Source organism: Coenobita brevimanus, chromosome 29 (genome assembly GCF_032717465.1).
Source record: "Coenobita brevimanus isolate Jiangsu-jjx chromosome 29, ASM3271746v2, whole genome shotgun sequence".
Taxonomy (NCBI): Eukaryota; Metazoa; Arthropoda; class Malacostraca; order Decapoda; family Coenobitidae; genus Coenobita; species Coenobita brevimanus.
In genome coordinates, this window is record NC_136982.1 from 218,096 (window position 1) to 362,274 (window position 144,179).

The 144,179-nt window shown below is 42.6% G+C and overlaps 3 protein-coding genes across 4 annotated transcripts in view; all 3 read right to left on the reverse strand.

Annotated features, from left to right (window-relative positions):
- The window catches only part of Arpc4 (Actin-related protein 2/3 complex, subunit 4), a 16,688-nt gene extending 7,752 nt beyond the window's left edge, over positions 1-8,936 (reverse strand). Inside the window, exons 1-2 of one of the 2 annotated variants that reach the window (XM_080268790.1) lie at positions 8,858-8,936; positions 5,535-5,653 (exon numbers count right to left, since the gene is read on the reverse strand). In XM_080268790.1, the coding sequence (XP_080124916.1) occupies positions 5,535-5,653; positions 8,858-8,860 (122 nt within the window). In that variant the 5' untranslated portion in view covers positions 8,861-8,936. Of the gene's footprint in view, positions 1-5,534; positions 5,654-8,731 lie in introns of both variants that reach the window. The other variant, XM_080268789.1, reaches the window with a different exon arrangement.
- Positions 8,937-22,048: 13,112 nt separating this feature from the next.
- LOC145394922 (uncharacterized) lies at positions 22,049-87,402 on the reverse strand. Its single transcript, XM_080268671.1, has 9 exons — positions 87,175-87,402; positions 49,515-49,722; positions 48,503-48,702; positions 43,794-43,941; positions 43,050-43,204; positions 37,193-37,367; positions 33,853-34,028; positions 26,232-26,387; positions 22,049-22,541 (listed from the first exon to the last, which is right to left on the reverse strand). Exons 1-9 carry the CDS (start codon positions 87,394-87,396, stop codon positions 22,221-22,223), a joined length of 1,761 nt encoding a protein of 586 aa, XP_080124797.1. The 5' UTR covers positions 87,397-87,402; the 3' UTR covers positions 22,049-22,220.
- Positions 87,403-95,063: 7,661 nt separating this feature from the next.
- LOC145395072 (glycine receptor subunit alpha-2-like) lies at positions 95,064-116,438 on the reverse strand. Its single transcript, XM_080268834.1, has 11 exons — positions 116,245-116,438; positions 113,795-113,928; positions 110,431-110,498; positions 107,669-107,807; positions 105,949-106,039; positions 104,225-104,307; positions 103,410-103,544; positions 102,389-102,587; positions 99,161-99,265; positions 97,277-97,310; positions 95,064-95,336 (listed from the first exon to the last, which is right to left on the reverse strand). Exons 1-11 carry the CDS (start codon positions 116,436-116,438, stop codon positions 95,064-95,066), a joined length of 1,455 nt encoding a protein of 484 aa, XP_080124960.1.
- Between the last annotated feature and the right edge of the window lie 27,741 nt (positions 116,439-144,179).

The window sequence follows — 144,179 nt, forward strand, 5'->3', positions numbered from 1 at the left end:
AAAGACTGAAAGCTGAGAAACTGAGGATCAAAGAATTGGCAGATGAATACAGGACCAAAATAGGGGAGGAGTTGGAATCAGTGAAATGAAATGCAATCGATCTAGACAGTTTGTGGAATGCATATAGGGATTGCTTAGTTAGGAATGCTAAAGCGGTGTTAGGTGTAGCATGAGTAATAACAAAGAAGAAAGATGCAGCATGGTGGGATGGGGAGGTTGAGAGAGCAGTGGAGGAAAAGAGGAAGAAGTGGCTAGAGTGGTTACAGGACAGGGGTTCAATTGAAATAAGGACTGAATATATTGAGAGCAAGAAGCATATAAGGAGACTAATGAAGAGATAAAGAAGGAGGTAAATGATGATCTAGGAAGAAAAATGAATGCAAACTACTCTAAAAATAGGAAGTTATTCTGGAGAGAGGTGTGGACATGTAGAAGTGATGGCAAAAAGAAATGTGAAAGATATAAGTGGCAGATTATTTACCCATGGGGATGAAGTAAGGACCAGACAAAAAAAATATTCTGAAAGTCTGATGAATGGGAATGAAGAGAACAAAGCAACTGTTAACATGACTGGTTTGGGGAGTGTGCAGAAAAGGAATGCAGTGCCAGGAAATGTGACATTCGCACAGGTGAAGAATGCTGTGAAGCAGCTGAAAAACAGGAATGCAGCTGGAGTTGATGATATGTATGCAGAGATGATTAAGTACAGTGGAAAGAGTGGAATAAAGTGCTTGCAGGAGATATGTAAGACAGCAAGGATGAGTGAACCTGTGCCAGCAGAGTGGAAAAAAGCTGCAACTGCACCCCTGTACAAAAATAAAGGTGAGAGTGGAATAAAGTGCTTGCAGGAGATATGTAAGACAGCAAGGATGAGTGAACCTGTGCCAGCAGAGTGGAAAAAAGCTGCAACTGCACCCCTGTACAAAAATAAAGGTGAGAGTGGAATAAAGTGCTTGCAGGAGATATGTAAGACAGCAAGGATGAGTGAACCTGTGCCAGCAGAGTGGAAAAAAGCTGCAACTGCACCCCTGTACAAAAATAAAGGTGAGTGAAGGGAGTGCAAGAATTATCTTAGCATAAGTTTACTGAGTGTTGTAGGGGAAGTATATGGAAGAATTATTATAGAGAAAGTAGGACAGATATCAGAAGTCCTTGTGAGTGATGAACAGGGTGACTTTAGGTGTGGCAGAGGACGTGTGGATCAAAGATTTGCAGTGAGACATTGTGAAGAAGGCTTGTGAGAAGGACTATAAGGTGTTTATGGCATTTATGGATCTGGAAAAAGCATACAACACAGTAGACAGAAAATTATTGTGGAAGGTTTTGCGCATATATGGTGTAGATGGTAAGCTGGTAGGTGTCGTCAAGAGTTTTTATGAGGGTAGTGAGGCACGTGTAAGGGTAAATGGGCATCTAGGTGAATGGTTCACGATCAATGTGGACATGCGACAAGGTTGTATGATGTCCCCATGGTTGTTCAATATACAGTATATATGGATGGGGTGATAAGAAGTAAAAACACGAATAATGGAGAGTGGGATGGCATTGGTAATGAATGGTGATGGATGGAATATCTCAAATTTGTTGTATGCTGATGATGCAGTACTACTTGCAAATACTGGACAGGAGCTTGGTAGACTAGTGCAGAGTTTTGCTGATGTCTGTGGGCATCGTGCCTTGAAAGTATATGTACAAAAGAGCAAATTGATGGTAATCGAGAGAGAAGGTGACTCCCAGTGTGATGTTACAGTAGATGGAGAGAGACTGGAATTGGTGAGAGAGTTCAAATACCTGAGTACAGTAATACAAAAGAGAGGAAAATGTGCAAAAGAAGTGGAAAGCAGAGTGAAACAAGGAAGGAAAGTAGCTGATGATGTGAAGACCTTGATAAGAAACAGAGGCTTGAGTTGCAGTTGCACGAGGCTTACATGAAGGCGTGTTAGTGCCAACTTTAACATATGGAAGTGAGACTATGGTGTGGCATGAAAATGAAAAGTCAAGAGTGGGAACTGCTGAGAAATGTATGTGGAGCACAAAGAGTGGATAGGATACGAAATAATGTGATTTGTGAAAGATGTAGAGTCAGGAAGTCTGTGGACACCAGAATCGAAAAGAATGTACTGAGATGGTATGGTAAAGTGAAGAGAATGGATAACAACAGAGTGGTGAAAAAGGTATATCTGAGCGAATCTGAAAGAGGGAAGAGGTGAGGGAGACCAAGAAGAAGACAGAGGGATATGGTGGATGAGTGTGAGAGGAAGAGAGGTATGGAAGTTGGTGAGGCTAGGGAACTGACAAGAGAGCCAGCTGGCAGGATGAATGTTGTAAGAAGAAATGCATGATCACGGATTTGGCACCCCTTTTTAATATGCCAGCGTCCAGACTGACTCAATCAGATACGTTTATGTGAAGCCGCAGAATGTGGTGTAAGTTTCTGATGTATCCGATGGAGACAGGATTCCAGGGGCTTGAATGACGAGTGAATGGATGCGTGGCCCATTGGAATGGGCAAACTTAGGCTGTCTGAATGCTGCTGCTCCTGACCCTGCCCTAGGGTGGGCAAGGAGGTCTGGATAATGATGATGATGATGATGATGTAACTTTTTTTTTTTTTTTTAATGTGTCCGACTCTGGGCATAGGCTTCACAGCCTGCTATCAAGGCCCAGCAGTCCTCCTACATACCATACACCTCTACATCGTTAACAAGGTGCTTGCATCACAAGCAATAAGCAATATTTTATTTCTTCTTTGTTTTTTTATAAAAACACCAATATGCTTGTATGCCTTGGCCTTGCTCACCTACTGGCAGTTCTCCATGCTGCTCAATCTCAAGCAGCCTCACTATTCAGTTCCTTATCTCTATGGCCTCATTCTATGACATAATCCCAAGTCTTTTTCAGTCTGCCTCTTGTAACTCTACCCTCAACATTCACATCCTTCACCCTCTACACCTAGTTGTCATCCTTCTTCCCTTCACACCCCCAAACCATCTCAATTTACCCCTTCTCATCGTAACACTAATATTTTCAAGTCCCATCCTTCTTCTTAACTCTTCATTCACAATCCTAACCCACCCTCCCCCAGACCTGCCACTCAGGGATGCTTTAGATATCCATCTAATCATTCTCATCTCTGTACATCTCAGCCTACAAATATCCTCCCCCTTTACTCCCTCACTACCATACAGCATCACAATCCAACACATGTGTCATACAAGGACCCTTTAGCATGGAGGGAAAGCTCTCTCAGTGTCTGGAGGGTAACAACTTCTTGAACTTCTTCCAGCAGCTCTTCACTCTTGCTTTCACACTAGCTCCAGCCCCACCTCCAGCACATGTCCCCCAAATAATAAAAGTCTACCACACATAGTCTCCAGCAAGATTAATCCTTCCTGCTTCTCTGCCCCTCGGTACTCTCCTTTACATATAGCACAGACAAAATCCACATGCTTTGCAGCCTACCTCTAACACCACTACATCTCTTATCCCCTTGCTTATCACAATCACTGCACAAGCTGGAGTTACTTCCCAACCTCTTGTGGGTGCCAAACTGTGCATGACCACACTCCCTCTACTTAGACAGCACCGCCACACACCCTAGATGTCATAACATGTTTTATCTGTGTATGCTCTCAAACTCTTGTTCCCCATTCCATCTCTCCACTTTGTAATTCTTTCTTCTGCTACCTCTCATTCTCTGCAATCAATACCAAGTCATCAGAATATACACCTCCCATAGGAGTTCAGTTCTAAAGGCATGTAAGAGACCTTCATGCATCACAATAAAAAATATGGGGTTTAAATCCAACCCCTGATGCACACCAACATTTGCCACTCACACTTCCTCTGGGTCCAAACACTCTTGTGCATTGCCATAACTAATCTCAAAAGCAAGTAGATTCTAAACTCTGGTGATGTTTTTAAGCTACTGCATACATTAAACAGCTGTGAAAGCCCTTTTATAAGTGTTACACAACTTCAAGGAAGTTCGTTTCACGTGGATTTCCACGAAATGTTACCCCCGCAAAATATGAGAGATTCCTGTATTGTACTTTAAATTTTCAACTTGATATTAATGGCCAAAAATACAATCATGCCAAAACAGTCATACCAGTATGTCATATGTATACAGTGTATAAAAATGAAGAAAAAAAATTGCTATTTCAGAAGGTTAAAATACAACAGCCAATCCCTATCACCCCCTCACTGTAGAAACAAGGCCTGTGGTCCAGTACAGTATACACAAGGGCAGAAGGCCAATCTATTCCTCTTGTTGGCATTTCACAGTTCAAAATCCTCTAGTCAGTTCTTGAGGATCAAACTCTGTGTATATAATCTGATTTTTGTCAGGGATCAAGAAAAAAAGAAAAATCTGGCTTTCTTTACTTGCTGCCAACTCGGAAACAACTAATACAGGCATACAGTCACAAGCAAAAGATTACTAACATTCCTCTACTGCCTTTGTGACCTACCTTCCATATTTCTCATTCCTCTCTGAATAGCACTGAGAGTACCGTATCCTTCCTTCTCATACCCTTTTGTTATACAGTATTTCATATTATCATCACATAATATGAATGAGTCTGGGTGTGTATGTAAGAAATGTAATCTAAAGGTGACTGTAGGGAAGAGTAAAGTTATGGTCTTTGAAAGAAATGAAGTCATTGAATGTATAGTGAGGCTGGATGATGAGAAAATGGAAAACGCAAGTGCATTTAAGTACTTGGGTAGTGTGATGAGTAAGGATGGAAGTTTAGAGGTTGAAGTGCTTGAAAGGGTGCAACAGAGAAGAACAGTTGCTGGTTCTTTTAACGCAGTGATAAGGAACAAGGAAGTGAGCATGGAAGTAAAAAAGCCACTGCATGACAGTATTGTGATACCAACTCTTAACATGTGGAAGTGAAGCTTGGACCTTGTTGGAAGGACACAAGTCAAGAGTGAGAGCAGTGGAAATGAGTTATTTGAGAGAAGCCTGTGGAGTTACATGGAGAGACAGACTGACAAATGAGGAAGTGAAGGAGCACAGTGGTGTGGATGTGGATGTGACAGAAAGCATTAGAAGAAATACACTGAGGTGGTTTGGCCATGTGGAGAGGATGAAGAGCAAGAGACTAACAAGGAGGGTGTATGCGAATGAGGTGGTTGGGGGGAGAGGGAGGGATGGAGTGGAGAGGTATATGAGAGAGGGAGGTGTGAGCTGGGAGCAAGGCAGTGAAGTGGCATTGGACAGGGCAACATGGAGGTGATTTGTTTGTGGCCATCCCTTACAGGATTGAGGCATCTGGCAATAAACAGATAGACAGATCACATAATATTAACCTTCCTTCTCATACTCATTTGCTGTCTCATATTATCACTGAATAATACTATTATCCTTCTTAATGATACCCTTTGTTGTTTCATATAATCATCACATACAGCAACATACTTCCATTGCCACAGCTGGTAAGAAAGTGTCTGCAAAGATTTGATTGTGACAGTACCATACATTACCATTATCTGACACAGATTGAATGAAACAAAGAAAAGCTCACCTCACTTCTACCTCTGGCTTGTTGTGTCTCTCCACTACTTGTGAGTTGAAGTTCTGCAGGCACATGGCTGCTGAGAGTGTGTGTCGCACTGCATTCAGGTACGGACGTAATGTTGCTGACTGGAACAAATTAAAATACAGTAAATTAAGAGATAATGCTACTCCATAATGGTGAAAGAACTCCTTCGCATAAGGATTATTTTTTTCTTTTTTTATCCTTGCTACCACTTAACTGGGGCCAAATTGGCTCACTGCCAACCCCTACAACTAAAACTCACTTCACTAAAGTGAGGTCAACTCCATCTTTACATATAAATCTAAATACAGTATCAGCAAGAAATGAGAATCCATCCATCCATCATCCAATCTTATGTCGCCTCCTGAGAAGCGTAGGAAGCCGGGGCTAGGCAAGTTGATCCTGACATTTAAGATGAAACTGACCAGCCTCACTCATCCCTGAGTGGTATAACGTACGCAATAAACCCCAACCACCCCTTGGATATAAACATACACAAGCTCAATCCAATTGAAGCACCTTAATACATTCATTATAATTTCCTTCCCTGACCTGATCATATTAAATTTAATCTATTTTACCAATCACTGGCTTAATAAAGTCTATTTATCAATCTACAGCCAGACACCATAATCCTGTATGGGGTGGCCATTTGACTCTGAGTTAGTTGTTTTACGGGGAGGGATACTAACCCTAGGCCAACCCACTTGTTGACATGTAGAAAACACTTATGTATTGGTTATGTGGTTACCAACCAGTGCTGTTAATGGTCTCCTGACTTACAGAAAATCATTTGGCTTGTCAATCAATGTAAAGCCACCTGAAAAGGGAAGAAGAATAAGAAAAAGTGACAGGAAAGTTGGAAGATATGGGAAGAGATGAGGGAAAACAGAAAAAGAATGATAAAGGTGACGGAAGAAGCAGACAGCACTACAACAAGTGAGTGGATGATGGTCGCAGTCTCTTACCACAGTCTTAATAATGACAAGATTAATTTCTTAAACACTAACAATTTTATTAATACAATATAAAAAAATTAAGGAACTTTAATAAGCTAAGTAATACCTTCCTGTAAATGATACAATATACTGCAGCACACACCTGGCTATAGACAGACAGACACAATACACAGACATAATACAACTGTGCCTCCTCATATGTGAACTCCACTTGCATGGTGTCTATAGGTTGTGTCAAAACTTAGCAAAAAAAACATTTATTGTGTAAAAAATCAGTGAGCTGGTTGGGGGAGGGGGGGGGGGAAAGAGTGATGGTTATGCCATTATCTGTAGTGTCATTTTTGCCTTGAAGACGACACATGCGGGTGAGGCTAACCAGCTGTTGATTCCCTACAACATCCCATGTAAAGAACTAACTGGGCACGATGATGAATGCAGTGAGTGTTACATACAGTTCAGTGGTACCCTGCCAGTAACTATGTATTTCCAGTGGTGCCGTGCCATGTTTGTGACCTATGTTATGGTTGTGCCTTATGTATCTATCCATTAACCCTGCTAGTGAATCCTGCTTTCACTGTACAGTGTATGCATCGCTAGTGGACCCAGCCAGTGACTTTTTCTGGTCTGTGTGGTGCCATGCTACTGATTTTTGGTATGGTTGTACCCTGTGTGTCTCCATTAGCCATCAGTGACTTGCTTTAGCTGTACAGTGTGTGCATCTCCAGCAGACCCCAGCCAATGACTTTATGTCGTCTGTGTAGTGCTGTGCTAGTGACTTGCAAGAAGAGAGTGGTACAGTACTGTGCTATACGCTGTCAGTGACTTGCGTTGCCGTGCCCATGTGTGTGCTTTGCCATGGTGTCTTCTTCCCTTTCACTGTCTAAAGTAAGCTGTAAACCTCTCGGTTTGGCAATGACATTTGGAAAGAAATAAAACACTGAAGATCGGAAGTAATATTTGCTGTGAATTGTCAGTGAACTTCTGCTCAATCTATGAAGTGATGTGGTTTATGCGCCACCCTTGTTCAACAGATGCTGGCTGCTACCCATGACGTACGATAACTGGCAGTATCATAGTTTACTCACTGATTCCAGAGATGCCTTTATTATATTCGGTCTTGCTACTCCACCAAATTTATTTTTTGAAGGAAAGCCCAATGGTCTATCTCTCTATAGTCATACACTAAACTCCTGTAAGGGGAAGCTGCTTCTCTTTGGGTTAACTGTTTTATGGCAAGCGGCACTAACTCTCTGCCAACCCACTTGCTGACACGTAGGGAACATGTATGGGTTGGTTATATGATTACTATCCAGTGCTGTTAATGATTTCCTGGTTTACAGGAAACCATTAGGCTTGGCACTCACTGTAAGACCATCTGAAAAGGAAAGAAGAGTAATAAAAAGTGGCAGGAAATACTATGTAGGAGAAATAGTAAGGGAGGACAGACTGAAAGAAAATGATAAGGGTGAAGGAAAATGTAGGCATCACTACATCTAATGATGGAACAGTGAACCCCCAGTGCAAAAAGTTTTACATGAGCCTAATAAAACTGTTTTGCAGACATAAAGAATAAAAAATTGGTACCTCATTGAATCAAAGGATATAATCTCTTAAAAATTATGCCACTATAAAGGAGCAAAGCCCACTTCCTGATGCTGATCTACAGTACCTCAACGTTTACACTCTTACAGCTCCAGAACCAATTTTAATCCTCCATTCTTTTCTTACGCCAAAACCAACTAAATCTAGCCTTCTGTATCATACCAATGCATTTAGATGCTGACTGATCATGCTGCTGGTTCATATTTCCACCATCTGCAACTCTGTCATGCAGAAATGCACTACAAATTCATTTTGTTAGTCCTAACCCTGCACACTCCAGCTTATGGATACAGGCACATCACCATCCACCTCTGTGGCTCCAAACTACAGCTACGGGTGGGGTGAATGATGGTCATTATCAATACAGCACTATGAAATAAATCATAAAAATTAATTTTCATCTATAGTTTCCAAAGATAAGTGGAATCCACAATTATCATGAGCCAAAACTCTAAAGACAACTGCTGCAACAGTACATGGTTATCAGCCTGAAAAGTGCATAGGAAAACGCCCTTTTCTAAACATTTACCTTTGAGAATATTCAGAAGACACACTACTCATGTTCATTATCTGTTGAGTGAAAACTAGAATTAAATATCAACAAACTCCATATAAACTTACGATTTCCAACTTCATGAGTCACACCAATCAAGCTATCAAATGTCAGTCTTACCAATGACTTTCTTAGACATCAGTTTCATACACTTATTCTTAAGCTTGTCATACACAAACAATGGTTTTTCTTACCATTATGAACTGCTCCCTTATTACCCAAATGCCCACAAATATTTAACAATGGTGCACCGACCAGCTTCCTGTCACTTATCTCGGATACACCCGGCTTGTCCGACTTTTGACTTCGGCTTCGTCAGACCGAATATGATCATTATCCAATATTCCCAATATATGCACCGTCGCACCTTTGCCAGCTGATTTACTCGTTTATTATAGTCTAAAATGTACGCAATGTACATCAAAACACAATATAAATTTGCTATAACCCACTATTTATGATCCGGCTGGGTCCGAACGCGGTGTTTACATTTAGTTTCTAATACTTTTATATATGCTTATGAACTATTATTACAACAGCATTTTAAAAATTGTATATTTTATATTTTTACGGCTGCTGTTCATTTTAAATAAGACACAAACATATAATTATGAAGAATGGTACCTCAATCGTAGGGCTCATGCTTATCTCTATATTTGAACAAATCCGCTAGGTATGCTGTGTATTGAAGTTTTTAAACTCACCATTTTGTTACATTCTAGTTGCATCAATCAAGATGTTAATATTTCAGTATGCTAGCTGAACTACAAGAACATGTGGGCATAATATGCAGAACAAAACAATAATGATGAAAATCTAGCAGTCAGAGGGTTAAAAACTTTTTCAAATACCATTTTCTCTGCAATATGGTATTGACGAACTGCCTTTTCATATGTCTGCTTGCGTTCGCATCACTGAACTCTATAGCAAGACATTGTTTTGTTGTATTAACATTCTGTACCTAGATGCTCTTGATAGTGCAGAGTTGAAAGTGTCAAGTGAAGCAGGCACAACCCACAAGCATGCAAAAAGGACTAGCCAGGGCTCTAGAATTTCAGTCCTATTGCAGGTCCCAGTACTTCCACTTTTCAGGTAGGTCGTAGTGCAGGACTGAAGGCAAGAAAGGCGCAGGTACGTGAAGCGGAAAAATTTGAAGGAAGTTGCTGGTGCTGTGAAAAGACAGGACATAAGAAAGAGGACTGCTACAAGTGGAGGAGGGAACGGGAGAAGAGCAGAGGAAGCTGCTGATACTTTTTTTTTTTTTTTTGGGGGGGGAAGGCTTATTGGTCATCACCCGCATGGAGGGGTATTAGGCCAGCCTCTTGCGTATGACTATTGCCATCCAACTCCCGCAGCGTACAAAACCGCCGATATAGGGGACCAATCGAGGAGGGAGCTTGTGGTAAAAGGCTCGCAGATCGGCTAGACCCACCTCCTTCCCCCTGACGATCAGCATCTCCTCACCCGGAGATACGTATCTCCTCAGCCCGGAGCAGATCGTAGAGGGTGGGATAGGTCATTGTTCCAAGCTGGTACGTCCAGGTGTGGGCGCTGAGGGCCAGAATGTGTCTGTAGGAGGCTACGTCTAGCCGATCCTTGAGGTCAATGATGGGAGGCCGAGATGGGGTGCCCTCCACAGCCAGAGGAGGGGAGGACCCACTGACCTCCTCCCTGGCCGAGGAGCCGGTGGACACATCCTTGGCCATGGAGGCTATGTCTGAAGAGTCCTGCCCCTCCTCTGTCATCTATGGTGGGTGGGTCGTGTATGTCTGCCGTGGTCTGGGCCATAGTCTCGTCTGGAGCTGGGTCAGTGACCGGGGTGGCAGTCATCCTGTTGAGAGGGACCTCCAGCCTAAGCCGTTTCCTTGGAGTGGTGCGAGGGGCAGCAGGTCGTGGCTGCCCAGCCCGACATTCCCATCGGCGAGGAACTGAGTGTACATCGCAGATGAAGCCCTCGGGGATAAAAAGGTGAGGCAGCCCATTCTCCTTGAAGATCTTAGGGAGGAGATCGCGCAAAGCCCCCTTATCGCCCCCACAAAAAATCTTCGCCATCGTGATACACATCTCCACGACGAGGTTTAGCTGTCCAATACTCACAGGATCCCCGGCCTGAAGTCCCTGGGCTGTGAGATGTCGCCATGCATCAGCAGAACTCTAGCTGCACGGCCACACCTGGCCCAAGGACATCCCGGTCCTCAGAACCCTTAGGGGTCCCAAACAGGCTAAACTCCACCAGCCCTCCATGACCAAGGGAGCGTTGGAGGTGCCGTGGGTTTGTCTTAATGATCGCCTGGCAGTGCACAAAAACATCAATGCCAGTATCCTGGCGTTTGATGAATCCGTACCCTGCCCTCACATTAAACCAAACCACAGTCCCCCAGATCTTCTAGGCTACAGGAGACTGTGGTGTGCTGGTTGCCTCCCTCAACGGGTCGCAGGCAGTGGCAGTAACAGGTCCGTCTTCCATGGCTCCTCTCTCCTTGCTGATACCGTGAGAAGCCAGGACATCGGAAAGTGGACTGCCACAAGTGGGAGAGAACAGAAGAGCAGAGGAGGTCGATGGTTCTGTGGGAAGCCAGGACACAAAAAGGATTGTTACAAATGGAAGAAGGAACAAGAATGGAACAGTGCAAGGAAACACGATTGCAACAAATGGGCATTGGACGTGGTGAGATGGAACACTTCACCTATGATTGTCCAAATGAGAAGGACGGCAAGAAGAAGGCTGCAGAAGACAAGAAGGATGAGGGTAAATGAGTAGAGGATGACAAGAGGCAACTACCAGCCAGCTTTTCCCAAGTAGTCCCATCATTGAGAAAATGCAAGAGAACTGTGACTGACAGTGTGCGAGAATACGGAAGAACAGACGGCAAGCAGTGTGCTAGGAATGGAAATCTTAGCAAGAAATGCCGCCATACTGTAGTGACAGGGCCAGTGTCAGGTGAAGAAGACCTGAGGAGGATGCATATTTACAACCAGTGCTAGAGTGGCTGCAGTGGAACACAGTGCGACCATCTTGGGAAGAGGTTTCCAGGTTCAACCCTGTGATCAAGTGCTACTGGAATCAGTGGGACCTTCTTCATTTGAACAACGGACTACTGGAATGTCAGTGGGAGACACCCGATGGTCTCGGCAATTATTGGCAACTGGTGGTTCCAAAGAAATGAGGTCTGGGATCTTGGATGCGTCTCATAACCAGATCACTAGTGGGCACCTGGGAGTGAAGAAAACTCTGAGCTGGTTGTGACAGAGGTTCTACTGGACTGGCATGTGTCAAAATGTTGAAGTGGTGTCAGGCCTTTGATGTATGTTGTGCCAGGAAGGGACCCAAGAAACGTGGTTGTGCCCCTCTATAGCTGAACCAAGTGGATGCACCAGTGGAAAGAGTTGCAGTGGACATCGCTGGATCTTTGCTACTCACTCAGTGAGGAAACCGGTATATGTGTGTTGCCATAGACTACTTCACAAAGTGAACAGAAGTCTATGCTGTCCCCGAACAAGAGACTATGACTGTTGCTTGTGTTTTGGTTGACCAGTTTTTCTGTCGTTTTGGGATGGCACAAGATTTACATTCAGACTAAGGTAGGAACTTCAAGCCTGCTGTGTTCTGTGAGTGCTGCAAGTTACTGGGAATCAAGAAGACAAAGACAACCCTATTAAGGCCACAGTCAGATGGGATGGTGGAGAAATTCAGCTGGACCCTGGGACAAGAACTGGCCAAGTACTGCACTGAGGGACAAACAGAATGGGACCAAAGTTGATGGCATATCAGTCTGCATCCCATGAGTCTACCAGCTACACACCTGCAAAACTGACGTTGGGCCACGAGTTACGCTTAACTGTTGACTTGTTAATGGGAAGACCACCTGGTGAAGAGCTGCCTACAGACACCTCCAGCTATGCAAAGCATCTTCAGGAAAGGCTGGCTGAGGTACATCATCAGGTGCGAGAAGCTCAAAAGTTTTCAGGTGAAGTGATGAAGTGCAAGTATGATGCCAAGGCAAGTGAGGTGAGCTTCAAGGATGGTGACTATGTTTGGTTATACAATCCTCAGCATCAGAAGGGACAGTCACCAAAGCTGCAGGGCCTGTGGGACGGGCCTTACACTGTTGGACAGTCAATCATACGTAGCGTACCAGATTCAGGGAGGCAGGAAATCTCGCTCAAAGGTGGTACACGTGAATCGTCCATGGCAGTACCATGGGCCAGGACAGTACAGCTGGGACATCTCCGAGGAATTGCTTTCTCGTAGCTGAGGATGTTGAGAAGGATAAGGATCTGAAGTGCAAGAGGATGGTGACAGTCTCCCAACAGAAGTGCATCAGGAAGAGGACCAAGACATTCCACGAGGAGTGGACTGTGTGGAGCAGCAAGGACATGATTGGAAGCGGCATAGAAGACCTGATAAGTTGAAGGATTGTTTTGTGTAACGTGTAATGGATGGAACGTGTTCAAGCAACCGAGTGAGCAAGTCAGGCAGTGCTGAATATTGTCTCATGTGGCTCATCATTTTCCTCTGATTTGCTGACCTGAAAATACTAAGAAGAACTTATTAGATTACACCAAAAATATTCCCTTACACTTCCTAAAACCAATATTCCTCTTGTATTAATTTTAGGTCTAGGGCCTGTGACCTAGCAGGTTAATAATGACTTTGCTTTTTGCTCACTCAAAAATTACTTTGACCGAATCTTATGGTGCACTCCGATTCGAATCAAATCAGAAATTCAGAGTTTTTTTCGTCGATCAGGGTATTGTATTAGTTTGACTTGGATTCAGTCAAAATTTCCAAAAAAAGCCAAACAGAAAGTACAGTATTATTTGTTTTGAAAAGGCAAAACCTGGTTGCTCTCAGCAATGGCCGGAAAATACTGTTGTGGTACTCATGCAACCTTAGACCATTACTTCTTGCGCAGCCGGCTGTTACGCTAATATACCTTATAAAAAATCATTTTCTCGACTTATGGAAAAACTATTGGGAATTATGGGTTGTCTGTGAAATGAAAATAATCGAGGATTTTTATGTGATTTCCAAATTGGTGTCTATCTTTCTTGTAACTTCAAAATTGGCTGAGATATCCAAAAAAGTTTGCTTCTGTACTACAGAGTTTTCCTCCCGATCGCTACTGTACTACAGAGTTTTCCTCCCAACCCCTGCCCCCGTTTCTTGCTGATGCAATAAATCTTTCACTCTGGTACATATGTCGGGTCCAAACTGTGACTAAATTTGTTCTCGCTCGCTTCACTTGCTTGAACAGTATTTAAATGTTTAGTCTGGAATAAGGATTATGTTTGTATACATTGTGTAGTTTTGTTGGGATGACAAAAGGATTAAGGAGGGGGTAGTGTTGAGAAGCGGGATTTGCTAGTTAGGTAGTGCTGGAGTGTTCCTGACAATTCTCAAATTTTTTGTGACATGTAAGAATTGCAAGTTAGTCTGCTGTTTGTGAGCGTCGTTATTTTGTATGTTGTTCATTAAACTTTGTACCCTGTTTTTTCTTTATAATGTTTTATGATTGTTCAATTACCTTGTATAGTTTTATCTCAGTTTGTATGCTAAATAATTTAGAATGTTTTGCAGTATGAGTAAACTCTGGCATGTTTTGGATGTCTCCGAGTTGGTAACTGTTGTAACCATCGCTCCCTTGAGAATGCATGAAACCTGTGTAGTAGTAGATCACTCTAGAATATAGGAAGCTTAAATAGGATGGGGAAGAGGCTAGAGCAAGTTCAGTCAGTTTCAGTTCAGTTTGCGTGCCAGTGCAGTTTGTATATCTCAGGTACTTGTGAAAACAGTGAAGTATAGTTGGCAAGCATTAAGTGTAATTGCAGTTGGTTAAAATTGTATAGCTCCAGTATTTGTGAAAACAGTGAAGTGAAGTTGGCAAGCATTACATGTAATTCTTTGGAAAATAAAGACAGTAAACTTAAGAAGCCATTGTTTATTTGCAACACTTGTGCTAATCTTGTGTGCTGTACACTGCAAAGCTGACCATAGGAAGAACAACTCACTGAGCAATGCCCTTCCTATTCAGAACTACTGCTGTTGGAGCCTGTGGCAGTGTGGGTCGGGGACTTAACAACATGATCTCCCCATACAATTTGTAGAGTCTGCCTCTGACCTGGGAGTATTGGTTGACCACTCACTTAAGTTTCACCAGAATATTTGCACAGTCACCATCAAAAAGTTGGTGGTGTTGCAGCCAACACCACTATACTTCTAACAGCAGATATCAGATCCACACATCCCCTAACACTTTTGACACCATCTTTATCCTGTATACTCACATTCTGGATAATGAGACCTCAGGATGAATGGGACACTGTATTATTATATATATTTTTAATGCAATATGAATTTGAGTAATTTCACTTACAAACCCTTCCATTACTGACATTCAGTACCAATATTGCTGTACTAACACACTAGAATAGTTATGCAGTACAAAAATACAAACTAGATTCATTGCCACCTTTAACACTAAATTTTTACAAATCTGTACACAATTAATTTCAAGGATAACAAATTCAGCAGGATGTACACTACCACACTGCAGTAGATACGGTAGATATTACTCTGCTTCATCTGAAACCTCTGTGAAAGAAGTTATTTTTTGTTCATACATTTGTATGTTTGTGATAGGTGGTGGCAACTATCATGCACTTACCTGATGTAGTACTGCCTTCTTCTTCCGCAGGTGACCATATTGAGTGTTAAATCTAGCAGTCTCCTCTAACTCAGGAAACCATTTACATTGCTGGATGATAACCATATAACCAAGCAATGGGGCGATTTTTTTTTTTTTTTTTTACTATGCGAGGATGAAGGAACCAAAGGCCACGAGCCTGCAAAATTGTTCCTTCCAAGAGAAAAACAAAATACAAGAGAGAGCCAAATTCAAGATCCGATCATTTCGAGATGCCTGGACACACTGCGTTGAAAGACTGGAGATCATAGGAAACAGGAAATACAGACAGAGGGAAACAGTTCCGGAGTTGACTTGTTGCATAAATGAAGGACTAGGAGTAATGGTTAACTCTTGCATTAGAGAGCAGGACAGAAAAGGGATTAGAGTTTGCTGCCAGACGGGTGCTACGCGCCCGTCGTAGAGGTGGAGGAATGCATGAAGACAGCTCAGAGGACCAGTGACCATTAAAGGAGCGATAGAAAAGAGATAAAGATGCAACAGTGCGGCGAAGAGAGAGAGGTTGAAGGGAGTCAGGAAGAGGAGAGTTAATGAGATGAAAAGCTTTTGACTCCACCCTATTGAGAAGAGCTGTATGTGGGGAGCCTCTCCACACATGAGAGTTGTACTCCACACAGGGGCGGATAAAACCCCTGTATAGCGTCAACAATTGTGCAGGGGTAAAGAAGGAATGGAGTCGGCTTAGCACACCTAATCTCTTGGAAGTAGATTTTACAAGAGATGTAACATGATCTTTCCAAGATAAGTCAGTAAATGAAACCCCAAGCATGTTCAAGGATGATGCAAGATTAAGCTGAATATTATTAAAAATTAGTGGGTACTCCTGCGGAAGATTTTGTCGGGTTGAAAGGTGCAAAAACCGAGTCTTTGATGCATTAAAAACAACCAGATTGTTTTTATCCCAGTCAGAGATACAAGCCAAGTCAGACATTAGGTATGCCATAGCCTCATCCCTTGTTTGTTGAAGTAACTGCCGAGATGGACGTTGCGGGAACCAAATGGAAAGGTGAAGGGTGGAGCCTAGTATGGTGCTCCTGTTAATTGGTAGAGACACCGTGTGGTGTCCATCTAGGAACCAGACTTCCACACATTTCCCTGTGCCTCACTGTGGCTAGGTGTTGTCCACTGCAAGAGAACATCACATCACTACAAGAGACAACCCTACAAGGGGCAATTGCTTGCCTACAGTTGATGGTTGTGTTCAGCCAGATAGACCAGGGTTGCTCTACTAGTACTACAGTACAGTTGTATGTTACCTCCAGTAAATATCTTGTTGCTTTCACTGATTTTTGATGAGCAGCATAATAAAATTAAGATGATTATTCAGTGTAGCTGCAATGGTTGTTAACCTTTACTAACTGAGGATGCCTTTCTTACATTAGTCTTGCATTCTCAAGATGATTTTATTCAGCTCTGGAGAAACATTTCAGATATGAGAGGTCTGATATAATGGATTTCATTAATCCATTCATTACCTCCAGCTCCTTCACAACTTCAAAAAAAAAAAAAAAAAAAAAAAAAATTTTTTAGAGGTATGAGTTAAGTAACTAACAGGAATGCATCTGAAGAAGGCAATACAGTCAAGGTAAATATGACCCTGCTGTACTTTAACAGATAACAATTCTATATGCACACTCAGGTGTTATGCCACCCTCAGAATTTTCAACAGTGCACTGTACCACAACTGTGTATATATATACAGCATCAGAATATTACACACATTTAGAATGCATGTTATCACTTGCTGAATAAACTATTATTAAAATATAGTACTATACTGCAGGATATTAGTAAGGTACTTCTGTCTACCTATCTATAGCTAGATGCCTTAATCCTGGAGGAGGTGGCCACAAAAAATATGCTGCCAGGTCACACTCTTCTGCCATCAGGCTACCCTCATCTCACACCACTCTCATTTGTACATATACCACTTCATTCAAATGCACACAGGTACTGTACTTGTATCCTACTAAATAAGACGTATTGAGGTAAGCAGAGAAGGTTTATCTGCTCAACTTACCAGTCAGTCAATGAACTTAACATCAACACAATATATACAGCATGACATTAATACACTATACTAGCTACATGTGTAAAGTACACATAAAGTACCAGTGGATAGATATGAACATACAGTATACAGTATAATGTATACAGTACATGTAAAGTATCTGTGGGGAGATACAAAATAAAGGCAACCCTCACATAATGACTGGGAAATGTTTTAAAAATATCAGTAAGCTAGCAGCTATAAACTTCATAATACTGCACGTCAGAAAAAGACTACCAAAGAAGTAATTTTTCCCACTATTCAACCAAAACTACAGTTAAAACTAAGGCATAACAAAGTAATAATTTAACCTTCAAATGCATTACTGCATTAACAAAGAATATACTGTAGGCAGCTTCTTTTGGATTGGGACTACAGTTGTACTGTCAATATTATCAAACTTACACTAGTAAAATGAGAATAAACACAATGATACATATGCAAAAATATGTTCTACAGAATACAAGGAAAATACAAAACCATATAGGTTGTAGGGGACTCACACATCCCATCACTGTCAAAGTGTTGGTTTAAAAAAAAAAAAAAAAAAAAAAAAAAAAAAAAAAATGCAAAACTGACTCGGAAACATTACAAATTCACAACTCTTTGGGCACTAAATAAAAAATAAAAATAATGAAAATTGGAGAAAAGTGCAAACTACATTAAATTACAGTACTACATTAAACTGGTTCTATCAATCTCTAGTGAGGGATACCTGTAGAGTACAGTGCAATAATTAACTGAACTGAGGAATAACTTATTCGGCTCTCCAAACTGTAGGGTTATTACCGGTACTTTGCCATGCTTGTAAAAGACGGCTGAATAATGAATGATTATAACTGTTATATGAAATATAAATATACTGCATTTGCTTATATAATCATCTGCAAAGGGTCCTTTAAACCTACACTGTATGGCATCCAATACACTAATTACTTCAGGGTGTTAAAAAAGTCTTGAAGCAGTATGAGCTGCATGGGAGTATGAGGTAAGACTGAGGTATTGCAGTGTGTGTGTGTGTGTGCGCGTGTGCATGCGTGCGTGTGTGCGTGTGTGTGTAAAGGCATAAGTGTGGTAAGGTGAGGTATGGCAGTGTGAAGTGTAGTAGGGTGCGCTGTCAAGCGTGGTACAGACGTGTGGTCCAGTGAGGTATGGCAGTGTGAAGTGTGATAAGGAGATGTGGTAGTGTCCTGTACTGCTCAAGGACTCTGCTAATGTCCTGTAAAACAACAAAACAGCATATATTATTCCTCTTTATCCCAGCACTGTATTTCACAATTCAGCACAATTTACTAAAATAGTTTCCGCTGGTGACATGCAGATTTAGTTCTCATTGAGTCAACAAAACATATGAAAGACATTTATGTAGCATTCCTCAATTATCTGTCTCCTGTAACACTGAACTGGTCATTAACCTAGCACAATTATTATATAAATAAATGCACACATGTTCCTTAACCTAAATTTGCATTTAGTTGCATTGCATCCTTTACAATATGTACGACTTAAATTCTATTCTGTACAGGAATTATCAATATATTATAGTATCATAGCTTCTCAGTGCTCAAAACATTTAGTCCTCCTGGCTAGCCAAATTACTTTGAATGGACAAAGTTGAGACCATTTGTGCATGAAGCAGAGCTGTATGTTTGAGGGCACAATTATGCACATATTTGCATTACCATACAGTACATACTTGCATGAAGACTATGATCAGCACTGAGGCGTCTGGACAATTATAAGAGGAGGATGTACAAAAACATGAATTAGGCATATAACCTATTACTCCTAACTGGCTTTTACAAATGAGTATTTTTTTTTTTTCCCCAATCCATATAATATGATTTTTCTGATGTGGAGATAAAGAATTAAGTTCTTCCCCTCAAAAGGCTGAAACTTCTGAACTGGGACTATTGAAAGCTCAAATGCAAAACTGGTCAGGAATGGAGTTTCCTAACTTGTGCTTCTCTACATCCTCCTTCTAAACTCTGATTGACAATGCCTTGAAATACTGGAAACAACAGACTGTTGGGAACTACCAGTCATTTACATTTCAAAGAACATTAACATCAGGAAGGGGGAAAAGAAAATCTTACAGTGTGTGGAATACTGTAACTTCAATATCAGACACAAAAAGTGTCAGTCATATAATCATTTAGTATGCAGTACTTCACTATATCAGAGCAACTGGGGAGGAAGACTCAGTAAGACTAATTCCTTTAATCAAGTGATGTGTTTTACTGATTAGTTGTGCTTCCTCCACATGATTTTATGTAAGGAAAACTGATAGTAAAGAAGGGGTTAATAAAGGCTACATCCAACTCTTCAATATGAAAAGTCTGTGAAAAGTTTCTCCAAAGCTGCATGTATAATGCTGGAGAGGGATGCCTTCCCATGTTGGCACCAATATAACAAGGTGCAGAGAAGCCTGGTTATACAAGCATTTCTCAACTCCCCATCCCCCAAAAGGAGGATAGGGGACTACTGTACAGAAAAAGAATAACTTCAGACTCCAATCCACCAGGATTATGTCTAGATGAACCTGGGGTCACAACAATAACAACAGCAACGATGCAATCAGAAAGCACACTGCATTTTTCTCTTGAAATCCATTAACCAACTAAGCTGGGGAAATAATTTTTGTCTTCCTTTTGCCATCTCTTGACAGTTCCATTCATCTCAGGAGAGAGCCTTTGAAGTGGAGAGGTAAGATATAGCTTTAATCCGTACCTGCCGGTGAACAGTTACATCTTATGCAAAATTGTGGATCGGCGATGCAAAGTGCTGGATATAACAGCATGTGTTTTTGCACCACGGTTTGAAGTGACTGCCACTTGATCTCGTCACCAAAGGTTAAGGAGAGACTCCTCCCACTCGAGGCAAGCATACCTCAGTCATCTCTGTGAATCTGTCAGGTGTAGGACGATGTTTTCTTAAACCTCTCGTCCGATTCTATTTCTGCCTCACATAGGCTAGACACCTTGCCTCATCCACCCCTGCCAAGCCTATTTCCAAGGATACTAGGAAAGGGCTCAGTGGTGGTGCCATAGGGTATGCTCTGGATGCAACTGTGTCTAGTTTATCTAGTAATGGGGAAGTTATCGAGCTGACAGCAGAGCCAAGTCGGGACCGCACCCACATGCACAAACACATCCTGCCTCTTGGGCCAAAAGTTAATCATCTACTTGTCCTTACTCACTGACGTGACCACCTACGAACTGGGGATGCTTTTATATGCAAGAAGAGTTGGTGAGCAATATGATTTTTGTTTCCCTAACAGCTATACTTTCTGAGATATGTAGGTTTGAAAACAAGCAATTTTGGGAAAATTGCCCATACTGAGAGGACAATGGCAGCATAACTAGCCTGGTGTCTAGGGGTTAATAAACCATTTCAGTATGACAGCCCTCAATAAAATCACATGGCAGGAAAAAAACAGAAAAAAAGGCATCACATGGTTTCCAAGACTTTAACAATGCAAGCTGGTCCAAGATGAAAGAGGGGCTAGGAACCACAGATCTAGATAACAGACCCTAGAATATGCAATGAAGTAATAATTCATAAGCATTAACATTAGGATTTAGTCAGTCTCGTAAGCAGCTGATAGCAAAATACTGTATACCATAGTCATTCAGACATTATATTCATTAGCTGTAACAACTGGAGTCTGTACTGAAACAATAATTTTTACAATAAAGTATCATCTACAACATCATAATAATTCTTTGTGATTAAAAGCAACATCAACATTACCCTGAGGATGTTTTCCTCAGCTTAAAATCATTTGCCATTGGCCAGAATTATATATACTGTACTACACATCTTTTGATTGAAGGGGAGCTAAATAAAAATATTTCTAACTAATACAGCCCTAAGAACATCTTTCTGAAGCTAAATAAAATGGCTTATTATTAGTTCAAATATAATACAAACAATATCTTTAGGCTCAAGGTTGTGTCATTTCTTGCTGTGGTCCCAGGTTCATCTGGACATCAACATCACAATATTCCAGTGATAAATGAACATAACTGGCTCAAGTATAAATCACAGATTTTATTTCTGACATTAATTAAAGAATAATTTTGTCAGTTATGGTAAAGAACAGCTATATATATTATGCATATACTGTAGATTATGTCCTCACTGTGGAGATGAGCACCTTTAAGCAGTGGCATCAACATAACTGAGCAGCAATACAAAACTCCCTTAACTCCTTCCCAATCCCCTGAAAGGATGAGGGGGACTGTAGAATAGAAACAGCCTGCAATTCAACAGATCCTTATTCAGATGAGCCTGGGGCGCAGTAACAATAACAATATCCCCTTGTTCTGAGTTACATGTTTTGACATCTTTTTTGCTATTATGTTCTTAGTAGGATACACAAATTACTAATTCAAGGTCATCTGCCAGCTATCAAGCTGATTTGCAAGATTCACCTCCTCTAAAGTACAGTACTATACCAGTTGTATGGAAAGAGTTGTGCTATTTTGGAATGCATCCCTAACATAAAAAGACAACTGCTGTATAGTAATATAAGGTCAACATACTGTATGACTATCAGTTCATAGCCTAATTCAATTGAAACACGAACATAAAAAATCAATTCATACAAAAATACCGCAGTTAAAGTACAAACTGCAAATCAGAATGAATCAGTTGTGGGTTGTATCTTGATGGGTGTGATAAATGTGTTAATGCTGTATGTAGATGAAAAGAAACAGTAATGAAAAATGTTATGTCTCAGAAAAGAACAGTGAACTGAAACAGATAAAATAGTTATATTTTACTGTACAGTATATCTCACACCATTCTTACAGCATCCCTGTCACTACCTTGTAGCTGAGCAAGGGCTGCTGCCTTTAATTCACGACGCAGAATCTTGCCTGTGGCTGACTTGGGAATGTCATTGGTAAAGAATACCCCACCAGCCAGCTTCTTATGGGGAGCAACCTGTCGCTCTACAAATTCTGCAATGTCTTGGTCTGTGACAGATGAGCCTGGCTCCGGGACCACATAAGCACGAGGCACCTCACCAGTACGCACGTCAGGAAGGCCAACCACTGCTACATCAGCCACATTTGGGTGCTGCCTTATCAGGTCCTCAAGTTCTGCTGGTGCCACCTGTACAAATACAAAATGATGATTTAACCCCCTGATTATAGTAACAATTTTTATTTATTTATTTATTTTTTTTTTTTACTATTGCTATCACCAAATGATGTTATGTACTTTAGGGAAGCCTTTCTGAATGGAAAGGTTAGGTAAACTGTAGCCTTCATTAACTTGCCTATAAGGATAATTTCCTTGACCGAATAAAAATGTCTGGTAGCACCAGGAATAAACTAAAATGATATCGTCATAATGATGGGATTAAGGACACTGTTCATGGAACCTATTACACTATATGGTTTAGCCAATTCAACTTACACAGGCCTCTCATTAGCTAAATAAATTCATTTGATAGCAGTCAGAATACAATGAAAAAGATGACCTGTGTTGATGGGGATAACTTCTCTAATACCAAATATCTTCAAGCCCAAAACTTTAATTACCCAAGTTCAAAATTTCTAGTGACATTCCAAGTTTAATATTTCCAGTGATAATCCTCCATGCCAAATTCAAACTTTCAAACATAAAAACCTCCATCCTATGTTGTGGCCAGTGAAAGGTGAATAACTTACCAGTAGTGGTCATTTCACCTATGAGGAGCTGCCCAAAAGTTCCCGAAATTTGATTTAAGAGGGAAAAGAACGTGTCACGTCCTAATCACCAATGTCCCTTTCATCCTTGGGCACACAGACAATGATCCTGGCGCTTCTCACACGATCGGAACACATTCTGGAAGTCCTCAAGCATCAGCTTGTCCAGGACCTGTGATTCCTTGTGGATCTCCTCAATGGTGTCAAATATTAGTCTTTTCAGGCGGATTTTCATTTTCAGCAAAAGGAAAAAATCGCAAGGGGTCAAATCTAGCGAATACAGGGGGACCGGGGAAAACCGGCATGTCTCTTGACGCCAAAAACTGCTGAACAACATGGGCTGTGTGTGCAGGTACATTGTCATGGTGAAGTACCCATTTGTTTGTGCACCACCTGTCTGAATGTTTTGCCTCATGTCCTCCCAGAGCTGTCTCAAAACATCACACTAGAACTGTGCATTGACAGTCTGTCCTTGTGGAACGAAATCCTTATGAATGTCCTCCATGTCAAAGAAAGTAATGAGCATTGACTTCATACTGCTCTTGACCTGATGTGTCTTCTTTGGTTGGGGCGAAGCTGGGCTCTTCCACAGCGATGATTGCTGTTTGGTTTTCGGGAGGTACCCATAAACCCAGCTTTCATCAACGGTAATGACACTTGAAAGGGAGTTTGTGTCATTTCTGGCCATTTTTCTGAGCTCTGTGTTGACCTTCATGCAATGTTGCTTTGCTCATCAGTCAGGAGGCTCGGGACAAACTTGATGGTGATTCGTCTCATGTCAAGGTTGCCAAACAAAATACACTGGCAAGCTCCAAACAATACACTAACAATGTCACAAACATCGTTGACTGTCCTCCTGCGATCTTTAAGGATGGTTGCATGAACTTTAGCCTCGTTGTCAGAAGCTGAACTGGTAGATGGACGAGCAGAATGTGCATTGTCATCTGTTGGCGTTTGTCCGTTTTTAAAACGCTTAAACCAGTTGTAGGTTTATGTAACCCCCAAAGCATTGTCATCAAATGCTTATTTTAACATTTCATGAATTTCTGTTGTCTTATGCCCGAGTTTCACATAAAACTTGAAGCACACACGTTGCTCTCTCACATCCTCCATTTTTGAGATCACAGAATTTGCTAACCCAAACACACCAATTAAAAAAAAACGCACATGCAGCGACTGTATCCACTCTGCACAATGCCACTTGACACACTGACATACAAAGGGTGCGTGCACTGCAATCTAGCATCCACACACTGTATGACACGCGGTTTTTGCCCTACTTTCAAATTTCGGGAACTTTAGGGTAGCACCTTGCATACTCCAGCTTTACTATCTGCATGAAAAGTACAGTAATGCACCAAAAAGAATGGTGAGAATGATCTAACTAATGATGGGTAGCTTGTTATCACCAAAATTGCCTCTGAGGCAAATTAATCTGACAGAGAAGTCACCTTATGTATACTGTTTACAGTGGTCTATTCTAAAGGGTGTCTTACTTTGAAAAGGCTAGCAGAATTACAATGAAAAATATATGATGCACCTCACATACTGGTACTATCTTCTTTTCACAAAGCTTAATTCTATAATTGGAAAGACAAGGCTTCTGATAATTTATAAAATTTCTAGGGGGAAGGAAGTAGCACCAGCCGATCAGGGTGGATACTCCCAAGGGGAATGGGAATGCTGGTGACAGGGAGAGCTGGAGCACCCATTTCACATGCTACCAGAATATCTTTGTCCCCCTTTGCTGACCACAAGGGTGTGGGAAGTACTTCCATCTTGTGCAGTATTTGTGATAAGTGGGTGCATCAGAGATGTAGTGGTATCTGAAGTAAACTGAGATAATACTGATTTCATGTGTGCGGTGTGTTGGGGACAGCATGTGGAGATTGTCATGCATGAAAGGATTGATCTTGCTGGTGAGTCTCTTGCATGTGTGGAAGAGTTTTGTTATTTGGGAGACATGTTATGTGCTGGAGGTGGGACTGGAGCTACCTCTGTGGCTAGAGTAAGGAGTGGTTGGAAGAAGTTCAGGGAGCTGTTGCCTCTCCTGACACTGAGAGGGCTCTCCCTCCATGCTATGGGATCTTTGTATGCAATATCTGTTAGGAGTGTAATGCTGTATGGTAGTGAGACCTGGGCAGTAAAGGAAGTGGATATTCGCAGGCTCAAACGCACAGATTAAATAATGATTAGGTGGAAATGCAGTGCGTCCCTGGGTGCGAGGCCTGGGGAGGGGACTAGGTTTACAACAGAAGCACTGACAGGTAGGATGGGGCTGGAGTGTATTGGTGTTGTGATGAGAGGTAGACTGAGATGGTTTGGGCATGTGAAGAGGATGGGGGAAGATAAATTGGTGCAGAAAGTGAGAAGTGTTAATGTTAGGGCTAGAGCTGTGAGAGGTAGACGAAAAAGACCTCATACGAGGTCACTGAGTGTGACCTAAGGGATAAGGGACTGAACAGGAAAGCTGCCAGAGATCAAGCAACATGGACAGCCACCAACAGGTGACAAGGCTGATGCATGCAAGCATGTTGGAGCCTTTAAAAATGAAACAAAATGAATTATACAGTAGTTAGCCCTTGTTTAAAGCAGTTTCACTTAAAGCTGTTTCAGTGCTGGGATTGCTGGTGAATTAACACCCACTGTATTTTCATTTAAATTTACCAACAATAATTTTTTTTTTTTTTTTTTTTTTTTAACATCTTTTCATTCTTGAATCAGAAGCAAGTCTTATTTGAGGCTGTTTCACTTAGAGCAAGCTTTCACCAATATCCTTGACTTCATGTGAGGAATGACTGTGCAATCAAGGGCTGCAGACTTGTAACTTTAGAAGGCTTACCTACATTCAAAATGTTCCTGTACTGTATATAGTAAATTAGTGTATTTTATGCTGTTTATATCCTCACTCCATCCATAGATGGGAAAATAGTCTGGATGATGGATAGATATATGATATGTTACAGATATGCAGTCTGCGTTAAATGAAAAATAATATACAATGTAAACTACAGCATAACCATAATAAATCACTAAGGAAGAGGTGCCAGAAAGCCTCCTTAGCTGAAGAGCATATGGCCTCATGACTGAACATATAGCCACCATGTCTCACCTGGAGCCCTTTGACTTTGATGAGTTCCTTGAGGCGATCCACAATAAAGATGTTACCATCATGATCCATGCGGGCGACATCACCAGTGTGCAGCCACCCTGCTTCATCAATGGTCTGTCGAGTTGCCTCATCGTTTAGAAAATATCCCTTCATTACCTAGGATGGGATGGAAAAAGCAAATTTAGTCAGTCAGTTTACCAGTTACCACTTCAAAAATATTTTCCATATCTGATAAATCCCATTAACTCTTCAATCTGAGGACATATTTTATATATCAATCTTGCTGTTAGAACAGGAAACATTTCATTGAGCTGAATTTGTTGGATATACTGGGAACCTTTATTAGCCTCTGGAATACTAGGGTGCTTTCTTAAGCTAAATGGAATTACCTGGAGACAAGTTTCGTTTCATCATTTCATTTTTAAAGGCTCCAACATGCTTGCATGTGTTGGCCTTGGTCACCTAATGGCGGCTTTCCACGCTGCACGATCCATTGCAGCCTCCCTGCTCAGACCCTTATCCCTGAGGTCACACTTAATGACCTTGTCCCATGTCTTTCTTGCTCTACCCCTCATAACCCCACCCCCAATATTAACACTTCTCACCTTCCTCACCCAATTATCATCCCCCATCCTCTCCACATGTCCAAACCATGTCAATCTACCTCGCCTCATCACAACACCAATACACTCCAGTCCCATCCTACCTCTCAACTCTTCCATCGTAAACCCAGCCCCCAAGGACCTTGCATGCAGGGACGCACTACACATCCACCTAATCACTGTCATTTCCGCACGTCTGAGCCGGCGAATATCCTCCTCCTTTACTGCCTAGATCTCACTACCATACAGCATTACACTCCTAACACATGCTGCATACAAAGACCCCTTAGCACGTAGAGATAGCCCTCTCAATGTCAAAAGAGGAAAGAGCTCCCTGAACTTCTTCCAACCACTTCTCACCCTAGCCACAGAGCTAGCTCCAGCCCCACCTCCAGCACACAACATGTCTCCCAAATAACAAAACTCTTCCACACACTCAAGAGATTCACCAGCAAGTTCAATCCTTTCATGCCTGACAATCTCCACCTGCCCTCCCCAATACGCTGTACACATAAAATCAGCATTATCTCGCGGTCTACCTCTGATACCACTACATCTCTTGTGCACGCATTTATCACAAACACCGCACAAGATAGAATTACTTCCTACGCCCTTGTGGCAAACTGTACATGGCCACTCTCCCTCGTCTTTGACAGTACCGCCACCAACCCTAGATATCATCACTTTTGTTTTATCTGCATTTACCCTTAAGCCCTTGTGCCCCATACCATCTCTCCACTTCCTAAACCTCTCCCCCGCCTCCCTTTCGTTCTCTGCAATCAACACCAAATCATCAGCACATAACATCTCCCACGGGAGTCCGTTTCTAAAGTCACATGAGAGGGTGTCAAGTACCATGATAAACAACATGGGTCTCAAAAGTATAAACTAAGGTATAAATTATGCCACTGGATTGAAGTAAAGTACAACCTCACTTTCACACCTTGCTATCACACTCCCTAAACTTACTGCCGGTACATTTATTTCTCTTTTATCAAATTGAATCCAGTATACTGTAAGTGAAAAACATATGGGGTGAATGGTGCTTAACTACATTTGTTTTAATCCTATATATGTATACACCTAAGTTTCATTAAAGTGCATACATACTTCTTTCTATAATATACTACAAAACTGTATGCAGCCTTCTTTTGCTCATGAGATTACACTGTTTTATAATGTGTCATCCTCACATGGCTAGGTCATCTGCCCAACCCTATCCAGCCCCAACCATTGACAGGCCACTGCCAGCATGTCTGTAACCCATGGCCATGATCACAGACTGAATCAGATGTTTCTTGAGTAGCCCACTGTATCAGCTGTAGGGCAACCAGTCTGAACCTTGCCTCAGATGGCCTCGTACAAAAGTGTATTTATGTTTACAGCTAGATGCTTTAATCCCAGATGAGGTGGCCATAATGAAATTGCCTACACATTATTCTGTCCTCCCCCATCATGCTGCCCTCTCTCAAACTTGCATCACCCTCTTTCATATACCACTTCTTCTCCATTCCATTCCTCCAACTCATCCTCGGTCTCCCTTTTGCCCTCCCGTGTCCACCTCCACTCACATCTTCTCTTCATAGGGAGTAGACTCTAGCAGCAGTCGAACATGGAGGCAATCCGGAGGTGGATGGCAAGCTAATGACAGGGACAGCTGGAGCTCCTGTTTCACCAGCCCTCAGGATCTGTTCCTGACCATCTCCCTTTGCTGAATATTTTCAGTGTTCTCATTAACAAGGAGTAGGCCAGCATAATCTCAATACCTCTACCTTCAACTGCCTACACCACACTACATGCACATTACACATCACACCTCCTATTTCCATCCCCTCAATCCAATGGTTGCTGTTGCAGTATTATCTGAAAATTCGGTGGTACCTCGGATTGCTACCACTGGCAGGGTAGGGCTGACGGCACAAGGCGATCCTGGTCACAATCGAGCGACTGTGCCGACAGCGGTTATTGCAAACACTAACGCTTGTCAGAGGAGAAGTGTGGGTTCAGCCTTACATTTTACTAACATCCATGGTCTTAGTATCAATCTGATTTCTGTTCACTTTTTCCTTCATTCTGTATCACCTCTAGCCCTATTTTTCACAGAAACCAAAATCTCTCCCTCTACAGACATATCACCATTTAATTTTCCTGGTTACCATTTTCTCACAAGTTTTCACACAACTGGTAAAACAAGCAACCAGTATACCAGATAATCCTGACCATAATACCTATCTTTTGGACCTATTCCTGACAAATAACCCAGATCAATACAGGACAACTTGGATCCTCTGACCACAATTTAATCAACGCCTCATTAGTCAGTTTCTCCAAACCTCCTCATTCTGAACCAGTCAACCTCCTCATTTTCCTAAAACTGGAACGATACTGAACCAGTCAGGGTGACTAGTTGGCACTTTGATAGGAAAGACCAGGATAGATTTAGAAATTATCTTGCTGATGTTCCATGGCAGCCTTACTCTACCCCATCCCACATTAATGACTTAATATAAGCTAGTATGGAATTGTTCATACTCAGCTGGACTCTCCAAAATGGTCTGACAGCATCTGCGCCAGAGCAATGGCTCAAAAGTCCTTAGTATATAACTTTTACTTAAAATGAAAAACATCTGAATCCCTCAAATTACAATTGCGAGAAACCATCCAAATGCAGTATTAAATCTCACTAAATTAATCTTTTTTCACGACCAAGCATCCAAATTATTAAATAATCCTAATGACAACAGAATATTCTGGTCAACTCCCAACTGTTTCAATAACAACTTTAACAAGTCATTACCCATTCCCCCACTAAAATCTTCAGATGGAAACATAATAAATGATGCAGTGGTGGTGGGTGAGGGTGCTCACCATCCACTCACTTGATGTAGTGCTACTTTGGGTGTCTGCCCTTTCCTCTCTTCCTTCCTCTTCTGCCTTTCTTTCCTTCTTTCTTTCCTCTTCTTTCTGCCTACAGGTGACTTTACACTCTCTCTTCTGTCTTTCTTTCCTTCATTCTTTCCTCTTCCTTCTGCCTATGGGTGACTTTTTATGCTAGGAAGAAGGAACCAAAGGCCAGGAGCATGCAAACTGTTCTTCCAAGAAAAAAAACAAAATACAAGAGACAGCCAAATTCAAGATCCGATCATTTCGAGATGCCTAGACACACTGCATTTGAATGACTGGAGATCACAGGAAGTAGGAAATACAGACAGAGGGAGACAGTTCCAGAGTTGATCTGTTGCATAAATGAAGAACTGGAAGTAACGGTTAATTCTTGCATTAGAGACCTTGACAGAAAAGGGATGAGAGTTTGTTGCTAGATGGGTGCTACACACCCGTCGTAAAGGTGGAGGGATGCAAGCAGACGGTTCAGAGGAGCAGTGACCACTGCAATAGCGACAGAAAAGAGATAAAGATGCAACAGTACGGTGAAGAGACAGAGGTTGAAGGTAGCCAGTAAAAGGAGGAGAGTTAATGAAACAAAAAGCTTTTGATTCCACCTTATTGAGAAGAGCTGTAAGTGGGGAGCCTCCCCAGGAGAATTTTACTCTACATAGGGGCAAATAAAACCCGTGTACTGTATAAAGTCCACAACTATGCAGCGGTAAAGAAGGAACGGCGTGACAAGCCTGTGCACCAGGAAACCATTTACTATGCTGGGTGGTAACCATATAACCAAATTATGGCACCTGGTAGTTTAGTGGGTAATTAACCCCTAAGCACCGGCTGACATGTATAGCCATTACAATTTTGGGCACTGAGCACTGCCAGATGAAGTGTATAGCCAAAAGTGTCTTCCCACCACCCTTTGAACTTTAACTTATCCTTACTCATCAACAGGACCACCTCGTGATGTAGGGATACTTTCATTTGAAAGAAGAGTTGATGAGTCTTATGTATTTTAAAATTTTTTTCTAGCTGTTATGGTTTGGCAGATATTAGGGTTTGAAGTAAGGGTATTTTTTCCCAGGTTATAATATCCCCCGTAGGGAGGAGCATGCGACATCGGAAAACCCGCAGCGTGTAGGGGTTAAGGCACTCCCATCAGACTGAGCCAGTGCAGGTTTATATCCACAGGGTGGTTGAGGTTCATTGCTCATGTTATGACACTCAGGGATGAGTGAAGCTGGCCACTCTCATCTTAAATGTCAAGACCAACTTGCCTTGCCCCGGGTTTCTACACTCCTCATGGGGCAACATAGGATTGGATACTGGATGGATGGATGGAAAAGCGAACATCTTTGCTAGTATGTTTGCCACAAGTCCTACCTAGAGGAGGTTAGTCAGGACGTCCCTGTACTAGAACTCAACTTCTGAAAATGCTCCACTTAAGATACAAACTAGATGTGTAAACTCCATCCTAGACAATTTACCAACCAACAAAGCACCAGGTCCACATGGAATTACCCCAATAATATTGAAAAACTGTTCCCCAGAACTTGCTCCTGTTCTAGTTAAATTATTCAGACTATGCATCTGTACATTTTCATTCCCTAATTCTTGGGAAGAAGCCAATATCCACCCAATACTGAAGAAATGTGGTTCCTCTGACCCCTCTGATTATGAACCAATAGCTATTACACCTTATCTTGACAAAGTATTTGAGACAGTAATTAATATGGACATTGTTAAACATCTTGAATCCAACAATTTAATTAGTGAAAGGCAGTATGGTTTTCACCACGAAAGATCCACTGTTGATATTCTGTACTCAAATCTCTTGACTCATAACATTAATCTTTCAACTGACCAACATGGAAAAACCCATTCAGTAACCCTTGATATCACCCCTGAAGGGGTGTGGCACCATTCCCTGCTATCCAAATTCCCTTGCTATGGCCAATCATCTTTTGTTCCACTGATTCCTCAGATCTCAGCAACAGGAAGGTAAACATAGATGATGTATATTCCAACTTCCACCTGATTAATGCCGGCATGCCACAAGGATCAGTTCTGGCTCCAACTCTATTCTTAATTCATATCAATGATCTCTTATCAATCACCCATAATCCCATTCATTCATATCAAGATGACTCAACACTTCACAGTTAATTCACACCTAAATACCCATTCACAAAGTTTAATATCTCTAACTGGCAGCTCAATAAAGCAGTCTCCACAGATCAAGACTTAGGCTATCTAATATCACTGAATGGGGACAAAGTACCTGTCTCATTTAATGCTAGGAAAACCAAATATATACAGTTTACTAACAGACAAATATTGCCATATTCCTACATTACCTTAAATGCAACTAATATTCCTGTCTCTAAAAGTACTGAAATTCTTGGTGTTTCACTTAACAATACCCTAAGCTGGACTTCTCATGTCAGATCACTTGCTACAGCCACTTCAAAGAAACTTGGGTTATTGTATAGAATCTGCAACTACTTCACTGATGAGCAGTTGGCTATAGTTTAGTCATGTGTGCTCTCAGCTCGAATACTGCTCATCCTTGTGATGTGGATATGGAGAGGTTGCACTAAAACTGGACAAAATGCAGAACAAACCTGTAAGAATTATTAATAACCATTAATAACCATTTAATTACAAGTGAAGTAGAAGCCGTGGCTCAGTGGGTTAGAGCGCTCCGCTCTGACCGTAGGGTCGGAGGATCGAATCCACCCAAGGGTCATTGGTAGACATCAGGAAGGGCATCCGGTCATAAAATGCTACACGCTCCAAACCAAAGTCCTCTATCCAGGGGCAACGCCTTAGCCCTTATCCAAAAAAAGGGGTACCTGGCGTAAAACTCACCTTATTTAATTACAAGTGAACTATCTCCCCTACAAGTAAGATGGAATGTTGCCTGCCTTGCATTATTTTACAGATACTATTAAGGCAAATGCTCAGATGAAGTTGTATCCATTGTGCCACCCCTTCCCCTGTGCTACACGTGCATCTGGTAGTGCTCGTAAGTGGACTGTCACACTGCAATACTGCAGAACTTATGCCCATCAAAATTCTTTTATTTCCCACAATACATCTCTTTGGAGCTTACTTCTCCAGAATAATTTCCTCCCAGACTTCAACCTACAGCAGTTCCAATCCAACTGTTACGGATTTTTATGACTGGAGGACACCTGTAATTTGGTGTATGAATTATTTTTTCTTAATTAAACTTGTTCCTTCCTCTATTTTGTTAAGAAAAAAAAAAAAAAAAAAAAATCTCCATTCTCTCCACAAGGCCAAAGCATATCAAGGTATTTATCCTAGTACTTACTGGGACATCCAAAATAACACCTCAGTGCTCCTCATTTGCCTCTTTGTTGCTCCATGAAACCCCCTAATTTTTTTTTTTTTTTCCCCATATAGTTCCTTTACACAAAATTCTCCTGTGAATTTTTTTCAGCATCTGAGCTTTTCTCTGTACTGGTATTACTTTATACACCAGAAAAAAGTTTACTGTATAATAGTGTCATCAACACCAGCCGTAGGCAGCTGCGTCTAGTTGCATGTTTACTGCTGCTTTCTAGTGTTCTTGTGTATCATTGCGTCAGGTTTAAATAACATTCCATATTGTATTATTGTCCTAATTTGGGCTTTTTATGCTGCACTGTACTTTAAAAGTAATATACTGAATGGCACAGTATATACCATATAGAGTGCCTGTATATATAAGCCACTTTTTGCTCAGTTGGTGGTTTAGGTTTTGTTATCAGCTAACGGCTCAAGAGGTCGGCAGGACAACTTTGACCGTTTGGTGAGCAGGTGGACAGCCCTGTTTGCTCAGCTAGTGGGTTAGGGTCTATTACCAACATGCAGCCAGAGAGGCCGGCCGGCTGCCCAACCACATACAGTACTATATACACTATACAGTGCATAAGTTATGGTGGTTGCTGAACAAATAGACCAGTTAATGTCCTATTTTTCAGAATGTGTCATGGACGCTAAGAGGCACATGGCTGTATATAGAATTTTTTTCCCTTAACTCTTCTTGACATAAAGCTGTCTTAGATATTTTCACTCTCATGTTGCTCTCATCAAAGTGTAACTCCATAGCAAAGTTCTTAATGTACCTGAGGTCCAAGGATGCATAGCTCTCCCTCCCCTTCGTCTGGCCCTAGAGCCTTGCCAGAGCAGATGTCAACAATCTTGGCAGAAGTATTGGGGACAGCCACACCTGTTGATCCTGGTATGAAGTTGTCCTTAGGAGTGAGGTGGGTCACTGGCGATGCCTCTGTCATGCCGTAACCTTAAACGGGGGTGATGAGAGTGGGAAGTTAGTTGGTTAGTTACATGTTGCACAGACATATGAAAGTATTTAATTAATAACAAATCTTTCCTTAATTCTCTGTTTCCGGGAATGTCTTTTACCAGTATGCATATTAAATGAGGGCCAGTGGCGGGTAACATACTAATACTAGATAAATAACACCAAATACAGTACTACACGCAGTGAAAGCTCTTCCTACAGAGGGAATATATCATTATAATCATCATGAACAATATCATCATCTCAACCATTATTGCAACCTGAAAATATAGTGAGGTATGATCCAGATATAGAAAAAAAGAAAACATGAAAGTAGAATTATTACCAGCATGCCCAGTGGAATGGGTCACACAATATTCACATATCATTCTAGCCCTTGGAATCCTAGCTCCATTTCACAATTACAGTATAACCATTACCATATTGTTTTTTATAGATATGTTTCACATACACTTGTCTCAGAAAGTCATTCCATCACTGAAGCTAAAAAGGGGATGCCAAATCCTTCACACCTACATTTCCGTATTGTACAATACCTATGGTACATTATTTAGCAATTTATACTGCTAGTACTTTACTTAGTTTCATCAACTTCATTAACCTGCTTTCTAATAAATTAATTCACCATATGCATTTACCTTCTTGGCCTACCACATCACCTACTTTCAAACTCACTCGCATACACTTTGTTCACCACTATCTAAAGTCAATACTCTGTTTACTTGGTTTTTGCTTACTGTATGCTGGGAGCTCAGTTAACATTATCTACTTTAAAACACCAAATACATTCCCTCCATATGACCATACGATCTAAACACTGTCACCTACCTTGTTATGAAAGAACTTCAATACTCCAGATCCTTCATGAATCAGTTTCTTATCCTGTCCACTTTTTGCATACTTCAAAGTCTCATTTCCTCTACTACTGTATTAGTCTTGACTTTACATTCAACCCATACTATTATCTCACATCCATGTGTTAAACCCCCCTCTGCCAGAGACTTCAGCACCCCAGTGCCGACCCATTTTTTATTTTTTGTTTATAGCCTAGATAGGTTAGGTTTGATGCAAAACTCACAAAAACATCCAAACTGGCACTGACAGAAGCCAAGAAGGTCGATTTTGAGCCCCCATCATGACTGCACCTATCAGGTGAAATACGCAAGTAAGCCCCGTAGACTTCATTCACTCCATAGGGGACCAGGTGGATTTCTTTGGTGTTTGGCCTTGGTATACTGAAGTAAATGCCCTGGTGATGCTCCCAATGTGTCCTAGGGGCATATGGGCACTGTTCTTTGGTACAGTGATATGTGAGGGCCACAAGTGACACGCAGACATGCAAGTGAGAGACACTTTTCTATTGTATGGCACACATTTTTTGCGTCTATTATCGCACTGAAGCACGCTAATATGCTAACACTGTCACCGAATTAAGACTATGTACACACACTGGCGTCTATTTTCAGACTAGGCACATATGTATGGCGTCTCTTTTGCACCCATGGTAATTTATGAGGTGCCTATTTCGCACAAAGCTCACTATTAAGGCATCTTTTTTCACTACATCACTGACTTATATACTACCGCTGTCTCTGAATTTTGACTATGTACACACACCAGCATCTGTTTTTGCACTACCCACATATGTATGGCATCTCTTTTGCACCCATGGTAATTTATGAATTGTCTACTTTGCACAGACCACACTATTTAGGCATCTTTTTTTGCTACATCAATGACTTATATACTAACACTGCCTTTGAATTATGATTATGTACACACATTGGCACCTATTTCCACATTAGCCACATAGGTATAGCGTCTCTTTTGCACACGTGGTAATTTGTGAGGCGTCTATTTTGCACAAACCACACTATTTAAATGACTTTTTTTTGCTACATCACTGACTTATATACCAACACTGTCTCCAAATTATGCACTTACGTGAAATTAGGAGTCCTTTTTCACACTTTTTACATACTTATTGTGTCTCTGTTGCACACACCTTGTTGTCTAAAAGTGGAGGACCCCTGATATGTCTCCTGCCTCTCTCAATATTTCTGGCTGGGTGACTCATTGTGGTCTCCCGTGACATGTGACACTCAACGCTGAATGCCTGGTAAATATTTCCAGCCTCTCATTACTTACATTTTTGCCAATTTTTTAAATACACAGTCACAGTTGACCTGATGCAGGGGCAGGGCGTGCATGTGGGATGCGCTCTGGGTGACCCATAGTGGTTTGCTGTGACGCACCACATTCAAAACTGAACACCTAGTAAATATTTCCCGCCTCTCTCAGTATATCGATTTTTGCTGATTTTTAAAATCCTAGGCCATTTAGGAATGGCTCTGGCACTGCCCACGGTTAAGGGCATGGACATTTATTAACGGCTCTAGTGGGGGGGGGGGTAATGTGGCCACAAAACATCTTCATGCAGTCCTCTTGCAGCCTCCATACTCAGTCTCAGTTAGTATTAAGGCCTTCATAGCACCAGCCCTATTCTTGTATCATCCTACCACTATTGCATAATTACCCCTCTTTTTTATTTATGCACTTGGCAACTTAAACTCCATCACCAACTAAAATCTCTCTCCATTCACCACAACATCACACCAAAAATCACCTTCTCTCTCAAAAACCACCACTTCACTGTCTATATTATTTTATTTTCAAGGTTTATGCTCACAGACATCCACAAACACATATACCAACCTTCAAAAATTAATCATATCCTGGCTATATTTTATCAAAGAAAAATAAATATGTTATTGTATTATATGAGTGGAAGCTAGCCTACCTTTTTCACCCAATTTCCTTACTTAAATATCAGCATGAAAAACTATACTGTATGAACACCATTCAAGAAACTGAAGGTGACAGAAAACTGATTGAAATATGACTTTACAGGCTGAAAATTTCAAGAATGCATTTGGAGAACTGAAGGCAACACTGCAGCATGACTTAATTTGCCATCAGTGTGGTATATTATGGGACAATATTACGAACTTTGTAAACCTACTTTGTATGAGTGATGCTTCATGAGGTGTACAGTACAATCTACTTCTCTAACAGAGAAAATTATAAATTTTTGTTGTCTGTGGTAAAACTCAACGAAATTAATCTTTCATCACACTACCAACCTTCTTGGAATGTCAAATGGTTCCCAAACTTCTCAAAGAATTGTGTAATGAGTGTTTCCCCCACTGGAGCAGCACCACAAGTCATGTTATGGGTGGGGGCAAGCAGCTCCGGCTTTACTGCAGCAGTGTGAGTCAGGAAAAAGATGATAGGAGGAACTGTGTGCAGGAAGGTAATCTGCAAAATATATGTACACTTAATCCATAAGACAAAGGGGGAGCTAGGAAGTCAGTTTTAATGTTCCTGACAATCTAATCAACATATCATTTTCTGTTGATGCAGTATCGGTACTAACCTGGCTAAAATCAACTAAATAAATATTAATGAAAAACAAGTGGACAGTATATGCTGATTCTGATTACTATATTTCACTGTCTGCTAATAAAAGAGTTTTAAGTTATGTTACAGCTTTTGAGGTAATGAAGGAAAACCAAATACCATACAATACAAACATAAATACAACACAGTAAAACCTCACTATAACGGATGACTTGGGACCCAAGCCATCCTAAAAAAAAAGCAAAATTCCGAAAAAAGTGACATCCGTACTTTCCCCTGCTAACCCGGACTTTATCCGACATATCAGACATTAGTCCGGATCACACCAATGGTTTTTAAACTGTTTCCACTACCACTGCTGTACTGTACTATATTATATGTTTATTACAGTAATCAAATGGTATAAAACAGCGATCCCTCAGTTATCCGGACTTTCATTATCCAAACGTGTTCAGTATTCAGATGCTGGGCCTTGGCTCTATTAAACCATTATCCAGATTTACTTGCTATTATCTGGACGTAAAAGTCCCCAAGAACTATGGCTGCCCAGCCAACATGTCCAAACATTCGGTATCATGGCTGCTGGACTCAAGCCGTGAGCAGGAAGTAGTCTGTAACCCAAAACCCAGTACTGAATGGTCAAAATCATGCGCTTGTCCTCTCACTCCCAACGAATCTCCAGCACCCGAGTAATACAACTGTAACTTGCAAACGGTGTCAAAACGTCCGTGCGCATTCCCCACCGAATGTCTAATATCGCGCAGCCATGGGGGCTAAATCTTTCCCAACCACCACGTCCATTGACACAGACTTCAAGCCACGAGTACATGTTTGGTGACAGAAGCCATCCGCCCCTCTATTGAAGGTCGAAAGTTCCCCGGTCACGATGTGTCGAGTTTCCTAATGGCCACTTGGCATCTAACAGACTGCAAGCCACGAGTAAATGTATGGCAAAAGTGTCCGTTCACCTGTTGACAGAAGGGGGAGAATCCTGGCCACAGCCTCGTCTCTCCCCCCCCCCGCCCTCCTCCATACCCTCCCAGCTCCCCCCTCACTCTATTTCTTCTTCTGTGGTGATAGCATTGACCCATGAGTTTTCAAATTTTTTTATGATTTATTTGACTACTATTGGTCGTATGGAAATTCCATGATAACCAAGAGAAAGCTCATGAAATTCTGCATCTCTTGGAAGAGGCTGGCAAAATTCTGAATTAGGATTGTGTGAAGTTATATGAAGGTAAGTTTACTCCTGAACACTTTATTCCTGCTTGAATTTCGTACTCTTACTTGTCAGTTTTGTGTGTTTTTATTAGCTTATCTTATAGTATAAACACCAGCAAAGATGACGATATACAATTTATACCAATATAACTAATTTACAATGGCATATTTGGCTGTGGAATTTTTTTCTTGAGCCCTGGGAGCATTCACTCGTCACAGACAACAGATTTTCAAATTGTCGCCAGTTTTTTTTGTGGACTTTTGTTGTTTATGCATTGTTTTCATGATGTTCAGCATTAATATGGATAATCATGTGTTTTGATGTCTAAAAATGGCAGACTGACCTGCAAACATAGCCAAAATTAGGAGGGGTACTGTACATTCAGTCATGTATCGGTCGGGTGTTTTTTGGTTTCCAATGTTTTTTTTCCATGGTTTTCTTGGTGTTTCGCATAACTTTGGATATTTCTATGTGTGTTTTGATGTCTAAATATGGTAGATTGGCCTGAAAACAGTGCCAAAATTAGGAGGGGTACTGTACATACAGTTGTGATTGTCAGGTGTTTTATGGTTTTTATTTATTTATTTTTTTCATGGTTTTCTTGGTGTTTCGCATAACTTTGGATATTCCTATGTGTGTTTTAGGTCTAAATATGGCAGACTGACCTGAAAACAGTACCAGAATTAGGAGGGGTACTGTACATACAGTGGTGTATAGGTAGGGTGTTTTTTTATTTTCAGTATTTTTTTTTTTAATGGTTTTCTTGGTGTTTAGCATTACTTTGGATATTCCTAAGTGTGTTTTAATATCTAAATATGCCTGAATGACCGGAAAACACTGCCATATTAAGCATGGGTACTGGACAAATAAGTTAGGTATAAGTTGGAGGTCAGTATAGGCATGGTCTGGGTATGGTTGGGCGTAGGGGAATAGTGTTCATTATCCAGATGTTGCCACTATCTGAACATGCCTTTGGCTCTATTATGTCCGGGTAAATGAGAGATTACTGTAATCACACGTTTGTCTGAACGCAATAGAGCCAAAGGCATGTCCAGGTAGAGGCAACATCCGGATAATGAGCACTATTTCCCCAACTATACCCAGAGCCTACCTATGCCCAACCTCCAACCTATACCTAACCTATTTGTATAGTACCTCTGCTTGCTTTGGCAGTGTTTTCCGGTCATTCAGAGATAATTAGACATCAAGACACACATACCAATATCCAAAGTAATGCTATACACCAAGAAAACAATGTATAAAAAACAATGAAAACTAAAAAACACCCTACCTACACACTACTGTATGTACAGTACCACCTCCAAATTTTGGCGCTGTTTTTGGGTCAATCTGCCATATTTGGACACATAACACACACAGGAATATCCAAAGTAATGCTAAACACCAAGAAAACCATGCAAACAAAAACACTGAAAACCAAAAACACCCTACCTACATACTACTATCCCTCCTAATTTTGGCACTGTTTTCCAGTCATTCTGCCATACTGAGTCACCTAAACACACATAGAATTATCCATATTAATGTTAAACATCAAGAAAACAATGCATAAACAACAAAAATCCACAAAAAACCTGAAGACAGTTTGAAAATAAGTTATCTGTGACAAATGGTTGCTCCTGGGGCTAAAAAAAAAAATTTCTACGGCCAAAAATACCACCGGAAATTGATTATATTAGTATAAATTATATTGGGAAGGGATCTGTATTTTGTTTTTGCTGATTTGGAAAAGGCCTTTGACAGAGTCCCTAGAGAAGTGGTGAAGTGGGCAATGAGAAAGCTTGGCTTGGAGGAGTGGCTGGTTAGGGTGGTTATGGCTATGTATGTGGGTGCTCGCACCCAGGTAAAAGTGAATGGAGATTTGAGTGATGAGTATTCCGTGAACGTTGGTGTGCATCAGGGGGTCAGTTTTGAGTCCCATGCTGTTTATCATGGTACCTGAAGCCCTCTCACATGACTTCAGAAACGGACTCCCATGGGAGATGTTGTATGCTGATGATTTGATGTTGATTGCAGAGAATGAAAGGGAGGCGGAGGAAAGGTTTAGGAAGTGGAGAGATGGTATGGGGCACAAGGGCTTAAGGGTAAATGCAGATAAAACAAAAGTGATGATATCTAGGGTTGGTGGCGGTACTGTCAAAGACAAGGGAGGGTGGCCATGTGCAGTTTGACACAAGGGCGTGGGAAGTAATTCCATCTTGTGCAGTGTTTGTGATAAATGGATGCACAAGAGATGTAGTGGTATCAGAGGTAGACTGACAGATAATGCTGATTTATGTGCACGGCATGTCGGGAAGAGCAGGTGGAGATTGTCAGGCGTGAAAGGATTGAACTTGCTAGTGAATTTCTTGAGTGTGTAGAAGAGTTTTGTTATTTGGGAGACATGTTGTGTGCTGGAGGTGGGGCTGGAGCTAGCTCTGTGGCTAGGGTGAGAAGTGGTTGGAAGAAGTTCAGGGAGCTTTTGCCTCTCCTGACACTGAAAGGACTCTCCCTACATGCTAAGGAGTCTTTGTATTCATCATGTGTTAGGAGTGTAATGCTGTATGGTAATGAGACCGGGGCAGTAAAGGAGGAGGATATTTGCAGTCTCAGACGTACAGAAATGACAATGATTAGGTGGATGTGTAGTGCGTCCCCACATGCAAGGTCTGGGGGGGCTGGGTTTATGATGGAAGAGTTGAGAGGTAGGATGGGAGTGGAGTGTATTGGTGTTGTGATGAGGAGAGGTAGATTGACATGGTTTGGGATGTGGAGAGGATGGGGGATGATAATTGGGTGAGGAAGGTGAGAAGTGTTAATATTGCAAAAGTGTTAATACCGCAAAATTTTGCTAGCACCTTCCAAGAGTTAAGCATATGTCTAGATGCAGAATTTCATGAGCTTTCTCTACTGCAAAATTTTGCTAGCACCTTCCAAGAGTTAAGCATATGTCTAGATGCAGAATTTGATGAGCTTTCTCATGGACTTTGCAGAATTTTGATATGACCAATAGTAGTTGAATAAATCGCAAAAAAATTTAAACTCACGAATCGCTGTTATCACCATGGAGGAGGGTAGAGACTGGGGGAGTGACAGGGAAGCCGGGAGGGTACGGAGGAGGGACGGGAGGAGGGGAGAAGCGAGGCTGTGGGCAGGATTTTCAACCTTCTGGCAAGAGGCAGATGGGCGCTTTTACCATACATTTACTTGTGGCTTGCAGTCTGTCAGACGCCCAGTGGCCACGTGGAAACACAACTCCCAGTAACTGGGCGACTTTGGATGTTCGGTAGACAGGGGGATGGCCGCTGTCACCAAACATGTACTCGTGGCTTGCGGTCTGTGTTACAATCTCAGTGGCAGTTAGGAAAGACTTAGCCCGGTGGCTGTGCGACTCTGAACAGTTGTTGGGAATGCGTACGGACATTTTGACACTGCTTGTCGGTTACAGCTGTATTATTCAAGTGCTGGAGGTTCGTTGGGAGTGATCAGACTAGCACGCAACTTTGACCATTCAGTACAGGGCCGGATGGATATTTTAGCTCTGGCTGTGGGTTACGGCCTACTTCTCACTCATGGCTCAAGTCCAGTGGCCATGTACCGAATGTTTGAACATGTATGTGAGTGAGTGAGTGAGATGGAAGAGAGGGAGAGGGAGGGGGAGACCAAGGATATGGTGGGGGATGAAATGGAGAGATATATGAGGGAGAGGGAGATTGAGGATGATGTGGAGAGGTACATGAGAAAGGGAGGGTATAAGTTGGGAGGAGGGCAACAAAACAGCAGGGGACAGGATGATATGCAGGTAATCAGTTAGTGGCCACCCCTTACGGGATTAGGGTATATGGTTATAGATAGACTGATGGATGTTCTTTTTATCTCCATGCAGTATGCTATGCCCTTAGGTAGCATGCCTGTAGTCTACCTGGGTCATAACGTTTTCTTAGTAGGCAACCTGGGGTTTATCATGGTGAGCTTTTCCCACTTTTATTCATTTAAACCTATCTAATGTCACAGTCTTATGTCTACTTTATTTCTGTGCAGTAGGCCATGATCTTAAGAAGCATATCTATAGATAAGCTACGGTCACAGACGGTTTCTAGTAGGCAAGTTGGGGTCATGATAGAAGGTTGATTATCATATTAGATTTTTATCATGGGATAAGGCTCTCCATATGCAGTCTCTGCTTGCATGGTGCCCTCAGGTAACACTTTAGCTGTATATCTGAAGGGTCTACTAAACTGTCCTTGAGATATTTCCTCAGTTAAGCAATACTGTCTATCATCAGAGAGTAGGGGTCAATCATCCAAAACTGAAAAACAAAAGACAAAAATGAAATATGTGCCATCAAGACTATTTACCTTATACTTCTGCAAAGTGCTAATGAACTGATCCTGGATGAGGCCTGGCAGTGTGACAGACTTTGCACCAGACACCAGTGAAAGGCCTAAGCATGGGACCATTCCATAAATGTGGTAGTAGGGTAGCAGGCCCAAAAATACTTCTTGGAATTCATCTGAAATATAACTTGATTATACCACTGAACACATCCATGAAAAGTTAAAGCAGGTACCTTTTCATGAGCAGTTGCTATTGTTGTAATCCATTACCTTATGAAGTGTAATGAAGTGCAATCAGAAGACTGTGATATGAAGGGGACATTTCTAGTTACACAATGTAAACGTACATAATGATTGTGAAATCTGCATACACACTATGTGGAGATATCCTTTTATGAGAATAAACAGGGGAACAATGCAAAACTTAACCCAAAAGTGTACTTGAACAGACGATGGCTTAGAAAGGCAGGGGAAAGTGGAAAGGAACTGTGACTGGCTTGGAGGCATTTATCAGCTACTCTACAGTAGGTGACTGATGGACAGATGTAGTCAGTCCTCTTTAGTCAGAGATGTGTTTTAAAATACTGTTTCACAACTTTTTCCATATAACCGCCACTGTATAATACATTGTGGGAAACTAGCAAATAGGCTTTACAGATTTCAAGGGAACTTTAATAAAAAATTTCTCATTAATTCAGTCAATGTAATAGCAACATCAAAAAATAACGATTGAAAATTAGGTATTGCTGTTCAGATTTTACTAACCTGTTGTGGGTTTTAGTGTATTGATGCCCGGGTGGGTGATCTGCTGAAGGTTAGCCACCAGATTATTATGTGTCAGCATCACTCCCTTTGGCAATCCTGTTGTGCCTGAGGAGTATGGCAGCACTACTATGTCCTCCATTGGATCAATCTGGGGATGTGGCAGATGACAATGCATCCATGTGGTCACCTTAATGGCAACTGGGATCACACCAGTACTGGCTATGGGTAATATATTTCTTACCTCTGTGCTTGTGAAGTAAGAGCAGGTGTTATGTTCTGACAATGTGTGTGTGTGTGTGTGTTTGTATGGTTTAAATTCCTTAAGTACCGGTACAAAATGAATTCAGTGGATTTACCTGCACTATCACATTATTACATTTACATACTGTAAAGCTGATTTTATGTGAATGGCGTGTCAGGGAGAGCAGGTGGAGATTGTCCGGCGGGAAAGGATTGAACTTGCTGGTGAGTCTCTTGAGTGTGTGGAAGAGTTTTGTTATTTGGGAGACGTGTGTGCTGGAGGTGGGGCTGGAGCTAGCTCTGTGGCTAGGGTGAGAAGTGGTTGGAAGAAGTTCAGGGAGCTCTGGCCTCTCCTGACGTTGAGAGAGCTCTGGCCTCTCCTGACGTTGAGAGGACTCTTCCTACGTGTTAAGGGGTCTCTGAATGCAGCATGTGTTAGAAGTGCAATGCTGTATGGTAGTGAGACCTGGGCAGTAAAGGTGGAGGATATTTGCAGGTTCAGATGTACAGAAATGACAATGATTAGGAGGATGTGCAGTGCGTCCCTGCATGCAAGGTCAGGGGGGGCTGGGTTTACGATGGGACTGGAGTATATTGGTGTTGTGATGAGGAGAGGCAGATTGAGATGGTTTGGGCATGTGGAGAGGATGGGGGATGATAATTGGGTCCAGAAGGTGAACGGTGTTAATACTGGGGGTGTGGTTATGAGGGGTAGACCAAGAAAGACGTGGGATGAGGTCATTAAACGTGACCTCAGGGTTAACCCTTTAAGTCTGAGTCGGATCTTAAGACGGGTTCTCTTGAATGATACCGGGTCGGGACTTATGAGTAAAAGGGCCTCAGGCAACGGGTGACATCGTTTGATACCCCACACCTTCATGTTCAGTTCAGTTCAGTTGAATGGCAGAAGTGTTGCCTTGGTATCAGCACTTCCTGATGCAGTCTTATTGTGGTCTTTTCGTGGTCTGGGTCTTTTTCTTATGGCATTGAGTCCTTTATTTTCTTTTCCCTTATTTTCCAGAATCTGGATAACATTGATTTATTTTCTTCTATGTTGATGTTATCGAATAATAGTGTTCCAATAATATTCCCTTCATCTTGCTGGTGCGGTCCCTGTAATGCAGGATATTTTTCTCTTTCCTCGTTGTAGGCAGGGCAGTGTAGGATGAAGTGGTCCAGATCCTCTGTGTTGTATCCACACATAATGCATTCTGTTGATTCATTTCGGAATCTTCTTCTGTCTCTCAGGTTCATGTTATTACTCCTACACTTAAAGAGAATGACTGATGCTCCCCTGTTGTCCTATACTTTCTCTTGTCCACTCTTCTCTCCATTTACTATACATTCTCAGGCTCACTTTTTCCTGCATCTCTTGCTTCCAAACTTTTGTATCCAATGCTTAAACTTTCTTCTTTATCTCATCATTTGTCACATTGCTTCCTCTTATATCCATCATACTTCTTCCCTCTATTAGTCCTTTCATCCATCCATTCTTTTTAACTTGCACTCAGAATGGTCTGGGCTCTGACGTCATATGTAAACAAACCTGCTGGTACAAATGTACCGGGTTTTGGGGTGGATTTTTTTTTTTTGCATTTTATGCTCAAATAATTATCTACAAATGACTCATAAATCATAACATAATTTTCTACAAACAAATATATGCCTAAAATGCTTTAAAAATATGCTATAATAGCAGTACATGTGGCCGATTTTTTTTTTTTCACGTCTGAACACACGTAAAGTTTAGGCAGCACGATTGTGATTATAACGGAGTTAGAGGGAAACTTTCATTTTTCACCCTCAACACAGGCTTCAGATGAGATGGCAGAACTGAACAGCAACTTGGTGAACTCTGAAGTGACTAGTAGATTCGGTGAAGAGAGGGAAGTGCATGACATCACCGATTTTGAAGGATTTTCAGCCAGTGATACACAAACTCAATCAACCTCCGGGGTATCAGTGAATAGTATTGGTGTGAAACGTAAGTTATCGCCAGGTTTGATGTACGATAGTGATGACCAGGAGAGTGGTAGTGACAGTGAGGGGATGGCAGTGACAGTGATCAGGCCGGGTGTGTTTAAGGAGATGGGTCCCGTGAGTGACGAGAGTGATGATTCAGACCTAAGTGATAATGAAGATGATGACCCCAGGGTGTGTGACCCTCCCCGTAGGCCCGGTGGTACTGGTAGTGCTGATGGATCTAGGTTTATGTGGGCAAATGGTGATAGATTCATACCAAATTGCTATATTTGATGCAACTCACTGTGGAGTGACAAGGGCTGCTGGTGTAGACAAAAACAGTTCTGAAATGGAGTATTTTCTCCCGATTTTTGATGGTGAAATTCTTGATTATTTGCTTTGAAAATAATTGTACACAGAAGCAAGAAATAAGTTTTTCTAATAAAAGAATGTTCTGTTCAAACTATAAGTGAAAACAACAGATGGAAAAAAGTTGTGTTTGTTTACGTTTTGTGGCTTCCTCATGGATTATCCATACTGCATTCATCGGCTGTACCTTCAGTAACGGGTAGGTAAAATAGATTTATTTTATTATTTTTATTAATATTTCATCATTATCCATCATCCCAAACATATAAATCATAAAAATATGACTTCTCAAATTTCCCAAAACTTTTGCCTCCCGCGACATAGGCCTATCTGCGGATTCCGAATTGCCTCACGGAGGGAGACGGAACAGGTAGGCTGCAATAGATCGTGCAGCATGGAGAGCCTCCATTAGGTGACCAAGGCCGACGCATGCAAGCATGTTGGAGCCTTCAAAAACGAAAACGTATGCGGTGGTACTCTATTCCTCACACCTTAAGTCCTGGCAAGTGTCATGTCTTACTGTACTGCGTCACTTTACTAACTTGATACTATCTGTCTGTTTATCTATATACCTAGACTGCTTCCCCTCAAAAAGGGGGGGTAACTGAGACAGGATGACACACTTCCAATTTACTCATGCGCACACACACATTTACTCGTACCTTAGCCCCAAGGGGAGAAGGGACAGATCCTTACTGCACCACACCACACGAGGGTCAAATGCACAGTACAATAAGCGACATCCATGGCAGGGCCTGACAGCAGAGCTGGTTTACCCCTGCCACATCATAATGGACCCATCTCCTTACACACACCCGACCTGATCAGCTGATTAGACCAAATGCAGAATATCCCCTCAGGGCCACATCACTATTTATTCATTCACAATTTCTTTCCAGTCATCCCTATCACATGCAGCCTTGCTCTAAAGACATCCCTCTTGCATCTAACGCTCCCTTCACACTGTCCAACCATTCTATCTTTTTCACCAATCACTCTTCATCCATTCTCTCCATATGCCCAAACTATCACAGCACCATCTGCACCAACTTGATACAGTACAGAACATTAATTGGGTTTAACCCTTAAAAGATGGGCATCGGAATGTTTTGACATACACTCAGGACAGGCATACTTGGGGGTACGATGTGGTAGGGGTTTTGTTGGAGTTGGTGGTGAGGGGTGGGAAAGATGGTGTGGGGGTTGTGGGGTGGTGCAGAGGGGGGTGGGCTGGGTGGTTAGGGGAGGTGGAGTGTGGGTGTGGGGTAATGGGTGGGGGGTGGCGAGGGGAGTTGGGTGGTGAGTAGAGGTGTGGGGGGTGGGTAAGAAATGTGGGTGGCAGTGGAGGTTGGAGAGGAGGGGTAGTTTTGGGGGTGGGGATGTGGGGTTGGTGGGTAAGGGGAGGTAGGACATTGGGGGTGGTGGGGGATTGTGGGGGAGTGGGGGGTGGTTGGGGAATGGTGGGGTAGTGGGGGGCATGGGGGTGGATGGTGGAGGGCGTGGGGGGTGGTTAATGGGGGATTGGGGTGGGGAGGGTGGGGGTGGTGGGAGTTAGGGCTGGTAGGGGGCAGTGGGGAGGGGTGGAAGGGCTGTGGAGGACTGGAGGGACTTGCGGAGGCTGTGGGAGTTTGGGGGTGGGGGGGGGGTTTGGGGCGGTGGGGAGGACGGGGGATCATGTGTGAGTGTGGTGGTAGGGGGATGAGGTGGCTGGGGTGAGTGTGGGGGGGGATGGGGGGACGTGACCACATATGCGGACATTCGTCTTTATGCCCCTAGTACCGTCGGACAGTATATGCGGACACCCGTCTTTTAGGGGTTAATGGGTAGGCTATACATATATGTAAGGGTAATTTGAAAGAATTCTGGATACATCAGAGTAGTCTCAAATTAACAGTATGACTACCTCATAGCCTCTTCAGACTGAGTAGGTCAACTTTATTTTCTTTTTACACTCTCCTGACGATTTTTTTCAGCCTGTCTTGCATAGGATAATTTTTAAACTACAGGGGTTAGAAAAGATTAACTCCTAGAATACCACAAGTCTTTCCTTGGCTGAACTGAATCATCTGGTTGCAACAATGATATTTTTAAAGATATTCCCTGCAATCAGGTTACGTAAGAAAATCTGTATTGCTTACCTGAACGTTGTGGGGGAAAGCTTTGCCATCATCTTTTAAAAGATCATGGATGGAGAGGATGCCTTCTTCCGCAGGGCCAACAACAATAATGTGACGAATTCCAGTGTATATTGTGCACGCCTGCTTTACCTTGGCCAGGGTGGTTGTATGAGTTACAACAACGGAAGCACCAGAATTTGCCAACTGATTGGCAATTTCCTCTGTAACAGAAAGAATGGTTCTTCAAAATGAAACTTTAAGTGAGATGTGCATCTGGCTCAAAACTGAAACATTTAAAAGCTCAAAAATACTATAATCTTACTTAATAACAACTTTACAATGAATCACATGCATTTTGACGTTAAGTATACCGGCATATGATCATTCATCAGGAATATAATTTAAATTGTAAATGATGAAAAACACTATAGTATCAGTATGCAGTGACGATACTCATTTACATGAACAACTGGAGACAATCTTTTGTATCAGCTGCTTAACAGAAACTAAAAGGACATTTTTCAATTAATTACCATTGCTACATGTCTTCTGATCTGCCAAGAACCTCCCAAGCAAATGAGCATGACCTGGTCCATCTACGTACCGGTATCTAACGCCAGCCGCCTTAATTCCGTAAGAGGTCTGTCCATGTACTGTACGTCTGTCCTTTGCCATTTGGTTGCCCTTCCCCCAACTAGCACCCTCCTCCCTCATAATCTCTCTCCATTTCATCCCTCCATCTCATCCTTGGTCTCCCTCTCCTCCTCCACCTCACTCACATACACTCTTCTAGCCATTCTTCATTTCTCACCCTCTCCACTCCATCCCTCCATCTCATCCATGGTCATCCCCTCCTCTCCCCCCTCCACCTCACTCACGTAATTATATTCTAGTCAGTCTCTCATTCTACTCTTCTAATCAGTCTCTCATTCTCCATCTTCACAACATGGCCAAACCATCGCAAAGTATTTTTCTTAACACTCTCAGTCAGTGACCTACTAATGAATATGAAGTGAATTGAAGAGATACATACCAGCTGTGTAACTACAGTTGACAGTGGTGTTAACAGCACCAATGGCCGCCACGCCATAGAAGGTGATGGCGAATTCTGGACAGTTGGGAGAAACAAGGCCCACAACGTCTCCCTTGGTGACATCCAGGCGGGTGAGGGCGCTGCCCAGTCTCATACTCAGATCACGAAACTCTCCATGGGTATAGCTCTGCCCTGTCACTCCGTCCACCTGGTTGAAGACATTTCATCTATTACAGTGTCATTATAATCAAGTATCCCGTAGCCTGTATGTACTGTGATAATACACTCGAAACTTTATCTATCAATAAACTTTAAAAAAATTTCATGTTAACAATCAGCATCACCCCAACAGTATTTCCTGTTACTATATGGGATGGGTGGATTCCAGATACAGGAACAGGAATGCATAACAGTAGAACAACCAACAGAGTGCCAAAAAGTACTAAGATGGCTCCCAGCTAAAGAGGCAATCCATTCCCCTAAAAAAAAATAATAGTAATAATAATAAATACTGACGGGGTCTGTCAATTCAGTGTTGCTGCACCACAAAGTAGCGTTTAGGTTTGTTAACATTTGGACTGACTCTATCGGATACGTTTATGTGAAGCTACAGAACGTGGTGAATGTTTTTGGCGTATCCGATTGAGCCAGGATTCCGGGGGCTTGAATGATGACTGAATGGAAGCGTGGCCCATTGGATTGGGCAAATCTGGGCCGTCTGGACATTGCTACTTCTCACCCTGCCCTAGAGTGGGAAAGAAGGTCCGGATGATGATGATGAAAATTTGGAACAAAATGCCTACCGGTATAGATTTGGAACAAACTGGCCAGGGATGTCGTTGAAGTACAGTGGTGACATTCAAACACTGCGTGGATAAGTATTTCGCTTCAAATCCCCAGCTAAACACCTTCAATAATGAATAATAATATAAGCTGTTTTTCTCTATTTCAGATCTTGACGAAACTATAGTAGGGAAATACAATGTAATTAGTGATACCTGTGGCTTATTGACACTTGCAGTGTTATAGATATAGTAGGACAATATGGTTTACCATTTTTCAGTCTTTCCCATGAAATTTCCATATCAGCTTTTATATGCTGCATGGTGGTCCTTCTTACTTTTTTCCTGCCGGGTTCGACTGGAAGGTTTGGTGGGTGGGAGGAGGGAAGCCTTCTTGCCTTACTATCCTTATCTTCTGCTTGCAGAATTAGATATCATAGTGATAGTCTTCTCTGTATTAAGCAGCCTCGAAAGGACCATTAGGTCTGTTGCTGTTTGTTTTCCTTTGTAGCCTACCTTCGTACTTCCTACACAGTTCTGTTGATATAACTGGAGCATTTGGATATGCAAATAAAAAAAAGATTGATAGAAAAGTCTCTCTCTCTCTCTCTCTCTCTCTCTCTCTCTCTCTCTCTCTCTCTCTCTCTCTCCAGACATAACATTACTGTGTGTGATGGTAACGAACAAATCACCTTCATGTCGTCCTGCCCTCTGCCATCAGGTGGTAGTCTCTCAACACCGCACCACTCTTACTCATAATATCTCTTCATTCCGTCCTTCCACCTCACCCTCGATCTCCCTCTGCGTCTCCCTTCAGCGTCACTCATACACTCTCTTGGTCAATATTTTAACTCTCCCTTCCTTTTACACAATCACACCATCTAAGGATACTCGCAAAGCTTCCCAACACAGCCTCATTAACGCCGCAATGCACCCAAGTTACGTCATTTGTCTGTGTCCCTCCTGACGCAACACCTGTAACAAGATAACACTCTTCCATTCCTCTCACTTTTGACTCGTGTCCTTCCAGCACAGTGTAAGCATCATTTCCATCGTTCGTATGAAGATTACAATACTGTCAGGCAACTTCTTTACTTCCATCCGCACCTTCCTACTCTTCGTCATAGTTTTCAATGTAACTTACAGACATTGGCCAAAGTTTGCCGACACTTCTGTACCACCTGTAGCAATGGATGGTTTTGCATGAACTACTCTGAAGTAAGAAAAGCACACAAAAAAGTGTATGAGAACGAAAAATATTCTGTTGTCTGGGGAGGAATGAGAAATATAAAAGACAGAACATAAAACTAGCCAAGAACTGCCAGCCAACTTTCGAGCCTGCAGCCCTCTCTTCCAGATGTACGGTATCCTTTCTAGCACTCCATCCACTAAAACTTCCATCTTTGCTCATCACAATACCCGCGTATCTGAAGGTACTCACGTTCTCCATTTTCCAGCCAATCAGCTCCCCTGTTCATTCAGTGACTTCCCTCCTCTAGAAAACTATAACTTCACTCTTTGCTACATTCACTTCAGTTTTTGAGAGAAAAGGACATATTATTCCATTTTGAGAGGAAAGGGCATAATATTCCATTTTGAGAGGAAAGGGCATAATATCATCCCATTTTGAGAGGAAAGGGCATAATATCATTCCATTTTGAGAGGAAAGGGCATAATATCATTCCATTTTAAGAGGAAAGGGCATAATATCATTCCATTTTGAGAGGAAAGGGCATAATAGCATTCCATTTTGAGAGGAAAGGGCATAATAGCATTCCATTTTGAGAGGAAAGGGCATAATATCATTCCATTTTGAGAGGAAAGGGCATAATAGCATTCCATTTTGAGAGGAAAGGGCATAATACCTTTCCATAGCTGGGTTTTACAAGAGGCATCTCCAGACGCTACAACCAACCATGCCACTGTTTTAATCACCTTAGTTCTTTCCCGTGTGTATGCACTGACTTCCACGTACAGAAGAGAATCAGAGGTATAATGGGAATGAAACTTAATACAAAGAAAAAAAGATAAAGCCAACCTCAGCTTCATTTTTTTAAAGACAATAAAAACATGTCAGATAAGTCAAACAAAAACTAGTAACGAGAGTGAAAGGTTGTGCTGATAAATGGTCAGCAAAAAACAAGGACTTATTTTGCCGTCAGTTGCATTTGTTTGTGCCCTGTGCCACTCACTTCAGAGAAGTCTATCTAATCTGCACCATAATAAATTGATTTTAAAGATTTCCTTACCAATTCTGTGAAAGATATTACTCTGGTATAATGTGCGGGAGGGAAATACAGAGCTCAAAAGGTGTAGAAAAAAAAGATAAAACATTTAGAAAAGACAATTGCAATTCATGTATTTTGAAGTGTCTTCTCTTTATATATCACCATTTGCTAAGAAAGAAAATTTCCATGGCACTTTCATCATTTACTAACTTCCGCCTCCCCTCTTCACGGCTTGGGATCATTTGCAACGGAAAATTCATGGAAGTTAGGTGTTAGCAAATGAGAAGACACTTCAGAATACTTGAACGCACATGTGGCTTCTGCTAAATATTCTCCAAACTTTCATCTGTTTCCCATTCACCCAATTTAACCATGTCACTTGGAATCTGTCACGAAGATCATATTTATTTGTAACATGGCTGCACATCAAGCATATAACTATATATATATTTTTTTTACGGTGCTCGACCCACTAACCCGCACGCACCCCCACAACAACAATGATATGTCTGCGGCAGTATTGAAAGCATCTAGCTTCGTGGCCATGTCGCTTTAGTCTGTTTTCTCGATGACATGCGAGGCTTTGTAGCCCTTCTTATCATGCACTTTACGTTGCTTATTACACTTTAATATCCTCATGCATGTTATTTAAATCTTATGCAAACGACATACTTTGTATCTGTAATATAAACGAGAATATTAAGGTGTAATAGGCTTAATAAATCGCTTTGGAAGTGTTAGGAAAGCTTCTAAACGTACGACAATGCGGGCTTAAACTGACATTCACAGCTCTTGCGGGGTGGCAACAAGAGCTTGCACAACACTCTTGTTGGCCAATTTAGCTTGTTTTTAAAGCATTTCTTTCACTTCCCTCATTCGTTTGGTGTGGCCTGCAATTGTTTGTTAATAAAGCATTTCTTTCACTTCCCTTGCTCATATATGTAAGTTGTGATTTTGAACAGAGTGGTTTTAGGACTTTTTTTAAAATTTACTTTTATTTATTTTTTAATTCCCAGTCGTTAACACGGCCTTCACTCCTAAGAGTCCTGTTCTCGTACAGTAACTCTTTTCTCATTTATTACGGTATATAGTACGCTAATATTCCCGTGTTTCTGCACACGACGCGCTAATATTCCCTTGTTTCTGCACTTGACATGCTACTATCCACGTGTCTGCACATAACATGCTAATACCCTAGTGTGTGTGCACATGACATGCAAATAGTCTCGTGTATCTGCACATGGCACGCTAATATTCTCGTGTTTTTGCATGTGGCACGCTAATAATCTCGTGTTTCTGCACAATGCACGCTAATATTCTCGTGTATCTGCACATGGTACGCTAATATTCTCTGGTCTGCACATGACATGCTAATATTCCCTTGTTTTATCATATGGCACGCAAATATTCTCTTGTATGCTCTCTTTAAAAGGTGTTTCGGTATTTAAACGAGTAAGTTACATGTACATTCAGTGATAAAAGTTGGCCCACTGTTTCACCACATCTACTACACCCCCAGGCCATGTCCATCACTTTCCCCCCTCACGCATTTTGCCAAAGAGAATCATCTATGGGCAAAGAATCGTATCAACCCTTTGTCAGCTTAGGAATATAAGCCAGCAAAGGAAAGTGACGAGTAGGACACCTGAAATATTAGGTGAATTTTTGCTCCAGCTTAACAAGAAATAATACTGGAATAAGATGCAAAATAAATCGCTAATGAAGAGGTGTTAGCGAACCACCTTAATGGAAAAGAATAAAATTTAAGGTCTTAATACAGAAACCACCAAATGCCAACTTTCACGAAGGTAGCACAATATAAAAGACTAACCCCTTCACTACGATAGGTCTCCTCAAAGTTGAATTTCATCGACTGGCGTTAAGAAGAAAAAAGAGACTTTATGGCGTTGGAATTTAAACGGAAAATTCTTCACCTCCATCATTGCGGTGACTTTTTACATTTTGATCTTGTTAACACTGGACGATTTTTGGTAAGCTTGAAAAAATCCCAAATAGTGAATGAGGTACTTTTATTCAGCTTAAAGAGATGTAAAATAGTGAATGGGTGAATGATGGCTTTATCTGACTACTCCGCTTGGAACACTGTCTCATAAACTTTAAAAAATCGTGTGGTTACTGAAAATGAAAATACGTCATCGAACTGAAGGGGTTAAAATATACTCACAGTGAAATCGCCCTCAGGTTCACTAAATCGTCTCGTGGAAGCAAGAATACGAGAAAAAACAGACATCATCGTCCTGAAGGGGTTTACAGCCCAACAACAGCTTCAGAGCCTTGGGCTTGCCATGAGAAACGAAAAAAAGAGACGAGTAAAAAAAAAAGACCTTGAGGGGGAGCCAGTGTGTGTGTGTGTGTGTGTGTGTGTGTGTGTGAGGGAATGGTGAGTGTGAGAGGGAGTGGGTTACTGTAAGAGGGAGCGGGGAAGCGTGAGAGGGAGTGGAGGAGTGGGAGAGAGTGGAAGAGTGGGGTGTAACAGTCAGTGTGGGGGTGTGAGAGGGAGGAAGAGTGGGATGCAACAGGAAGTGTGGTAGGTTAGGGTTAGTGCGGGAGGGAGTGGAGGTGTCGATGGCGGCTGGATTGAGATATAAGAAACCATCGACTTGAAGGAGTTTGCCTAAAGGTGATGGTTCCTGACTCTACCACTTGACTCTGCCACTACAAAGAGTCATTACTGAGCTGCATGATACAGGAAAAGCATCATCGTACTGAATGTGATAAGCAAACGTCAGACCTGCTCTTATGTGGTTATATAAAAAAAAATAGTAGTAGCCTCTGTCAGGCTGACTGTTGGATAGGTAAGTGTGAAGCTGCGAGCGGTTTTTTTTTTTTTTTCTATCAGGTGGAGCCAGGATTTTGGGGGACTTGAATGATGCGTAGGTGGGAGTGTGGCTCTGGGCAGACTTTTGTTAGTATGTCATTCTATCGATTTTGTTTGTTTTATGGCTCTCTGTACCCTACATCACCCCACCATGGGGTGGGAAAGGAGGTCTGGGTGCTGCTGCTGCTGCTGTTGTTGTTGTTGTTGTTGTTGTTGTTGTTGTTGTTGTTGTTGTTGCTGCTGCTGCTGCTGCTGCTGCTGCTGCTGCTGCTGCTGATGATGATGATGATGATGATGATGATGACGTTGAAGTATCTCTGTTGGAAGCATTGTGTCCAAGGCCTTTTGAGTGTGTGTTGTTGCATCACAGTCATAAACACTTGTCAGAGAACTTGCTCTGTACCAAGTAACAATACTGTGCAGCAGACTTTGGCAACTTGCATGGTGGTTGACTGATGGTACGATTGCCAGTTGTGGTTGTCAGGACGCTAATATCATGATATGTGACGTGGAAGGTCAAGGGGAGGGGGCAGAGCGTGGGGGAGAGGCAGAGGGAGGAAGTCAAGGGGAGGGAGGAGGGAGTAGTGGGTAGGGGAAAGGCAGAGGGAGAAATTAGAAGGAAGGTGATAATACGAAGAGATGAGAGTGAGAGGACTAAAACTGACGTAAGCGTCCATTTGAGGTGCACCGCAGGATGCATGTATAAGTCTAAGCGTTGGAATGGCCCTGTTTTTGTGTCAGTCTGTATATATCATCAGCATGAAGAGACAGGGTGCGATCATATGCAAATATTGAAATGACACTGTACCAGCGCCTGTTTCATATGTACACCAAGGCTTCGGTTTAGACTACAGAAATAAGATTGACGGGGGACATGAGACGAACACACTACCACCACGCCAACGAAGTTTCAGGGAAAAGAGGAGGTGAGGTAAGAAGGAGGGGGAGAGGTTAGGGGGAAGAGGCGAGGTTTGAGAGAGTGGGAGAAGAGAAGGGAAGGTTAGAATGAGGCGGAGCGGTTAGAAGAAGGGAGGAGAAGAGATTAAAGAGGAAGAGGAGAAGAGGTTAGAGAGAAAGAGGAGAAGAATAGGGGAGGTTAGAAAGAACAGAAAGAGTTAGAGGGACGAGGAGAAGCTGAGGAGAGTTCGAAAGGAGGGGGGAAATGTTAGAGAGGGAAGAAGCGGGAGAAAGGCTAGAAGAGAGTTTGTGTCTGGGGAGTGTTTCCTCCTCTGATTCATGTCCTTATGTCAGTCGAAATATTTCTGCTTATTCCCACCCCAAGTGGACATGGTAAAATGAGTCTGGATGATGATTGTGAGTTTAGATCATCTTTGACCAGGACACAATTTACGCCATTGACGATCGTGAAATAACTGTTACCCGATCTACATCAGACAGACTTTTTTCGTAGTAATTTCGGTAGTGACAAACGATGGCTATCTGCATAACCTGTCATCCGCAAGCAGTAGCATATCACTTTATTTACATCTACGAGGAAGACATACTAAGTATATCCAGGATTCTGGTACAGCAACGCTGGATTCAGTCGCAGTGTTGTTCCTGACACATTTCCATTAGGCAACCAGTCTGTGCCTGATGGGACAGCAAGTCATTCAGTCCTATATAACAAACTAATACACTGCACAACTTTCCTCTTGAGTAGCATCATTACACTGCAGCCTATCTGTTTTGCCGAAATGCACGTTACAAAAGAATGTTCTTCGATAATGTAAAGATTGGACTTTTTAGAACTTGCTGTGACTCAAAATCAGCTTGTGAAAATAATAAAAGACTTTCATATACGCAGAAAGGAAAACGCTTGAGGGAGAGACTACAGTACAGAGAAGAGGTAAAGGGAGGAGTATAAAGGGGGAAGAGGGGAAAAGGATAGATGTTCAAGGAGAAGACGGGGAGAAGCTACTTGAGAGACAGACGCAAGGATAGAATGAAGGGGAAGGGGATGCAGTTTCATCCTACAGCAGTGGGTACAGGAGTAAACAGGGAGGAAGGGGGAGAGGAGACAACGGAGGGGAAAGACAAGAGGGAAGAGAAAGGGGGAAAGGAGAGAGAGAGCAGGGGAAAACCATGGGAGGAGAAACGGGGTGAGGAGAGGAAAGACAAGAGGGAGGAGAAAGTGGGAGAGGAGAGAACGGGAAAACTACAGGGAGGAGAAAGGAGAAGTGCAAAGAGCAAAGGACCAACTATCTGTTAACTGTATCTTGTTTCACCATCTGTGCCTCGTGTGTGACCTACTCTCTTCCTAAGCCCTCTATGACTTCATCCCTTATAAGAGAAAGAGAGAGAGAGAGAGAGAGAGAGAGAGATGCAGTGAGTGCGGGGATGCCACCAGGGTCATCCACCCCAAGTGTTAGGACAGACAGGGCCAGTCCTGCCACCCAGACACACTAGACCTACTTGTGTGTGTGTGTGTGTGTGTGTGTGTGTGTGTGTGTGTGTGTGTTCCATTGCGTTTCTATTCTTCATCCTAAGTGTTTTACCCTCTGTTTATCATTGCCAGTAGCTCTCAGAGAAGTACATACCACTTGCCACAGCTCATGTGTAATACCAAGCCTCAGTGCGCGGATTCCAAGCTAAAACAATCTGCATAAAGTCAAACAATCGGTCGTATACTTCCCATTTAACCAATAGTTCTTTCCCCTAAACATGGCCCAGATTTTCGTCTTTTTTCAGTTTTTTTCACGGTGCTTGGTGGCAGAAAAAGACAATGCTACGGCTCTACCCCCTTTCCATAGTCTTCTTAGTGGCTGGCATCATAATTTGTTAATCTTCTGCGAGAACTCAAGTTTCATGATGGACAGGTAACAGTTTTAGGTCGTTTGATTTTAAAATTAACGAGACAATTTTATTTAGCTTGCTGGTAACCTTTCGAACTCGAGGGTTTAGGTATACCCGTTCCTAACCCTTTCCTTGTTAGACATAATTCCAATGCTGAATAAAATCGTATAGAGGTAGCAAGAGGAGGCTGATACGCCATCTGGTGTAAAAATTTAAATAGGTAAAAAGAAGGGCAGCCCCTATACTTTTGAGAAAATTTCTGTCGCAAGTAATATTTATTAAACTTGTTCGGCCTTTCTGTTTCGTTGCTACCTACACTATTGTAGGATTCAGACTGATCACATAACAGTTACAGGTGTTGTATAAATGACTAAAAAATCTGGGGCGTCCATACACACGCTCTCAAAGTTTCAGTTTTTTCAATACGATAGGGTATTCTTCATTTAAAGGTCGTGAAATGGCGGGGGATAGGGCATCGTGGAGGCGATTTGTTTGTGGTCACCCCGTACGGGATTAAGGTGTCTGGCAATATATAGACAGACATGTTTAAACCTAAGACCCAGGATGGAATTTAAACCCCTAACTAGCTTATTGGAGGTCATTTACGTAACGCCTATGGTTATAAGGTATAGTTAGCCTGCATCCCATATTACAGAACGCAGTCAGCAGCCACACAGGAAGGCCAGATACGCTCCATCACCATCACGTACTTCAGTAATCATCAACAGTCGGCGGGGTGCATTCCACTTCGCGATTATAGGTTTAAGGATACGATACTTACCGGTATCCTTGCACACACCGGACGATTTATACTATGCCTAAGAAACACCCCCTCGTAGTGAGTGGATCAAAAACTGACTCCACGGACCCCTTCACGACGAGAGGTTTCCCCAGATGCTGAATAAAATCGTGTGGAAGCAGCAAGATGTAATGGTACTTAAGAGATAATTAGGCTAACACGAGGCGAAACTCTCTACACCATATAAAATAGTTACCAAAAATCCCCTTTCCTTCAAATCCCTAAATCCGATGTCTTATTTCTTAACTTATTTTTGCTATAATCACATTATATTCAGCTTCAGTGCGTCCCATCGCAGAGTAAAATGAAACGCTGAGAACTCAGGTCCCCAGGTGTCGACGCAAAACGTCGCTCGGTATGCCTCCTCAAATCCCGAACACGACTTGCCATACAACCTCCATGATAGGGTTCACTGTGGCTTGAAATGAGGCTAAAGATAAACTAAGTCGACCTCATATGACCTTGACCTTTGACCCTTCACCTTGTTGACCTAATCAGTTCATCGTCCTTTCAGAATATATCAATGACAAAAGATTGCTCGAAATCAGTCAGGGGGTTTAAGAGATATCTCGCCCACAAAGATAAACTAAGCCGTCCCCAGATGACCTTGGCCTTTGACCCCTTGATCTGGCTGGCCTAATCAGTTCATCTTCATCTCATTCTGCATCAGTGACAAAAGTTGGTGGAAATCCGTCCATGGATTCCGGAGATATCGCGCCCGCAAGAATGTTACGGACGCGCGGACCCACGCACGCACACACGGACAGGCAGACAAACCAGTCACTTAATGCCTCCACCATAGGTGGGTAAAGGCATAAAAATCAAGGCTGTAGATGACTCTGCAGTTCGAAAAATCCAAGCTAAATAAAAAAAATCGTCATGAAATGTGGCAAGAAGAAGGAGAAAAAGAAGCTTCAAGAAGAAGGAGCTTCGAGAAAAAGAAGAAGTAGCTTCAAGAAGAAGTAGCTTCAAGAAGAAGAAGAAGTAGCTTCAAGAAGAAGAAGAAGAAGAAGATGAAGATGAAAAAAGAAATGCATTATCAGAGTGAAGGGGTTACCAGGTCAAATCCATCTTGACTATTTGGTAACCCTTGTCAATTTTCGAATGATGGAATGATAAGTGACCACTTTCTCTCGACGCTTGTGATGGCTGTATCATGCTGTCCTAGTTTTACTTATATCCTGTTTCTGATCCTACCCACCCCATTTCTTACACACACACACACACACACACACACACACACACACACACACACACACACACACACACACACACACACACACACACACACACACACACACACACACACACACACACACACACACACACACACACACCCTCGGTACAGCAGAAACAGGATGACATTACCATTTTGATGTTTTCTCTTTTCATGAGGTTCGTGGCACTACCCATCCCATTTGGCGATTACCGTATATAGAGAAACAGCAGGGTGATAATGATGATGATGATGATGATGATGATGATAATGATGATGCACATTCTCGACCAGCTGATCAAAGTAACTAAGTGGGCGAGGGAGTGCTTCGTAAAAATCCACCAAAGTAAAATGTTGCAACTGCACGGGTCAACCTATTCTGTGTTGTGTTGGGCTGGGTCCAGCAACAACCCAGTCACGTGCAAGACCCCTGACGCACACGTTTTTATTCACTGTTGTCTAAGTACTGGTGTGTGTGTGTGTGTGTGTGTGTGTGTGTGTGTGTGTGTGTGTGTGTGTGTGTGTGTGTGTGTGTGTGTGTGTGCTGCTATCTTCACAAGTGTGGGTAATATTACAGATCATACTCTCTCTCTCTCTCTCTCTCTCTCTCTCCAGTTCTGTATCTTCACCTCCCTCTCTCCCATACCTCCATCTCCCTCCCATCCCTCCATCACACTCTCCTCCCTCCCTCCTATCTCTCCATCTCCATTCCCTCGTCCTCCCTACCCCCCCCCTCCCTTCAATCTCTCCATCTCCCTCCCCCCCTCTCTCTCTCTCTCTCTCTCTCTCTCTCTCTCTCTCTCTCCTCCCTTCCCCTTCATCTCTCCATCATCTCATTTCCTCCTCTTCACGCCTTTTTCTCCTCCACTCCTATTTTGCCATCTCTCCATCTAGCTTCCCATTTCCTCTCTCTCTCTCTCTCTCTCTCTCTCTCTCTCTCTTTCACACACACACACACACACACACACACACACACACACACACACACACACACACACACACACACACACACACACACACACACACATCCTCATATTTCATTTTTCATTCATTCTTCCATCTTATCAATAAACCTACACATGAACAAGTCACAGAGAGAGAGAGAGAGAGAGAGAGAGAGGGGGGGGTTACATAACTGAACTTCAAGGTTAGGATGAAACTGATGTATGCTTGCTTACGAAACCCCCAGCCCTCATGTCTACTGACTGGCTAGTTATATTACATGCAAGGTTATGATTCTGTGTGTGTGTGTGTGTGTGTGTGTGTGTGTGTGTGTGTTAGGTCAGACACATCCTTCATTAGCCTTTTCGTTATTAAAAAGACGTTCCTAACCTGAATAGTGGTAATAAGAATAATAAAAAATAGGTAATCAAAATGAAGCGGTAAAAACACAGGTGGTCCATTCATTGCACCCTCTTTGCCGCTCACCTGACGAATTCACGTAACTAATTTCTACCTTGCATCATTTTATTCATTTTGTTATGCTAGGTGTTTTTAGGTCAACTTCTCGTCCTAGAAATTTCACATTTTTATTTTTAACTCGGATACTTTAAAACATGCAACGGGATAGTGGGAAAAAAATGATGCAGGACAGGCATTACTCAAGGTGACTGGGCCGCCCTCGCAACACACGAGACTCTGCAAGGGAAGTTTAATAATGAACTAATATACAGAGTGGGCCGAAAATAGCGCCTTATGTAATGTATTTCGAGGACGGCCCAGTCTGCTGATGTGGGCATGGATGTGGCAGCGGGAAAAAGAAGTGAATAAATGATGCAAGTAAGACGTTGATAACACTAAGCTGTCCCCACAACACACGAGGGAGCACCTGTGGGAGAAATGAATCGTCTATACCCAAAGTCGGATCTCTCTCTCTCACACACACACACACACACACACAATGCCCCTCAGACGGAGACACCAGATACCGTCCACTTGCTGTAGAAAAAAATGAAAATGAAACAAAGACGGGAAGAAAGAAAGAAAGAAAGAGAAAAGAGAGAAAGAAGGAAAAGAAAAGAATCCACAATATCCCCAAGACTGAGGAAAACCAGCCATTTGTGCCGAGTTGATCTATTTATATTCCAATGACCTTGACCTCTGACCCATGACCTTCAGTCACTGAAATGTTAAATTCCAACCTGATATCCATTCATCCATCCATCCATCTGTCCATTCATCCATCCATCCATCCATCCATTCATTTATCCATCCATCCACCTATCCATCAGATCCATTCATCCATCCATCCATCCATCCATCCATCCATATACACACTCGTACATCATACAAGCAGACAAACAGTCCGTAAAAATGAATATCTATCCATCCATACATATATACAGACAAATACATACATCAGACAGACAGACAGGCAGACTGGTAGGCAGACAGACAATAATGTGCTACCAAAACTTTACCTAATTCTTAAACGGGCGGCAGTAAATTATTAAATGCTAATATAATAACAATACTAATACTAATAATAATAATAACAATAATAATAATAATAGGCCTACTCTACTACTGTTACTATCACAACCACCACAACTACTGCGGCTGCTACTATTACTTCTACTATTACTACTACTACTTTTACTATTATTACTACTACTAATAATAATAAAGTTACTTCCCCATTCCATTCCCAACGCAGGTGGTGCATGAGTCACTCCTTCCCCCATCCTCTAACAAAAGCACACACACACACACACACACACACACACACACACACACACACACACACACACACACACACACACACACACACACACACACACACACACACACACACCTGACACCATTTCCCCGACATGGAGGCTATCTGACACTCCCCTCACCCCGAGAAAGAGAGAGAGAGAGAGAGAGAGAGAGAGAGAGAAAGCTGTTTATCTGTCTGTCCCATTTTTACTCAATTTTCCATTCCCTATGACACCCCAAGCCCCATTCCCACACGCACCCCCCACACCTGCGTCACACTTACACACCCATCACCTTCCCTGCCTCACACCTACACACCCATCACCTTCCCTGCCTCACACCTACACACCCATCACCTTCCCTGCCTCACACCTACACACACATCACCTTCCCTGCCTCACACCTACACACCCATCACCTTCCCTGCCTCACACCTACACACCTGTCATTCCCCCCCACTCAACACTCAGGTAAACAAGTTATTTATACTCATTCTGCGCCTCCAATGCCACCACCATCAAATTAACCATGAGGGAAAAAACAGTCAATAAAAAAAAAATACCTCAACTTCAACTCTCATCGTCACGTCTTTCCTGTTTCATTCCATCGTTTTTGGGTTACTCTACACAGAATGACAAGCCAAACTGTTTCTTTTAGCCCACGCAACCATTTACTTAGCTTGGGAGTGACCACACAGCCGGACAGACGCCTCGTGGCCTAGTGGGTTCAGGTGCTGCAATCAGATGTGGCTCTTGTTTACGTCAGAGGGGTAGTTTTATTGCTCACATAATGCCACTCAGGGAAGAGCGAGGCTGGTCACTCGAGTTAAACGTCTGGACTAAGTAACCTAGCCCAAGTTCCCTACTATCCTCATGGGGCAGAAAACGATTGGATGATTTGATATTTACGGCAGAAAATGTTCGTTGTGCGTCTGGAAAAGTACGTTCTTCTGAAAATGTATGTTCTTCTGAAAATGTACGTTCTTGCGACTGAAAATGTATATACGTTCTGCAGCTGAAAATGTACCGTATGTTCTGCGACTGTGCGTTCTCCGGCTGAAAGTGTACGTTCTGTGGGTGAAAATGTACGTTCTGCGAGAGGATCTTAATGTACACTAAAATCAAAATTACAGTGACAGGCTATCTGAATGTACGATAGGAAGCAGCTGAGACTGAGTCACAGCTGCTCACATGATATAACTCTCTTAGGGTTAGGTGTAAGATTCTTTAACACATTTTACGATCGATTCCCTGTCGTAAGATCGATTCCTGGTCGTAACTTAGATTTCATTTTGCAGGGAGAACATGGGCTCGTATTCTCGTTCGGTAAGGAGGCCCCCTAACACCTCTACCTTAGCGACTTAGTTTGGGGTATGGCTGGTTACTATCCTTTTGTATGTTATTTACGGTATGTATTTATGCAGTATGGTGATGCTGGATGGATTATGTAACACAGATGAAGAGAGTAAGGTGTAGTAATGAAAATAAATCGATTAAGAAAAGGTGTTAGGGAGCTTCCTCGACCAACTAGAATACCGGCCAAAGAAATATGGGAAGCTTTTGCCCTCGGCTCTTCTTGCCCGTCCTAAAAAAATAAAAAATAAAAAATAAAAAAACCAGGAAAGAACAAGCAACACTTCAGGAAATATCTAGTGGCGTCTTTTATATGTACAGGATGTTGGCCCCTGGTTGTAATCGGGACACTATTTTTCCCTTTGTTTTATTCGTGTTCCCTCTGTTGCCAGGAACCTTAAGACACTGAATCAAGCGACGCATTTAATATTATTTCTTGCCACCCACAGACGTCATTGGGAAAACTTACTAACAATAAAAATAAGGAGAACGTTACCAGCAACCCAGGCGTTAACCCACTAAATCAGGTGGCGTACTTTATTGCTTCACTGTTGCTACTCTGACACGATTTTATTACTATGTGTATTGTATTCTTGCTGCCTTCAGTCAGTTTTATCCAGCCTAGAAGAAATTTTCAAACTGAAGGGGGTCAGATACAACCTTCATTAAACCACTCACTACGAAACATCGTTCCAAAGTTTCATAAAATCGTCAGAATGGAACAATGACTAAAAGGAAAAAAAGAAAGAAAGAGACAGACAGAGGCAGAAAAAGAGACAGACAGACTGACAGAATAAGCGCCAGACGGACAGAAAAAAGCGCCAAAAAGAGAGACAGAAAAGGGACACTTATCATGGAGAGGTTCATAGAGTTTCAGAACCTCCACACGCTGTTAGCTGGCGACCTTGACTGTGAGTGCTGCAGTTAAGAGAAGTCAGTGTTAAGAATGACTGTGTGCGTAAAATCCCCTACTGATACTGTGACGAGCATGTGTGTAATCCCCTACTGATACTGTGACGAGTATGTGTGTAATCCCCTACTGATACTGTATCATATTATATCGCGTCAGTCAAGATAAGGCCACTTCAACCAGCGTCTTACCTAATTCATTTCTGGTCGTTCAAGTGCCTCTTCACTAACTTATCTATTTTTTTTTCTTTTTTTGTCTGGCTGGCCTTTCCTGATGATTCTGACTGATGAGACTGGGGAAACACAGAAGGTAATCACTGTCCCTTGTTTATGACGCACGGTGGTATCAGCGAGAAAGAGAACTGTAACCGGAATCAGACCCAAATTAAGTTAGGCCTATGTCTCAATGCCTGTACAAGACTTTATATTATTATTATTATTATTTCATGCTGATATCTTTAAACACGGAGCCATCGACGAAACTTAAAGCTCGTCTTGCACACGGTACGCATACGTGAAAAAAAAAAAAAAAAAAAAATCCTGGGAGCCTATCTGTGCAACAATTGGTGTGTCCACGATTCTTCAGCTAATGGGACTGTCCTTGGCCGAGAAAATTGCGTACCGCCACTTACATGATTTATGGAGGAATTACCCACACAAACCGTCCCTTGCAATCATGACAAAGCTAGACTCATCTTTGCTTCGGTTGTTCGAATATTTTATTGCCGTATTTGATATTATCTTTTTTAAAATCAGTCTTATACACATACTGATTCCAGAATTAGATCAGAAATATCAAGATGCAATGCTGGTAACGGGAGATATGTTTTTCTACGAGAATTTTTTGTAGATATTTACGATCCAAAAAGGTTGCTAGTGCGTTATAGACACGATGATGGCATTTCCAGAATATCGGTGGTCCAGGAAAACTATTATGGTCGTCTTTATTCACTGCAGCTTGGTTGTCTCCTAAGGTTGGCTCAGGTTAAAACATACATACATAAATACATACACACATACATACCCTACATACATACATTACAAACATCATCATCATCATCACCATCATCATCATCAGTTATTGCAAGTCCACTTCTGAACAAAGGCCTTTCCCAACCTTATTACCGGTATATACAACATATATACACACCCGACATATGGATGTTCACATTCATACAACACGAGTACACTTACTGTTGTGTGTGTGTGTGTGTGTGTGTGTGTGTGTGTGTGTACAAGTTGGTTTGGCCCAAGCTGTCATCATCACGTGTGGTTGGTGTTCTCAGTACTGTACACGTAATATGGTGTGGTAAGCTTTGTTCTGCCATGTCCCTTAATCATTTCCTCCTCCTACTGGCACTTGCTCAAACAGTGCCACAAAGTTAAGCAATGGCCGAAACTTACTATAAACTACATATTTATTTATCTAGTTATTTACTTTTTAGCCAGCGCCATTCACACTGATGCCCTAATGTTTGGAGTCATCAGGGAAGCTTAAAATCGTACCAGCATACTTGTTCCTTCTTATACCTTAGTTCAATGTTCAGTGTTCTGGTGGCAGGACGGGGAGAACAGCAGAGTACTCACTTTTTCATTCTTGCACTCGTCTTTTCCACTCTCTCACTTCTACGCCTTTTTATCCTGATTTTTTTTTTTTTTTAATTCCACTTTTCCTCTCTTATACTTTCTTGCTGTTACACTCTCACTATTAAACTTTCACTAACATCCAGTCCCACTCTCACTCTTTCTCCGTTAATCTGATTTTAGTAGTCGTAATGGTACACAAACAGCATGTCAGCCAGTACTCCTGACCATCCGTGTGTGTGTGTGTGTGCACTGCGTTGTCATTTACCTGTCACTATGTAGCAGGTAAATGACAGCACTTTACAGAACCGTCAGATTCCAGTTACCTACGAGGATAAGCACGTACAAGGACATGATACAGTACGGCAAAGCACTTTAGTGGCCTGTCAAATTCCAGTTACCGGTACCTGAGCAAGAACTTACAAACACCTGATATGGTATTTAGCTGAAGTAAAAATGCCGCACCGTTCTTTTATAATCAACTGCAACATCGCTTCTTCTGCCTGTCTTCCACCAGTGGATTCATAGAGGCGAGAATGTGACGTAGTGGACTGAAGTGCATAATATCTTTAATCTGTGGGTGACAATATGAACTTCTGTCCAATACGTCTCACTCAATCATCTGTAACAGAAGCCACAGAGACGTGGAGGCGGTGAATGGAATTCATGTACCGATAAATAAACTTTTACTCCATTAACCGGACGAGGTCATCGATAGTAAAATCCCACAGTTTAATCCAGACATACACCGATATGCCTCAAGTCTGTCGATAAACACTAGTGTCTGGTGCCCACTTCAAAGCAGTTACATGAGTCTAGGTCGTCCCCATCACTTCACACCATAGTGATAGGAACCAGCCTATTACGAAAAACCACAGACATCCTTGAGGCATAACAGCTGCCCATTAAGTGTACAGTATATTCAATACCTTTACGTCTTAACTTAGATGACTTGACATTTTGCGGATTGATGGACGTGCTTACATGTTTGAATCAGTATTTGACGTATGGAGCGATGCTCTCTCTCTCTCTCTCTCTCTCTCTCTCTCTCTCTCTCTCTCTATATATATATATATATATATATATATATATATATATATATATATATACTTTTTTGCGTTTTTCCTTCGTATTCAGTTATTTCCTACGGAGCTTATTATGTTAAATGTAAATATTTTACATTACCGTACCTGTTGCCACCAAGAACCTAATTTTATTGTATGTTCATAAGTTCCTAAGGACGAAACAGTTATTATTTTTATTATTGCTGTTGTTGTTGTTACATCTCCAAAATAGGCACCCTGGGCTAGGCTTGTTTCTTCCCTCTGAAGAAGATGAAAAGGGAGAGAAGGAAAAAAATAAGGCAAATCAGTAGGTGAAATATCAAGAGGAAGGTAAAGAGGGAAGGCCAAAATGGAAGGCAGAGGTGAAAAGAGGAAGGAGAAACCAAGAGGAAGGGAGTGACAGGGAGAAAAGGGTGAGAAAGAGGAAGAAGACACAGATAAAGACAAGAAGGACGAGGAAGAAGACAAAGGAAGAAAGAAGGAAGACGAAGAAAGAGGCGAGATATGAAAGCGGGAGGAGCCAAGAGGAAGGATGAGGTAATAAAAGGCCACAGAGGAAAGAGAGAGAGAGAGAGAGAGGAAGGGACAGGAAGGAAGACAAGAGGAAGAGACAAAAACAAGAGGGAGAGGTGAGAGAGGATGAGAAAGACAGCCAAGAGGAGGAAGAAAGGAGATGAAAGATGTTAAACAGTAAGAGGAATATGAAAGATGTAAGAGGAAGAAAAAAAAGATGTGTCAGAGAAAGAAGAAGAGGAAGAAGAGGAGGAGGGAAGAGGTGAAAACAAGAGGAGGTCAGATATGTGGGGTAGGAACGTTAAGAGGAACCCGGAACAGCTTAAAGGTGAACTGCTGCAAGGCGCGCATGTATGTGTGTGTGTGTGTGTGTGTGTGTGTGTTAGAGAGAGAGAGAGAGAGAGAGAGAAGGGAGGCTGGTGACTGAGTGGGCTACACAGGATGCATGACTGGGAGGGAGATAATGAGGGATATAATTGGGAGGGAGAGAGAAAATGTGGGAGGGAGGGAGGAAAGAGAATGTAGGGAGGGAGGGAGTGTGAGGAGAGTACGACTGGAGGGAGGAGAAAGGGAGGAGGAGAGGAGGGTGATGCCTGGAAAGAAAGGAAGGTAGGGAAGGACGGAAGGAAGGAGGGAGAGAGGGAGGGTGAAAAGAGGTTGACAGGGGTGAAAGAAAGAGTGAGAAAGGAGCACAGACAGGGAGAGTGGAGGAGGGAGAAAGGAGGGAAAATGAAGGAGAGAAAGAAGGGGAGGAAAAGAGGGAGGGTGGGTAGAACAGGGAGGGTATGAGTGATGACAGTAAATGCAAAGGGGAAAAGGGGGAAGGGAAGAGCGTGCAGGGATGAAGGACAAAATAATGAGGCTGTGAAAAGACTTGGAGGGAGGGAGGGAGCGAAGGAGAGAGAGGGGAAGGAGGGAGGGAGACGAGAGTGGGGAAGGAGGGAGGGAGGGAGACAGATTAAGGAAAAAGGGAGGGAGCAGAGAAATTAAAGGGAGGGGAAGAGGGAGAGGCAGATGATAGAGAAGAGAAAAAAGGGAGGAAGGGATGGAGGGAAGGGAGAGATGAGTAGTGAAATGAAAGAGATGGAGGGAAGGTCAAGTGAGTAGGGAGGGAGGTGGTGAGTGGGGAGAGGAAACAGGAAGGAGAGAGGGGCAATAAGAGAAGGGAGGGAGGGAAAGAGAGCAAGCAGAGGGAGTGCGTAGTTGTATCCCTTCTCTCTCTCTCTCATCCTACGAAGATAATAATAGCAACGAGAGAGAGAGAGAGAGAGAGAGAGAGAGAGAGAGAGAGAGATGATGGGCAGGGGGATGAAACAGCAGAGATAGCGTGAGAGGGACGAAAGAAGGTCACGTAGGCAACATAGCAAGAACCATATTTACAAACTTTCTCAACCTTGGCCCTCTAATGGTGGGAGCAAGTCTGCCACCCCATTCCACCACACACACCATACGATTTAACAGTGGGTGAGTCTTGGGAGCCAAAATTCACCATTAACACTCACGATCAGGACAATTTTGGTATTCAATTCTGCATATTATTTCAGGTAACGCTAGGCTGTTTTATTCGTCTGGGTGGGTCATAGGAGCCTGAGTTTTATTACACTAAAGGTCAATAGGAAATAAACGAGTGTGGCTTTATTATTTTACTAGTTTGACAAGATTTATTAGTGTCCTGTCGCTTTACTGTTGAGATTGTCATCCTTTTGCAGCATAGGGACCGTTGCTCAGTGGCAGAATATGGCAACACTGCAGCTCTGCACCCTTGCCATAGCACATCTTCATTTATAGCACCATAATCTAGTGTTACTCCTTTATCAGTGTACCAGTAGAATAAAATAATACTGCTCTATACGCTTCCCTTAGCATTTCTTCGTGACTGGCACCATATTCTCATCTCCAGTTACAGCTCAGCATTAAAGATGGAGGGACCGTAATTTCAGGTCAGGTTAAAGTGGATGGAATGGAGGATCTCTTCGTTAATATTACAGACCGTACTGAACCTTATTTTCCTTTCCTTTAAATGGAATGTATAATAACTGTCTTTGCACAGTAGAGTTTGCATAAATAAAATACAAGAAAATGTTAATGTACTTCATGCAGAACTGAACTGAGAAATAGAGTTGCAGAAGAAGAAAGAAGGTTTAAACCATCATGTAACACACGAAGGTAATTAAGTCGCTGTTATTATTATTATTATTATTATTATTATTATTATTATGAAGTTCCAATCTTCCTCCAAACCACGACACGTAACAGTCTGTTTTACAATCCAGGTCCTTATTTCAGTTCTGCCTTAAAGGGATGATGTCGATGAGAATATGGCTTTAAGAGAACGGGCCAAGAAGGGAAAGATGTGGGAAGAGGAGGGAGGGAAATTGAAGTGGGGTGGGGGTGTAGAGTGGAAGGTGTGGTGGTGTAGAGAGGCGGTGTAAAGGGGTGTAGGGGTGTGTAGCTGGGAAGGGGGTGTAGGGGTGGTGTTGCTGGGAAAGGGGGTGTAAGGCTGGTGTAGGAGAGGTGTAATGTGTTGGTGAGGGTGTGAAGGAGGGGTGTAAGGGGGGGGGGAAGGGGTAATGGGCTGGTGTAGCTGGGGGTAAGGGGGTGTGGGGGCAGTGTACTTGGGAAGGGTGTTGGGGTGGTGTAGCTGAGGATAAGAGGGTGTAGGACTGGTGTTGGGGGCGGTGTAGGACTGGTGTAGGGGGCGGTGTAGGTTTGGGAGGTGGTGTGTGGGTCGATAACACTTACACGCTGCCACGGAACGCGCCTACGCAGCTGACACACACAAAATACAGTATATCTTCCATTTTCACCCACACTACAGTTCCTTTTGTTCTTTTTTTTATATTATGACGCCTATCGACTGCACGGGCAATTAAGTCAAATTAACACCAAGGGTTTCATTGTCATACTCTCACTGAAGGGTTCGTGATACCCTTTTTTTTTTCGGCGAGTTAGTATCTACATTACAACTTCATATTCTATACCGTACATTTCTCCTTATATATCTCTAGTTGTTATACCTATAATTTACCTCAGTAACGTATAACAGGATAAAAAGTTGTAATACCCAAATAAATCGCTAGGGAAGAGATGCTACGGTCTCCTAGCCACCTAAATACAGGTGTCGGATTTAAAGAGACATGTTCAGCTTACTTTCCCTGCACACTGCTGAGTTGGTGATAATTTGATGGTACGCTCCAGAGGGGAAAAAAAGATGTGGGGAAAAAAGCGAGCGAGTTGTCCTATATATACGCCAGGACCCTTTTTGTTTTGTTTTTTCATTTTCTTTTTCTTTCGTTTGGTGTTACTGTTTGGTAGCGAAAAGATTTAACCTAATGCTCGTAAAGAAGTCTTCGTAGCACCTCTTCCTAGGCGATTTTATTTTTCATATTACGCTGAACACCGGCTCGTTTGTATATCGTCATACTTTGCATCAGTGACACGTGAGAGGATACTGAGGTGGAGAACAAATTACAGAGTGAAAGGAGCTAAGAAGTCTACAGTACTACTTAGAATGAAACTTAAAATCATCAACAAACACAACTTCGGCGCGAGATTATTTATCAATTCGGGTCCAGAATTTGGTGATGGTCCGATTATTCGCATCCGCAATCTCAAATATTCGCATTTATTTTCGATATTCGCATTCCCATTTGCAGTCACATTTCATGCGAACATTTTGTGAATATTAATCATGTAAAGTTTACTGAAAATCATAGAGTTTTAAAAGCATGAGTTGAATGAGTGCCCTAGGCTGGTGTTGCCAACCAAGCAGCTGTGTCAAGCTAGTTACGGCTGCTTGGTGATCATGCAGTGTTACCAGATTTCCAAAAGTCTGTATTTCTCCAGATTATTTGCCCAATGACAAATTTTAAAAAATTTTCATTAAAAAGTAGGTAATCTCCAATTTTTAGCTCATAACCAAGAAATGTACTCTAAATCTCAAGAATTTTTGAACGAGAGAGAGAGAGAACGACTGTCTGAAGTGATCTGATCTGAGTCCGTTCGAAGTCGTCCAGGACGCGTCTGATATCACGGGGAGATACATGACAAGAGTTAGGTCCTCGTCCCGCATCCTGGCGGCATAGAAAATTTACAGAAACTTGTTCACTCAATTTTCTACGGCTGAAACTCTTAGTGAAATTAATTCGTACAAAAAAAAAAAAAGAATAACTCACGTTTCTAAACAGAATATTCTTATTCACATTCGCGAGTACTGAAAATTCATAATCGCATTCACGTTGCAAAACATACACTTGGACCATCACCAGTCCAGATATACGTTAAGGGTTAGCCAATCACAATGCCAGTTTTAAGCCCCGCCCCTGATTCATATTCATAAATGATCATCTCCGCCTTTCACGATAAGGAAACCTCCATTTGTTAAAAGTTAAACAAATATCCACAAGTTAAACATCACTACTTATTTCCTTTTCTCCTTCACTTTCATATTCACTCTAATTTGAAGGTGGAGTATTTTGTAGCTGTATGAACGAAAACCAAAGTACGTACAGTCAATTTTAAACACTATCAAACTTAGGATTGTTCATAAATGCTTGCCGCTGTCCTTGTGCCAAGAGGGAGATAAATGAACATTCCAACCCCACTGATATAGATAGTAGGGAGCGTATTTATACAGTTGCGAAACCCCTTCACTCCCATGACCCATTCCCTTTACTCCTGTTAACTCCAGACCATTTTAGTCAATTTAAGGATTATTTAAGTTGGGGGTAAATTTTTTTTTTTTTTTTTTTTTTTTTTTAATTCTTGTTCATTCCTGGTAGTTTTATTACATCTGGAACAGACGTCCATTATTGATGTTATGCAAACAGAGCTTACATCTAACACCAAATATTCCAAAAGTCTCTCAGTTGAACATCACCTGAAGAGAGCGAAAATAAAATGTCATCACTGAAAAAAGTTTTAAGATTATTGAGTACAGTTCAAAGTCTCTCTAAAGCTGAATTTACATTTCTTGGGTTGGCAGAAAAAAAATGAAGTACGTGGGTTGACAGGGCTAATGTAAAGTTGGTTATATTTGTTTACAGTTTTATTCTGACACATACCCTGAACTTCACAGCCTAATCAAAATATTATTAGGGTGAAAATAATACGATCCCATAAACAAAAGTGACTCGCAATAACAATAAACTTGAACGAAGACCTGTTTAGGCCTACTGCACAAATTATTAGGATCTTTAATAGGCACGACTCCAAGGGATCTTTAATTCACGAAATTCCCTGACTCACTGCAAAGCCTTGACGGAATACAAGCAAATGTAAACTGTGAGGTAAGTTTAATTTATGTGTGGGAGGAACAAGGTCACGTAGGCTGGTGTATCTTGAGGCTTTCAGGGCTGGGTAGGGTCCACGCCAAGACTGTGCAGTGAAAACAAAGGCGCCAGCTAACAGAGCAGAGAGGATCTTCACCGAATACTTTACATTTTCTTTCGTGACTCTGAACTCTGTGTGTGTGTGTGTGTGTGTGTGTGTGTGTGTGTGTGTGTGAACTTCGTCCCACACAATCTTCACGTTTCCAACACTGCCACTTGAATGAACTCTTACAGGAAGTGTTGTCCAATGAACTCGCAGGAAGTATCGTTAGGCAACAGATAGGCAGCTAAAAGTTTGTCTAGTGGAGGCGCGCGAGAGTGAGTCAGCAACGGCCCATTGCCAGGGATCAACAGCTAACAAAAGCAAACACCAGCAAACAACACCCACCACCGCAACACACACGGGTCTGTATTGTCTACTGTCGTCTGCTTAGTTTTTCGAGCGCTTCTTCCCGTTTTCGCCTGTGTCACGTTATTCTATAGTCCTTTTACCTTAACCTGACCTAAATTTTCATCACTTTACGGCATATTGCAAGTAGATCATTGGCAGAAAAAGACAATACTACGACTCTACACTCTTTCTACAGCACATCGTGAGCACCATCGTATTCTAGCGTTAGTCCCCTTGTTACAACTCGGCAATATAGATGGAGGGAGGGCAATTTCAGGCAGGGTTAGGGTAAAACAGGTAAAGCGTTAATTTTATGGGCTTAAAATCACATCTGTATACACGAAGAAAGTTCCCACGAAAAGTTCAACATGGAATAACAGTAAGGTATAACAACAGTGTATAAAAGTATGGTATAACAGTATGATACGGATCTTGAATTTGGCTTTTGTTTTTGTTTTTCTTGAGGGGAACAATCTGCGGGCTCCTGGCCTTTGGTTCCTTCTTCCCTGCATAAAGAAAAAGTATGGTATAACAGTATGGTATAACGTGAAGCCGTGCGCATGTCGACGATCGGAAAAATATATACTCTACCTCCAGTAACAAGCCCATTTCACATAATTCCTAGTCATGTGTTTTTCATTTTATCCTAGCAAATATGAGTATTTTTACAGCCTATACGAACTCTATAGAAAGGGTTAATGAAGGCAATATATTATAACCCTTGCAGTTTGAAGGCTCTCCTAACTTAAAAAAAAAATCGATTTAAGAATAAACAGTAGACATCTTAGTAGAAAGAATAGATACGGTACGTCAACAATATAGCAGAACAAGTATGTGGATAAAGAAAGAATAAATGAATTACTGAGTGAAAGAATTAAAGAAAGGAAGGAAAGAAAGACAAAGGAGGGAAGGAAGGAAGAAAAGAATATATGAAAGAATTAAAGAAAGAAGCTCAAGGGTAACACGAAGCTAATCACGGTGACTTCGCACGTAAATCCCCTTATCACTGCACGTCATGAGGCATCGTGTGCTCAAGTGTTCCTGGCGAGAGTTGAATGATAAGGCTAGGAACGAGAGACTGGCAGCCCTTAATCCCTTCACACCCATGACGTACAGGCAACATCAACAGTTTAGTCGCCTTATCTACTTTTCTCTTTCACCAGGTCCGTCGTAACTCAGGTTTTGATTTGCAGGAAGGACGTGGAGGCTGTCGATTCTTCCTCTGTCTCCTGTTCAAACTTCATAAATAGATCTTACCTGTGAGGCGAAAATTACTGCAGCTTACAGTTATTATCTGCAGGAAGATCAGGAAAAGAAGTACAAAAGCTTCCCAAGTCTAGTTCATCCTGTAAAATTATATCTAAGTTACGACAGGGAATCGATTGTAAATATGTTTGAGAATAACGGCCAAGTGTGGTAATTCCGCAGCCAAGACACTGACGACACTGATTTGCGGCCAAATAATTCTATCAGCGTCGGTTGCTACGGATTCACCACACTGTCAAAGGCCATGGAGAGAATAACCAGGAAAGGCGACAGGATTTTGACACCGACTGTACATTCCACTCCTGGCTGAACCAAGTCACCTCCATGACTTCCCGGGTGTGAGAGAAACCTTGACCACTGAGCGTGCACATTCTCTCTCTCTCTCTCTCTCTCTCTCTCTCTCTCCCTCCTAACCCCGTTGCATCCCTCCCTTCCATCCCCCTCTCCTCCCTCCTTACCTCCCCTGCTTATCTCCGTACCCCTCACCTCGCTTTTGGATCGGCTACAAGCATACCCTATGTTCCCATTCCATTCCTAACTTAAGAGGGTCCAAGTCGGGCCGAAACTGTTCTCAGACACGATTTGCGTATGTGGCTACCTCAGAAATTGTTGTTAAGTCTTAATCTCCAGGCTTCATCGGTCCTCAGCACCAGTTATTCTCCATGCTACATGCTTGGACACTCCCCCTGTTATATTATCTTAAATATCAAATAACAGGGCGCACACGCACACACACACACACACACACACACACACACACACGACAAAAGCAAAATAGAAAAAATATGTGCAGATGGTTAGGCCTGTGAGATGAAGTCATGATTCCGGGAGCCTGAGTGGTGTGTGAATGAGTATCCGGCCAATTTCGAAGGTGTTTATGGTGTTCCCTCCTTCGAGTCTTGTTAGCTTGTTTCCTGGACCCTACCTCACCCCATCCTTTGGTAGAGGAAAGATGGTAGTGGTGGTGGATGATTGACTGATAATGATGATGATGATGAAAAACAGGTAACAGGGATGTTGTTGTTGGTGGTGGTGGTGGCTGTTACTGATGATTGATGATGATAACTGATTGACAGATAACTGATGATGACATGAGGTTGATGATGATGATGATGACAAACAGGTAAGGAGGATGTCACGGTCAGGGATATCAGGTGCAGGGCTGGACGTGATTTTTTGATATTCTGCATGAGTGACCGTTCTCTTGCTGATACAACATTACCTTGCACCTTTTTAATACGAACCTGTCCATTAATTCATTGCTGGGATCGAGGCTGAGCTGCTACGTTTTATCTTATATTTTTTTAGTGAGTTTTTCTATCTTGATTTTTCTTACGTTTGCTCTTTCGCTTCTCTCACCCTCCGTACTCTCACTCCCCTCTCCCTATTTCACTCTTACTCTTCCTTTCCACCTCACTCTCACTACTCCCCATTTGACTTACTATTTTCGTCACCATGATTTAATATTTCCTTTCAAGTTAGACTCTGGATGTCAATATGTATTAGGATATATCTAGTAGTGTGTAAGTGTGGAGTTGTAAGTGTGCTTCTGCCCTACGTGCTATTTTTTTGTAGTGTCAGCAGGCGTCACTCCTAAAAGATGCTTACTCTGGTCTGGCAGGGAAGCAGCCCGGCACCTCTCCAGCTCTATGATCCGTTCTGATGCAGGACCGATTGAGGCCAGATAGAGTTCAAGTTGTCTGAATAAATACTCGCTCATTTGCATCGGACTTTGAACCTACCTGAAGAATCTTGAAGGAAGGATATCACTCTCACTCCCCCTCCTCACCTAACTCTCTCCCTGTTTCATTCTCACTCCCCGCCCCATTTCCCTCTCGCTCCCCCCTCCCAATTTCACTCTCGCATGCTTCTCCCTATTTCACTCTCGCTACCCTCTCCCCATTTCATTCTCATTCCCACTCCCTATTTCACTATCAGTCCCACTCCGTTTCACTCTTTCCCCTCCCTATCTCCTTTCGTTTCCATTCCCTATTTTGCCTCTCACTCCCACTCCTCCCTGTCCTCCCCTCACTCCCTCTCTCTCCACCCTCCTGTCCCTCTCCTAATTTTAGTTTCACTTGCCCCTTCACCACACACACACACACACACACACACACACACACACACACACACACACACACACACACACACACACACACACACACACACACACACACACACACACACACACACTACGGTACACCCTACTTTCACTTCCACCAGCATTCCCTCTCTCTCTCTCTCTCTCTCTCTCTCTCTCTCTCTCTCTCTCTCTCTCTCTCTCAAACAACTTTATTTTCGTATTATTTACTCTAATACTGATTTCAGTTTGGTTTTTAAATGCATGGTAGCTGTTTAGGTGAAGTCATGAGGGTAAACAATCTATCATATACGTTTTAAGTTTTAGTAAATTTGTAAAGGGGGAAGAACGGTCATTATAAAGTCAAGGATGTTAAACCAATATGCAGAAAAAACAAGTTCAGAAATGGATTTGCTTTTCGTATTGTTTCACTCTTATATTCAGGCTACTTCGGTGTGACGTGTCTGGTTGCTGTGAGAGTGGAGACGAAAGCGTAAGCAAACAATCTTCCACGCAACTTAACCTCCAGAAAGTTTGTGAATACGGATGCATCCCCCCTCACATCTCTTCGCCTTGTCTGTGGTCGAGGGAGGAGGGAAAGTCCCGGATTCAGTACCGTATTTACATTCTTAACCCTCAGCTGCATATAAGACTGCTTGTTTGTACCTTTATCCTCACTCTTGCAGGTACGATACGATCTCTTTAACAATCACATTAGAATGAATAACTGAGAAAAATAGTGACAAATCCAAAAATAACTCCTGATAATATTAAACTGGTATGGGCACTCGTTTATCCTGCAGACTTGTTAAGAGCCTTGATGCATGAGGACCCAGGAAGATTTGGGTCATGATAAGAGTACGGTTCCTTGTTGCCATGGCGAGAGTACACGTCAGAGGCCAGTATGACGAAAGGAGGCTAGAAAGTATTGCAAAGTGAGGCGACGTTGAGGCTCGGTCGGGTTTGGTAATGGTCTCATGTTTTTAAGGAAGCTGTTGACATTTGCTCGAACCCAACTGATTGCCACTGAGGTTGTAAGGTGGATGTTCACAAACGCCAGTCCTCAGTAATCAGCCAAACCCACACTGTGCCACTGTTTACATAGCGCTATCATCACGCCGTCTGTCTTGTATCCGTCCTACCCCACTCCTAACCCCCGTGTGACTTTATCTTTACACCACCTGAGGCAAGCCAGGAGAACACATAGCTGCTCCTCCCCGCATACAGTATTTCAACCCCACAGCAGACACAGGAAACAGTATATATAGATGAACGTATCCTGCTTAGATCCTAACACACAGGAGAGAACACATGGTTGAATTTATGCTCCTCAAACCCTTAGCGCAGTGCATTTTTTTGTTTAGTGGATGAACCTCTCCTCAAATTTTGAACCCACGGCAGATATAACATGAACCTTTTCTCCTCATTTCTTCCATCCATATTAAATTGGAGAGAATCAGGCGACGGTGGGATACACAGGAGAAAACCATTTGGCTAAACTTTCACTTCTCAAATCTTTTATCCCACCACCATGACGTCTTTCAACTACGCTCCTGCTATATACAGACGATTTGCTTCAGGTTTTTTGGGTTAGATATGGCTTTTACTAAATCCTTCAAAACAAGAGGTAATTTCCCTGTTGAATAACATCGTTTGTAGGTACCAACGGAAACTGAGGATAACGTTACCTAAAAAGATCACACACACACACACACACACACACACACACACACACACACACACACACACACACACACACACACACACACACACACACTGGACTAAACACCTAGTTAGTCTTACCAAAATCCGTTCATAGCATAAGCAAAATAAATAAATAACGTTAAGTTTAGAGGAAGACGTGCTTGAAAGGGTACAACTGTGAAGAATTGTCGCTGGTTCTTTGAAAGCAGTGATAAGAAATGGAAGTGAAAAAGTCGCTGCATGACAGTACTCTCATACCAACTCTAAACAACTCTAAACGTATGGAAGCGATGCTGGGTGTTGTTGGAAGAAAACAAGTCAAGATTGAGCGCAGTGGAAATGATTTATCTGAGGGGAGCATGTGGAGTTACATGGAGAGAGTATTAATGAGGAAATGAAGGAGCGTTGTGGTGTGGATGTGGATGTGATGGAAAGCGTTGGGAGAAATACACTGAGGTGGTTTGGCCATGTGGAGAGGATGGATAGCCAGAGACTAAAGTGGAGAGTGCATACTAGTGTATGTGAGCAAGGTGGAAGGGGGGGGGAGAGGGAGGGGGAGACAGAGGATGCGATGACGGGATGGTGTGGAGCGGTATAGGAGAGAGAGGGGGGGGTTAGCTGGGGGAGAGCAGTGAAATGGCAGGAGTCAGGGCAACATGGAGGAGATTTGTTTGTGGCCACCCCTTACGGGATTAAGGCTTTTGAATGTAGATAGATAGACAGCAGACAGAAAAAAAAAACATCGGGTAATGTTACAATCCTTTAGTCCAATAAAACATTTCTTCAGTCTTGCTTTTTACACACCATTCCATTTAGCCTTGAGGAGACTACAAACAGTGAGGGTTAGACAGTCATTGCAACACAAGACGATTTTATGAATGGGAGGGGTTAGATCCAGCCTATTTCTCAGTACAGTAGCGTAACTCCTTCGCTGCCAGGGGGTTCTGACCTGCATAACATCGTCTGGAGGTTAAATGTCAAGGGAATAAAAGGGGCTAAACACTACGCATGTTATCATAATCCTCCTGTCACGGTACATGTGGCCTAATACTCAAAAACTTATAGCCTACACAGACCCACTCGACCTTGTACCTATCTACCACAGTACAAAGGGCAGCTACTGAAGGTCTGCGTCTACTATAAACGATATCAAGTCTACTCTGGTTGTGTAATGTGCACAAAACTCGCTTTCGCATGAACCCATCAGGCCCTTCTATTTGCACCAAACCTTGCCTCCCCCACCTGTTGTAGTGTAGGCCACATGCTGAAAGGTAGCTACTCATGTTGTATAGGAGAGTCAGATTTCCACGGTACAAAAGAAAATTTGATAAAAAATGAGTATAAGTATTAAATTAACCACTTCCCTTCCATGGCGTTTACAGTTTTTATAATTTGCTGCTTTTATTAAACAATATGATAAACCTCGTGTAGTAATGGTTATATGTAATTATCTCCAGTCTGAAGTATGCTCAAAGCTGAATAGAACAGCTTGGTAGTAGCATTAATATAATCAAAATTACATCATCTTACTGAAAGTATTAAGAGCAAATAATACAATAATTTTACGAGTTTTGTGTACATGTCGTATGATATGTATATGTGAATTACTACGTTACAGTGATTAACCTACATACCGTACCGGTACAAGCAGCTGCAGACAGCGATTATGTGATCTCTCCATTGGAGCCGGTAACGCACATAATCACTGTAATTATGAGATACTGTAATTACCACACACACACACACACACACACACACACACACACACACACACATATATCTATATATATATATATATATATATATATATATATATATATATATATATATATATATATATATATACCGGTATGTATGTATATGTATGTTTACCGGTATATTATATATTATGTATATATACTATATTTTACAGTATGTACTGTATGGAGGCGGTGGCTGAATCGGTAGAGAGGCGGCCTGCAGTCCTGATGGACCCAGGTTCGAATCCCGGCTGGGGTAGGGAACAGTTTAAGGATTTGAATTTCATTAAAAGCAGACTTTCCTGATCTACCAGATGACCCGCTGACATGTCGTAAAAATACCCCTGCTAATACCAATACACCAGTCCTGTATGAGACAGCCCTAGCATGTATTCAATATGGACGGTGGGTGTTAGCGCCGAAGTGGTTACATGTGGAGGTGTAAGAGGACTACTGGGCCTTGGGATAGGCTACTGCCCCCGAGATATAGGCCCTGAAGCCTTTGCCCAGAATCGGACACAAAAAAATTATATATATAAATATACAGTATACTGGTATACTGTATATAAATATGTAATCATATATAAAATTACCCAAGTATTTATAAGCAATACTGACAGCTTACCCGACAACTGCAAAATGAATTAGACTAACTCCCAAGTCAAAAAATGGTTGTTACTGCATAATGCATCATAAATGGGTCCAGTGTGCTTCCTTTGCATAACTCAGACATGACTGTTAAGTGTAATGCAGCTCAGGACTCAGACGTTGTGCTGCTTAAATTTCTGACGGAGACGCAGCTGATCTGTATGCATAACAGGTAACTACAAGGTCGAGTGTGTGTACGTACGTCTGTGGGGTGTTACGCGACGTGTAAGGCGTAAAGTCGATAACGATGAAGCAAAGTCCGTGATGTTAACCCCTCCAGTCCCATGACGTTTTCTTAATTCATTCCTGATAGCAGCCTCCAGATTTTCTTCAGTATTCACGGCGGACTTTCCAATTAAGGGGTCAGACGTTGCTTTCACGTCCTCATTCAACGGGTCTTGCCTAAGATTAACAAAATGGTCTGGTAGCAAAAATGTGATGCAGTTGGCCGCGTCCGGTTCGCACTTGGCCACGTCCAGTTCGCAATTGGTCACCTCCAGTTCGCAAATGGCCACTTGCAAGTCTTGGAATAAAAGGAAGTTGAAAATATCGGGACTGATAATTTTCGAGGTAGCGTACTCTGCATTAAAAACAGGTACATATCGTGTGAAAATGTCTCAGAGGTGTACTTGCTGGACCAGGTTAGGCTTCGATGTTGCCGTGGATTTTACCAGCCTTAGTATAGAACTGCGGGTCTTAATCTTTTTCGGCCCCGATACCCCTAAGTTCAACTCCAAATAACTTTCACTTTCAATTACCTGCAAGTAAAATGAGAAAGGTGGATTGCTAAGAACAGGTGATTTGCATGGATACTTTTATCAACAAAACATTCATATACAAATTATTGTTGTGTATGAATGTATTAAAATATATGAAGTTCAAATTTTTTAGGATGCTTTTCTGGATCCCCCCCAAGACCCCACTTCGACACCTCTTGGGGGTTATCAAGGCACTATAAGAACACGTGTTAACTATAGAATTACTGAATTGGAAGGGTTAGTTGTAGCCTTATTAAATGCTTCACTACTAGAGGCCTGGCCTAGTTTGTATAATTATAATTGTCTGGCGGTGGCAAGAAATAATAATAATAATAATAAGAAAAATAACAATGTAGTAGTAGGCAGTAGTATGGTAGTAGTAGTAGTAGTAGTTGGTGTTGCTGTTATTGTTGCTCTTGGTTGTCAATAATAATAATGCAATAGCCGTATTCTCGCTGGCCTAGGAGGCTTCGAGGCACTTCTAAGCGATTTATTATATTTGTCACACCTTAATACTCGTAGGTTGAAATTGACTTTCGTAATATCGACATAACCGCATCAGTAACATACAGGGGGATAAAAAATGAACCACTAAAGAGGTGGTATTAAGAAATTTCCAAAGCCAAGGAGAATACGGTAACCTATCCAGCTGCCTCCACCTTCACCGCCCCCAGCAGCTGGTTGACATGGCGTGACAGCAGGTTCGATCCCACCAAGGTCAAAGCGGGCAGGGCGAGTCACGTGAACACTGGCTTACCGTGCCGCGACCCACCCCAGGACCTACTTGACCCAACCAACACTGATTGCAGGCACGAGGCTGACACACCCCTGCCACAGAACTACGCACACTGCCAATTCTGCCTTTGCTCGAAGCCTTTGTCAAACGTTAACAGCAATGACTGTTTACAGGGCGCAGTTGGCAAGTCTTTCACTGCACGTTTTCGTAGCCTCAATCAAACGTTTATTCCTTTCATCGCACATTTTCGAAGCACCATCAAACGTTTCATCGCTCCAGTTAGAGGCGTGCCTTCATGCACTAGCCTAGTACCGATAAATGTCCACGCTTTCCTGTAAAATGTCCATGCCAGTTATTCTATACGGCGTGGTGTTCTTTCTGACTTTTTCCTGCCGGCTTCGGCTGGAGGGTTTGGAGGGCGGGGGAGAGCCTTCTTCTTTGCTGTCCTTATCTCATTCTAGTAATTCAGTTACTCTTCTAGGAGCTGCCTAGCATGGGCCAACCGGCCTACTGCAGTTATCCTCTCTTCTTATGTTCTTATGTTCTTATGTTCTCTGTTACTCAAACATCCCTCAGCTCCCTTCCTATCACCCGAAATGGGAATGGTGGATTGCAGGAGAAAGGCAACTTCAGCTTGCAGTCAGCTGGGTTCACGTCCAGATGAGTCTGGGATCCATCATCATCATCATCATCGTCGTCGTCGTCGTCATCAACAACAACAACAACAATTGCTCTACTAAACCGCTCCTTTGTATGAGCACTTTCCACCGCAAGAAAAAAAAAAAAAAAATCACCAAACTACATGGTGTCACAAGTGTCCTCCCCCTCCTCCACCACCCAACACTGCATTTGATACGCATACAATCAGGCACGATTATGCTACGGTACCCCCACACGATTTATTCAGCTCAGGTTTAACCCCTTGTCGTGAAGAGGATTAGCTAGAATCTCCATTAATACGTTTGCTACGGTGACATTCTTCATGCCTGCAGATACAAGGTAATTTTATTCAGGTTTGGAGGCCACCTTTATAGTGAAGGGGTTAATGGCTACATCCAGTCCGTCCATATAAACAATTCTTCCCTGAGCTAAACACAAGGCGGTCTATTTACAACGCTCCTCTTCCATCGCGCCAGATGCTTTCTCGTGTGTTGTTGGGACGGCTTAGTCAGCGTTAGCAATGTCCAACTTGTACAGTATATTCATTTCTTACTCCCACTGCCAAATCTACGCCCTTCTCTTCAGAGGGAGCCGTCTCCACAACTCAAAAGGTAACATCTGGCGAATTTCTCTTGAGGCGCAATTAACGTTCGGAAATAGCAATGATAAAAAAAGGAATCGCAGTGCAGTGCTTAAAGCCCCTTCAGTCCAATTACATTCATAATTCTTGCTTTTTTCAGACTATTTCATTCACCTTTCGGGAGTGAGGGAATGGCTGAAGCAATTTGTATGACCAGGCAGTTGAGCCGCCCAGGTACATCGGTGCCACCACACGATGGTGTTCCTCTGGCAACAACAGCAGGAATTAGATGGGCACTCAGTGGAGCGCATCTCTCCGACAAGGGCATCGTAATTTCCAAACCACTCTTCTTAATGGGTTAGGATTTCTCATCACTGATTAGGGTTTTGCAAAAAGTGTTTTCCGGATCCAGAATCTGTAATACGATCCAGATCGGTCTCAAATGTTAATCAATTGTTCTCTGGGACATGGGCTACCTACCAACCAAATTTGGTTTTGAGTAACCCTACAAACAAACGGGTGAAAGCATACTCTCCTTGTCGGAAAGGAAAAACTACAAAAACACGTCACCATATCGAAGGGGTTAAATCCACAGTATGACGCAGATGAGTTTCCTGTGACAGGGTTTCGTCGGTACAGTTGCGAACAAGACTATAATTTCACTACAGTCGAACAATAATATGAAACGCTTACAGCATCCTAAAAAGTATGTTGGGCTCCACAGATTCGAATATTGTTTGAGATTCACTGTTCACTGTTGCGTTATTTATCGCGATGATATTTAGCGATATTTATGTGGAAGTTGACACAGCACCAAAAGGTCAGGGTCGCTTTATTTATAGTCCTGACATTTCCTTAGTCTCATGGTCGCGTCTTCTCTCCAGTTTTATGCCAACTGAGTGTGAGCTATAGGAGCCCAAGTGTCAATACAAACACCACTAACCCTCTCCTGATCGGGACAACTCTAGTAATCAATTCCAGCCGACGCCAAACAATTTTATTCAGCTGAGTCATGTGCACAAGTGTTGAGCGCCTTGATAAAGATGGACCTATGCCAGCCTCCCTCTTGAGTATACCTGGAGTGTATTTATAAACTATCTTGAGCTTAACGCGTGAATATTGTTTGCCATTGCATGTCGTTGTTCAGTAACCCCGGCCTGTCTGCTTGATTATGCTTTTATCTTCGTCCATATTACCGAACACTGTACAACCAAACCACAGTAAATATTTTGGTACACACACACACACACACACACACACACACACACACACACACACACACACACACACACACAAAGACCGAACAAAACGATTCTGATAACCCCTGTGGTTTGCTACCTAAAAAAAAATCTAAAAATGGTTCTTGGCACTACGCCGCTAGGTACACTGTAGGTACACTGCTCTTGTAAACAAATGTGTGTGTGTGTGTGTGTGTGTGTGTGTGTGTGTGTGTGTGTTCTTACCATCAAGGAATCTTACGTCTTTCTGCCAGTTGATATATCTCACACTGCACTAGTTTAACCTCCGCCAATGAAACCGGAAGAGGCCACGTATTCACTCGCGTCTGTTAACGAGATGCCTCAAAAAGTTGATATCGGATTTTAACAAAATTTGGTGAATAGTGGATTAGATTTTGAGGTAGATCTGGATGCAGGAAATCAAATGAATTGGTATTGCCTGAGGTATGCGCTCTCTGAAACTGTGTAAGGGGACAGACTGAGGTTGTAGGATTAGTTGACTAAGTGACAGCGTAAAGTATTCACATGCTTGGAAAAAGGAATTACAGTACAGCATTATAATTTTTAAGGCGTGGACGGAGGTATGCGATCTATGAGTGCTTTGTGGTTCTTTATGGAAAATGCTTGGATTTTAACATTAATCGTTGTAAAAAAAAAAAAAAAAATGTTGAAATACTACTCAGGAACTGAAGTGTGTTTATCCTAACCTGACGAAGATACCAACCCTTTTCAGGTCAGTTGATGGCAGAATCAAGTAAGATTGGAGGGTCGATGTACCTAATTACCAAAGAGACTCATTTCTACCTCATAAGTAATGCCTATTCAATTTCCTGCCAACCACGTAGTAGTTAAGTTGCTGAGTTATGGTGCGGCGGAGTGGCAAAGATTAGGGTGGGGGAGGGGGAGCATTAGGATTGCTCGGGTTTAGCTTGATTTGATCTGGTTTGGTCTGGTGAGGCAATGCTGCTGAGTGGAAAAGTAGAGGGTGGAGGACAGCACTTGGTTAGGTTAGGTTAGATTAGGCTGAATTTGGTGGTTTGGTTAGGCGATATACCTAGGTCTGACGTGGGAAGGTCATGTTGGGTGAGGTATGATAACTCGATCTGGTACGATTTGTAATAGAAATGAAGATCATAATCAAATGAATTACACACACACACACACACACACACACACACACACACACACGAAAAATATATGGCACTACAAAAAAAAAAATCGAAGTTTGTACGAAATCAACTGACCCCTCAAAGCTGCCTCGTACGGGGACTTAGCTAAGCAAGAATTAAGTACATGCATTATCTTTTATCACTGTGGTCCACTGGCAGAATATCAGTAATTTTAATTTGATACTGATTGCCATGAAATATGCGGAAAACACACACACACACACACACACACACACACACACACACACACACACACACACAGGCCGATTTACATGAATAATGGCATGCACAAGCTTCAATAAGTTTCTGCATCTGGACAAGAAAAACTTAATTTTAAAACAAAGGACAAATACACTGATTTTGACGTCGCACATTTTCGCGTTTCACTACAGTACAATGACTTAAGATTTTCCCTGCTATCTTCCTGCGATTAGATGAGGGAAATTTTTTTAGTGGAGGGTTGTAATCTAATCTCCCCAATTCGTGGTCTCTCCTTAACAATAATAGGCGAAGATGACATGTACAAACTAAATTTAAAAAATCGTGGTGAAGGGTTAAGTAGAGAATAACAATACTCACAAAAGCGAGTCTTCCAGCGTGCTGTTCTTGTGCGTCAAATATATACTTCGCCAGGGGAACGTTTGGAACCTCAACGTCGGTAAAGGGAGATCTGAGTATCAGGTCATCTTGAATGATCGTGGAATACTCCTTTCTCGCACCACTAAGGCGGGAAATTGCCGGGAGAGAATGTTGTTGCTGAAGAGCAACAGAGCGGAGAAGGGAAGCTGCGCGGCGAGCCATACTCTTCCTCTGGGCTACGAATCAACACTGACACGCATCCACGCCTCTGCTTCACGTCTACCACCACCACCACTCCGCAGCGGCGACTGTGGTTGCCGGATTCACAAAGTAATGATTGATTTCTTGGGGCGGTGTTCTTAAACTTTCTATCTTATTGTTGTCAGATTCAAAAGCAAACTATGATCGAGTCCCTGGGGCGGTATTCATGACCTTTCCTAAGTTGAAGGTGCATTTAAGAACGTTTTTCAGATTAACAAATAACATATGATCGATTCTCTGGGGAAGTAAATATTCATAAACGTTCTTCAGAGGAATGTGTTGAGGCTGTTGCGGATTATTACTTTCGTTCTGCAACACAGGACAACCTTAACACAATACGGGGGTAAGTTTCTGTATTAATGGTACAGTTACAACACGCAGCATGGTACAAGGGTAGGCAGTGCTGTGAGAGGGGCGAGTACCAGTGTGCTTGTGTATGAGTGATTGTGAAATGAGCTAACCTGGTGTAGGCGGCAGGCCTCTGCATATACTGGGTTTAATTACCCAGAGGTGTGTCTGTCCGGTCATTAAAGATAGCCTGCGAGTTTCCTCCGGCTTAACGTTGTTCTTAGTGAGGATCTAATGGACAGCTAACCCCGTCTGCGTCTGGGTAGGAAATCCCAGGAGCACTGGCAGGTGTGGCGAGGCTGCTTTGTGATTGCCGGTGAACAGGTATGAATAGAGTGAAGAGAAGAATAGGTAAGGTCAATATGAATAGAAGAACAGGTAAGGACAGGGTGAATACAAGTAATAATACGCAATAAAGCTTTTATCCGAACTTCAGCAGTTACGAAGCACTACAACGTCAAGCTAGAAAGCACTCAGAGAGCACATACCTCCTCCAAAGCCGGATCCGAATCCTGATCCTCCCCCAAATTTTATCAATTCTTTTTTGGCCCATGACCCACCCTTCCATAAAATTTCACTGACATTCACTGAGAACTTATATTGTGGGGGGATACTTAGGATCCTGAGCCGCCCCAATTTCTTGGCCCACGGCTCACCTTTCCGCAAAATGTGAATGAAATTCATCGAGAACTTTTGGAGATATCGTGTGGACAAACAAACACACAAACAGATGAAGCTGCCTATAGGCAGAGTGTTTGCCAGATGGATCCGAGTGTCTGCTGTTTTCACCAGTGTGTAACCTTGACCCTGAGTGGCGATTTTCGAACTCGGCCAAAATTTTGGCCATATCTTGATACACTGAAGGTTTCAAGTTGATAGCACAAGCCGTTCATGAGATTATAATGGGAACACACACACACACACACACACACACACACACACACACACACACACACACACACACACACACACACACTGGTGCAGTGGTAACGTTCCCGCTTGCCAACTGGTGGACGGGAGTTCGCGCCTCGCTCAGGTTACGAAAAGTTTCACTGACGAAGTGGGTGGTTACTGTCCTCCTGGAGCAAGGGGACGGGTGTGTGCGTGTGTGAAGGTCACAGCCTTGCCCTTAAATCGGACTATGTGAGCTCTCAGCTCCCTTCCTGGAGGGTAAAATGCTGACGATCACGACCATCAAGTGATCCTGACCGACCCGGTGAATTACACACACACACACACACACACAGAGGCAGGGTAAAACATTCTCGCTCCGTCTTCTAAACGTGGGAGATAAGAAGGAACGCTCAGTGGATGCAGCACCTGCAGCCACCAACTGGTCTGAATAAAGGCTAAATATTTGACCATGCACTGTGACCTTGATCTTGGATAAATTACTCCTAAAGTTGAATTACTTTATTCTTGCCCACACTTAAGCCTTCCACGATCTGTGGTTCAGATCAGGTCAAATCGTTTTTACTTTTTACCTGGCTTACAGGAAACCATTAGGCTTGTCACTCATTGTAAAGCCACCTGGAGAGGAAAGAAGAGTAATAAAAAGTGACAGGAAAGATGGGATAAATTGGGAGAGGGGAGGACACACAAAAATAATGTTAAAGGTGAAGGAAGAAGTGGACAGCAATACTTCAGCTCAAATGAGCGGGTGATGGTCGCCACCTCCTACCACCACTCAATGTCCTTCTGAAAATAGAACTCTGATATACGACAAGGAATCGATCCTATGCATGTTTAAGTGTTCCTCCTCAGGCGTGTTGTCATCATCACTTGCTTCAGAAACCGTAGTTAAAAATCTAGGGCTTATTTTTACCCTCGCGCACTCAGTTTTAATAACACGGACGTTAGGCCTTGATGGAAACAGAGGATAGATCGCACTTCCCCGCCACACCGCCCAATAAAGAATCCCTGGGCCTTATTTAGCAACTTTGGCCTTGGTGGGGCTCAGGCAGACGTTCAGAGGTAAACAGTGTGACGTCAATAGGGAATCAGCCACCTGTGTGAGTGTGTGTGTGTGTGTGTGTGTGTGTGTGTGTGTGTGTGTGTGTGTGTGTGTGTGAGAGAGAGAGAGAGAGAGAGAACCTTGCTTTGCATAATAAGAAGGTGGATTATAATGATTTTAAAAAAACACACACACACACACACACACACACACACACACACACACACACACACACACACACACACACACACAGCAACCTAGCAGCTGTATCCGAGAATCGGCAGTAATTATGACGGATAAATCTGATAAGAAAAGGAACTCATGAAACAAAGTATAGTCATGACGTAAGTAAACAATAACAAAAACAAGCTATATAATTGGCGTCTCTTTTTTGGCGGTAATTTTATATCAGTTGGTGTTCATGTAAAACTTAAAGATAGGGTCAGACGCCATGAGACGCTTAACGCCGGTGCTCAAATCCATAACTTAGACCTTTATGCTTGTGGCAGGTTACGGTAGTCAGGGCATCACCAAGGTCACCACAGCTACTTCCCCAGGTGCTACGCTAGGTGCTCATTTTACCTGCCAATCTACAAAGGGTGGATGAACACCTGAGTCGAATGATCAGAAACTATACTGCACACATTCATGGATTGATATGCAGTATGTTGCTCCGTCGCGTTCATTTTTTTTTTCTTTTTTAAATGCAAGGAAGGAACCAAAAGCCAGAATCGTGCAGAAGTTCCATCCAAGAAAAAAAAGAAACAAGATAACAGAGAGCCAAATTCAAGATACGTTCATTTGCTGTTTGATCCTTTAAAAAAAAAATAATAATAATAATAATAATAATAATAATCCTTCCTATGAAAAACTATCGATTCATTTTTCGTCAATGTAAAACAGTAATCTCTCTGGTATATCGGGTTTAGAGCACATCTTCCTTACCCATTATTTTTGCGTCTTCCATTATCTCATAGCCCTTTTTAGTACCGTAATACTTTGCAACAATAATACACTGACGGAAAATATAGGTAAACTTGACATTAATTTTGAGTATCCTGTCTCAATATTCTTCTTCTTTTTTTTTTTTTTATTCCCTCATACTTTGCACCAGCAACACTAAAAAGGAAAATTGAGGAACATTAAGCAAAATAAATCGTCGAGGAATGTGTGTTACGAAGTCTCTTAAAGCCAACAAGAATGTTTCATTGGCAGACATCACACTTGTGTACCACTTGAACTCCTTACAACACTGTTACCACAAATATACCCCTTCACCACCACCCAAACTGCACCACAAACATTCCTTCACCACCACACAAACTACACCACAAACATACTCCTTCACCACCACACCACCATACAAACTGCACCACAAACATACCCCTTCACCACCACACAAACTGCACCACAGACATACTCCTTCACCACCACACCACCACACAAACTACACCACAAACATACCCCTTCACCACCACACCACCATACAAACTACACCACAAACATACCCCTTCACCACCACACAAACTGCACCACAGACATACTCCTTCACCACCACACCACCACACAAACTGCACCACAAACATACCCCTTCACCACCACACCACCACACAAACTGCACCACAAACATACCCCTTCACCACCACACAAACTGCACCACAAACATATTCCTTCACCACCACACCACCACACAAACTGCACCACAAACATACCCCTTCACCACCACACAAACTGCACCACAAACATATTCCTTCACCACCACACCACCACACAAACTGCACCACAAACATACCCCTTCACTACCACACCACCACACAAACTGCACCACAAACATACCCCTTCACCACCACACCACCACACAAACTGCACTACAAACATATTCCTTCACCACCACACATACTGCACCACAAACATATTCCTTCACCACCACACAAACTGCACCACAAACATACCCCTTCACCACCACACCACCACGCAAACTGCACCACAAACATACCCCTTTCACCACCACACCACCACACAAACTGCACCACAAACATACCCCTTTCACCACCACACAAACTGCACCACAAACATACCCCTTTCACCACCACACCACCACACAAACTGCACCACAAACATGCCCTTTCACCACCACGCAAACTGCACCACAAACATACTCCTTCACCACCACACTACCATGCAAACTGCACCACAAATATACCCCTTCACCACCACACAAACTGCACCACAAACATACCCCATCACCACCACATCACCACACAAACTGCACCACAAACATGCCCTTTCACCACGACACAAACTGCACCACAAACATAGCCTTTCACCACCACACCACCACACAAACTGCAGCACAAACATATTCCTTCACCACCACACCACCACACATACTCCACCCCAACATACCGCCACCAGATCCGCAAAATCACAACAATGATCCGAGTTATGAGGTAGGAATGAGTCTCCTTGGTTACTAGTCGAATCTACCTCCAGTCTGGAAATCACAACAATGATCCGAGTTATGAGGTAGGAATGAGTCTCCTTGGTTACTAGTCGAATCTACCTCCAGTCTGGTTAACTTACTGTACACTTTTGGCGATAAACTAAGCTGAAAGGGGTTAGAGATTAGTGTTAGATTAGGACAGAGGCGTAATACCACATCACTAGTACCACACACCACTACCACACCACCACTACCACACCACCACTACCACACACCACTACCACACCATCACTACCACACACCACTACAACACCACCAGTACCACACACCACTACCACACACCACTACCACACCACCAATACCACACACCACTACAACACCACTAGTACCACATACCACTACCACACCACCAGTACCACACACAACTACCACACCGCCAGTACCACACACCACTACCACTACAAATATCACAACCTGTGCTACTACCATACCACCACAACTACCACACCACCACAACTACCACATCACTACCACACCACCACCATACCACCACAACTACCACACCACTACCACACCACCACAACTACCACACCATCACAACACCACCACAACTACCACACCACCACAACTACCACACAACCACACCTACCACATCACCACCACAACTACCACATCACTACCACACCACTACAACTACCACATCACTACCACACCATCACAACTACCACAGCACAATCACCACACCACCACAATTGCCATTCCACCACAACCACCACATCACTCCCCCTCTTCATCCCTCTCCATCACACCCCTTGATCATGAAGGTGAAATCGATTGAGGTAGTGAGGAAGGGTTAGGCCAGCCACACCACAACTACACTCATCACTGCAGGTGTGGGGTGCTGGGTGTGGGTGGGTGTCGGGGATTGTTACACCCACGCTTGCGATACCCAGGGCCAGGTAGTTTGATTGGAGTGTGTGTGTGTGTGTGTGTGTGTGTGTGTGTGTGTGTGTGTGTGTGTGTGTCTTTCTGTGTGCGTGAGTTTGATTTTAAGGAAGAATGTACAGTATATAGTTGTGGTATGCGTATGTATGTACGTATATATGTATCCCAGTGAATAGTATGTTTGTGTTGTATGTTAAACACTACTCAGTTTTTTTTTTTTTTTATCGAGGCGAAGATGCACTTGGCAGATTGGTGATGACTGGTTGAACGCATCATTACTTCATAAGCTGTTTACCCATTAGCATTATTAATTGACAACATATATCTGAGAGGGAAATTTGGGTTAGTAAATGTTATTCTGACATGTTGCATTCAGCCAACCATCACCAACCTGTCCAGTGCATCTTCGCCTCAATAAAAAAAAAAAAAAAAAAAAATGGAGTATGTAGGTCATAATGTTGAGTCTCTCTCCGTTGTCGCAGGTTTGACAAATATAGAAACAAGTCCAATTGGCGAGTGCTGTTGTTATCCTGAAGACTAGGAATTAGTACTGTGGCGATTGCACAGTCAGTGTTCTTAGAAACTGAGAAATCCAGCTAAGAGGCAAGGTAGTGTGGTATAGACTGAAGCTGTACATGAGTCAGTTTTTGTGAATTACTGTCCAATATACCTATCACAGTGACTGTGTGCTGTGTTATGCCATGGAAATATCATGCACAATGGAAAGTTATTACAGATACTGAATTGCAGTCATGTAATACAGTTCATATTTATCCTGAGCTAAGATAAGGACACACACACACACACACACACACACACACACACACACACACACACACACACACACACACACACACACACACACACACACACACACACACACACACACACACACACACACACACACTATCCCAGCTACCCTTAAACTATCCGTTCTTATAGGTCGGGATGGACATTAGATAAAAAGCAATCAATTTCCTTGGTTGTCTTTCCGGCCATTCCATTTCCCACTGTCACGTGCATGATGTGTGGCAGTGAGAAGCGGCCTACCCAGAACGTGGCCCAGTGAAACGGGATGCTCCTCCAATTTTTAACCCGGCCTATACGATGGGACATTTTGCGTCAGAATGGGTCCGATTCCTGCCTCAGTGTGAATCGTGTCCATATCAGGCGTGGTCAGACCTGCAGGACACAGAACCGCAGACATCTTTGGCACATCCGTGTCACTGAAATACACAGAGTTTTTCGTCTATTTTTATACAAGGCCTGTAAGAACAATTTGATGTAATTACTTCACATTTATTTTGGTCTCCATAAGTACAACGGAACAATTGCGGACTATAAACCCGACTGATGTACTGTAACGTGTGTTTTAAAATAATAAATCTTTAAGCTAATAATCATGCCATCCTTACTGTGGATATAACAACTTACAATAATATATCTCTGAAAAAGACGAGCTACCAAATAATTAGCCCTGAACATGTACTGTAGAGAACGACCGTTTTGGCGGAGCAACAGGACCGGGAACCAGTGCTGTATTGTGAGCCTGGCTTTGGCCGTCCCTGATATATGTATTTTTCAAGAGACCACCGCCAGTAAGGTCACGTTAAGGAGCAGGGGTGGGATTCTCGGGCACATTTACGATACGTTCCCTGTTGTAACTTAGCTTTTTTTTTTTTTTTTTTTTTTGTACAAAGAACTAGAGACATGGAGGAATTTTGTACTGTCCTTTTCTTGTTCTTCCTGCTAAAAAATATAATATAATATTTCTCCCGTAACCAAGATTTTTTTTCCCAGGAGGAACAAGAGACATGGGAAGACCCTGTATTCTCCTTTCTCTGTGCTTCCTGGGAATACATATCACAGTTACAACAGGACTTCGATTGTAAATGTATTCGAGTATCTCAGCCCAGGACCAGACCGAACAGACTAGAGTCAGTCCCCAAAGACGGTAAGATTGTGTGGCAGGTCTGGTATGGCGGCCTTGGACCCCGCCAGGAACCACCACCAGTAGGCCACGTTGAAGAGGACGAAGAGGCCCGGCAGCACCAGCAGACACACCTGGTCCATGCGCCGCGACCTGGGCAGCCACACCGCCAGGAGCTGACCCGTCTGACACCCACCACTCTCAGACGGTGGCACGGCGGTGTTCTCGGAGGGGACATGCAGTGGCCGAACCTGCAGGGAGGCACAGGGCCTATACAGTTTCTGTGGGGTTTCATTCCCAAATTAAGTTGTTAAGAAGCGTCATACACATACCATTTATCTCTTCTGTGAGGGATGTTATTAAAACTTCCGCCATAAAGAAAATGTTAAGATGTCGCATAGCTTCCTGGTAGCCATTACCTTGATAATGTGTCCATGTGGTATACACGCTTAACCTGTGTGGGAGTGTCTGTCAGTTACAATGACGCCGCAGACAAGCCTCAGTGCGAACATTGGCTTATGGAAACACTGAAACAGCCCATAGCTCGGGTCTTTATACTTGATACTTATGTATGTCAAAGGGGAATCTAACAGTAGTGGCAGTAATTGAAGCGGCCCTTGATTCATTTGAAACGTGAAATCAGGGGAGTGCAGGTCGAAGTTGCCCCTCTGCAGTCTACCATCTTCCTTTCCAGGGTTAGGAAGGGAGTAGAGAGATGCTTGTATATCGGTGCCACTATAGAAATGCGCTCTCCTGCAGCACTGGGGGAGTCTAGAATGCCGAAAATTGAAAGTGTCTCTGTTTACCCAAGGCCTGGTGTGTGGCAGTGTGTGAGGTGCGGTGTCCACAGCCTGCCATGTACCGTGGAGAAGCCAGACAAGCTGTATTTCTAGTCTCTTCGGATATATCAAATTATACGCTTCTTCCTTCGCGTTTTATTCTGCATATTGCACCTCAGTATCATTCCGTATGCCACTGGTGCAAACTATGTCAGCACTAAAATAATGTAAACAGCATACAGAAAACGTCAATGGGTACAGCAATGTGCAAAAGAAATCGCTAAGGAAGAGGTGCTACGGATTTTCCTGTGCTACAAAGAATACCATTCAAAATCAGAGTATCCCTCCGCACACCAGGTAACACAACTACATTTTGTAACAGGAATATTCTCGTGTATTTTTGTTAAATTGTATCCCATGACGTTCTTTTTTTTTTTTTTTTTTTTAATGCCGTCCCTTTTTTTTTTTTTTCTTTTTTTTTTCTTTTTTTAATCAAAGGAGAACACCACAGAAGGAGTAGTTGTTGCATCAATTCCGGGGGACCGCAGGCAATATTTTGTTGGGGTTACGTTGAAGGGTTGTCTGTGTAGTGATGGTGTAGTGGATGTGGTGAGTAAGTGTGTTGTGGTGTGGGAAGCTTCATTGTTCTGTAGGCAAAGTGGTTGTGTTGGTATGGTGGCAGGGAAGGGTGGTGGCAGGGTGGCAGTAGTAAGGGTTTAATGAAGGCTGTATCTAACCCATCCAGGCCGGAAAAAAAAAAAAAACTCGTCTGGAAAGGGCAAGAATGAATTACTTAAGATGTCTTTGGTCTGAATGTATTAAAATTGCAGGCCAAATTATTATCAGTTAATTAATTTAGTACATCGCTTAATTTACATCCATCAAGCCAGCCAGCAGACTCATCATTATGTCCTGTACGTGTAGTGATGTAGTAAAGGCAACGGAAATAATACAAGTGGCAATGGAAATTTCGTAACATTTCCTCCTTAGCAATCTGTTCTGCAATTGGATCTCAGTATCTTGTATGTTACTGATAAAAACAATTTCAGTATCAAAACAGCATAAATTACATAAAAGAAAGCGTTAAGGTATGTCGGCAAAGATAAGGTAATATACAGTAAATCCTCCCACGTCACAGGCTAGAATTCCCGTCCGTTATGGAAACTCCCTAACATCTTTTCCTGAGCAATTTGTTTTGTTTACTTATTTTTTTTTTATGCTAGGAAGAAGGAACCAAAGGCCCTACTGTCCTCTTCTGTGTTATATAAATCCTTCTAGATCGCCATACTCGGTATAAATAACGTACAAAAGGATATTAACCAGCCATATCCAAAAATAAGTCGCTAAGGAAGAGGTGATAGGGAGCTTCCATACCCGACGAGAATACGGGCCACAAAACTCACCTCCTGAATAAACATTTTTGAGACTTTTCCCACGTCCACCTTCTGTGCACCATTTTTCTCCATCTCCAACAATCTGCCAGACACAAAATGTAAGTCAATATCCCTGAGAAGTAAACCAGAGAGGAGTGAGTTCTCTGCTGTGTTTTACTCTGCTCACTCTACCTTGGCCTAAAATTGCCCTCTATCGTGAATGCTGAGTTATGGCAATAGATTAACACTCGGATATAATGCTAGTCACGTAGAAGTGCCAGGGAAAGGATGTACAGTCACGATATTGTCTTTTCCTGGCACTGAGCTACTCGAAATAAGCCGCACAAGGATGAAAATCTGAGCCAAGTTAAAGTGAATAAACTGCTGTATACGGGTGCACTACATATGACTATAACCCCAGGACGCATTTTTATATTCTGTTCCTGGTGAAAATTTTTGGACGATTTTATTTAACTCAGGAGGGTCTCTTGTATCGGAGGGGTTAATGGTGGTCATCTCCAACCCCTCAACTTCGAAAAATCTCTCCTAATGTCAATAAAAATTTCACAGAGGAGCTAAAGCTACTCTGAAGTAAGTGGAGGAATGACATGCCTTACACTTTCTCCTGTCACAAATATTCTATACGATGTTATCACTGAATAAAGCATAGAAACTGATCTAGGGCACACATACCGGAGATCGATCTATCTATATCTTTCAGAGTGTTAATCTGTCTATCTTTATCAATTATCTATCTGTCAATCTATCTATGTAAATCCAAGGCGTCCAGACAAAATCCTACCTATGTCGTATATTTCAAACACTGTGTAACTTACAAAAATGTCTAATAATGTAACGATTTATTAATATAATTATAGTGCTAAATATACAGTAAGTAGCCTATGTGCACTATATATGCACAAAAATGTCAGCACAATCCATTGACATATATACTAGCATATTATATGATAAGCCCCTTGAACACCAACATATAAGATACTCCAGGACACTTATAGGTACGGCGCCAGTGGGGAAGGACTTAACATATTGACAGTTAGTAGTTTTCACCTTTACCACAGACCTGTTCTGTGTATAGGGTTATTGAATAAAGATTGCCTGACTAACGAGGTGCGGCATCCACAAACTCTGATGTATTTGGGGGTAAAGGTAGGCCAAGAACCCTGAAACTCGATAGACACTTCTAATGTTACAGAAATAAAGGAAGAGGTCAGTAAAGGGAGATGGTCATTGAGTGTTCTAGTTTCTGGGTGTCAGGGTGCAAGATAATGCCTCGTCCCTCGCCCTTCCTTGCATAGCTATGGTCAAGCTCTTTAAGAAGGGGCCGTGCAGTTCAAACGAGTATGTAGGAGATAAATGTTTTTCTTAACTGTTATGAAGGGCAGACGAGGATACGGAAGCCTACTGTTGAAAAAGGAAGTTCACAAAAGGAAACTTGCATTTTCAAATTCACATTACAATACCCCTCCCCCCCTCACACACACACCTACGTAAAACCACTCAAGGACTCGAGATCATCACAGTAATACACTCAACAGATAAAACAACGTAATAGGTAACTGAGTTTTATTTTTGCTTTGTTATCTGTATTTGATATTCGGTATCCTTGAAACTTGGTTGGTGTTAAAGATGTGCGAGCTGTGTATTGCGCCACACCTCTGCACGTCCCTAAATCCGTCACTGTTGCTGTCCTAGTGATGGTGAACTATGGCATTACCTTGCCCTATCGCCAGCTTTGCATCCACCTTGGTAGTACTGCCCTGTTTCATTTGTGTGTGTGTGTGTGTGTGTGTGTGTGTGTGTGTGTGTGTGTGTGTGTGTGTGTGTGTGTGTGTGTGTGTGTGTGTGTGTGTGTGCGAGCAAGCTGAGGGAGAGGCCAAACACATGTATCTCTATGTCCAGAGGTGGGGAGGGGGTAGGGGGAGGGACACTTACTTGATGACTACGCCAAACTCGAGGAGGACGAGGCTGACGAAGGCCAGGCAGGAGAGGAGCCACACGTCAATGGCTCGCACGTAGCTGACTCGCGGCGTGGATTGCCTGTGGCACGACAGCAATACGGTTACTTACACTACACTGTCCTACACTATACTGCATTACAGTACACTACATTACAATGCACTACACTACACTACACTACACTGCAATGCAATGCACTGCACTGCACTGCACTGCACTGCACTACACTACACTACAGTGCACCACATTGCACTGCAATGCATTGCATTACACTACATTATACTACACTACCTTGCATCACACTGCGCCTCTGGGGTTAACAAGAAGCCTACACGTGGTGGCCCTATGTACCCTTGATGGAGTTAAGCATCTGTGGCGCCCACTCGGGAGCCAAACCTCATATTTCCCTGCACCTCGCCATGGGAAGGACTCTGGTCCGACATTGGTGAGGCGCTGTCTACCTGTGGTCGACGGGTCTGCTCGGTCAAACAGACCGGGGTTAAGCAACATCAGCAACAACAACAACACACTTCTTGCAGTGATAGGGCCAGTGAAGGTCGTATCCATCCACTTCAGCAGGGAAAGTCTATCGTTAACTGAATAAGATTGTAAGGAGATAACGTGAACAGAGAAAAGACATCGTGATAAGATGGTTATAACAAAAATATGATAAACTGATACATAAAGAATCCACCCATCCAGTACGTAGTCTTGCGTTGCCCGTCCAAGACCGTAGGGGACCGGGGCTAGGCTACCGAGTCCAGATATTTAAGGCAAGGAGACCAGACAAACCAATAAGTATATAAGACTCGTGTATCAGTCACTTTTGCCCTATCATTCGGCACTTGAGTTCGTGCTTGGTCAAGTGGGCAAGTTTGAGGTAGGTTCAGGGATTGGAAACTGCCACTCCTGTGTTGCTATCGAGAGTACGGCTGAGTCCCAGGAGGCATTGACGTTGGTTTAACCCCTTCAGACCGGTGACGTATGCTTAACTTTATTCTTGCTACCGATTTCACTCATTTTTGGACACTTTTCTTAAGGCAGCGGTTAGGATACAGTGTTCATTAACTCAGCCCGCGTGAGAGGTCTTTTTGAAGGTGAATAAAACCATCTGAAGGTAGCAAGAAGGAAATGAAATAATATGCTGCGGTAATCAAGGCGTTAAAGGAATGTAGCGGTTCCTTTACACCCTTCCCCCCATACTGTTAGCTGGAGTGTGAGTGTATGGTAATTATATACGTGGACAAAAAATAATAATAATAATAAACCAGCACTCATATACACAGCTTAAATTTATGTATGTTTGTAAATATGAAACCTGTAGGGCAAGATTTCTAAGGATTTTCAACTACCGGTAAATATCTTATGTTAGCGGCGTTAGGGTTGTGACGAAGAGAATGATTGTGGATGTAAGAAAAAGCTGAGAACGAAAGCTGTGTATGGACTGCTGCCTGTTACTCCCATCACGAGCAGATGTGGGTAGAGTAGGGTGAGGGGTGAGGGCAGGATAGGGTGTGGGTGTGGGTGTGCGTGTCGGTGTAAGTGTGGGTGTGGGTGAAGGCAGGATAAGGTGTGGATGTAGGTGCGAGTGTGTGTGTGAGAAGAGTAGGAGATGAGTGTGGGTGTGTGCAGGGTAAGATGTGGATGTGAGGGCGGTGTGTGCAGGGTTGAGTGTGGGTATGTGCTAGGTCGAATGAGGAGTGTGGGTAGGTGTGCGTGGGTGTGAGTATGGATACGTGTGCGGGGGTAAGTGTGGGCAAGAAAGGATGATGGATGTGTGTGGGTGTGTGTGGGTGTGGCCTGGTGACAGATGGCCTAGGACTTTAAGCCTGGCACACAGCTGGGGGTGGGTAAATTTTGTAGCAAGCATTAATCAGACGTATTATCAATGAGGCGGTTGACCTTTGCCCGGGAATGGGGTGTGGTGGAAAACTGGGCTTGGGAAAGAGGAGGTATCTGAAGTGTCCTTATCACTATCTGGTGGGCGAGTCAAACTTCAACATCATTAAGATTTTTGGTTGTATTTTTATGCCCACAACGGAGGCTACATTTTCGGCTCTGTTTATTTGCCTGTCTTCCTGCCTGTCTGTCCTTTTTGTTAGCAATATTATCAAAAAGCTGTTGGATGGAACTACACGAAATATGGGATGATAATTGATGACCAACAGACGAACAGGTGATTAAATTTGGGGCGAAAAAAGTCAAAGGTCAAGTTAAAAGGTGGGACGGCGCTTTCTCGGCTATTAACTCGAGATCACAGAGGGGAAGGCAGACCCCAAATTTCGACGTAATTCTTGAACCATGTGATGGGAAATATAAGTAATTTTGACCTTCATCCCTGGCTAAAAACTGAATTATGCCACTGGGTTGTAGCCTAACAATTTCTCATCTTCACAAGTGTCTTAAAGCTGACGGTCATAAATTAGGGGTTGGCCTACGTTTTCACTAACTCAGTTTTAATAGAATGGTTGTGCAACTGTATCGACGGTGAAGAGATGAAGTGATCTGTTGTCTAAAGGGACGCATGTTCGATCTCAGACAAGGGCAGAGGACAGTTTTGTATTATGATTTAGTTAATGCAGACTTCACTGATCTTCCACAAGACCCACCGACTTGCCATTTAAACAGGTGATGGCTGAATCGGTAGAAAGGTGACCTGCAGCCCTAATGGACCAAAGTTTCAGTCGCTATGGAACAGTTTAAGGATCTGAATTTCATAAAGCAGATTTTATTGTTCTACCAGAAGACCCGCAGATATGTAAAAAGCCCACGCTAACTACCACACAAGTCCTGAATGATACAACCCTTGCTTTTATTTAATATGGCCGGTGGTATTAGCGCTGAAGTGGTGACGTGTGAAGGTGTGTGGTGCCTAGGACTGCTGGGCCTGGGTGATGCAGGTGGTGAAGTACGGTGGTGTGGGTGATGATTGTAGTGATGCATGAAACGTGGGTGATGACAAGCATAGTAACGCCAAAAATTGCAGACAAGATGAATATGATAGTGATGCAGTGTGATGATTACTGATGTGTGAGTGGTGAAGTTAGCGATGGACTGAGAGTGACTATGTAGCAATGATGACTTACATAGCAACCCCAAGTAGCGCAGACATGGTGAGTATGGTGGTGATGCAGAGTGTGATGTAGTGATGATGGTGATGGTGGTAATGATGCAGAGTGTGATGTAGTGATGATGATGACTTACATAGCAACCCCAAGCAGCGCAGACATGGTGAGTATGGTGGTGATGCAGAGTGTCATACGGCCGGGGATGGCGTCTGCTGGCACCACTAAGGACACGAACGACACCACCACGAACAGCCCTGACGGCAAGTACACCTGTAACAGCATGTACGTCATCCGCCGCGTCAGGTGTACACGGAACGCTAGTGCTGGGTACGTACCTGGAAGGGGGGGGGGGGTAAGGACGGGCACGGTCATTATTAGATTCATTATACCCTTATCACCGTAACCTGGCCTAAAATTACAATCTCTCCAATTTGAATTCGGAGTTATAACAATAAATTGGAATTAGAATGTGATCCTAGTCATGAGAAAGTGCTATTTAAGAGAGTACAGAGTACAGGCATTGTCATTATCTAATCCAATATATTCTTTTCACATTAACCTGGCCTAAAATTACCATCTCCCAAGGTTGAATACCGAGTTGTATAGGTTAACACTAGTATATGATGCTAGCCATGAAAGAAGTGCTATGGAAAGGATGAAGAGCCCTAGTATTTTTTTTTTTTCTGTCACTGAACTACGTGAAATAAGCTGCCAAAGGACGATAATCTGGGCTAAGTAAAGATGAAATTACCATATCATTAATGAATCTTTGTTATTTTCAGTAGCACACACACAAAAAAAAAAAGCTACTTCCCTCCCTACCTGTCTGATCTGCTACCTTCTTTTCCCTCCACCTCTCTGCCTGCCTGCCTGCTTCCTTTCCTCGCTACATGCCTGCCTTCCTACCTGCCTTCCTCTTTCCTTCCCTCCCTCTCTCTCTCCTTCTCTGCCTCCCTCCCTTCCTTCCCCCTTCCCTCCCTTCCTCATCACAGAGTTGCTGATTACTTGTGTTGGGGCCTGTCTTCTGGTTCCTTAAAACTGCCTTCATTATCCTCTCCCTCCTTGCCACTTTTCGCCTCTCCCCTCCGCCTCCTCTTCTCCTTATTGTCTTCCTCCCTCCCCTCCTTCCTCCCTCCCTCCCTCCCTCCCTTCCTCACCGTAGACCTGCTGTACGCGTGTGTATGGGTCCGTCTTCTGAAATCGAACCAGGAACTGCTCGCTGTGGATGTTGTCAGACACCTCTAGTCCCGGGGGCGTCCACACGTACACGTTGCGATCCAGGGTGTATGCGTCTGTGTGTGTGTGTGTGTGTGTGTGTGTGTGTATGTGTGTGTGTGTGTGTGTGTGTGTGTGTGTGTGAGAGAGAGAGAGAGAGAGAGAGTGTGTGTAGTGTAGTGTTGTGTAGTGTTTAAGGGAGAAAACGAATGAACACATGAATCTCTGATCACATCCTCGTTAAATTAAATAATAAGACTAACACATTTTCCTCATTTACATCCCTAACGCATCTTTCAGCAGTCATGATGCACAGTTAAAACAGGCTTAGGAAAATGCTATCTGGCTGAATGGTGAATGACATCTACCTGTTCAAAATATACAACTCGTATATCTTTTCGACTTGTAGTAGAATGTATGACAAAAAGAAAGTGTCATTGTACTGAAGGGGTAAAGGAAGATTGTTTCTGGACTTTTTATTACAAGAGGCATCCCTTTATCTAACTGAAATCGTCTGAAGGTACCGTACTAACAATACAGAATATGACTTCAGTGTGAGGAGACTGTAAGCCTAGGAAGTCTTTGTGATGCTGGTGTAATTGTGGCCCTGCAGGCTTTAGTGGCTTCATTTTCCCATCCTCCTTTCGGGGATAAGGAAGTGGCTGAGGGACGTACGCATAACCAGACAGTTGAGCCGCCCGGTTATATCGAGGCCACCACATGAGGGCGTCCTTGCGTGGTGTTAATGTGTACTTACAGCTCTCCATCCTGAAGCTGCACATCTGATGATCTCGGGGGAACCAGTCGTAGTGCATCCGGCACGACACAGACACGAACATGCTGGCATAAATAGTCAGTTAATCAGTGTATCAGACAGTCTCTCCATCCATCCATCAGTCAGTCAATGTATCAGACAGTCTCTCCATCCATCCATCCATCCATCCATCAGTCAGTCAATGTATCAGACAGTCTCTCCATCCATCCATCAGTCAGTCACTTAATGTATCAATCAGCCAGTCCATCCATCCATCCATCCATCTATCTATCAGTCAATCGATCAGTCAAATGACACCACGCTTACCCTAGGAATTCCCATGTTGAGGCTGGTCATAGTACTGGGTGGGAAGCTACCATCACCCCTGGGAAGTACCACCACGAGAATGAAATGTGTTTGTAAGCCTGGTAACCTGCCACACCATCCTCACTCACAAGCAAGAAACATTTATCCACAAGTACACGTAGTCAAAGTCGAAGCTGAGATATTGTTAAAAATCTTATTACACATCTCAGCTGCTTCTTAACAGTTTATATGAGCTGACTGGAAGTTATTAGGTGGTTTTGGTACGTGGTTAATTTCCAGTCCATAAACGGTATAAACAAACCCACTCGTATCCATACAGCCTGAGGAGACGAAGCTAGAATGTGTTAGTGTTATTGTTTAGAATGACTGGTGTTAAGAAGTTTGTAGGCACCAGAGTCGATGAGAGTGTGCTCAGACGGCATGGCCATGAGGAGAGACATGTGTATGAGTGAGCAGCGTGGTGCAAAGGGTGTATCTGAGCGGGTATGAGGCCAGGAGGAGGCGTGGTAAGCTGGGGAGAAGGAAGGTAGGTGTGATAGTGTGTGTGAAAGTGAGGCGTGGAAGTTAATAAGCATAAGGAACTACAGTGGATCAAACTATTCGGGAGAATATTGTACGTAGGAGTGAATAGCAAAGGTTTGGCATCCCTGTTTTTACCTGATGTCGCTATAGTCGTCAGATTAACTCTAGCTGACAGGCAGTATTCGAAATAGGCCAGTGTATTGAGAAGGGGGGGTGTCACGACCTTCGGCTGTGGCAGCCCTCCAAGTGGGTGGGGGAGGTGAAGGAGGCCAATATGTAGCAATATGCAGTGGGTAGTAGATACCACAGCACTGTTCAGAGATTCAGGATACAATATTCCCAGTATCACACACACACACACACACACACACACACACACACACACACACACACACACACACACACACACACACACACACACACACACACACACACACACACACACACACACACACACACACACACACACACACACACACACACACACACACACACACACACACACACACACACACACACACACACACACACACACACACACACACACACACACACACACACACACACACACACACACACACACACACACACACACACACACACACACACACACACACACACACACACACACACACACACACACACACACACACACACACACACACACACACACACACACACACACACACACACACACACACACACACACACACACACACACACACACACACACACACACACACACACACACACACACACACACACACACACACACACACACACACACACACACACACACACACACACACACACACACACACACACACACACACACACACACACACACACACACACACAGTGATGACTGAGACACTTACTTGCCCGAGTAGTCAACGGTGGCGTCTCCGTATATCCAGACAGACGCCACACTGGTTAGTACTGAGGGGGTTGTGGCCTCTGAGCTGTGTTCTGTATACCACCACAATACATTAATACATCATACACTAATACAGACATGAACTTATCCATACACAGATATATACATACGTTGGGCTTGACATTTTGTTGAAATTAGGAGTCTGTACTGGTTAGTATAGGAGACGCATAGTGTCTCTTCCTTAGCAAATTGTTTTCCATCTTATACCTTAAAGTTACTTTGCCTTGTATGCTGTGTGAGCTATGCTTATTTAATAACACGGTTTGCCTCAGTTATATAGAAGATGATTGATAAGGCAGTCAGCAAAATAAATCACTGGGGAAGAGGAGTAACGCAATCTCCAAAGCCAACTGAAAATACTATTCAATCCTCCCATCCCCTGTTGCCCGCACTCACAGAGGCGATGTAAGACAGTACTTGTCCCTGTGTCGTTCCTCCCCCACCCCCTCCCTCCTTCAGTCACTGAGTTACTATACTCCCTTGAAAGCTGGAGTTCAGGCCTTATGGGAGGAGTTTTAGGAAAACGAAATTTTGCACAGTGGTAGACCTCGCTCAGGGCCAGGTTTCAGGCAGGGTGGGACCCTCGAGGGTCATCCCGCAAGGGGGCTGTGGCCCTCGGGTGTCATATCCAGAACAGGTAGGTACATTTTTTTACTTAGGAACAAGAAAAATTTTTGCATAATGGAAGAAAGTTGCTCACACTAGGTTTAACATCCCAGTGGCCGCCCCCCGAAGGGAGTAGAGAACACGAAATTTTTCCTACTGACATATGATCACCCTGGCCACGTATTGGGAAGAATGGAACCAAGAAGTTCACCCCTCACTGGGAAGGGGATGGCACCTAAGGATTCCAGTCAAGCCATTATGCACTGCCATAGTGTTTAACCCAGGAACACGAAATTTTGCATGTTGGAAAGCTCTTACCCCGCCAAATTTTAGGCTGAGTGGGACCACAGATGACCACCCACACGGGCAGAGGGGGAGAGAGGCCCGAGGGGGACAAGGGCATATGGCCTTTACCAAGGATGTGCAATTTTGCTCAGTGGTGGATCTTTATTGTGGCCACCCCCAAAGGTCACCCCTCACGGAGGGAAAGGGAGACGATCCCCAGGGGTTCCTGGCCTAAGCTTTTATGCACGACCATTGTTTTTAGCCAAGGAACATGAAATTTTGCATACTAGCAGCCCTTCACTCCGGCCATGTTTTACACAGGGTGAGGCAGATGGCCATTCTCCACTGGGTGGGGATTGCTTTCAAGGGGGACAATGCCATAGCTTTTATGCAGGCACACGAAATCTTGCGCAGGAGTAGACCTTCACTCAGATCAGATTAATTAATCGCTCTTTCCCCATATAATACTGTAGAGGTGGGTGCGGCAATCAAAGGTATTTATTTATTTATTTTTATTTCTGCAAGCAGTAGGTCAAATTACACAAAGTTTCTGCTATAATGATACAAATAAAGATGCAGCCAAGTTTATATAAATTTACTGAACATAAAATTTGAAGGAATATATATATATATATATATATATATATATATATATATATATATATATATATATATATATATATATATATTATAAAACGACGTTATCCTAAGAAATCCATTTTCTACTAAACATTATTAAAGAAAATGAACTAGGTATTGCAGTAACTTACCAATATAGACGTCAGGCACCCATATCCTAGCGAGGATGGCGGGGTCCAGAGGCACGTACTGTTTTGGTCCCAAGCCAGGGGGAAGCTTCAGCCTTACATCACGCCATTTTACTCGAAGGTTTATTTCCATCAGAACCAACTGCAAGAGAGGTGGAGGGGTGTGAGACGGTACAGGAATGAGGAGGAGGAGGAGAGGAGAAGGAAGAAGAAGAGAAGGAGTACGAGGAGGAAAAGAACAAGTACAGTAACAAGAACAAGATCAGCTTTTCTTCTCTTCAGACGATTATATTCAGCTTTCGGACACACTTTTTGATCTGGAGGGGTGATATGTAGGCTTCTGTAACCCCGTTACCATTCACGTGCTGCCTTCAGCTGAATAAAATCGTCTGGTTAAAGCAAGAATATAATAATAATGATAAAGAATAACCATTATCTGAGTGGAGTGGTTTATCCCTTCAGTTCGATGTTTTCTGTTTTACTGTAACTACTATTTGAAGGTTTTATGTAGCTGGGAGATGTCTATTCAAGGGGTTAATGAGGCTGCTTCTAACCTCCTGTTCATTTATACTAGAAGGACAAGAAACACAAGAAGAATCAACACCTTCCTCTCTGTTCTTCCATCTTCGTGCAGTATCAAACATGTCATGATATTTGTCTCTCATAACTTTTTCTTTATCGCGGAAGAATAAAAAATTTGGGAAGATTTTACACTCTCCGTGCCCTTCGTACTAAAATATACAAAACAAATATTGCAATCACCTGCCCTTCTTGCAAAAAAATAAACAAATTTGGCATTCCCTTGTCTTTCTTGAAAAAACAAATCTGACACTCTCTTGTTCTTTCTGCAAAACAGATCTTACACTCTCGTCTCCTTTCTTCAAAAACATATCTGACAATCCCTCGTCCTTCCTGCAGAAACAAATCTGACAATCCCTCGTCCTTCCTGCAGAAACAAATCTGACACTCCCTTGTCCTTGCAAAAAAAAAAAAAACTTGACCCTCCCTTGTTCGTCTTACAAACAAATCTGAAATTCCCTTACCCGTCCTGCAGAATCAACTTTTTTTTTTTTTTTTTCCCCGCAGAAACAAATGTGAAACCCTACTTATCCCTCCTGCAAGAACAAAATCACCGAATTATAAGTTCATTGTAAGTCTGTGAATCTCAAACCTGAGGACTCGCAGCGGGACCAAGTGTAGGTATTTTGCTAACATGATATATCGCCACTATCATTTAGCAGACATTTTTGTTGTGCTGCCCAGTTCTAGTCAGCCAAACTTTGCCGAAGTAATTTACACTGAGTTAGAATACATTTCATTTCTAAATCTCTTATCGCGAACTAATGCCGAACTGTTTGAGGAGTGAATTTTCCATTAGTGAACCATAACAATCGTGGAACTGCGGATAGGTCTGAGGTGATAAAATTCTGTTTTACTGAAAATAATGGTGTCTCGAGAGAAGTCTTCTGTCTTACCATGTGTCCAGAAAGAGACCCTGGTATCACTGATAAAAGAGAGAAATGTGTTTGAAAAATAAATTCCGCGAAAAAGCATTCTTCAGCACGTAACAGAAAGCATGGGTCGAGGTAGAATCGTGTGTTACTCAGGTGATTGGAACATGGAGTATATCATTACGAGGTAAGTTTGTCGCAGTTAACTTCATGCTCAGCTTTCTTGTGGCAAAATCACAGCCATGCATGTTGCGTTTTATTCTTTTTTTAAAATGAACTTTCGATAAACGATCCTCCTGTTCTGCCTGTTTTGTCATTAGATTTTTAAATTTCAGGATTTTTTTTTTGTTTAGTCGTAATTTTCTAATGTTTCTAGGTATCCCAATAATGTCCACAGTGAAAACGGCAAAAATACCTGAAAAATCGAGGAGGAAAAAAGATGAAAAGAAAAAAAAATAAATAAATAAATAAAAAATAAGAATACTGAAGCAAATGTCAATGAAGGAAGATTTACAGAACTTTCCAGCTGCAAAAGTCGGTGCAACGGCGAAGTCTGTATAGTTTAGACCTTAGGTAAACTGAACGCAAGGGTTTGGCTCTAAGGTGTACAGGTTTATACTTGTAGTCCAGGGTACTTAATGTTATGGCTGTTTTTCGTTTCCTTATAATGCCGCCATTCAAAAGGTGCAATACTTGTAAACAGGTCAGAGTTCTATGTTTAAAAAAAAAAAATAATGTTTCGGTGAAAATTAAGTTTTGTTTTAAACTGCAGTTTACTAAAGCCACCTTTCACACTGAAGAGTACCATTAGTCAGTCGTTCCTGGGTGATTGAAAGATTATTTAAGGCATAAGGTCAAGTAAAGATGATTATAAAGTTTTCTTGTGTTGTAATCCAGTGAAGTAGGGAAGTTATGATGGGAAGATGTGGACAGTCTTGCTATGATGGGTGATACTACCGGCACTTGCAGATAGTAACGTTAGGTCCAGATAGTCAGTTAGAGTAGGGTACGTATTACTAAAGTAGGTGTTTGCCTTTGCTTCTCCTTCATCAGTAGTAACCATACTACTTCACTCTGTCACAACACAACCACACTACCACGCCCTACCACAACACAGCCACACCACCACACCCTACCACAACACAGCCACACCACCACACCCTACCACAACACAGCCACACCACCACACCCTACCACAACACAGCCACACCACCACACCCTACCACAACACAGCCACACCACCACACCCTACCACAACACAACCACACCACCACACCCTACCACAATACAGGAAGCCTCATATGGTATACTCACGCCCTCTTCCTCGTCTATCTTGGCCAGGTTCCTTACCATTACGGACACGCCCACCTCTAGCGCCTCACCTGGGGATAGATAGATAGATTAATAGATAGATAGATAGGTAGGTAGGTAGACAGATACATAGAAAACACACACACACACACACACACACACACACACACACACACACACACACACACACACACACACACACACACACACACACACACACACACACACACACACACACAAGGAATTCTTCGGTAAACACGCATAGACTGTTCTGTTCAGGACGTCTTATTAATGCACATGCGCGAGTCTCAGCAATATGATAAATTCTTAACTTTACAAAATCATAAATTTCAGATAATAAAAGGACTGTCAGTACAAAGATCAATGATAATGATGAATTATATGCTGGCCTTGATAAATATGTGAGATCGAGTGCAATACCCAATAAATCAAATAAACTTTATGCAGGAGAAGGACTGACATTTAGGTAGCGAGTCCACAATCATAAATCCTAATATTATACAGATTAAGATCATTCCTATTGGCTATGATTTTTCAAAGTAATGTTTTAGTAATTTCAGAGGAATATGCCATTACAATATTTCACAGTTCGACACGGGAGTAAAAAGTAATCCACGACTATTACAAGCATGGTAGCCAGCAAAGGATTGGTTTAGGACCGAGTTGGGAATGACTTAACACCAAGAGACCCTCATTGTTTTTACACGCTTTTATTTTATTTTATTTTTCGTAATTATACTATGGAAGTTTGTTTAGTGCAAACGAATTTTATATTTTATTGATTTATTTATTATTATTACTTACCTTCATCTTTGCTAGGAAGGTACACTTTCACAAGCCTCTTTCCCATTATTTTATCTTTTGGAGAAAATTAGCATCTCTAGTTTTCTTTCATCCAATCCTCCTACCACTTTTTTTTTTTTTTTTTCATCAGGTGCATATGGGTCTGGGGTAGGCTACTTAGTCCAGATATTTTAGGCGAGGATGACCAGCCTGGATCTTCCCTGAATGGCATTATGAGTGCACGACACCTCAACTTCCCCTCGTTTGTAAACCCTTACTGGCCCCATCTGGTTCAAGCGCCTTAACCCACTAGACCACCAAGCGTAACGTGTGTTGACATAAACTGTAGATGTAAACTGATGAGGCAGAGTTACTTGGGAATCCTTTAAGTCCACGATAACGCAACTCTTCGTTACTAAGCCACACTTAACCCCTTCAACCTCAGGACGTCATTTGTGCTGTACACTTGCTGTTTCCAGATGATATTCTGCTCAGGATACGGTAGATCTCATGTACTAGACTTGTAGAATTTACGAGTATAGAAAAGATAGATTTATTTCAATCGTGTATCGAATATGGGCATTTAATCAAACTTTAATCCAACTTGTAGTTCGGTATGCCAGCTGGTTTAGCGGGAGAATTGTTACGATACCTCTTACATTGCGGCATTGTACGTGTACTGCGTCACTAACACTCGCTTTACTCTACACTCAGAACTATCCAGACTTAATGAGCTCTTGCCAAACTAACCATAAATGTCCAATCTATCTACTGTATCTGTTTCTATAGCCAGGCGCCTTAATTCCGTAAGGGGCGGCCACAAATAAATCGCCTCCATGTCATCATATCCTCTGCCATCAGGCTACTCTTTCTCCAATTCACGTTCCCTTCTCTCACACATCTCCATCCAATCCCTCCATCTCACTCTTAGTCTCCTCCTTCCCTATCCACCTCACTCACACTCTTCGAGGCAGTCTCTATCCTCCATCCTTTCCACATGGCCAAACCATCTCAGAGTACTTCTCATAACACTTTTAGTCACATCGCCATAAAAAAGAACCATAAATAATGAAAAGACTGGATTTGCGTGTCACGTGCGCCGATCCCAAATGCGTAAAAGCACAGCTGCCCACCACTGTACACACATTGCTAATATTGCAATGCGTACTTAAGGTCCACTTTGTGCTGGAGCGGTATGTGCGTGTTTGTTGCCAGTAATGTGTACATGGAATATCTGTGTGCACATCAAGGTACATTAAGAATGTAAGGAGAGAGTGGATGAGGAGTTTGGAAGGAATTTGAGTGCAGAGCGGAGGGAATGTAAGAAAATGTTCTGAAAGGAGGTTTAAAGAGTTAGGGTGATAAAGATAGTAGGGGAGTGGAAGATAAAAATGGCAGATTGCTGGTGGAGAAGGGAGAAAAAGTGAGCAGATGGAGAGAGACTTTGAGGGAGTTGTTAAACACAGAGAATGAAAGTAACGCTAATATAAGTGGCTGGGGAATGGCTGGGAGAAGGAGGGAGGTGAGAAGGAAGAAAGAGATCAGTAGTATGGAAGTAGTGGATGCAAATATAAAAGTAAAAATAGGGAAACCCCCAGGAATTGATGGAGTGTGTGGTGAAATGCTGAAGCACGGGGGAGAGATAGTAGTAGACTGGATATGGAAGATTTACAGATTGGCCTGGGAAGCAGGTAGAGTCCCGAAGGATTGGAAGTCAGGTATAATTATTATTCCCCTGTACAAAGGAAAGGGGGAAAAGAAGTGTGTGGTAATCATAGGGGCATTTGTCTTCCTAGTGTAATAGGAAAAGTTGATAGTAGGATATTTATTGATGGAGTTGGGGAAATAACTGAAGAATTAGTTGGAGAAGAACATGGAGGTTTGAGGAGGGGAAGAGGTTGTTTAGATCAGATATTCATCTTAAGGTGTTTAGTGGAAAAGTTTCTAGAGAAGGGAAAGGAGTTGTTTGCTGCCTTCATGGATGTGGAGAAAGCATATGGCAGAGTGGATGTACAAGGAATGTGGAAAATATTGAAAACATATGGAGTAAGTGGCAAGCTGCTGAATGCTGCGAATAGTATGTTTGAGGGCGTTAGGGCTGCAGTGCGTGTGGATGGTGAACTGAGCGAATTTTTCTTTCTGAATGTTGGATTGAAACAGGGATGTGTCATGTCTCCAAAGTTGTTCAGTCTGCATATAGATCGAGTAAAAGAGATACAAAGAAGAACAGTGGATGTTGGAGCGGCCGTAATGAGAGAGGGCAGCGTTTGGAAACTTACTGTTCTGCTGTTTGCAGATGATGCGGTATTGTTTAGTAAAGACGAAGGGGAACTGCAAAGCTTGGTGAATGAGTTTGGGAGAGTATGTAAGAAACGGAATTGGTGAATGAGCTTGAAAGAATGAGTGTGTGTGTGTGTGTGTGTGTGTGTGTGTGTGTGTGTGTGTGTGTGTGTGTGAAGATGCTGTGGAGGTAGCAGGACCGAGCTTATAAATAATGTAAAATATGGAGAGAGAGAGAGAGAGAGAGAGAGAGAGAGAGAGAGAGAGAGAGAGTCACACCCACCATCAGGCACGGGCGGGAATATCTCCTTCCGGTAGTCGGGTCCGGTGTATCCCGCCCAGGTGTGCACGTCAGGTAAGGTCCCGTTCACTTCCCCGCCCACCTCATCCTCCGCCTCGCCTTCCCCACACACCACCCTGCTCAAGGACACGGGACAGGGAGGAAAAAGACTTGGGATTAATAGGTAATTTTGGGTTAGCATAGGAGAATACATGATAATACTCTGCTGTGTTGATGGAGAGAGGTCAAGGAAGAGGAGAGAGTTTGAGGTCATGATTGTCTTGTGGATAGCATATAGACGGTGTGGTACCTGATCCATGGCGATTTGTTTTGCATGTTACACTTTATTGTCTTCTTGTACACACACACACACACACACACACACACACACACACACACACACACACACACACACACACACACACACACACACACACACACACACACACACACACACACACACACACACACAGAAAATACCTCATTATGAAATTGTAAAAAAGTTCGGCAGTTGGAATTTAAGGGAAAATACATAAACTTTTGCTTGTTGTCGTCGTTGTTGTTGTTGTTTCCCCAGGCTCAGCTGAGGTGTGAACTCAGTGAGCTGCAGACTGAAGTCGCCCTCATTTAATGCTAGAAAAACAAATATATACAATTTATTGATAACCAAATATATACGAGTATATACCGGTAGTTTACTACTAGACATGCAGATATAGAACGATTCCTTTGTTACCTACAATGCAACTAATATTCCTGTCACTAAAAGTATTTGAAATTCTTGGTGTTTCACTTAACAGTACCTTCAGCTGGACCTGTCATGTTAGATCACTTGCTAAAACACTTCAAAAACACTTCAGAGAAACTTCGATAACTGTATAGAAGCCGCAGCTACTTCACTGACAAGCAGTTGGCTATTATTTACAAGAGCCATGTGCACTCTCAACCGGAGCGTTGCTCACCCTTGTGGAGTGGATGTGGAGAGGTTGCACTAAAACAACTGGATATAGTTCAGAACAAAGCTGTTGGAATTATTAATAACCCTGCAGTTAAAGTACAAATGAACTACCTCCCCCACAAGTAAGAAGGAATGTTGCTTCACTTGCATTATTTTACAGATACTTTTATGGCAAATGCTCCGACGAAGTTGTATCCATTTTGCCACCTCTCCACGCGTTCCCCCGCGCAACACGGGCATCTGGTAGCGCTCATAACTGGACTGTCCCACTACCATATTGCAGAACTTCTGCCTATCAGAATTCTTTTATTCCCCGAAGTGCATCTCTTTGGAACTCGCTTCCCCAGAATAGTTTCCCTTCAGACTTCTACTTACTGCAGTTCAAGTCCAACTATTACAGAGTTTTTATGATTGGGGGACACCTGTAATCTGGTGCATGGATCATTTTTTTATTGACAGTAATTTGTTTTTCCTCTGTTCATATTCTGTAAGAAAAATACATACATACAACCTGCATGCGTATGTGCTAGCATACATACATACATACCTACATACATACGTGCATACCTACATACACATAGCCAGTCAGTGATATAGCAAGATATAAAGTTGCATGTCAGCGTCTGAAAAGGTAGCATCTTCACTGTTCTGCTTTGACGCCATAACGCTATCCCGCTATTATGTAAGGCGCGATGTACTTACCCTTTGTTTTATCGATGGGTATTTAGCAGCTGAAAGTGTGTGTGTGTGTGTGTGTGTGTGTGTGTGTGTGTGTGTGTGTGTGTGTGTGTGTGTGTGTGTGTGTGTGAGGCCTTGTAACAGAGGTGAAGTCAGTCTTGTATACACCTGGCCTAGTATTGCAAGAGGGTGTATATTTAAGCATTGTTACTGAAGTTCTAAGAAAGGTGAGTACAGGTACAGACGTAGTTCAGGAGTTGACTAATGGGGATCAATGTGTTAGTGCTACGGAGGGGAAGGGAAGGGGAAACGGTAGGGAAGTGAGGGAGAGAGAACAAAAGGGGAGGGAATGGGAGGGGAGGGGGAGAGAACGGGAGGAGGGGAGGGGATGGAAGGGGAGGTGAAATTAAGCTACCTACACACATGGCAATAAATGGGGAGGTGTGGATCCGAAAGGGAAAATAAACGTCCTGATTGCATGACGATCACACACTTTGCAGACCTGATTAGCAAGGTGATTCGAGAGCTACACAGGTGAGGATGCTTTTACGGCTCGATATTGTCACCACATAAGTCCTAAAAGACCTGAATTGATGTTAAAAAAGAAAAGAAAAAAGAAGAAATAGGGCTGAGTTTTTTCTGCTTCCACTATATGTACAGGTAAAATCGTTGACCAGATACTGCATTGTCGGGTGGCATAAATGTTAAAAGCAAAGCAATCGATGGATGTTGTTTGAGGGGCGACATTGGCGGTGCGAAGGTCAGTGTTGTGGCTTGAACAGTATGGGCGTGGCGGGGATTTAGTTCAGAGCCTTGCCTAGAAGTTCGATAGGGTGGCTTGGACTGGCGGGAGTGGGCGGGATGGGCTGGGGTAGTGGTGGATAGTATGGCCAGGTGGGAGTTAAATGGCCTGTAAAGATGGTCGATGAAGGTAGACTGTAGCCGTGATTTGAAGCGGAACTTTTTGCCAGAACAAGACTGCAAGAAGTTAAGCACGTGTGGCTCTTGCATGCCTGGCACGTGACGACGACGCAGGTAAAATTGCAAAGGAAAGAGAGAGAGAGAGAGAGAGAGAGAGAGAGAGAGAGAGAGAGAGAGAGAGAGAGATACAGGCTTAACACGCAACACTTTCGAATTAGCTTTACCCCTGCCATCATCATTACCTATTTCTCACTGTTACAACAACGTATCTGGCGGTGGCTGTTATGCAATTCGTACCTAGGGACAGATAACACTCATTTATAAGTACAAGGACAAATGAGGTGTTCTTCCTTCATTTACTATTCGTTTGGCTTTACATCATTAATTTCGTCTAAGTAATCAGCGCTGCCACGAACGCTCCACCTCTCTCCTTCTTGCCTAATGCTTCTTATCAGGATCGCACACAGATTCGATCCTCGTTGATATATATATGAGTTTTCGTTGCATCTCTTCTTTAGCGATTTAGTTACCTTATTACACCTCAGCATGTTAAGGACTGGGCTAATTTTAAAAGTAAATCGCCAAGGAAGAGGTGTTACGATGTCATCCACGGCGTTGAGAATACGATCCATTATCCTGTCCTGATTTAAGTGCGATCCTCCCCCCCCCCCTCTCTCTCTCTCTCTCTCTCTCTCTCTCTCTCTTGCGTGGCTACCGTCAAACGATTGCATTTAATGGACTAGAACTCTTGGTAAGTAAAGGGTGGTGGTGGCCGTGTGTGTGTGTGTGTGTGTGTGTGGTAATGTATGTGCGTGTGTGATGATGTGTAGGTGCTCTGTATGATGACGTATGCACATTACATATTAATAGTTCCAAGTACAGTGTTTTTATTCTGCTTTCATACTATCGCAATACTTTCCATTACCCGCCTAAAATAGATCAAGGCGTCGTAAGTAAGTAAGGAAGGAAGGAAGGAAGGAAGAAGAGAAGGAAGGAAGTAGGGAAGGAAGGAAGAAGAGAAGGAAGGAAGTAGGGAAGGAAGGAAGGAAGTAGGGAAGGAAGGAAGGAAGTAGGGAAGGAAGGAAGAAGAGAAGGAAGGAAGTAGGGAAGAAAGGAAAGCAGAGATGCTAAGGAGCGATATTTACTTTCCTACAACAACACATTCCTTAATAGTGAAGGGAGTGTTTGTTCCTATGTACCAAAAATTCCTAACCACTTTCAGCTCAGTTGATGGTCAGATGTTGTCAGAGAGGAGGATCTGTTACTACACACCTTTTTATTCTAACTTGGCCCAAATTTGCCCCCTCTCTATCTTGAATACTGAACACGAGATTAGCAGTAGAATATGATGCTGGTCATGAAGTGGTGCAATGGGAAGGATATAGAGACGTAGTAATGTCTTTTTCTGCCGCTGAACTACGGGAAATGAGCTGCAAGAGGACGGAAATCTGGGCCAAGTTAAAAACAAGATAGTAACCAAGGAGACTCATTCTTACCTGGTACTTAATGCCCATCGAATATCATGCAACCCCGACTGAGTTTCAAGGTGTGGCAGAGTTCCTTCAAGTGAAAATAAACAGACTATAGTACAGGGCAAGGTACGTGCGTGATACTATTGCCCAAGCCTCATGCATAGACACACACAGTTATGCATTGTTCACCTCTCTCTCCGTGTGTGTGTGTGTGTGTGTGTGTGTGTGTGTGTGTGTGTGTGATGGTTTCGCCGCTGCCATTACCTATGTTCATTTGTCTTGTCTGTGGCTCTTGATCGTTGGACGGAGCCTTGCTTAAGTGCATGATCTGGACGTGAAGAAGGAGGAGGAGGAATACGAAGGAGTACAAAGGAAAGCAAATAGCAACAGACCTGTTGGTCCTTTCGTAGCTGTTTGGTATAAGGAAGGTTAAAACTAACAACACTAATCCATCAGCTAAAGACAAGGATAGAGAAGCAGGAAGGCTCCCCCCCCCCCACGCACTCACCAAATTCTCCAGCCGAAGCCGGCAGGAAATAGTGAGAAGGACCACCGTGCATGATGGAGAAACTGTCATGGAAATTTCATGACAGTTTATCTTTGCTTTGTGGTGGTTTATTTCAGAACTTTCCTTAGAAGGAGAAGAGGGTATGAGGACACTGCAGCTCTCTTGGTATCAATAATTTGGTTTATGATCAGGATTTCTTGCCAGATTTGCTTCCTATCCTTAAATAATAAGTCTCTCGGTTCCACAATCACCGAATAGAGGAAGTATCTTAGCCAGCAGCGTGCCGTTTCTTTTCCTAGGGTGGGATTCGCAGACGGATTTACGATCAGTTCCCCGTCGTAACTTATGGTTGTGCAGGAAGAACTAGACTAAGGGAGATTTAGTATTCCTTTCCCTGATCCTCGAGCAAAAAAGTTATAACCTGTTGTAGTTTTTTTGTCGTAACTTAAGATTTAATATTCCTCTCCCTGATCCTTCTGCAGACAAATTATAACCTGTTTTGGTGTCGTAACTCAAGATTTAGTATTCCTTTTCCTGATCATCGTGCAAAAAAGTTATAACCTGTTTCTGTGTCGTAACTTAAGATTATTCAGGAAGTTTCAACAGGACACAGAGGATGATTTTGCCTCCCCGTCCATCCAACATATCAAACAAGGAATTGATCGTATATGCATTTGTGTGTCTCGACTGGCGCTTTACTAATATCTGTAAGTCAGTTTTTACCACAGTCAAATCACCTTAATTTTTATTTATTTATTTATTTTTTTGCCATGTTTTTCACTGGTGTATGGATTGTTTTTTTCATTTGTTTTTCCTTCCTGTGTTTGTCTTCTAAAAAAAAATAAATAAAAAAATAGTTCTGCCTGTCCAGTGCCTAGTAGCCGTACGAGTGAAGATAACAATATACAGTAAACTAGCCATTAAAAACAATTGTTCATTTAACATTTGTAATCTGGTGTACGAAATTTCCTTCCTAATCAGAGAGAGAGAGAGAGAGAGAGAGAGTATGGACGGTGGGTGTTAGCGCCGAACTGGTGACATGTAGAGGTGTATGGTGTACATAGGTGGGCTGGTGGGCCTCAGGGAGCGGTCGCTGAAACCTATACCCAGAACTGAAAACATTAAAATAAATAAATAAATAACGCTCAAGATCCCCATTACTGTACCTCCCAGTTGGATAAAAATCTCCTGACGTCAGCTGGAATAAAAGCACTAGAGTTATCCTAAGCATGAGAGGGGTAAAAAGATACATAACTCTCCAGAAACTCTCCTTGTTCATTGGGTCATTTATTTCTTCCCGATCCATACGCGTCGTGAATAAGTTAGTCTCCCTTACATGCAATCTCTATAATCCAGGGTTACGTTAATGAGAGAGAGAGAGAGAGAGAGAGAGACACGTAACACACGTCTCTTTGTATAATCAGTCAGTGTATCTGTCTGTTTGTTTGTCTATCTGTCTATCTATCTATCTATCTATCTGTCTGTCTATATCTGTCTATTTACGTAACACATTCCAAACTCCCTTCCTGTTCACTGATACATGAGTCTCTTTAAGTGCCGTAAATGCCGTGAATATCTTAGTTTCCCTTACATGCTAATGGTAATGAGTGAGAGGGGCCTTCACCTGTCATGCAAAGGTGCGTGTATGAGAGAGAGAGAGAGAGAGAGAGAGAGAGAGAGAATCTGGGCAAAAACTAAACTGTTTGTATTCTAACTTGGCCCAGATTTAATGCTACCGCTCTGCATACTTTCCATAGCACTTCTTTGTGACTAGGATCATAATCTAGTGTCAGTCTGTTTTTACGACTCAGAGAGATGGAGAGAGGGGAATTTTCGGCCAAGTTATAGTAAAATGAGTATAGGCAGTTCGTTTCCAAGGTCCTGCAGTCTGTTGTTTTTCGGGCACCAACAGATTTAGCTGCTACACACCGCCGATATATTGCATGTCCTACTCGTGTGTTTAATTATGGGACTCAAACAGCATGGTGTTTTGACAGCATGGTGTTTGTATGGAACGTGAGGGCGGGATTCGGACAGAAGAGAGGGTGTGTCGCTGTGAGAGGTGGCTGGATGTTAGTTGTGGGGTGGCGATAGGTAAGAACGATGAGAATGAGGAGGAGGAAGACAAAGAAGAAGAATTAAGAATGGCTTTGGTACGGCAGGCAGCATGAGGGTGGTGAAGGGTGCGGTGAAGGGGCTTTGTGAATGTAGATCGGCAAGACGGGAAAGGAGTGGGACCCCTTTACTGTAAATGGGAAAGGAAGGGAGAAGACTAAACTGACGTACTGTAGAGGGCCACATCATGTTGAAGCGCCGTGGCCCACTAGACCATCAGGCGTCCATCATACATAAAATGATAAATGAATGCAAAATAATCTTACCTGAGACACCACGTAAGAGCCATCACTAAGTAGCCTGTCACCACCACCATGTTCACCAGGCGAGCAATGTGGTGGTGGGGGCGGTGGTGGGGTGATGGGGGTCGTGGTGGTGGGGTGGCAGGGATGGTGGTGGTGCTGGTCGTGGCGGCAGTAGAGGGAGTGTTGTCGTGGCTCTGGAGAGAGAGAGAGAGAGAGAGAGAGAGAGAGAGAGAGAGAGCGTTATTATAAGGTCTAGGTATAAACAGTGGCATCTCTGTAAGTCTAACATTACCAGTCAGTCCATTGCCTGACGCCGCATCCTGTCACCATTAACATCAATAAAGTCACGGCTTCTGTAGTTTATTCCTGCTATCTCCAGACGATTTTACTCAGCTTAGGGAAGAAATATCTACCTGGAGGGATTAGATGCAGCCTTGTTGGTAGTTGGAAAAATAAAACAAAAAAAACATGTCACCGAATTGAAGGGTTTAACTTTTGAAGGGACGTCACTGAACTGAAGGAGTTACTAGACTGACATCATTGGATTGAAGGGGTTACTAGACTGACATCATTGGATTGAAGGGGTTACTAGACTGACATCATTGGATTGAAGGGGTTACTAGACTGACATCATTGGATTGAAGGGGTTACTAGACTGACATCATTGGATTGAAGTAGTGCAAAGGAGTACAAAGGAAAGCAAACAGTAACAGTCTTGTTGGTCCTTTCGTGGCTGTTTGGTATAGGGAAGGTTATAACTAACAAAACTATTCTGTCAGTTAAAGACATTGATAGAAAAGCAGGAAGGCTCCCTCTCCCTTCACCCACCAAACCCTGCAGCTGAAGCGGGCAGGAAATAGTGAGAAGGACCACCATGCAGCATAGAAAAGCTGTCATGGAATTTCATAGGAAAGAGGAAAAGTAAATCTTATTCTACATTATCTACTTGAAAAGAAACGTAACATTAGTGTACAATATCCATCAGTGTTACTCTACGGTTGTATCATCCAGGCTCTGAAAGAAGAAAGTTATACATGCTACAGAAATGTGTTAATCAGGAGTGAAAATACTTGGCTGGGGATTAGAAGACAGATACCTATCCAAGCGATTTTTTAAGGTTAGTACTGCATCACAATTTACTACATTGGAGGGCAAAATGTTCCTTGTATTTACCACTCCGTCAAAGAAAAAATGCTGTGTGTTTCTGAAATCATTGACCTATAATTTCATGCCCATTACATCTAGTACAATTTGAGCAATCAACTGTGAAATATTTATCTATAATCATATTATCATGTGCTTTGAAAAATTTTAATACTTGAATTCAGTTTCCTCGTAGCCTGTGGTAGTTAAGGTAAAGAGATTCGCGTCTTCTAAATGTTCCCTGTATGGTTTATTTCACAGTCTAGGTATCACCTTTGCTACCGTTCACTGTACTCTCTCAAGTTTCTCTATACCATGTTTGTAATAAGGCGACCAGAACTGAACACAGTGCCTCAAGTGTGGATGTACCAGACTCTAGTACGTCCACACTTCGAGAATTATAAAAGAGAGGATGATATTTTCTGATTTAGATTCGAATGCTCCACATATGAATCCGATTAGTCGGTTGTCGTTCTTAACAGTCTCTGTATACTGTTTGCTCGGTTTAAGATAATTTATTTTGTTACTATAATTCCTAAGTGTTTTGTATGATTGTCATTATCTAGTTGAACATTGTTCATAGTGTTGTCATAAGGACTTTGTAGTTACTTGTAGAGAAGTATATTTTAGACTTGTGGTCGAGCGGCTTTTATATCTTGTAGTAGTTTCCCCACCAGATGTCATGTAGTGACGGGAGAGGTAAAGAATAGTATGGGACTATTTTTATTTGTCTTGGAAATATTAAACAGGTATAATAGTATAAGTCCTGGGTAGCTACCTCCCTGTCTCGCTATCTCTCTCTCTCTCTGTTCTAAAGCTAATCTCCGTCTCGACCTCTCTCTAGGGTCGCTTGTCTCCTTCTAAACTCTCTTTCCTAACATCTCGTGTAGTAGGGTGTGTGTGTCACGTATCTTCCTCATGGCAACAGAACTTTCTCACGAGAGGACTGCTGACAGCTAACTGAATCATCTCCTTACTGGCCGCTGTCGTCAGCTTTCCTCCGTGTAAGCGTTTAGCGCTGCTCGCTTCTCGCAAACACAACACCTTCTCATCATTTGACTTCCTGCTTCTATCTGTCTCTCTATCTATCTATTTATCTATCTATCTATTATGTAGTCCTATATTTGCTCGGCCGCGCGAAAATGACGTACCATCGACATTTAATAGTTATAATATATTAATACATACTACATACACATTATAATGAACTTATAAGCTAATTAAGTGAAATACATAATATTGTAAAGTAACATAATTGTATGAATATTGTATACATATATTATTCATAGTAAATAGTGATTATTCAGTAATATTACATTTTAAATAAGTTGAATACATATTGGAATAAATGCATTAAAGTAAATTATTTAACTGTAATACAGTATGTACTTGGGTTATTATAGTGAAATGCATACATGCAAGAATAAAAATAGTTTAAAATTAAGATTATTGTAAGAGTTATTAATATTTCATTCAAAGATAATGGTACTGGTTTGTCATATATGGGTCATTCTTCTTTGTGTTATTATTATTATTATTATTATTTTTTTTTTTTTTTTTTTTTTTTTTTTTTTTATATATAATTAATACTATATACAAAATATATACACTTCATTCAGGGTGGTTAACTGTGATGTTAACTCTCCCCCCACTAAACAATGACTCCAAATTAGCAATTCTTGCATGCATTCTGTGCATGGCCAACAGCAATACTGCAACCACAATGCAGATAATTATGAAGACAGAAGGTGCTTGGCTATACACATAATATGGGTTGAACATACTCAAACTCAAATCTTCCCAGGGCTTCATTGTTTCATTGATCAGCTGCATAGTTTCAAACTTAGGTGAAGTCAGCTTAATACTTGTGCTCATGTTTAAGTCCATATCAGGCAGTGGGTGGAAATGTTTGTGTGTATGGTTGATAATGGCGTAGTGATTGATGGTGGAAAAAGTAGACATGGATGGTGTAAATACCGCACAGTAGTCTGGTGCTATGTATAATCCTGAGGCCGATGTATGAGATGGTGGTATATCTGGACAGACTATGTAAACTGATGTGTTATGAGGGAAATAAAAAAACTGCGAGTGTCCAATGCGTTGATGGTGTACAAGTTTATCTGGAGCAAAAGTGAAGTTGCAATGATGATGAATATTGTTATTGCTGATGATAGCCATTTCACAAGGGACCGTATCAGTAGGCTGAAACGTGAAAATGTACGCAGGACAAAGATGAACAGCATGTAAGGATGTGCGGCACTTTCGCTCAATCGTTGACTCACTTGCGAAAGTGACAGTGTCTCGTCTCTTGGAGACCATGATGAGTTCGGTGTCTGTGTTGATGTTGATGATGACTAAAGTGTTGTTGTTTCTATAGGGGAAGGGGTGTATTTGGTATACTGTGAACAGGTCTTCCGTGATGAATGGTACATGAACTATCACTGATGTTGGTGTTAGTGTTGCTTCCAAGTACGGGTAATATTGCATAAATTCCCTACTGCGGAACAATGGCTTCAATTTATGTTTATGTATGCCTTGACTAACTATCTGACGTAGCTCATGAACTGGGAGTAAGTCATTTGTGATCTTGCCATCACCAGCATTCGAAATTCCTTGCATAAGTGCCCTGAAATGATCTCTAGTGTTCTCTAATTGTAGTAGAATCGTGTCAATATGTTCTGTGATGATGGAGAAGTGCTGGAAAAGGGTAACGTTACCCTCCAAGTTATTTATTTTATCTATACTCTCGAGAGCTACGTTTTCTGCTTGTTTCAGATTTTTCACAATTGTTTTCATTGCTGAGTTCTGTCCTGTGATGAATTTATCTTGGTATGTTAGTACCTGAGCTATCTTATTAAATTTTTTGTTTATTTCTTTAAGGTCATCCTCTGTAGCCAATCCAAAGATGTTCCCAAGAATTGCGCCGCCCAGATCGAACAAACCGCGCTTTTGGCGAGTACGTGTGATGTTGTTCCTGTCGCTCAGCACCTCTGTTCCAGAAGATGGGAGATCTTGGATCATGACGAGCATAGTTGACTTCGCCTGTTCTAGTTTCCATTTCGCTAACTTCACCATTTCATCCACTTCCTTGGTGATATGTGATTGTGAAACATAATTCCCTATCTTGAAGTCCAGAGTTCGCATCGGCGTCGCAAGTCTTTCTATATAAGTAGGTAAGTCATACAAGTAATCTAGACTTATTTCAGTACTCATGACATCCTTGACGATTGTAGTCGTGGCCGTTGGAGCTATGAGGCATCCTTGTCGTACTATATGCTTGGGGTCTAGGTGCGCATATACTCTTACTATGTATAGGAGAATCCATAGCATAAGTCCCTTCATCGTAACCTACCGAAAAAAAAAATCTATTAATTTCCTATAAAGCTGTGGTTGATGATAGTGATGATGTGCGTTACGGTTGGCTGTTATTTCATTTATAGAAGGAGTTTTAAATGGATATTTAATTCTCGTAAATGATGTACTGTAGATTTCATTGGAATAGTTGCACCTATGTTCGATTGTTTGGTATATGACCTTAATTTCTTTTTGTAATCATTGTTGTGTTCTTGCTTGGTTTCTTGAGGTACGTTCACCTGTTCGGTTGTATCCGAGGCTGAATAATTATGTGATAATTCCCTTGAAACTCGTTTTAAATGGTCAATATGAACTTGTTTTTCCTCGCCACTTGAAAGTGACTTAATTAAAACTTTGTTTGCCTTTATGTTAATTACTCTGTATGGGCCCTCAAATTTAGGGGATAATTTATTGTCTCTCGTATGAATGACTCCGTAAACAATGTCTCCTAAGCTGATAGGTGAATCTTTTGCCTTTTTGTTAAATGCCTCCGTCATTTCTTCCTTGGACATCGTTAATTGTTTTTGCACTCTTTTGTGAATGTCCTGGAATTCACGTAAACGGAGTTTAGAGTAATCATCGTAATTGTATATAGGCATGCTGTCACCTTCTAGGAGCTCATATGGTAATTTTTTATCTGTGCCATATATAATGAAATGTGGTGTGTCACCAATGGATTTATTTATAGACCCATTAATGGAGGCCTCTACTCTGGGAATCCAATCATCCCAGCTTGCATAATTTTCACTGAGAATGTGTCGTAGCACATCTAATACCTTTTTATTTTGTCTCTCTACCAACCCATTCGATGCTGGGTGATAGGCCAAAACGTTAACCTTTTTAATGTTGTATTGTTTACATATTTCTTGTAAGATCTCAGAATTAAATTCTCCTCCATTATCACTTATTACTACCTTTGGGGTAGTAAAGCGACATATTACATTATCTGTTATTGCCTTTGCTACTGTCTCTGCTGTCTTATCTTTAATTGGAGCTAAAATGACATAACGGGAAAAATGATCCGTTGCTACGAATAAGTATAGGTTATTATTGTATGATAATGGCATCTTGAGTAAATCAACAGCGACAACGTCCCATGGTTGATGTGGTACTGGGTAATTACCCATCGGTGCAGGTGTGATTGGGTATCCTTTGTGTTTCGCACATGATTCGCATCTGTCTATATGATTGTGTATATCTCTTCGTAATGAAGGCCAGTAATATAATAGCTGGGCTTGGTTGAATGTCTTATCCTTTCCAGGGTGTCCTGCATGTGGGCTGTCGTGTATCATTCGTAATACTTGGGGTATCATGTCATTAGGTACTACCAACTGGTTAGTATTTCTTTGGCGTTTTGGTTGTTTAGAGTTAATTTTGTATAATGTATTATTGACCATTGTGAATTGTTCAAGTGGGACATGCAGTTTGGGTAATTGTATGTCATCTCCACTTTCTAACTTGTATATTACTTTTGACCATACTGGGTCAAGTCTTTGTGCCTTTGCGATATCCTCGTGGTTTGGGATATTTCCTTTGAGATCTAACGCCGCAACCTGAATTGTGTTCGGGTTCCTAGATAATGCGTCCGCTACTATATTCATTTTACCTTGTATATAATGTATTTGTACATTGTAGTTTTCAACTGTACATTTCCATCTTGCTCTCCTCCCAGAAAGGAGTTTTTCTTTAAACATACCCACCAGTGGTTTATGGTCGGTGAATAAGTGGATTTCGTAACCATATACCAAATCTCGAAACTTTTGTAATGCAAAAATCACTGCAAGTGCCTCTAAGTCTGTAGTGCTATAATTTTTCTCCGCACCTCTTGTTTGTCTGCTGGCAAATGCAATTGGTTGATTCTTTCCTCTTTTATCTTCCTGCATCAGTACAGCCCCTAATCCTTTAACTGATGCGTCTGTACAAATAAGAAATGATTTCGTGTAATCTGGATATGCTAAACAAGGTGCATTCGTTAGTTTAATTTTTAGATTGTTAAATGCCCTTTTTTGTTCTTCTTCCCATTGGAATACAGCATCTTTTTTGAGTAGTTGGAATAGAGGGAAGGCTATATGAGAGAACTGTGGTACGAAGGACCTATAGTACCCAGCCAGACCTAAAAATTGTCTAACTTCGTCAGTCGTAGTGGGTTCAGGAAAATCTCTCACTGCCTGTATTTTGTCATCAGTGGTGTGAATACCATCAGAACTTAATTTGTGGCCTAAGAAATTTATTTCCTTAAAGCAAAATTTGCATTTAGAAAGTTTAATTTTTAATCCAGCATCACTAAGCTTTTGTAAGAGTAAGTCTAATTTCCTGAGATGATCCTTAATATTCCTCGTTGCGATAATAATATCGTCAAGATAAACAAATATTCCTTGTCCTAAAATTCCGGACAATACGTAATTCATAAGACGCTGGAACGTACCGGGGGCTGTCCTCAGTCCCATTGGCATTCTTGTATATTGATAATGGCCTCTGTTTGTTGAAAAGGCAGTGTATTTACGTGACTCCTGAGATACCGGAATCTGATAGTATCCGTTTAGGAGATCGATGGTCGAGAATATATTATTCTCAGGACCAATATTCTGTAGCACATCACTTAGCAATGGCATGGGAAATCTGTCAGGGATTGTGTGATTATTTAGTTTACGGTAATCTACTACCGCACGCATTTCTCCATTTCTCTTGGGCACAAAGAAAAGGGGAGCGTTCCACGGAGAAACTGAAGGCTCAATAATTCCAAGCTTTAACATTTCATCGACATACTGATTTGCAAGTGTACGTTGGGAGTGTGGTATGCGATAAGCTGGTACGAAAATTGGTGGTGTTTCTGGGTGCACATTAATCATGTGATTAATCAAGTTAGTACACCCTAATCGTTCTCCGGGCAAGGCTACGGTGTCCCTGTGTGTTTCCAGCAGGGTTAACAAATCATTTTCTTCGTCAAATTCACCTGAGTGAATTAAATTCTCATGTATTCTTTCTCTATCCGTAGATTTTATCTCACTTGTTACTCCACCAATATTTATTTCCTTCACAGGGGCGAAACATTTTTCAATATTAACTATGCAAGTTCCCTTCTTCAACTGAACTTCCCCATTCATGTGATTAATAATGAATATCTGAGTTAGCCCTTCGTCGTTCGTATGACATAATGCGTTTTCTACTGACAATCCTTTTACTTTACATAATTCTTCTAAGACAAGAACAGTACTATTCCGTAATTTGCTCTTTATGGTAACCTTCATGTATGAATTAGGTGGTATAACCAAATCATTAGTGAGATGGGCTGGAAAAATTGATAAATCAGTACTGTTATCTGGGTCACTAATTCTGGAGGATGGGGTTGCTGGTGTAAGTGGATCTATACACTCATCTGTTTGTGTATGTTTGTTAAAGCCTTTAATATTACCAATTCTTTTGGCTCTCTTCTACCAATCGGTGAGGGCTCTGAAAGTATTTCCTCTATAAATTCATTATCAAAGTCTATTCCATTCATTTGTGGGAGTATAGTTATGTTCTCAGTTCTCATGGATCTTAAGCCCAGTAACATATGAGCTTTAATTGCTAAGTTTTCAACGATATAGAACAATGCAGAGAATGGTCTTGTAGTTTCTGTGAAACTGAGATTTAATCTTATCATACCTTTTACTGTAATCTCTTGACCATCTACTGTGTTTAATTCTAAATCAGCTTCATCCAGAAAAGTTACTTTCTTTTTATTTTTAAGAATTCTATTTAGTTCTTCATGTGTTATTAAGTTCACTGGAGAGCCTGTATCTAAAAATAAGGAAACGTTTTGATCCTCACATACAGCTGGTATCAAGATACACTCATTTCCCAACATGCCTCCTATGTGAAGTTTAACCTTGTTCTTCTTTACGTTTGTTCGTTTTTTGTCATGACTTGGTCTTCCCCCGATTTGAACATAGACACAATTTTTTCTACTGTTTTGCAATCACTAGTCCAGTGCCCTTGGTATCTATGATGCCTACAGTAAGGACCAAACCCTTGTGTCTTTTGATTATCCTCTTTTGCCTTGATAAAGCATTCATACCTTGTGTGTCCTGGTTTTGCACAGTAATGACACAGAATGGACCTATCCCTTGACTGTGACCTACGAGGTGATTTCCCATAAAAAGTGTTGTTTATAGCGCGAGACCTGCTCGGGCTGCGCGAAAACTTATGAAACTGCCTGTAGGAAGGCGTGTGGGAACGAGGTCTAGGCGTCTTTGCTTGTTTGGGCTGCCTCATTTCAGGTCGCGATCGATTTTGTTCTCTGTTTGGGGTCGGTGTTGATGTTTTCACAGCTGATACTGTCTCAGGTACCCTGATTCTACCAGAATGTGCATGTGTGTCGACCACACCTGCTTTACTGCACTGCATCTCTACCTCGTTCATTAAGTCTAGTAAGCACATTCCAGGGATGTACGCGATTGTTTTGGCGATCTTAAGGGTTCTATCAGGTAATTTACACAAGGCAGCTACATAACCAATGATGTCCACGACGAGGTCTGGGGACATCTTTCCATCATCTGTTATCCACTTAGAATTCTCCAGAGTAGCTAATAGGGTTCTCTTGATTGTGGAGACATCAGCAGTTATTTCACTGAGCACATGGTTTGTAGTGTGCTCCCTTACAAGATCTACAATTTTATGTAATTCTGGAATTATACCTGGCAAGAAGTTCATACCTCCAGAAAATTTCTTCAGAAATTCAGTTTTAAATTCATCATATGTCCTAGCACGATGTAGCTTATCGGAGCGCAATAAATTGCTTGCTGGACATCTTTCCTGGCTTATGCAAGATGAAAAAATAGCAATTTTCTCTTGTTCATCTAGTATGTGGCGCTTGATGAACATTTGTTCGCACTGACTGATTAATGAAATGACATCAATGCGATCCTTGTCTGTGCCAGAGAATTTTGGGGCAGTCTTATCCTCGTGATACACAAAAACGTGAGGTGTGGTTTTTAGATCAGCAGTATTTGTTTCTTGATTCATATTTAATGATTGCCCTGTTAATTCAACTTGTACGAGTTTATCGTTATGTGAGGGAATGGTAGAATATGTATGACCGGACCGGTGAACCCTGTTAAGTATATTGGCATACGTATTTAAGGCAGCTGCGAAGTCGATACTCTCAACGTCTGAAGGGGTTTCCCACTCATCATCCGAAACTCCCGTATTTGTTTCCTTATCTATAACGTGTGGTGTGGGTTGTACAATGGGTGGGCTGTCTCTTAATTGTGAGTCTGATGTTGTGGCAATTTGTGTGTCATCTGGTATTAACGTGGGTGGTTGCGAAAATATTCCTGTCATTAAGATATGATGTTATGAAATACGCCTCTTGTTTATTTATGTCCTAGCAAACTAGATGATTAAATAAGTTGAATATAGCTAATTTTAGCACTGAGAAGAAATGAGCAAGTATAATTTTACCCACTTGATACAGATCGTAGAGGTGTGTCGATACAAAAGTCGATCTCGGAAGAAAACAGGTTTGATTGAAGATCTCTTGATAATTCTAGTGGTGTGTTGATGGACGATATTACTCAGGAAACTCCATGGCCTGGTATTTGTAGTGGTTAACGGCTGTCCCAGGCAAACCTCAACATAGAACGTCGAATTTCCAACTTAACTGTGAAAATAAGTGAATATGAGTAGGAGCTATGTGAATAATGAGTAATGAGTAGTGGGTGAGAAGTGCCTGGTGTCAGTCACACGTTGCTTGGTATGGCAGACTCGCGTTGTGATGTCATCTCAGCACATGGTGACGTCGGCTTCCCACACTGGTAGCTGTGGTGAGTGAATGAGTAGCGATGAGTAACTTGAGTGAAGACGAGTGAGTAAGATGAGTTGTAAATCGTGTCTCACTCTTCGTTTGTTTGTTCCCTTTATTCTATGTGGAAGTTTTCTCTGTCCTTTTCTCTAGTGATTTATTCGTTGTGGGATGAAGACTGCCGCTACTTGTAGGTGCGTGTAGAAGATTATACAGACGACGTAGAGTTGTTAATTGTAGTTGATTGTAGATGGCTGTAGTTGATTGTAGATGGCTGTAGACTTTGTAGAACTGAAGCTAACCTTGTAGTCTCGGTTGCTTTTGTAGAAATTTGCTTTTAATTCGGAGACGATGTCCGCAGATTTGCTGGTTTGTCGTTAAGCTACTTGCAAGGCGTCGAGTGATCTCTTGACCTCTGCATCAGCGTAATGATCTGGGAGACGGAGGGGGCAGGAGCTGATATTGTTGGTTGTTGTCAATCTTGATATTTTGTAGGAATTTAATGTTGATTCGTAGACGAGGTTCGTATACGTTCGCTGCTACCAAATGTCATAAGGACTTTGTAGTTACTTGTAGAGAAGTATATTTTAGACTTGTGGTCGAGCGGCTTTTATATCTTGTAGTAGTTTCCCCACCAGATGTCATGTAGTGACGGGAGAGGTAAAGAATAGTATGGGACTATTTTTATTTGTCTTGGAAATATTAAACAGGTATAATAGTATAAGTCCTGGGTAGCTACCTCCCTGTCTCGCTATCTCTCTCTCTCTCTCTGTTCTAAAGCTAATCTCCGTCTCGACCTCTCTCTAGGGTCGCTTGTCTCCTTCTAAACTCTCTTTCCTAACATCTCGTGTAGTAGGGTGTGTGTGTCACGTATCTTCCTCATGGCAACAGAACTTTCTCACGAGAGGACTGCTGACAGCTAACTGAATCATCTCCTTACTGGCCGCTGTCGTCAGCTTTCCTCCGTGTAAGCGTTTAGCGCTGCTCGCTTCTCGCAAACACAACACCTTCTCATCATTTGACTTCCTGCTTCTATCTGTCTCTCTATCTATCTATTTATCTATCTATCTATTATGTAGTCCTATAGTGTAACTGGAGTTGCAGGTCACGGCACTATGATAATTTTCCACGCGACTAACATCTCTCATTGAAAAAAAAAAAAAAAGGAAAGAAAAGAAAGAAGAGAAAAAACTAAAAGATAACAGAAACTTCTACACTGTCCTTCCTCCTTCCTTCACACGGTGGCTCAATCGGTAGAGAGTTGGCCTGCAGTCCTAACGGACCCGGGTTCAAATCCCACTGGGGCAGGGAACAGTTTAAGGATTTGAATTTCATAAATATCAGACTTTACTGATCTACCAGGAGACCCGCCGACATGTCGTAAAAATACCCCCGCTAATACCAATACACCAGTCCTGTATGAGACAGCCCTGGCATTTATTCAGTATGGACGGTGGGTGTTAGCGCCGAAGTGGTGACATGTAGAGGTGTATGGTACGTAGGAGGACTACTGGGCCTTGAAAGCAGGCTGTGAAGCCTATGTCCAGAGTCAGTCACATTAAAAAAAAAAAAAAAAAACTGTGACAGGGAGTTGGCTGTAAGGTTGTTAGTAAATTCGAGCACAGATATCATGACTATTGGTCGTATCCTTAAATAGTAACTCGCAGTGTCGAACGCAAGCACCCTGTTTTGGACGATAATTTTTGAAACAGGTGTAAGATGACCATGTTTGGCTTTCCCCTATCGCAGCTATCTGCACTCGGTAATGTGGGATGCAGGCTAACCCTACCTAAATGCTAGGCGTTCCAAAAATGAACAGACTAATGAGGGGTTTGCATTCCTTTCTGCGGTACATGCCTATTTCTCAGAATTCATCGTACGCTCCGTGGTAAGTTATGTGGATGGAAGGGCAGGGTATGGGTGCTTTATTAGCGGGTTTGTTTTGAGGCCTGGACGGTTTGAACCCGTGAACCACTTTTACTAGTGTTACTGGGTGGCTTCAAGGTTATGTATTTATAAACTTCCTCGGGCTTAAGTTGTGTATAACACAGGGTGAGCACGGCTGAGTCTGCTGGTGTGGGCTTGAGTGTGGCAGTATGGGCAGAATATTAAAAATCATGCTGGATAACATATAGCCTATATATATATATACTCGGAGCCACAGTGGTACAGTGGTAGAGTGTGCGTTTCGTACACGGATGAGCCAGGGTTCGTTTCTCGCTAGGGTAATAAACTTTGGGGGTGTTCACCCGGCCACGTACTGCATTGGCGGACACAAGGGGTGCTGTGGCTGAACCAGTGTCGCTTGCTATAAAGTATGCCTGCACCCAGTCAGCTTGCGCGGGCCGTTTACACTTGGTTCACAGACTACACACACATCCAAAGCCACTCCAACACTACAATTACACTTACAAGCACTTCTTACCCTACATACAATCTCTACCAGACAGCCTAAGCCACTTGGTAGAGATACATTGGCTGTATCGTCCCGACTTCGGTCGGGATAGGCCGGTCCTGCAGTGGATATTCAAATGGCTGATGATGATGATGATAATGATATACAGTATATATATATATATATATATATATATATATATATATAGGCTATATACTCACTCTGAGAAAATTGGTGTATGGTGCACAATGTCGCGCCCGAGACTATTGACAAGTTTCTTTCAGGAAACGGTAAACAGTGCGTGTTGCATTACGATGGTGGAACAGTTTGTGGCCACTTTGTCGGAGGAAGACGTCGATAGAAATCAACAGGTCAATACAACGGCTCATACTGCCAGGGCAACAATGGATTACCTTCAAAGTGTGTTTCCAGGACAACTGATGTCAAAACATTCGTGGCCGGCTCGATCCCCAGACTTATTTCCCTCAGACTTCTTCCTTTGAGGATATGTCAAGGATGCCGCATATTCACATCATCCCCACACAACTCCACAGCTGCCGGCCAACATTCAACGCTGTGTGGACAGGATATCGACCGAAAACATTGCAGAGAGTGTTTACAAACATGTTTCGTCGCGTACATTTGTGTGAAATGCAGAATGGTGGACATTTCTGACATTTGTTATATATATTAAATGCAATGTCCCCGTAGTGCTGCGTTACTTTCTGAGCACCCTGTATACAGTATATCTATATCTGTATCTCTATGTGTCAGTCAGTCTAGATCTGTCCGTCTATCTATCTATCTATATAGATAAGTAGACAGATATGTAGATACAGGGATACTGTATATATATATATATATATATATATATATATATATATATATTATGCAAGAAAGAAGGAACCAAAGGCCAGGAACCAGCAAGATTGTTCCCTCCAAGAAAAAACAAAAACAAATACAAAGAGCCAAATTCAAGATCCGTTCATTTCATTTCGAGATGCCTGGACACACTGCGTTTGAAAGGCTGGAGAACTTAAAAAGCAGGAAATACAGACATAGGAAGACAGTTCCAGAGTTGACCTATTGCATACATGAAGGACTGAGAGTAACGATTAACTCTTACATTAGAGAATTGGACAGAAAATGGGATGAGAGTTTGTTGCTGGACTGGTGCTATGTGCCCCCCGTAGTGGTGGAGAGATGCAAGCAGACAGTTCAGAGGAGCAGTGACCATTGAAGTAGCGATAGAAAAGAGATAAAGAGGCAACAGTGGCGAAGAGACAGAGGTTGAAAAGAACCAGTTAGAGGAGGAGAGATTATGAGACGAAAAGCCTTTGACTTCACCTTGTTGAGAAGAGCTGTGTGTGGGGAGCCTCCCTACACGTGAGAGGCTGCTCTGTACGGGGGAGAATAAAACCCGTGTATAAAGTCAACAACTGTGCAGGGGTAAAGAAGGCATGGAGTCGGCTTAACATACCTAATCTCTTGAAAACAGATTTTACAAGAGAGGTAGTATGATCTTTCCAAGGTTAATCCCGCGAGAATGAAACCCCAAGTATGCTTAAAGATGATGCGGGATTGAGCTGGGTGTTGTTAAAAATTAGAGGATACTCGTGTGGAAGATTTGGTCGGGTTGAAAGATGTAAGAACTGAGTTTTTCATGCATTAAAAACAACAAGAATATTTTTACCTCAATGAGAGATATGAGCCAAGTCAGACATTAGGTGTGCCGTAGCCTCATCCCTTGTTTGTGGAAGTAACTGCTGAGCTTGCCATTGCTGGAAGCAAATGGAAAGGTGAAGGGTGGAATCATCAGCATATGAGTGGATAAGGTTAGATGTACAGCTTAGAAGGTCATTGATGAATAAAAGGAACAGAGTTGGTGATAGGACAGAGCTCTGAGGAACACCAGTATTGATAGCTCTAGGAGAAGAACGATGGCCGTCTACAATAGCAGCTATAAAGCAACCAGTCGGCCGAGCAGACTGATATTTATGATGCACAGAGCAGGGGAATCAGAGACGATAGTGGAAGGATGGTATTAAAGAATCTGAATCACTAAAATCAATGTATAGAAAAGTGAACGCCTAATAAAATAAGCAGTGGCAGTGAAGGCGCGTAGACTACTAGTAAAACGTCATTCCTTATTAATTAAAATGGTTATTGTGCGTCTACTGGCGGTGGCTCAATCGGTAGAGAGGTGGCTTGCAGTCCTAACGGACCCAGGTTCGAATCCTGGCTGGGGCAGGAAACAGTTTAAGGATTTGAATTTCATTAAATCAGGCTTTACTGATCTGCCAGAAGACCCGCCGACATGTCGTAAAAATACCCCCGCTAATGCCAATACACCAGTCCTGTATGAGACAGCCCTAGCATGTATTCAATATGGTCGGTGGGTGTTAGCGCCGAAGTGGTGACATGTAGAGGTGTATGGTATGTAGGAGGACTACTGGGCCTTGATAGCAGGCTGTGAAGCCTATGCCTAGAGTCGGACACAAAAAAAAAAAAAAAAAAAAGCAGCAGATGTGTGTGTGTGTGGAGAGAGAGAGAGAGAGACATTCAACCCGATGACATGATATTCTTTTGTTTCTGCCACAAATCGATTTTTTCACTTTAGCAGAACCCCCTCGCACAGGTTGCTACCTTGATATTACACGTGGAATTATATATATACATCATGTGACTACTAAACCACTGTGAAAATACATATGGTTGATGGGCTGTATGTATTGTTTAGGAAGGGGTTTGGGACAATGATTTCAAGGTTTGTTCTGTTGCACACACACACACACACACACACACACACACACACACACACACACACACACACACACACACACACACAGGTCGTTACGGCACCAGTAATAACACATCGCGCCATTACTTGCCCGTGTGTGTGTGTTTCTTGAATAATTAAGTATTTACATGTTAGTTCATCAAGGAGACAGCAACAGTGCCTTGAACACGAGTATGTGTAGATTACGACCACCGCCCATACCCTCTCCATCATCACCCTTCTCCCCTCGTATCCCCCCCATTCCCTCTCCCCTCGTATCCACCTCTATCTCACCTCGTATCCCCCTTCATTCCCTCTCTCTCTCTCTCTCTCTCTCTCTCTCTCTCTCCCCCTCTTTCCTCTCCCCACTCCAATATCAAGGCTTTCCAGAGTAAAATTTAGCAACTTGGTTTACCATTGCGCAATAAATATATCACCAGTACCTCTCCACCACCACCATACATCTCCACCACCACCCTACCTCTACCTCTCCACCACCACCATACATCACCCTACCTTTATCTCTCCACCACCACCCTACCTCTACCTCTCCACCGCCACCATACATCACCACCACCCTACCTCTACCTCTACCTCTCCACCACCACCATACATCTCCACCACCACCCTACCTCTACCTCTCCACCACCATCATACATCACCACCCTACCTTTATCTCCACCACCACCATACATCTCCACCACCACCCTACCTCTACCTCTCCACCACCACCATACATCACCACAACCACCCTACCTCTACCTCTCCACCACCACCATACATCTCCACCACCACCCTACCTCTACATCACCACCACCACCCTACCTCTACTTCTCCACCACCACCATACATCACCACCACCCTACCTCTACCTCTCCACCACCACCATACATCACCACCCTACCTTTATCTCCACCACCACCATACATCTCCACCACCACCCTACCTCTACCTCTCCACCTCCACCCTACCTCTACCTCTCCACCACCACCCTACCTCTACCTCTCCACCACCACTCTACCTCTCCACCACCACCACCCTTACCTCACCACCACCACCTCTACATCATCTCCCTCTACTACCACCCTATACCTGCACATTACCCCTTTGTAATGAACAGAGATATAGATTTTCAGCCGAATCTCATAAATATTTTCCTTGATAAACACATGAACTTTCCACAATTTTTTTTCACCGCAACACCCACATAAGGTATAATTACGGAATCCAGATGATTATATGTGAGAACACCTTTACTTGTGTCATTACAGGACTGTCGTAAATAGCGTTCCTCTCTCGCCTGATGTGAAGATGGCCCAGTCTGCTGATGTGGGCGTGGGTGTGTCAGTGCATCAGGAATAAATAGGTGAAGTTAGACATTGATAACGCTAACAGAGCCGTTCCCGCAAAACACGAGAAATCACCTGGCGTGGAAAGGGAATGTTATATATGTTCCAGCCTGTATAACTAGCCTGTGTTGTAGTATTAGGCTGTCATTACTGGGCTGGGTGGTTACTCTCTCTCTCTCTCATTCCAGCGAGCAAACTCTGGTGTAAATGCTTCAAAATTTCAAAGTTGTGTTATCCACCAACCCAAAAATTATAACTTAAAGTGCGAGACGTAGGTATAATGGAGAAGCCGTTTGTATATCCGACATGTTCGATCCTTCTTGTTGAAAGTCTTGACAGTGTTGCATGACGGCTTGCTTCATCAACTTTGCAAGCTTATAATTCGCTCACATTAGCATAGCGGAATCTCTTGTCCTTTTTTGCAGCATATTTTTCTTAGCTCAGTGGCAGAATAAACCAGTATTTGGCACTACCTTCTTTCCTTGGCACTTCATCGTGACTAGCGCCATATTCCAATATTAATGTTTTGCCACAGCTCAGTAGGCGTCTGGGGCTAGAGCTGTCAATTTTAGTTCATTTTAAAGTTGATAGAGTATAATTCCTCATAGATGGAGCTGTTATCACTCCAGGCCTTTTTCTTGTGTGTATATATATATATAATATACCATATTTATTTATATATTTTATTTTTTTACATTGAATATTTGTTCTTCACTGCCACAGTTTTCAAGATAGCAAGAATGCATGAATGTACTATAGGTACTGATCATGGACTGGCTTTGGAAACCATAAATATTTATGAAGAGTATGTCGTTGAAATATTACGTATTGGGGCACAGTTATTGCCACCATCACTTTTCATGCCTGGATATTGAGGGCAGGAGAGGTTTTTTTATTTTTTATGTCGAAATTTTTCTGGATGGGTTCACTGGACGTGGAGAATTAATGACGCCTTTAGGGTTAATGTCCTCAGTCTTGCTAACCCAGGGAGTCGCTGTGTTGCCGCGCTTGTGTATATATGTATTCGTATGTTATGCGGTATGGCATAAATGGGTCATATTTCATCCATACCATTGATTGTAAGCGTGTAATACATCCCACAAAGTCGATCCGATATCGGCATAAATACCTATAGGTCGTGACTGTGTGTGTGTGTGTGTGTGTGTGTGTGTGTGTGTGTGTGTAGGCAGTGGGGGGCTGGGAGATGTGAGGACAGCCACAGTCCCCTCAAATCAGTGACGTAGTTTCTTTTTCTTTTTTCTGTTCGTGCCGCCACCAGACGTTTTTATTTATTTATTTATTTATTTATTTTTTAATTAAGGAGACTCTCTATATAGCAGTGGCTAGGCTAATAAAGTCATTCTGTTTTTCAAAGCCGAACTGAACTAATCCAAGCAACAGACTTCAGACAGACCCAGAGCGTGGCCGACTGAAAGAGGATATTCTTCTTGCGACTTTTACCTGGACCTTGGTGCTGCAGGGGGGCGCCTTCACGTGGTGGTACGGTGTGATTTGGAGCTGCCCGGAGATACAAGTGTCCCTCAGTCCCCTCCCTATCCCCCGAAAGGAGGATGGTGAACTGCGGAAGGTCAGCTTTGGTCTGCAGTTCCCCAGGTACACATGCAGATGAGCCTGGGGTTACCACTACTACTACTATTACTACTACTACTGCTGCTGCTGCTTCAACTACTACAACTACTACTACTACTACTACTACAACAGCTACTACAGCTGCTACTACTACCTTGAACCTACACGATTAACAGTTTACTTCAGAATACAGGATGAATTCTAGCTGTAACAAGAGACTTCGTAGCACCTCTTCCTCGGCGCTTTTTTTTTTTTTGCAGCTGAACTTTATGCTGTATGCTGCTAATATCGTTTTTTTTTTATCTTCATAATTTGCATCAGTACCATAAAAGAAGATATTGAGGTGTAATGTGCAATATAAATCACTAATGAAGAGGCGCCACGAAACCTCCCATGCCACTTAGGTTCGATTCCGACTCCTCCCACGCTAAGGGCCAGATTCCTCTCCTTTTCCTCCCCCCTTCCCCTCTTTTCCTCCCTCCTCTTCCTTTCTATACATTTCTCCTTTCCTTTTACTCTGTCCAACCTCTCTCTTCCTCCCTCCTCCTCCCTTCTCTTCTCTTCCCCTTTCCTCTTCTTCCCCCCCCCACCCTCTCTCTTCCTCCCTCCTCCTCCCTTCTCTGCCCGTCTCTCCTCCTTGGCAGTGACCCAGGATTCCCAGGGCTTAACGCAGTGAAACGGAGTCATTTTCTTTCCTTTTTTATGCCAACCAACTCGTATTAGATCGGAAACTTTACTTCAGAGTGTTAAGTGGGGGCGCGCACCATCCACTCACTCGATGTAGTCATGCCTTCAGGTTACTCTGCACTGAGTAAAAGGTCAAATGGTTTCTTGTAAGCCAGGAATTCATTTGTTACGTTGGGTGGCTACCATATTGTCAGATGACGCCTGATGGTTTAGTAGGTTAAGGCGGTCCAACCCGAGTAAGCCTGTAAGAGTTTATATCAGAGGAGTGGTTGGAGTTTATTGCTCACATAACCTCACTCAGGGGCGAGTGAGAATACTGGGATGGAGTAGCCTAGCCCCGGGGTCCTACGCTCTTCAGACTATTTTTGGACCTTGTAACCCCTTCAACCCAATGGCATATTTTGCGATATTCTGTTCTGTACTTGCTTTTTCCCTTACTTTATTAAGCGATAAATTACTAATTAATTTAAATGAATAGGGTATTGTAACAAATCTTTTCATTTATGACGTATTAGTATTCAAAATCCGTTCACTCTATCCATTTCTCCTTTCTCTCAAATCTCCATTCTAGGAGATTTCAATGTTCACCACCACCTTTGGCTCTCCTCTCCTTTCACGGATCCACCTGGTGAACAAGCCTACATCTTTTCTATCCTTAATGACCTAGAGCAGCTTGTACAGCACCCTACCCGTATCCCTGACCGCCTTGGAGAGAGCTCCAACATACTTGACCTCTTCCTCACAACTAATCCTTCTGCTTACTCTGTTAATCTTTTCTCTCCGTTGGGCTCCTCCGATCACAACCTTATTACCTTAACCTGTCCTATCACTCTGGTATGGCCTGTGGACCCTCCAGGGAAACGTCGTCTGTGGCATTTTGGAGCCGCGGACTGGGAGGCCCTCAGGCAGTACTTCTTTGATTTTCCCTGGAATGATTATTGCTTCCATGGCCGGGAGCCATCTGAGTGTGCCTTGCGCATTACGGAGGTTATTCTCTCGGGCATGGAGGCATACATTCCTTTCTCATATCTTTTGACTAATGCAAGAAAGCCTTGGTTTAATCACGCTTGTTCTAATGCTGTCCGCAACAAGGAGAGGGCCTACAAAAGGTACCGGAGCCAACCCACCCCTGAATCACATCATCTTTACGTTTCTGCCCGGAATCGTGCTAAGTCTGTTCTTCGCTCTACTAAAAATAATTTCATCCATACTAAATGCTCTCAACTCTCCAACTCGAATTCTTCCCGCTCCTTTTGGCACCTTGCCAAAAATCTTTCTAACAACTTTACCTCATCATCCTTCCTTCCTCTTTTCTACTCTGATGGTTCTGTAGCTATTTCTTCTACTGATAAGGCAGATCTCTTTGCACAGACTCTCTCCTCCAATTCCACCTTAGACGATTCCGGTGCTGTTCCTCCATCACTTCCCCTCTCAGACTTCCTCATGGCTGACATTAAGATTTCTTCAGTTGATGTATTTTCTGCCATCACTGGCCTCAGTACTAACAAGGCATATGGGCCTGATGGGGTCCCTCCTGTTGTTCTCAAGAACTGTGCTTCTGTGCTTACACCCTGCCTAAGCAAACTCTTTCGCCTTTGTCTGTCAACTTGTACCTTTCCTTCTTGCTGGAAGTTTGCTCTCATTCAGCCAGTCCCAAAGAAGGGTGACCACTCCCAACCCTCCAACTATCGTCCAATTGCTTTAACGTCCTGTATTTCAAAAGTTTTCGAGTCAATTCTCAATAGAAAAATTTTAAGGCATCTTTCCTATCACAACCTTCTTTCCGATCGTCAGTACGGGTTCCGTCAGGGACGTTCCACAGGCGATCTTCTCACCTACCTTTCAGACTCCTGGTCATCCTCCTTTTGGGACTTTGGCGAAAGCTTTGCCATTGCACTTGACATCTCAAAGACTTTCGATCGAGTCTGGCATAAATCTTTAATTTCCAAACTGCCCTCCTACGGTTTCTATCCTTCTATCTGTGCCTTCATCGCTAGCTTCCTTTCTGGTCGTTCTATAGCCGCTGTTGTAGACGGCCATCGTTCTTCTCCTAGATCTATCAACAGTGGTGTTCCTCAGGGCTCTGTCCTATCACCAACTCTCTTCCTTTTATTCATCAGTGATCTTCTAAGCTGTACATCTAACCCTATCCACTCATATGCTGATGACTCCACCCTTCACCTTTCCATTCGGTTCCCGCAACGCCCATCTCAACAGTTACTTCAACAAACAAAGGATGAGGCTATGGCACACCTAATGTCTGACTTGGCTCGTATCTCTGACTGGGGTAAAAATAATATGGTTGTTTTTAATGCATCTAAGACTCAGTTCTTACACCTATCAACCCGACAATATCTTCCACAGGTGTACCCACTAATGTTTAATAATATTCAGCTTAATCCTTCATCATCCTTGAACATGCTTGGGGTTTCATTTACTCGGGACTTATCTTGGAAAGATCATATTACATCTCTTGTAAAATCTGCTTCCAAGAGATTGGGTGTGCTAAGCCGACTCCGCTCTTTCTTTACTCCTGCACAATTGTTGACTCTATACAGGGGTTTTATCCGCCCCTGTGTGGAGTACAACTCTCATGTGTGGGGAGGCTTCCCACATACAGCTCTTCTCAATAGGGTGGAGTCAAAGGCTTTTTGTCTCATTAACTCTCCTCCTCTTACTGACTCCCTTCAACTTCTGTCTCTTCGCCGCACTGTTGCATCTTTATCTCTTTTCTATCGCTACTTTAATGGTCACTGCTCCTCTGAACTGTCTGCTTGCATTCCTCCACCTCTACGACGGGCGCATAGCACCCGTCTGGCAGCAAACTCTCATCCCTTTTCTGTCCAACTCTCTAATGCAAGAGTTAACCGTTACTCCCAGTCTTTCATTTATGCAACAGGTCAGCTCTGGAACTGTCTCCCTCTGTCTGTATTTCCTGCTGCCTATGATCTCCAGTCTTTCAAACGCAGTGTGTCCAGGCATCTCAAAATGATCGGATCTTGAATTTGGCTCTCTATTGTATTTTGTTTTTCTCTTGAAGGGAACTGTTACTGCGGGCTCATGGCCTTTGGTTCCTTCTTCCTCGCATAAAAAAAAAAAACTCCCAAATTACACAGAAAAATACCCTGGTATATAGAGTTCTGCTATCCTTTACACAACTGGGTCAGCCGTCAAATGTCGCCAGAGAGACCCACCTCTCGAAATAGTTCCAACCACGACGGAGGCCGCGACAACCCCCCTTAATCCCCCCTTAACCCCTCACACTGTCGCTGTCGAAAGCTCCGTGTCCTTCCTTGGCGCTTCCTGGTGCTGCAGCTGTTGAAACGCAGCCCTGACGTACGCGATCGGTCAGTTTACGTCAGAGTGCGTCTGATTCCGACCTCGATTAAGTTTGACCTTGCAAAGATCCCTAACTCCTTTCAGTTTTTTGATGGACAGGTGGAGTCAGACTGGAGAAAAAAATTTGAGTAGTAACCAAGGAGATTCACTCTTATCGCATACCGAAGGCTCATTGAATTTCAGGTAGTGAGAGTGACCCAGTTTTAGGTTCTGAATGCATTACATCGCTTGTCATCGAACTGTTTGCTATTCTGGGTTGACATCATTCAAATTTAGCAGGATATTGACCCCTCCATTACTTCCCTTAAAGCATTACCACCTACCTCACTCTGACCTCCAGCCTTCCTTAACGACCTTCCCCCCCACTCTGACCTCCAGCCTTCCCTCACGACCTACCTCACTCTGACCTCCAGCCTTCCGTAACGACCTTCCCCCCCACTCTGACCTCCAGCCTTCCATAACGACCCACCTCACTCTGACCTCCAGCCTTCCCTCACGACCTACCTCACTCTGACCTCCAGCCTTCCCTCACGACCTACCTCACTCTGACCTCCAGCCTTCCGTAACGACCTTCCCCCCCACTCTGACCTCCAGCCTTCCATAACGACCCACCCCACTCTGACCTCCAGCCTTCCCTCACGACCTACCTCACTCTGACCTCCAGCCTTCCCTCACGACCTACCTCACTCTGACCTCCAGCCTTCCGTAACGACCTTCCCCCCCACTCTGACCTCCAGCCTTCCATAACGACCCACCCCACTCTGACCTCCAGCTTTCCATAACGACCCACCCCACTCTGACCTCCAGTCTTCCTTCACGACCCACCTCACTCTGACCTCCAGTCTTCCTTCACGACCCACCTCACTCTGACCTCCAGTCTTCCTTCACGACCCACCCCACTCTGACCTCCAGCCTTCCTTCACGACCCACCCCACTCTGACCTCCAGCCTTCCTTAACGACCCACCCCACTCTAACCTCCAGCCTTCCTTCACGACCCACCCCACTCTGACCTTCAGCCTTCCTTCACGACCTACCTCACTCTGACCTCCAGTCTTCCTTCACGACCCACCCC

Excerpts from the sequence above, each read along its gene's own strand:
- LOC145394922 (XM_080268671.1), bottom strand. The coding sequence starts at position 87,396 with ATGGCTCGCCGCGCAGCTTCCCTTCTCCGCTCTGTTGCTCTTCAGCAA. Across the intron at positions 49,723-87,174 it reads ACGCTGGAAGACTCGCTTTT|GTGGACGGAGTGACAGGGCA; the intron begins GTGAGTATTGTT and ends GTCTTCAACCAG. Across the intron at positions 37,368-43,049 it reads GCACTTTGCAGAAGTATAAG|ATTACCTTCCTGCACACAGT; the intron begins GTAAATAGTCTT and ends TATATTTTGCAG.
- LOC145395072 (XM_080268834.1), bottom strand. The coding sequence starts at position 116,438 with ATGCAAGAGCCACACGTGCTTAACTTCTTGCAGTCTTGTTCTGGCAAA. Across the intron at positions 97,311-99,160 it reads GAGTTTGGCGTAGTCATCAA|ATTGTTGGAGATGGAGAAAA; the intron begins GTAAGTGTCCCT and ends TGTGTCTGGCAG. Across the intron at positions 95,337-97,276 it reads AGAAAAATGGTGCACAGAAG|AAACTGTATAGGCCCTGTGC; the intron begins GTGGACGTGGGA and ends GAAACCCCACAG.